Source organism: Amyelois transitella, chromosome 15 (genome assembly GCF_032362555.1).
Source record: "Amyelois transitella isolate CPQ chromosome 15, ilAmyTran1.1, whole genome shotgun sequence".
NCBI lineage: Eukaryota > Metazoa > Arthropoda > Insecta > Lepidoptera > Pyralidae > Amyelois > Amyelois transitella.
The window spans coordinates 7,865,332-8,009,510 of record NC_083518.1 but is presented as its reverse complement, the minus strand read 5'-3'; the positions used below and the strand labels follow the sequence as shown (position 1 = coordinate 8,009,510).

The 144,179-nt window shown below is 36.2% G+C and overlaps 5 protein-coding genes across 7 annotated transcripts; 2 read left to right on the top strand and 3 right to left on the bottom strand.

Moving 5' to 3' along the window:
* Positions 1-48,121: 48,121 nt before the first annotated feature.
* LOC106130298 (interference hedgehog) lies at positions 48,122-94,175 on the bottom strand. The gene is made up of 16 exons (XM_013329113.2): positions 94,012-94,175; positions 78,956-79,021; positions 67,779-68,008; positions 63,636-63,821; positions 63,071-63,252; positions 61,701-61,902; positions 60,164-60,377; positions 57,412-57,542; positions 56,606-56,675; positions 55,563-55,666; positions 54,358-54,485; positions 53,102-53,258; positions 52,537-52,746; positions 51,788-51,974; positions 50,925-51,016; positions 48,122-50,564 (listed from the first exon to the last, which is right to left on the bottom strand). The coding sequence occupies exons 2-16, from the start codon at positions 79,011-79,013 to the stop codon at positions 50,454-50,456; spliced, it is 2,262 nt and encodes a 753-aa protein (XP_013184567.2). The 5' UTR covers positions 79,014-79,021; positions 94,012-94,175; the 3' UTR covers positions 48,122-50,453.
* A 3,611-nt stretch (positions 94,176-97,786) lies between these two features.
* On the bottom strand, positions 97,787-106,908 carry LOC106130317 (hypoxia up-regulated protein 1). Its single transcript, XM_060948172.1, has 9 exons — positions 106,749-106,908; positions 106,321-106,637; positions 105,538-105,680; positions 105,167-105,327; positions 104,660-104,814; positions 103,785-103,995; positions 101,404-101,636; positions 100,647-100,758; positions 97,787-100,232 (listed from the first exon to the last, which is right to left on the bottom strand). The coding sequence occupies exons 1-9, from the start codon at positions 106,761-106,763 to the stop codon at positions 98,832-98,834; spliced, it is 2,748 nt and encodes a 915-aa protein (XP_060804155.1). The 5' UTR covers positions 106,764-106,908; the 3' UTR covers positions 97,787-98,831.
* A 420-nt stretch (positions 106,909-107,328) lies between these two features.
* On the top strand, positions 107,329-125,700 carry LOC106130314 (forkhead box protein N3). 3 transcript variants are annotated; one of them, XM_013329132.2, is made up of 8 exons: positions 107,329-107,469; positions 115,822-116,036; positions 117,044-117,138; positions 117,376-117,440; positions 118,333-118,611; positions 119,255-119,332; positions 120,079-120,294; positions 120,807-125,700. In XM_013329132.2, exons 2-8 carry the CDS (start codon positions 115,822-115,824, stop codon positions 120,966-120,968), a joined length of 1,110 nt encoding a protein of 369 aa, XP_013184586.1. In that variant the 5' UTR covers positions 107,329-107,469; the 3' UTR covers positions 120,969-125,700. The 3 variants fall into 3 exon arrangements, with proteins under 3 accessions (XP_013184586.1, XP_060804298.1, XP_060804297.1); XM_060948315.1 differs by lacking the exon at positions 107,329-107,469 and adding an exon at positions 107,582-108,204 and having other exon boundaries at positions 119,258-119,332; XM_060948314.1 differs by lacking the exon at positions 107,329-107,469 and adding an exon at positions 107,582-108,204.
* A 1,072-nt stretch (positions 125,701-126,772) lies between these two features.
* LOC106130311 (E3 ubiquitin-protein ligase RMND5A) lies at positions 126,773-140,008 on the bottom strand. The gene is made up of 8 exons (XM_060948313.1): positions 139,679-140,008; positions 139,343-139,435; positions 138,785-138,945; positions 138,221-138,427; positions 131,499-131,676; positions 130,752-130,936; positions 128,916-129,067; positions 126,773-127,024 (listed from the first exon to the last, which is right to left on the bottom strand). The coding sequence occupies exons 1-8, from the start codon at positions 139,812-139,814 to the stop codon at positions 126,958-126,960; spliced, it is 1,179 nt and encodes a 392-aa protein (XP_060804296.1). The 5' UTR covers positions 139,815-140,008; the 3' UTR covers positions 126,773-126,957.
* Positions 140,009-140,145: 137 nt separating this feature from the next.
* LOC106130312 (prohibitin-2) lies at positions 140,146-141,426 on the top strand. Its single transcript, XM_013329130.2, has one exon. It carries the CDS (start codon positions 140,296-140,298, stop codon positions 141,193-141,195), a length of 900 nt encoding a protein of 299 aa, XP_013184584.1. The 5' UTR covers positions 140,146-140,295; the 3' UTR covers positions 141,196-141,426.
* Positions 141,427-144,179: the final 2,753 nt, after the last annotated feature.

Below are 144,179 nucleotides of genomic sequence, written 5' to 3'. Positions count from 1 at the left end.
TCTTCCCCTATTTCTTAAACCTTTGACTTCCATATTTAAGGCTCTTTGATTACTAAGGACTATGCTGTGGTAACTGAATTTTTAAATTTATTAATTTTCTATTTATGAATATAACAGGAAAATAAAAATAAACTTTTGTTATTTTAGTCATTAGCTTCTAAGTCTATTAAAGACATTTTTTTACATGATCAAATGGACGTTTAGTCGAAAAATCAGATCATGGGTACCTAAATCGACGAACATGGAAATCAAAAGTAGAAACATGTAGTCACTAACTGTCCCACCATGAGACGTTTGATTATTATTTATGTACGTATTACATTCTGTAAAATTAATTCAGCAAATTTTTTACAGTCAGGGATGACTGACAACGTTACCAAAATAGCCAATCTGTTTAATAACTATTCCACGTCGGTGAGGTGTTTACCGCAAAAAGCTTAATGCAAAGCTGTCGTAAATCTATTATAGTGCACTTAAAGCATCCTACAAATGCCACCTCACCGTTCACATTCAGAGATAAACACATTTAATGCACGGTTGTACCGTTTAGTCCGGGATCTCGGTGCATATAAATAAATACCTATTTCCGTGAAAATGTTCAATTTTTATGTTTGAATTCTGAACCTCGTGAAATGTTTTCGAATACTGTTTTAATGGAAAAGGCTTTTCATTTTAGAATACATTTTCTTTTTAGGGCTGGGTTTCCGATTCTAATTAGGAATATCGTTCAACCAAATTAATGACCATCTAATTGAAAATTAATTTATCATAAACATTACTACAGTTGAAAATGTATAACGGAAATGGGATTCTCTTTTAGTCGAACTTTTCTGCTAAAACTGAGATGATTGTTTGAAAAAATATATATTTTCATTTGCAGACTAAATTAAACCAATTAGTTTCAGCTCAGAAGTTTAAGAAGCTTTAATGGCTGATAATGTTGTATTTCTTGTAACGTTCATTAGATATTTTTTCTATTTATAGTTCATTCTTCAACTAATAGATACAATTAGCTATGCATGTTATAATATCGCTTTAGTTCTCCTGTGAAGAGATCTATCCTCGCTTTGTGTAGTGAATTGTCCTTTTCGATCATTCTTCGTCACAAGTGAGACCCGGCTCCCTAATTTGTAAAGAAGATAAAATAAATTATATAACATCCATAGATACACGTCTATATTCCTTGCGGGATAGACAGAGCCAACAAATAAAATAACAAAACTGCGCAATACAACGATCATTAAACGAGCAAAGAAGTGCACTAGTACCTCAGACTACATGTTACAAACGGTATGTAGCATGTATTTTCCACTTTGTTCTAGCGTTTGGGTATGAAAATAAATTTAACTGAACACAGTTTGTTTCTACGTTTATTATAAAAATTCATGCCATGTGGTTCTCGCCACTTTAGAATACGAGCACTCCATCTCTTTTCATGGATGTCGTAGAAGGTGTTTAAGTGAATAGGTATCTATCTATTCATCTAGTGCAGCCATGACCCAATACGAGTTGGGTTCCTCTGCAAAGGTTTCAGAGGTCATACGGGAGTCGCTTTTGGTAAACCTGATTCACCAAATCCAGGACTAGGTCATAGGAGCACCCCGGACTCATTTCTGGAGACTCTACAGCCAGGAGGATAATGAAACAAATATAATTTTTTTTTATTCTTTCTCGCATCTTTGAAAGAAGAATAGAAAGAAAGCGTGTTCCCGATTGCAACTTCGCCACAATCCTTCAAAACCGGGGGTCCGCTTATTACAGATTTTATTAATATGATCTAATAAAAGAACTATTCTAACTAACTAACCTTTTAATTGACTCAATTTGCGAGTTAAGTTGCACCATTTACAATGGAGGCAATAAAGGGAAAGTTGTAATTCTGCGAACTTCAGTTACTTCATTAAAGGCTAACTTTAGAAAGAGTTTATGTGATAGCGAGCGTATCAGATTCAACTAGTCTTCTGCGACAGTGCAATTTCTAGAAAAGACACTTAAAGACTTGCTAAGTAAGATAGAAATCGCATTTAATTTACAGCAATTACTCTAATATAGCTCTTTGATTTAGTCGGGACAAATTTTTGTGGATGTTATGTCCCTTTTTGTTCTATGTTCTAAATCTCTCTCTCTCTCTCTTCCTTCTATTATAGCGCAATACAATGCGTTTTAAAGATGAGAATAAGATACTACAGTCCATTTCTTTAGATATTGAAAATAAATGTAAACATATTGATAAGTCTTTTTGTAGAAACCTACAATTCTGAAAAAAAAGTGTGTTAAATAGCAAAAGAACGTTCATAAAGACAGCAGTTATTCTTTTATTTACATACATACATACATATAGTCACGTCTATATCTCTTACGGGGTAGACAGAGCCAACAGTCCCGAAAAGACTGAATGACCACGTTCAGCTGCTCGGCTTGATGATGGAATTGAGATCCAAATAGTGACAGGTTGCTAGCCCATCGCCTAAAAAAAGGATCGCAATTTTATAAGCCTATCCCTTAGTCGCTTTTTACGACATCCATGGGATAGAGATGGAGTGGTCCTATTCTTTTTGTTTTGGTGCCGGGAACCACATTCTCTTATTTCACAATACTTTACTTCGCGCGGTGACTTCCGAACCGTTAAACTGATTTTGATGAATTTTAAGAGAAAAAACCAAATGACTAGTCAGAGTCCACCAGCTAATCTGGCCCTTGACAGTGGGCATTTCCCCAGGCATGGTCCTTGGGTATGCTGTGTATTCGTACTACTATTTTACCTTCATACAATATTTGCAATTGTGTAGTTTTTTTGAATTTGTCTGTTTTTGTTTACAACTTTCTTGTGTGGACTATTGTAAGGTTGTGCGCTTTGTGAGTAACTTATCTAAAATAATAGGACTTTTCTTTTCAAACAGTGAATTAACTAAAACGATTTTAAACTCAGAGTCGATTAACCCCAAACTTCAAAATTCGATTGTGTAAACCAACTTCTTAACAGTATTGACGATGTCTCTAATAATAATTCTAGCATGTGTAGCCCTGAGCAATGCCCTTCGTTGCCTTTCAAAAACAAACTGAAAGTAATAACGCAGAATATAAGAAGTGTATCGCACAATTTCGACCAATTTCAATTACTTTTAGCGCGAATAAAAGTAGAATTTGATATTGTTGTACTCACAGAAACCTGGAATTCTACAGTTGTTGTTTTTCCTACTCTTGAAAATTATACAATACACTTCACGACAAAATACAAAAATCAAAATGACGGTCTTGTTGTATACACAAAAGCTGACTTACCTTGTTCAATCGAGGAAATACCAATGATTGATGCCACGTGCATGACTATTAAAGTAAACTATGATACTCTTATTATTGCTATATATAGATCACCATCATTTAAAAACATTTCTAATTTTCTTGAATCATTAAATGACATTCTAACACGTTTTAAGTCTTTCTCAAATATTCTGATAACTGGTGATATTAATATTAACATCAAACCTGAAAGTACCAACACTGACTCATCCGACTACCTTAATTTGTTAGCTTCACACGGTTTGACAGCGGGGCATACTTTGTGTACTCGTGAAGATAGATGTCTGGATCACTCGATGGTTAAGTCTATAAATTCGACCACAAACATAGTTTTAAACCCCCCGATAACCGACCATAATGCAGTCATTGTTGGACTTGACCTTAGAGTAAAGAGAAACAAAGCTCAAACTCACATCAAGCACATCAATTTTGAAACCACTGTTACGGACATAAGCAACACTGATTTTAGTAGTATTCTATCGTCGAGTGATCCGGAATGGTCCGCCGAAGAACTCGTTAATATCTTATCTACGTGTATCACCAAAAACACATCCCTTAAAAAGATTCCGAGACAAAAAAGAAATATAAAACCGTGGATTACGCCAGGGCTAATGCGATGTATTTTAAAAAGAGATAAAATGCACATGCAATGCAGGTCAGAACCAAATAACCATACTCTAAAAGAAGAATACAATTTGTATAAAAATCATTGCAACGATTTACTTAAAAGACTAAAGAAACTATATGAAAAAAATGAACTTGAAAGACACAAAAACGATCCTAAAATGACATGGAAGACAATAAATTCAATCACAAATTTGAAATCTCAAAAAACACCGCCAAGGAATTTACTCAATATTTCGGCTACTCCTGAATCGTCCTTAGACCAAATAAACAACTATTTTGCAAACGTTGGAAGAAACTTGGCAGAAAAAATACCCAATAACGATAACTGCCCCGGTGCTTCAAATGGTGGAAACTTGGTATGTAACTCATTATTTTTGGATTGTACTACTGAATACGAAGTTGGCTCGATACTGTGCAAATTGAAAACCGATTGTGCTGTGGGTTGGGATGGCATATCCTCTAAAATTTTGAAAATGACTCACCCTAAATTAGTTCCAGTTATCACGCACATATTCAATCTTTGCCTATCTGCAGGTGTTTTCCCGCGGGTATTCAAAAAGGCACTTATCCACCCCATACATAAATCCGGAGATAAGAACGTAATAAGCAATTATAGACCCATCTCAGTACTCTCAGCTCTCTCAAAAATATTGGAAAAAATCATGAATAAAAGATTAGTAGAATACCTTAATAAAAATAACATCATTTCCAAAAAACAATTTGGATTCCAAGCTGGAATGTCAACTGAAGATGGAGTGGTCGAGCTTACAGAACATGTCGCAAAATTAATAGATAATAAAAAGAAATCCTTAGGCATCTTCTTAGATTTGGCTAAAGCGTTCGACACGGTCTCTATTCCTAAGCTCTTAAAACAAATGGAACGGCTGGGTATTCGTGGTCTGGCTCTAAAACTGTTTAGGGACTATCTTTCTAATAGAACGCAAAGAGTTGTCATTGATGACTATGCTAGCTCCGATGCTGCAGTAACATTTGGAGTACCACAAGGCAGCGTGCTTGGGCCAAGCCTCTTCTTAATATATATTAATAACCTGTGCAACATGAACTTATTCAAGGGAGAAATATTCGCATTTGCCGACGATACCGCACTAATATTTCATGGTGACACTTGGGAAGAAACTCGTAAAAACGCTGAGGTAGGGCTGGGACAGGTAATGAGTTGGTTATGTGCTAATACCCTTACACTAAATGTTAAGAAAACTAACTTTATTACATTTGGTATAAACCGTAACCAATTGCCATCCTCCTCAAAATTCCAAATTAAAGCCCACACCTGTAACCTCAATGCTCATTCAGGATGTGCCTGTAGCTCTTTGGAAAGATCTAGTAACATTAAATACCTAGGAGTACTTCTTGACGAAACGCTTTCATGGCAACCCCAAATAAATGCACTTACCGCGAGGATTAGGCGTCTAATACCAATCTTTAGGAAACTGAGGCACGTCGCTGATATTAAGCTTCTAAGATCCGTCTACTTTGCGCTAGGACAATCCATTTTAACATACTGTATAAGAGCATGGGGTGGTACCAGAAAGACAACTCTTTTGATTCTGGAAAGAGCACAGCGTAGTCTATTGAAGGTACTCCATTTCAGGCCATTCAAGTATCCGACCCAAGCACTATACACAGAAAGCGATGTTTTGAGTGTGCGACAGCTTTATGTAGCAAACATCGTTAAGTTTCAGCATAAAACAACACCCCTTAAACTTGATCAATATAATTTGATGCGTAGAAAAGATAAAGTCTACCCAACATTTAGTCGTAAAACCTATTTTATTACAAAATTTCAATGTTTTACAGGACCTAAACTTTACAATAAAGTAAACGGAATAACTGAAATACACAACCTTAATAAATATCTAATGAAGAAAAAACTACAAAGATGGCTTAAAACCTTAAATTACGATGACACGGAAAATCTTCTATCAATCTTGTCATAATAAAGTTGTAATCTATATTAATATATAAATCATAATGATAATACTTAAATATTAAAAATACATTTTTAAATATCATATATATCCTAATTACATAACTTACTATATATACATATATTATACTTTACCACATAATATAAAACTAATAAAATACCTTTCAAAATCAAACTTAATATGTTAATAAACTTTGTACTAAACTAAAATACTAACAACCTGAATTTATATAAATAAAAGCGTTAACTTATTTGCCACACTCCATATTCTTCGTAGTCTAACTAAAATGAATTGAATGCTCACAGTCGCACGGCGCATGAGTCATGCTTGTTTACACCAATCTTGGGATATTTTGTACCTCCGTGGTAATTATGTAGGTAGTTTGAATTGTTTAATTAGTTAGACACCTTTATGTTCGTAATATATTATAATTTTGTACTTAACTTGAGAAAATAATAAATGTTCTTTCTAAATGTAAATAAATATTCCTAAAATGTTATTTTGTGAAGGGACCTAGTGTTTATAATACAGGCTCGGCCTAGTTAAACACTAGTGTGATGGACTCAACCAATAATTATGTGATTACGATTACCTAAATACATTATTACTGTACCTAATTAGACGTAAGTCCAAATATGTATGTTTTTATGAAATAAATAAATTATTATTATTATTATTATGTTTCTCCTCTTAGATTTCACGGGTCTATACACCCCGGATTTTTGAGAGGCTTGCGTGGGGATATAAATCCAACACGTAGAGGCCCTTTGGAGAAGTTGATGTTATGTTGTTCTCCTGCCAAAACCCGTTCCCGGGCATATCAATAGATGATATGTCCATGAACAGATCTCGGCAGGAGGTGAAGCTATTACAAAATAAGGGAAAAGGATTATGGTTTATGGAGTTGACGTTTGGATGGATTTTAACTGGGCTATTGCTGGAGAAGTTCAGACACCTGCCATAATCATGAATACGTGACTATTATGTGGCAGGTGGTGACTCGCCACTCACTAAATGGGCCCCTCAAATCAGTCACCATGATTAGCAACAAAGGGGCAACATCGGCGTGGGTGGCTAAGGATGTCGAGAGGTGAGACTGCGAGGCGTGAAATCATGGTGATCCAGTCAGGCACCCCCGGCGTTATGACATTTTACACTTCCATCCTTCGAGCGTATAGCTCTCGCGACTCCACTCTGACCGGCCGGTTAAGGCAAGCCAGAGGTAGGGGTCCTGTCCCTCATCGGTTTCCACTCCGACCTTGGCGAAGGAAGATCGGAGGCGAGGAACAGGGGCCTCCCCTGGGAGCACTCAGGTCCGTGGGGTCGCTACTCCCCAACAGCTCGCCACAAGCTGCCCTGCGGCGACTGATTGCACTGGGAAGGTGACCCAGGGGGCGATGGGGTCGTCACGTCCCGACGCCTTTATTATTATTATTATTATTATTTTAAGTGTGTGTAGGATCTGTCTGTCGATAGAATTTATGATTCAAGCAGTACATACATACCTATAATCAAATCACGTCTATATCCCTTGCAGGGTAGACAGAGCCAACAGTTTTGAAAAGACTGAATGGCCACTTTCAGCTATTTGGCTTATTTTAGAGAAACACATTACTTCATTTCTTAAGATAAAGATTTTTCATAGCAAAATACACAGACAAAATAATTACCTGTTAATTAATGAGTGGCATTAACACCGACAGAAAATATTTCCTCTCTGTATTCTCAAAGCCAACGTTTTGACAGACGCCTCTAGTAATTTTCTAGAAATTAAAACTCTGCTTACGTCAATTTGTAAAAGTTTGTAACTCCGAATGAGTTTAAAACTATCTAAATAGGACTTCAATAAAATTCCATTTTTAGCACCGCGTGCTTTATTGTGGATAAAAGTTATTTTCTCAATTATTTTGTACAAATTCCATTTAATCACATCTCCCTTCCGGGGTAGACAGAGCCAGCAGTCTTAAAAGTCTGACAGGCCACGTTCAGCTGTTTGGCCTAATAATACAATTGAGATTAAAAAAATAAAAGGTTGCTAGCCTATCACCTATAAGAATCCCAAATTTACAAGCCTATCCCTTAGTCGCCTTTTACGACATCCATGAGAAAGAGATGTAGTGTCTGTCTACCCTGTGAAGAATAAAGATTTGATATGTGTTTGTCGGTCTTTTCTGTAAGAGTGAAATGGAAAAGATTTAAGAAATAGATAATATCTAGATATAAAAGGGAAATATAATTTTATTCGCATTCTAATGTTTTTATTTTCCATTAAATAAAGTCATTAGTACAAATTGATGACCAACATCCAATCTCATACCTTAAACATTTAACGGTTCCTCAAAACAAACTTTTCTTTACACAACCATTTCTTGGGAAACTTATTACTGAGTAAAAAAACTATAAAAGTTGGCAACACTTCAGCAAGTTAGGACCCTTCTCAAAAACTTTCCGTATACCGGCGCGTATGAATATTGCACGCTATTTTTCATTAATACTCACTAACATAGATTTCAGCAACTATAGATACGCTATTTGCACGCAGACATTATTTTTTTAACTAATAGGGGACGCTATGTCAAAAGATCATTTCAAAGCCAGAAACTAATGAACCTGTGTTAAAATATGAATATGCAGGATGAAGCAATAGGTATGCAATGCAGGGATATGTAGTCCCTGCCTATCCCTTTCATGGAACAATTCAGTGTACCAGCTGCTTCCGTTCCCATGCCAAATGTTAATTACAATAAAGGGGTAGGCTAAAAATCTTGGTATTCTTCTTTTAGACGATGGACTATCTGAATCTCATTTCCATCATTAAGCGATCTAGCTGAATGTAATCTTTCAGTTTTTTCTTGAGGCTGTTGGCTCTTTCTACCCCATAAGGGATAAAAGATTTTGTCATTCAATAAAAAACTAACAGAAAAAGAGCAACAGGACGCATCTAACATTTTATAACATCGTTTTAAGCATACAAGGTGTCTGTGAGTTAGGTCCCTAATTTGGCAGTTCCCTCCTCTATGTAAAAAGTTCCAGCTCTTCTGCCTAACATAGCAAAAACGAGGTTTCAGCTTTATTACAAAACATGCTCAAGTTTATTTGTTTATAAAGTTAAATAACGCCGCGTTATGTTAGTAAAATGAACGTAGAATAAATTTTGTTACGTTTGAAAGGTCGGATAGAGAACATGATACCGCTGCAGATTTATACAGCCTAGAAAAAATACTAGTATACTCGTATTTTTAGCAATGTTAATTCTTTTTTGTATTGGTGCCGTGTGGTTCCCGGCACCAATACAAAAAAGAATAGGACCAATCCGTCTCTTTCCCATGGATGTCGTAAAAGGCGACTAAGGGATAGGCTTATAATTTATTTATTTTATTTATTTATTTAAACTTCATTGCACAAGATACAAATGTATAGCACAATTGGCGGACTTAATGCTAGAAGCATTATCTACCAGTCAACCATTGGGTCTTACAGAGAACTTCATGTGGGGTTAAACTAAATAAATATATTTATACCTACACAAAATATAAAATAAAATAATTATAATATACATACATAAAAAATACAATAGATAAACAATATACATACATAAAAACTACAATAGATAAACAATATACATAAATAAATAGGTGCAGCGATTACCGAAATGAGTGAAAAGGCGATATTAAATACCCTCGCGACTCAGGAAAAACCCGTTTACCCGCGATTTGAAACTAGAACGACTTGGGGATGTCCTGATGGACTCGGGAAGTGAATTCCAGAGCCTAACAGCCATAACGGCGAAAGAATTGGAGGCAATACCTGTACGGTGAAAAGGGATAGCAAGAGTTAACTTATTTGAAGAACGAAGGATTTTTTCGTGAGTAGAACTTAATAGTTGGAAGTCTTTTTTAAGATAGTCTGGGGCAAGCTGATTATTGAGAATGGTATAGAGCTGACATAAAATGTGAAGATTTCTACGGTTACGGATGGGGAGCCAATTTAGCTGAGAACGGTATTCAGAAATATGATCGTACTTCCGAAGGCAGAATATAAACCTAATACAATTGTTTAGAAGACGTTCTAATTTGTTGAGATGCTCTTCAGTTAAATCCAGATAACACACATCAGCATAATCAATTATAGGCAGAAGAAGTGCTTGGGTAAGCATAATCTTCGTCTTTGTTGGAAGAAAATGTTTTAAGCGTTGCAGATAATGCAGAACACTGTAAACTTTCCGACTGGTTGCAACAACGTGCGAATCCCAATGTAAGTTGGTATCAATATGTAGGCCAAGGTTTTTAACCGTCGTACTAAATTCAATAATAGTTCCGTCAAAGATCAGCGGTGGCAAGGTGTTAATGTCAATATTATTAATCTGATAGAAACTGCCAACTACTATAGCCTGACACTTTTTAACATTAACAGAAATGCCAAATCGATTAGACCAGTCTAGAACTCTATTTAAGTTATGATTCAGCAAATCAATGGCCTGTTCCATGTTATCAATATTCGTCTGTACATAAAGCTGCAAGTCGTCAGCATAGAAATGATAGAAACAGTTAATATATAATGAAAGCAAGTTTATGAAAACTGAGAACAAAATAGGAGACAAAATACCGCCTTGTGGGACGCCAGCTTTCAATTCGCACCAGTCTGATATAAACTTGGGATTCTTCTTTTAGGCGATGGGCTAGCAACCTTTCACTATTTGAATCTCAATTCTATCATTAAGCCAAATAGCTGAACATGGCCATTTAGTCTTCAAGACTGTTGGCTCTGTCTACCCCGCATGGGATATGGACGTGACCATATGTACATATGTATGTATGCTTGAAGTTGCAGATTGCAGTTGACGATACAAATAATACAATGTTAAGTTATGACGATACAAATAAAACTTCACTGTTATTTGTACTGTAACATAAAAATACAACACATTATAAACTATGAACTGTAAACAAAAAAGTGAAGACAAGTTTTTTATCAATTAGATACGCGCTTTTTTTATTTCAATTGACCTTCTTTTCATTTGATTGTTTTTCTTTACATATACCGCCATTACTTCTATCTGACAATCAAATGAAGTTATTATGTTATGTTAGGAATATTCTTTTTTCAAACATTTATTTGGTTGCTTTATTCCATAAATCTAGTGTATACATAACGTACAACATTAACATACTAATATTCGCTCCTTACATTAGTTTAGATAACGTAAAAGAACGAAGACGTAGGTCGTTAAAATGTAATCTGTGGGTCCACCATCTGACACCGTTTCCGAAAAAAACCCGAATCATCATAATAAAATTAATTTTGTTTTTAAGAGCTAAGCGTCCAGCAGCATTGGCTCGGGTTCGTAAATACAATTAAAAGAGGAATGAAATCACGTTTTAATTTCAAGCAATCAGTATTTTTTTTTTAATTTTACGCTTGGCTAACAATTTCGCCGGTACTTTTTTTGAGGATTTTTTATTCAGTTAGCGCGAGGTTTTCGAGTTTAATAAATGAAGAGCTCTTTGCTTTAAAACATCAAGTTTACCGAGATATTACCGGCTACACTTGCTTCTTTTAGGAAAATGAATGAATTCAAGATGAATTCAAATTCATTTTCAGAATATCATTCAAGCTGAATTATTTGTTTGTTATCCAATATTGTAAGGAAAATATTATCATGATATTCGTGTTGAGTAACTTATGTAGATAACTGCATAGCATAAACCACGTGTGTATACCTTATAGGGCAAACAGAGCCAACAGTCTTAAAAGACAATAAAGTTCCACCTTTGTTTAATAAAATATTAATGATTGACTTTATTTGGTAAAATTAACATCTTTTTAGGTACTTCTGCCCAGCACAGGGATAAGCTGTATGTATTATTGACACCTTCTTGTTGCCATGCTGTTATCTGAAAGACAGATCAAAATGAAATGAAAAAGTTTATTTGTTTAATTCCTTTACAGTATCCCATTTGGATTGGGACCACCATTTAAGAAAGTAAGTGTGATAAGAAATAATTAGAAATAATTGTTGAATTTGATAAATTATATTAGAATAAAACTAAAAAAAAAACAGATGGAATTAAATTTCTTTGGGAGTGTAAGGATGAAGGTCAATATTTCTCGAGAACCCTGAAGGTCGCCAGAAAAGAACTAAATCTTGCACGCACGAATTCACGAGCGAAGACGAGTGGTATAAAAATAGTTTTTTTTTATTATAGGGAAAACGTAAGTTAATTTCATAGCTCGTGTAATAAGAAGGGACGCCTCAAAAGGAGGCATGTCGGCCAGAAGTTATCTCTTTAAGTTCCCAATTCAATTTCCTCTTTTCCTCATTCGCACACGGAGAAAAACTTCCGGTTTATCAATTTTTAATTCCCCAAAATCAAACCTGTCGGAACGTCATGGAAGAACACGTGGGCCTATGGGAGAGATCAAATTTCATTAATCATCTCTTGCACGGAAATTGTATTTCTTACTCAGAGATTTTTTGAGTAACCTGTCAATATCCGAATCTCAATTCCAAATTTGATGTGGCAGCATTTTCACAGATGTATAGTTGGTCTTACTTAAAACATTAGCATGCATACTTATATATATACATATAGAGGTCTATATCTCTTGCGGGGTAGACAGATGCCACAGCCTTAAAAGACTGAAAGGCCGCGTTCAGCTTTATGGCTTTGTGAAGGAATTGATATTCAAATAGTGACAGGTTGCTAGCCTATCGCCTACATAAGAAATCCCAAGTTTATAAGCTTATCCCTTGATCGCCTTTTACGGCATCCATGGGAAAGATATGGAGTGGTTCTATTGTATAGTGCCGGGTACCACACGGAAACAAACATCAGCCTTAATTGCACCAATTTACAATATCGATAAATCAAACCATTACAAACTGTCAAACCTTCGGTTAGGCAAAATTATTCATACTGTGGTCGCCGATTTTGTTACCGCTAACGTCAAATTTGACGTAAACATTAACCTGGACTATGGTGCAAATCACACATGTCAACAAAAACCGACAAGTAATTCCAAGCTTAATAGCTGAAAATTGTTTAAAATACCTTTATTTTTGTAAAAAATGATCAGTTTATAATAAACGAACATAAGAGGCTTTCGTTTTAATCAGATATTGATTTATCGAGTCGGATCCTACTGGGAACAATTAACTTGATTTCGTTATTTGTTCATACTGAGAATTTTATTTATAAGTCTTTTATATAAATACTAACAAGTTTTCGCTCGGGAATTTCCAGGAAAACGTTGATTATATTATTTTTGACCGCGAATAAATAAAATCTTGCAATGTTTTTACTTTAAATGTAAATTTGCTGTAATTTCTTGTGGTATAATAAAGAGTAAATGGTTTTTTGTATTTCACATGACATATAACTATATCCATTGTTTAAAACCTTGGAAATGGACAGACAGACAGATAAGAATGGATTAATGTAAGTGAAGTGTAGAATATTTTTCAGTTGCAAAATAATTTGTCCAAAAAGTGAGCAATAAACCAAAATTTTCACTCTCACCGATTCTTAAATTTACAGACACCGCTAAGTGGTCGACAAAGAAAATGACAAAACGGCGACAAAAGTTGTTATTTAGTTCTTGCTAAATTTAACTAACAGTCTGCTGGGATTTGCAAGGAATTTGAATAAGGAACGAGCAACAAAGCATTTCGTAAAGGCGAGCGGGGGGCGGAAATGAGATGCGAGGCGTCAAATAATTGGCACATCATCCGGGACCGGGACTCTTGGCAATACGTCATCTGAGCATGGGTGAGTGAATGAAATTGAATGAAATTCCCTATATTGCACATTTGCTTATTACCGGCAATATTGCTTGAAATTACATATTTACGTACAATGACGTCTTGATCCCTTACGGAGTAGACAGAGTCTTAAAAAGACTGAAAGGTCATGTACAGCTGTATTGATGGAATTGAGATTCAAATAGTGACTATTAGCTAGTCCATCGCCTAATAGTAGAATCCTAAGTTTATAAGTCTATCTCTTAGTCGCCTGTTACGACTTCTTCGGAAGAGAGGGAGTGGCCTTATTCTGAAGTCCCGGAAACCACACGCCACACTTTTCCTTTGATTATTATTCAAAAGATGAATTACATTTGTTCCCCTCGTTGTCCTACTAAAAATAACTGATATGCTAACTATTTCAACTCACAATTAGTCAAGCTGGGGTCGGGATTAGCTGTGCCTCAACTCGGGTATGTACTTAAATTAATTAAACTGCGACTAACAGTAATTCCCTAACTCTAAGCCTACTCTCGACTTGTTCGACGACGCTTATTTAGGTCACTAAATGAATTCGTTGCAAGGCGAATAGGGCTTCATTTTTTAATACAAAAGGGTAGCTTTCGCCTGTAACACCATTAAAAGTACCGTATCATTACCGGTACCGGTGAATAACGTGATCCTATTGCGTACACAACACTATATAATGTATGCAAAATTTCATAGAGATTGGTGCACTAGTTTTACGTATAATACGAAAAAACAAACACGTTTCACATTTATTATATTGATTGTGGATCATGGATTTACATGGGAAGAATCTGAATTGATATCATATATAAATGGATTTGTCACGAAGCGAATAGTAATAATATGGACTAATTTTATTAATAACAATATTTTGTTTTAGTTCCAACATCGGTCTGATTAAATTGCTGAAAAATTTATATTGTTTGGTACTTGTTTAATATCTGGGTCACAACTTAAGCTGCTGTCAGTTTTTGTTAAAAAGTCAATTTAAATTTTGTTAACCGATATATTTTAAACAAAATCTTTTTTTTTATATATTAAACAAAAAAATTTTTCTAAAGAGTTCAGCCACATTTCACGCAGAACACTCTATCTAACCTACTACATTTGGTGGTATATCATAAAAGATATAGATATCATTATCATCATATAAGTATCGTTCTGTAGGGAATACGATAATAATTACGGGTGTAATTTGGGTTTGGGCGATGGAAATCTATGATATTAATACAGCTTTCATGACCACATTATCGATAAAACATTCCGAACACAAGGTTACTTAGTGGATTATTCGAGAAATAACATGACGGGGAAAATATTTTGGAATTCAATGGAATACTATTGCAATGTTGGTTTTAACTGTTATTTCAGTGCATGATGGTTCTGCTTTAGGCACACTGGTTCCCGGTTCGAACCCCGGTCAGGTCATGATGAAAACTTATTTTTTCTGGTTTGCCTTGGTCATGCATTTTCGAGTGATTATTCAAAAATATAGTATCATCGAGTTATTGTTGTATTCCATAACAAAGATCTTGAACTTAGTTTGGGGAAGGCCATTAAGTGTAACTTATTTCCTTTTTCGTCTTTCAATAAACATTAATTAATTATGATGATGTGATGATAAATAGTGTGTGAGTGACAGTTAACGACATTTTAATAGGGGTGTTAACTGATATTACCGTAGTAAAAACTCGTATTTTTAACGCATGGTTCCAGAGTACCTACTGCTCTAGTTACATTAAAATTATATATTTTTAATTAATTATTATTGCATATTAAAACACCATTCTATGGTGCAAAAAGACTTCAAGTACTGTGAACAAGTTTATTAACTAAAAGCAAGATTTTGAGAATCTAAAAACGTAAACAAACTCTAGTTATTCAATAAATGTTTATCAAATTTCATATCTCGTGGAAAGGATTAGGAAAAAGGGGCTTTTCCGTTATATTGTGGACTGTTTGTCGCCTTTACACGTGTTTCCTGGTTCAAACATTGACTTTTAAAAGCAATTCGATGTAATGAGAAATAAGTTATTATAGTTATAATGTGAAATGGACTGGATATTAAACTCTGTTTCTTGACGAAGATAGAAATCAGTTCAGCGCAAATAGGGTCTTAAGGTTATAGGAGTACAAAATGTATGGCTCTGCCTGCCCTTTCGGGAAAGAATCGAGGTATATTAATTGATATTGTGTTAGTTTCATTAAAATCGGTTAAAAATTGCAAAGCTATCATTGGCGTAACACACACACATCATGACCCGTGATTTTATGAGTAATGCTACTAGTATACATACATCTACCTACATATATCACAGATTTAAGGCTAAAATAATTTCTTTCACTTACAACTAAATTAAATGAGCAATACTATGACTTAATTAGCACTTATTTAGCATTTGACAATGATACAGTCACAAGCGACCTCATAATTTACCTTGGATCGCTCAATGTTACTTTAGGCAGACGTCCACTTGCTATAAAGGACAGTACACACATGAGCATTATTTTCGCACATTTGAAGATTAAGAAAAACAGTTAAATGTAATGGTCTACGATCAAATATTTATAAACGTTTTTAGACATAACAACTAACTTTATAGCAATTATCTTCTAATAATCTGAATTGATTTCAGTTTGCGTTACCTAGAAAAATCTTGGTATTATGTCTGTCACAGCCGTAAAATTTTGCAAACATGAGAATTGGTCAGAAGTTAATTATATTATTATAATCAACTAAAAGGTATTTATATCATATATCTCTAAAGAAATATTTTTAAACATGTATTCTCAATCGACATGTCACCTTTAAGTTTCCATGACAAAACGTCACTATATCACTAGGTCGCTCGGCAAAAAAGGTCGCGTCGTGTCGTGTCGCACTAATGTGTTTTTGCCCTAAGCGGGGCTGGCACGTAGCCAGGCGACGTGTTGCCCAGTTTGTTTCCTACTTAATTAACTTCATAAACTATGGAAATTTCTGCCGCTCTTGTATTTACTTGAAGTGTCTTTAGAATATATGGTTATGTTGCACTAAAGTTCTTGCTTGACGCGAGTTTTGGTCTAGATTTGAATTTTCAGGCTGATGGTCTAATAACAGCTTACTTGCTTCGTTGAAATTTGCTTAAATTATGCGACGGTGTTGTATCAATATTTTCTTTGTGGTCCTTAGGTCGTGGGTTCAAAACTTACAAAATATACCTTGTTTTGTGTGATAATAATTTATTCAATTAAATTTAAAGTCCTTAAAAATATTTCATCAATCAACTCTTAAATAAACATTCACATATAATATATTCATAGGTATGTAACAACGCAAAGTAAAATGTATTACTATATAATTCATAATTACCATATGAATATACGCAGACTACGTTTTTTGGTTAAGCACAGACAAAAGTTTCTTAGTCATTTATTTATCAAAAAAATTAAAGAAACGATAAAAATCCTATTTAACTCAAAACAATAAGTTTACAAAACAATTTTATAGCCCAAAATACTATTAAAAAGAAACATTGAGTGACAATTTTAAGTTCCCAAACAGATTTAGCAGTCAACGTTCCGTAAACAAAAGAGGCGAAGACGAATTTCTCAGTAAAAAAAAAAACAAATTCTATAGCGTCCAAGCCTCCAAAGTTAAAATGAAATATGACGTTCTGTCGCAAGCTTGTCGGTTATATAATGCATCTATCTACTTTATAAATTATGTCGCAGCCATCGTGATAAATTGATCATTTTATCCTGTCATTAATTCTCCCCAGACGGTCAGCATACCGCGGTTTCGATAGCGTAAACACCGATTTAAAAATAGCCTTTTAGGGTTTGTGCATACTTACAATAAATTGGTAAGAGAAAGGAGGATTCATTTTAAAATTATAACCTACCTTGTATTTTTCTTCAGCGTAATTATTCATATAGTTATGTATATATCCCTTGTGAAGTAGACAGAGTCAACAGTCTAGAAAAGAGTGAAAGGACACATTCCGACGAACCGTATGGCTTAATGATGGAATTGAGATTCAAATTAGAGACAGGTTGGTTGCTAGCACATCGCCTATGAGAAGAATCGCCTATGAGCCTTTCTCCAGTAGAACATAATTATTGACTTAAACGTAAAATATTTTAACAATCTACTTACATTTCTTTTGTCAATGTTTTGGTAAACCGTGTTACGTGTGTGATTAATTTTATTCAACATAAGTTCTAAAAGTTCTTACATTCATCTTGCTCCGTCAAACAATTCAATAATGTTTCTGTCAAATAATAATACTGGACCAAAAAGGTCCAATTTGCCTGGTAAAATGATCCAATGTATCAACGCCTTACAGTTTACCCAACCCTATGCTGTAGTAATGATAAAATTAATGGTCTGATCAAATCCCTCGGGCCAATTGAATTTTCCGCTCGTTCGGTGAAGTACCTACAAGTATATTGGTGTGGAAATCACGTATCTGCTTTTTTTTTCTGTCGGATAATATTAAATGGCCAGTCTGGAACAGAAAACAAGGAAAGGAACAAAATAAGTGGTACTTTCTATCGCATTATGTTCCATGCCGTTTGATGTTACGTATTCCATAAAAAAAAACTTAATTCCGTCACTACTCGAGAATATGTATGCACACAAACTGTACCTAGAAAGCTAAGACCCTATTGTTTACGAATCTCATCTTATCCAGGATCTTTGTGTCAAGGGGCGAACCCTGGGCTCCTCTCCAGAGGATGTAACCGAAATTTACACCACGAGGAGGAATAAGTAAGAGGAGGAATAAGTAAGAGGAGGAAAAAAATATTTCTGATTCTACAGTTATCACGACTTCTTTATCCTTGCGGGGTAAACAGAGCTAATAGTCTCAATACTTGACGTCCACCATTAGCTGAATGGCTTGATGAGGGAATTAGATTCGGAGATTGTTGAACCATTTCCTAAAAGAACCTACAACCTTTATTGATTGATTATTACATAATATAATCTACGCAGGAACTTCCAGTAGTTCTATATATAATTACACATTTTGTCACTTACAATTTTAGAAAACACAAGACATAAGGAATTATAATTACATATTACTTGTGAATATTTACAAGACTGAATAGGAAATCAAATCCACTCCACTGCTATTATATGGGGATTCATATCAAACCCATATTCATACCAATCATACATTAATAAGTCATAGTATTATCAATCCACATCACACACTATTAATAAGAAGAAAAGATTTGTATTTTTGAATTTCTATTTTTTTATGTTTATAACGAATAAACTCAAAAGCTACTGATACTGATTTTCAAGAAATTTGGCGCATATATAGAAAAGACCTTCAGAGGTAACATAAGCTTCTTTTTTCTGGAATTACCCACGGAAGCGAAGCTCCACGCATATGCTAGTCATTTATAAGATAAACATTATACCCTGCCCTTATTACCCAACCATAAAGAGGCTGACAACAAAACAGGCTTTTATAATAAAATGTATTTCGTAAATTTTGTACGAGACCCAAAAACAAACTGAATCGAAACTCCAATCAAGGTGTTTCTGAACTTAATATCCATAAAAATGTAGCGAGTGAATAACATCTGGACGATTTTCTCAAAAATTTCCACATTAATTTTGATTTCTGGCAGCGCCCTGGGTCCCTGGAGGTATTTCAATCACGTCACCGCTATTGGACTTAATTCATATTGATTTTGTGCTGATTCAATTTCTCACCCGATAAAATATTTTCACGTTACATTTTACTGAGTTTAACCTTTAGCCGCTTTTCGTTTGGTTTGTTTTGCTTATTGTTTTAATCTTGAAATATATGTATATTCTATATATACCTATATAAAATTCTCTTAAATGATTATATACCTGGAAAACCTAATGACATAAAAAACCTTCCTGATGGGATAAGATAAAATTTCTAGACCCAGCACCCTTGGGTTGTGCGTTGTTTGTCAGTCAATCACTCAGTAACGAAGTTTTATAAATATTGATTCAAAATTCAAAATCAGTTCCTATCTTGAAGTTAAAATACACATATCTTTGGCCAAAACTCACAACTGAAAAAAACTTAAACTTGAACTTTTATTGACTTACATTCTCGTATCTATCTTCGGAATTTAGTTAAGTATTATTAAATTTACTAGCTCTTACCCGCAACTTCGCCCGCGTGAATTTAGCGCCGTCTACAAGAAAACATCGAAATCAGCATTACCTACAAAAGAATACAGGTTTATCGCAAATCCCAAGGGAATTATCGTTTTTAACTGGGATGAAAGGTATCATATGTCTTTGTCCAGACTCTTAACCATATACGTGATATTTCAAGGAGATTCATTCATTAGATCTTTCTTTCTCTCTCTCTCTCTCTCTCTCTTTCGCATTTATAATATAAGTTATAAAAAAACTAAAAAACTTCTTACATCACTCTACGGAATTCAAAATAAGAACAGTGCTTGTTAACTGTAAGCACAAACGATAGTCTGTATGTAGCCCGCGCTGCGTTCCGTTACACGCTACATTAAGCTACTCAGACTTTGCATTTTTCATTCTTACGAGAACTCGGAAGGATGATGTATTTTCTATTTTTATGCTGGCCTTAGTTTAGACTTTCTGGTCAAATACTAAACTAAAAATTTGAATTGAAATCTTTTGTGAATGATTGTTAGCATAAATTAAGTAAAAAATATTATGCCAAGCAGAACACTTTTTTGTACATATAAGTACAAAAAACAGAGCCAACAGTCTCGAAATGACGAGAAACAGTAACATTTTTCTAACCCAACGGCTTAAGTATCCCAAGTTTATAAAGCCTTTTCTTTCATTATCTTTTAAAATTGGTGCGAGACGGGAAATAGGTTTCAAATTTTTTTTGGCCTATTCCAATAATCAATATATATTTACAAAGACATTGTCACGTTATACCAACTGGCGTAGCAAATACTACGCGTCGTAGCGACTACTACGAGTCGTAGCAAATATTACGCGTCGTAGCTAATGCTACGGCCCCAAATATAATAATAAATTAAAATTACCAAGCATGAAGTATTTCATTTATCATCCCTACACTCTCTTTCGTGAGGTTAACTGACGTGATAGAAAGAGAAAAAAGATGACAAACATAATTACTACATATTACTTTAAATACCTTTGATATATCACAATTAGTTAATTGAAGGCTAGGCGTTTCGTGTAAAAACCTGACCAACCCTAACCAGAATCATGGTTACAGGCGCACCCTGGGCTCTCCAGAGAGGTGAGAATGTAATCAGTTCGGTCAGAAGGAATAAGGCAGCTAGGCTGAAGAAGAAATAATGCCAGTTGAAAAGTCATTCTCTATATAAAAAAAAAAAGTGTCATCATTATTTTCCCGATCTCAAAGCCAATTTTTCAAGTGGAAAAGCTAATTGTGACCGTTCCGTTTTACGAGCACACAAACCATCAAACATTTAATTTCTATCATTATAGCTCAGTGCTTATTGCAGTCTCTCGAGATAAAATTATCAAGTTGTCAGAAAACGCGGAAGTAAAGTTACCAGACTTGACTGATTTCTAAATTAACAAGGGAGGTAATGGTTTTAATTTTTTTAAAGGCTTATAAACTTAGTATTCTTCTTTTAGGCGATGGGCTAGAAATCCTATCACTATTTAAATAACAATCTGGTGAACGTGAACTTTTGGAGACTGTTAGCTCCGTCTACCCCGTAAGGCGATAAAGACGTGATTATATCTATATAGAATCGTATTCACAATCTCAATCCACGTTAGGACGAAACCTTCCCGTTTCCTACATGTTTGATGTACTGCCTGATGGGCCGTGGGAGGAATTCCTTTTATTTATTTTATATAAACTCCTTTCCCGACCTTGGACACGAGTGAAAATGTTTCTTTGTTCGTTAAATCGATATCACGTTCGTGTTGAATCAGAAATCATGTGGCCGTGTGGTTTTTTAAAGTTATTTTTTCTTGTAGATGTCAGAGAAGGAATTTAAATAAAAGAATATTCGCAATAAAACTCACCTTTTACGAGTATGTAGCAAATTATGATTTGGCAGACCCTACCACTAAGAATGTAGTGAAACACCATGACTTCAAAATATTATAAATGAGAAATTATATTAATTAAGTTATATATAAGCTGTTCGTTTGATTTAAAGTAACTTATTATAAATGGTACAATTAATCCGTGAGTAAAATTCGGATGTTTTTGTTAATTTAATATTATTCTTGAAACTAAATTATATACACAACAACCGAACCCATCGTGTCCCAAAACATTTGAATATTTTTCCCTAAACTGAATAAAATATAAGCATTGACATCAAAGGACATCACATTAAAATCCAGATGAAGCGGAAAAAAATAACATACGCTCTTCCTTATCGACTATTACTCATATAAATATACAATGAAATACATTATTTCCTTGTACACTCAACAGCATATTAACCTACGCAAATTCACTGCAAATTCACCTCTATTACCGCTCTATAGAGTTCCATTTAACTTGATACGTGATTGACTGTACTTTATGTGGGGTAAAACACCGCTCAATGACAAATCATATTTCCCCTGTATTTTGTTACATGGCGTCATTAACCTATTTTGTTTTTAACAATCCCTTCTTATAATTGTTTACGTCGATGTTCAAGTATTTTGACAGGTAGGAATCATACCAAGATCTTCGCATCCCTTTGGAAAGGAACGCTATTTATGTATCGATGTTTTTATAATAGGTACTTTTTGTGACTTTTCAGTTTCAGTCAATACCTAACGAACTAAAATTTATGTCAACATTATATGTCATCAACAAAAATAGTACCTAGAGTTCGTTTCTACATAGGTATCCTCTGTTTCTTACTGTGTTGGAATAAAATATACTTGCTTGTGCGATTTAGGTTTTTTCTGTTGTTCACTTGTGATGCAGGCATGTCGCGTAATATTTAATACAAGGAGAAATCTTAATAAAATGCCTAATTACAGGAAAAATTAACGGTAATATACGAACTCGCCAAAGGGTCGATAAAGCCAGAGGGAATCACGAACCATTCCTTTTATTGTGCAGTAATCTTCTTATCTCTATTGTTGGCTGAGGGCACTAGGGAGAAAACATTATTATGGTTCCCTATATGTGTGTTGTTCGTCTTAATTGATGAACATTTGATAGCCTAAAGAGAAATATGAGAACGTAACGTAAGGTGACTAAGGAAATAAGCACATTTATCTAGTGCAAGATCTCATCATCTCATATTCACGATTCGGTAGCGAAAAAAAACACACTGTGTGTGCCAAATGCATATCTTTTGCGCAAATGAAAAGAAGATTAGGGATTATCCTTTTAGGAAATAGATTAACACTTATCTATAAATCTTAATTACTTTTTGCACATATAAAATAAATAACGCATGTAATATATGCGCGTCTGTATCAACTGAGGACATTCGTTTATTAAATAACTAAGAAACTTCAAAAGTACATCCGACGAGCTTAAACGAAAAGATTGGTATAAATATAAATATATACGGGACGAATTACACTGATTGAGTTAGCCTCGAAGTAAGTTCGAGACTTGTGTTACGAGATACTAACTTAACGGTACTATATTTTTTAATAAATACTTATATAGATAAACATCCAAGACCCAGACCAATCAGAAAGAATAGTTTCTGATCATAGTGATCATGCCCTGGCCGGGATTCGAACCCGAACGAATGGTGAAAGTGGATGAAGCGAAAGAAGTACGCAAGTATAGTGGCAAGTGAAAATCCATAACATTAACTCAGAATAGAATGACCCTTCAAACTTAAATTTATTTATACAAATATTTATTCTATTAATATTCAACCTAATAATTGTTACATTATCGTTCACAAAAGGTTAATAAACGTTAACAAATCAAGTTGTATCGAGGCGGAAATCGAATGACCCTTGTGGGCGGGTCGGGACTTGACACGACTATAATAAGGGACCAGACATGTTTAGAACTTCCCACTTGCCAAATAGTTTTGGGTCATAACTAACACTTTTCGGAAATGTGATATAATTTACTATAAACTTAACCTAATAATAAGTACATCATAAAAGCCTCTGATTAAAACTTATGCATGTAAATAGTGGTTGACCCAGACACTCATCGTTGTAGCTCAGAGTTTTATTATCGACATAAAGATAATATTTTCCGTTAAGTAACACCAAATTAACGTTGAGTAAGTTTATTATTAGTATCAAACCAATAAACGTTACATTTATAAATATTTTTTCAGAAATTTAATTTCTGATTTATTTACAAATAATAAATAACATTTCATGCTACTACAAGTAAATAAGTGGAGAGGTTAATCTTTCTTAGGGCTAAACCGCTGGACCGATTTATATGAATCTTAAAACGGAGATAGTTCAAGATATAAGGTGACTACACTCTTCGCAGACGAATTTCCGAGCAACAAATATTGCTTTAACTTTAAACCTATAACCAGGTCGGTGCGAGGCGGCAAAATCTATTTTCAAAAAAATTAAATAAAACTGATACGAGTAAACTAATCTTAAAATGAATTTCACCTTTAAAAAATATGGAGCCTTTAAGACCTCTATTACTATTACTTGCCTCTAACATTTTACTAGCTCTGCGGACAGGTACAGGTAACTCAAGATTCTGTCACATAGGAGTTTATGCTCAAATGAATTTAAGAGTCTTACGTACCAAAGCATCTGAGTTATGTGCTCTTAAAGAAGTCCAACTGGCTCACGTAAACGATAGAGTCACGTGCATGAATCTTTTATAACGTACTAGCTGCCACCAGCGACTCCGCCCGCGTAATGCAAAAAGTCTCATCAATTTCTTTTTCCGCCAAAATGTCTGAAGATCTTCTTTTAGCGTACCCCTAAAACACATCAAAGAACCTACCTCGGAAAGGTTTAGGCTGTGCATTTGATATAGAGTAATTCATTTGTTTCGAAAATTCAATTTAGTATTGATATATTCTTCCCTCTATCATCTTGGTAATATTATGATTCCATATCCTTAAAAAACAAATTTTCAAAACGAATATTAATATGACGAAAGGGAAAGATACCTTAAACAAAGTGGGGACGTCCTGGCAAAAGGTAAGGTACCGTAAACTGAAGATCTTGCATGAAGAAAATTATGTTAATTAATTACTTTTTCGAGGATTAATCAATCTCTGTTATATTTCCTGTATTTTTTTATTTATGCTGATAAAGTCAAAAAACTATGAAGGGATCGTAGCAAGTGGACAGATAGTCTCTAGCTACCCGTCCGAAAAAGAGCCGTAATTTTATGTACCGTATGTATTAATATAATAAGCAGACTGCAGACCTCGTAGTATAGTGGAAGAAGGTGTAAATTGGGAACACGCAAAGATTAGAAAGAGAGAGTATTAATACCTGTATAGCGATATTTCAGATAGTTGCTTGTGTATAATCTCTCCGAAATTTACATATAAACACGTGTATAGATAACGATCCCTTGTTTACATATCCAGCCCAAGCTACCCAATCTGGTTTCACCTATCAATTAGAGGGGTGCGCGGCGTGTAACCTGACCTCCGTCGTATTCTGTTAATTATTCAGTCGAAATTTGCATGATGACGATTTTAAACCGACTGGCATAACTGTTTACATAATCGCAGATATTTGAAGGTTATTTGAATCATTAATAGTTTATTTGGTAATAATGATTACTTTTTATATATTTATCAAAGAAGTCATTGAGTGACTTCTTTTTTTAATTATTATTATTCAGTATTCAAGCCCGCGGAGCCGCGAAGTAGTTCTAATTTCTCATAATTTTAGCCAGTCCCTCTCTCATATTTGGGAGCCAGAGGTCGGCTTCCGCTTTGTCCAGTCTGCTGTCTCCAGTTTTAAGGCCATAAATAACATTTTAATCTGTTAGTAGTAATATAAATATGACGCACAATGATACCTTTGACAATACAACAATCAGTATTTTAACAAAATAGTTGAAATTATTTAAGCCAATCACCGAGTTTCACTGTTAGATGCACTGTATAATTATAAATTTATTGGAAACTCATAATATATAAAGAGATAAATAAATACATGCAAATAATCTCGGTTTTATCTCTGATGGGGTAGACAAAGCCATTAATCTCAAAAAGACATGAAGCCCTCGTTCAGCTATGTGGCTTATTGACGGAAAAGCGACAAGCTTACAGAATAATCTCAAGCTTATAAGTCTTTCCCTTCGTCAAAAGTCTTATCTACCAGGAGAGGAAGAAAAGTATTCAGCTTAGCAAAGCTTTAGAATCCAAGTAGGCTGTTAAAATTCTAGAATAATTTAATGAGAACTCGCCAAGATTTTATCTCGTTCTCAAAGAATTAGCGAAGGAGATTAGATAACCTTGCATTGTTGAAAGCATCGTTACGACGGCGGCCCGGCAAAAATTCGCCACAAAATTCTTGCGGACGAATAAATGGTTACGATTTTTCTTTGACGCCTAGGATATTTCTTTCATGCCATGGTCCATAAAATGAGAGACAGGCGATATTCGTGGAAATATTTATGTCCGAATTAAAATTCTCGCCGCTCGTCTTTTTATTACGGTTTTTTTATTGTTTATCGTCGGCATCTGTTGACGACGTTAATGAAAAGTGAGAGAATTTCTTGCTTTGTCCGACTGCTGGAATGAGGGATATAGTTTTTGTTTCTCTCTATGTTTGTTTTTATCGTTGGTCTTAAAAGATTTAGGGTTTCTAGGAGTGGAAAAAGCCGGAGGATTCGCCTTTGCATACATATAATCACGACTTTATCGGAGACAAAGCCAATAATCTTGTAAAGCCTAAAAGGACACATACATACGTCTTTTTGTGACAATTACATGCAGTACTCAATTATTTTCTTTTAATGCAAATGGTAAATAGTAGTAAGACACACAAAAAAGAACCTTAATTTAAGTATATAATGATAAATTTTGGAACAATTATTTGTATCTTTTAAGCAGTTGGAACGCAAAATCCCCGCTTACTCTTTTAACAAAGGCGCATCACAAGCAACAAGATTTATTTATACTAGTTTCTTCTCTTGTCTTTACTTACTTGGAATGTTAAGAGGCAATTTTGACCTCACTATATCGCAGTGGGACTATGTTTTACTAAGGAATTGTGTGCTAATAACATTATTCTTATCGCTGCCGTAACTAACCAGTATTTAGTTAGCTGAATTTGGTGGCTGAATTATTTATGGTTATTATCGTAGAAGATAAATTATTTCAATCATAGTACTACGAGGTAGATGAAGCAATTAGCCACAACATCAAGCCCCGAAACCCACGTTTAGCTATTTTGCTTTGTTATGGAAGTGATATTCAGAAACGTGTGAGGTAGCCAGAACCTAAAAAACAATCGAGTCCAATAAACAAAACTGCAAACTTGAAAATGCCTGAGAATAACTGATTTTCAAAACTACAATCTAGCTACCAGAAAGGGCAAAGATTAAATTAAGAAAGAAGAAGAAGAAATATAAAATTGATTAAGCTAATAAAAAAGGAGTTGTATATTTATTTAATAAATGTACCGTCTATAAGCTTACTTTGAAATCTATTTTTAAATTGGCTATTACATTTTGGATTACGGTAGATAATTTAATAACATAGTCAACCGCCCAGTTTTTATCCAGATAGCTACCTCAGTACCAATAAGTGAAAAATAAAACATGGAAATTAAAAAAATATAAAAATTAATAAAAAAAAACTTTAGATATGCAGTGTATGCTAAAATAAATACATAAACATTTACCCATAATAATAAAAGAATTCTTAAAACGAAACATTAAATTGAAAGCAACGAACTGACACTGCAAATTTTCATAACTCCACGGAGTTTTGCGTAAAACGATCTAATTGAGAAAGGCGGTCTCTCATTTAAGTTCTTTTGTTTCGGGGCCGGGTAAGACAGGATCACCATAAACTTTTATATCACTCGCCTACCTCTTAACATTTATACTGTCGGATACTTAAGACAGTACAATCTCAACATTAATTTTGCCTTAATTGTTTTATTCGAAAATGTTAAATGATATTTATTTTTTATTGGTGCCATGTGGTTACCAATAAAAATAAAAGAATTGGACCACTCCATCTCTTTCCCATGGATGTCGTAAAAAGCGACTGAGGAATAGGCTTTTAAACTAGGGATTCTTATTTAAGGCTGTTAGCTCTGTCTACCCCGCAAGGGATATAGACGTGATTATATGTATGTTTGTATGTAATATGATATAAAAAAGAGTAAGCTGTATTCTGAACTATAAAACCTTAGATAGAAATTGTTTATACGAGTAGCAAACAATCAAATATATCTTTGGCGGTAATAATAACGGTGTCAAAAGTATAAATATATGTGAGTGATACAACACAACTTTTGCTTTACCGGAGATTTGACAGCTTGTTAAAGTTTGCTTTTCTTTAGTGTTATTGTGTAAACAACCCTAAAATAAAAAAAAATAAATGTTTTTCATTTTGTTGGCTAATCTATAAGCTCTGTCTGCCTCGTAAGAAATAAAGACCTCATAGTTATGTGTATTTGAACGTTTGAAGTAAGCTTGTCATTTCATGCTTGTCATACGCCATTTAACTATATTTCAGGAACCCAATAAAATTATCAGCATCTATAAAAATAGCAAATGAGCCAGTAATCTGGAGTGCGCAGTTATAAATTGGAGGTTTAACGGAAAAACTTTCGTTATCGGCCCGCGAGGTGGCGCTTCTGAATTCACTCGAACCTATTTCATCGAGATAAAAACTTCTGTAATACTTCGACAACAAACCTGTCCAACGTAGATTGCGAGTTTCAACGACTTTTTTTAACTTTTACAAAATATTTTCGCGTTATTTTTGCCAAAATTCACTAACGTCCCAATCCCTAAAGGGAACTTGGCTATGTAATTTCCTCAACGTAATTTACTTTCGGAAAACGCTACGGTAAAGAGGTCAAGTTGGAAACGAGAGGCATATAGAGAGATTTTTGAACGCGAAAGTTTCTGAATATTGTTGTTAAGTTGTACTACTCCTTCTTACATACGTACAAATATATAGCCACGTCTATATCCCTTGCGGGGTAGACCGAGTCAACATTCTCGATAAGATTGAAAGGCTACGTTCAGCTGTATGGCTTCATGAATTCATCAATAATTATTCTATTATAATTATATGAATATGTTATGTTCATTTTCGAATTTCGCTAATTAATGATTTCAACAGAACAAAGGTTTTAAAACGTGATTGTTTTCCAGATACAAATAAGTGCTTTCAACTTCATTTGATTTGTCGAATACGCATTTTCCGGAGTGAAACATGATTATTTGCAGAAAATTGCAGAGAGCTCGTGCGTTAGAAATGCTGATATTGGCATATTTGCTTGGAAAGAACTTCTAAAATAAAGTTAAAGGTCTTAACACACTCACTAGATCTTTTTAAAATAAATTCATACCTGACTTTAGTCTCAGTTTTACAGCTTTCAAAACACATACCTTGCAAAAGCATTCATTCTTATTTTGATTGATCTACAAAAGTGTCATTTATTCATTACTAGCTTTTGCCCGCGGCTTCGCCCGCGCAAATATATTTTAGATTATAAGGATACGCCATAAAATTTTACCCATTTTTTAATACTGTATCGTGCGGGACTGTTTTAAGTTTATATTTGATTTATTCAACAATTTCCAACAAGTTAGTAGCCTTTATTTAATAAAATCATCACAGAGGAATTGCTTGAATGAGATTTTGAAAGCTTGTATTTAAAATAATTTAAATCAATTGAATGATAAGTGCGTCAGACATTTTTAATATTGATTCGTTTATTCTATTCCTGTACTCGCTTTTACCCGCAGCTTCGCCTGCGCGAATTTAGCGCAATCCACAAAATGTGACTAATTTAACGCTATGTATCTTCAAAAAAGCGACGAAATTAGCACCACCTTCAAAAAGCGAGCGATGAATTCTGCGCCACCAACAAAGGAATACAAGTTTTTCGCAAATCCCACGAAAGCTTTAGTTTACTGGGATGAAAGGTACCCTATGTCCTTCTGCAGACTCTTAATTATATACGTGATATTTCAGGTAGATTAATTTAGTTGATAACTTGTGAAGAGGTAACAAACAAACAAACAATAAACTAACTTTGGCATTTATAATATAAGTTGGGATTTTAAACGTCATTGGTGTACTCATACTCTACACTTTAAGAGGAAATACCAAGGACTTGTAGTGCGTTTTGTGCATCTCGATATTATATCGATCATAAGAGCAAACATGTTTGTGCGAAAACCAATATTTATCTCTATATTTCCCAAGGTAAGTAAGATTACCATGAAGTCAACGCCAAATCTTATGACGACACGTTCTCTTTTAAGGTAGGCACTTACTTCATTTCATTAATCCGAATGTATCTTGGAATATCCTGGCGAATGGTTACGTCTGAATAGAATTCTGAACCCACGAGCTTGAAGAAATGGTGAATGTATGTATGTATATGAAGCCAAAGCAATGCAGTGAGTTCTTGAATATACTCAATCCATTTTGATGATATTTGACACAGAGCCTGACAAAAACTTTAGAAGTAACTAAGGCTCTTATTGATTTAAGAATAACTTTTAAAAATTACAATAATTTACTTAAAAAAATATTTGATGAGTATTTTAACAAACTATTTTTTTTATTTTCAAAAGCAAATTTTTTCCGGTGATTCCCACGAATAATATTTTTGTTAAAAGTCGTATCACACTGTGTAACGTAGAAATGGTATGTGATATATCCTCTTAAGATGCGGCATTTTATCATATACGGCTTATTGAACATTTTTCGAATCGGAAATGTAACGATGCTTCATAAATTGCATTTATTCAGTTATTTCTGTTGTAAATCTTTTTCGTATATTCTGTTATGGTATGCAGATTTTAAGAGAATATGTGACATTTAAAATCCGTATAGCGTAAAGCAGAGACATAATTACAACAAGCAACTGAAAACTACGCAACGAAATCCACTTTGGAAATGTATCACTATAGATATCATAGTAAAAAGCATAGTCGCTTCCCGCGTCTATCCCTCTGTATGTATGTATGTATGCTTAGATCTTTAAAACGACACAATGGATTTTGATGCAGTTTTTTTTTAATAGATACATAGAGTGATTCAAAAGGAAGGTTTATATGTATAAATATAGCTATAACCATTCATGTTGCAAAAACTCGTCTGCTTTCCTGTCACGTTATTCTTCAGTAGTTAATACTTACCTCTTCCTCATCCATCCATAAAAGGGCATATCACCATTCCACTTTTACATAAAACAATGCGACATTTTTGAACATCATAGTCAAACATCGTTCATTCGCGCTGAAAGTCGTTTGTATAAAATATTGTTTGTTTAGTTAGTGACGTTCGCCAAAAAATCTCGATATAAATGTGCGATGTTTTTTCTTTGCTCCCCCTCGTAAAAGCCACGCAGCGCCAGAATTTGCAATGCCAAATGTAGGGTTCAGTCACAGCAGTATATTTGCATATTCATAGCTCTGCACATCCATAGAATTATAACAGCATACGAAGAGAGGAGCTTTTCAAACTTCGTGAAACGTTATGCACTCCAATCGTTGGGTTTCATCAAAAATATACTATCATATTTGTAGTAGAACTAGCTATTGCCCGCGGCTCCGTCTAAGTATAACATGTCTACAACACTAGGTATGCTTACGTATGCACAATTTGATGGATATCGGTTCAGTTGTATTTACCTAAAAAATAGACAAAGCCGCGAACTTAGACCTCGGGAACACATTAAAAATTATAACAAAATTGTGAATATCTCAAAAACTACCTTGATTTTGATGCCTAACGAACATTTAAATACTATTGACATTCCATTAAAACACATTTTAATTTTATCAAAATAAGACCAATGGTTCGAAAGTTATAGCGTAACAAACATACAAAAAATGTATATACTTTCGCCCCAAGTTGATTGATAAACTTCACTCATTTCGCTGGCCCGGTCTATTAGTATGGATGACGATAACTGATTTTTATCTTTCTAAAATGTGATCTGAACAGAACCTCCAGTTGGCCGATACACGAGAATTTGACAAAGCTATACAAGAAATTGTTTAATACTTCCATCTAGTAGGTACTACTAAAAACGCATATGTATTAATAATAAACCTTTTAATGAAAATTGGAGGTCTTCATGTCTTTGCTTGACTCTGTCAAAATAATACCTATTAATTTTCTACGTATTATTCTTAACAAAAGATGGAAAAATGTAGTCTCTGACTACACTAAAAGACTAGTTTCATGAATGTATTCTTAGTAAAATAATGTTTGCCAAGCACTGAAATAAAACATTAAACAAATAACATCAAAACTTTTAGATTTTTTCTAAATTATATTGTAGCTCTATTGGCTTTCCAAATAGAACATATTATTTTCCACACATATTTGCCTGATATCGCTTTATTAAAGTCCTGTAGGTCGCAATTTTATACGCTGTTAGTCTGTAGACTAGACGGTAGATAAATAAAACGTTTTTTCGAAGGTAATAAACAAAACAAACGAAATAAATACTTATAGTTATGTCTACATTCCTCGCGGGGGAGACAGAGCCAAATGTCTCGTAAAGACTAAAAAGCCCTGTTCAGCTGTATGGCTTAATAAAAACGTGGGCGGAGCAGCGGGCGTACGCTAGTATTAGATAATAAAATAATTATAAATTTCGCTAATATTTCTAATTACACACAGGTAGCACTTAGACTAATAACGTCTAGAAACTAAATACCACTTTTCAAAGTAGGACAAACTTAGTGTGTAAGTTGAACTAGGTTCTTAGGCGGCTGGTGAAGGAGGCAGCAGTCTAGGCGCCTTCTAGGACTAAACTAGTACTTCAATTGGTATAACTTATTGGGTTTTGGAGATGCTCAAAGTGTTTCAGAGCAAAATTTGGCGGTAAACTATAAATTATCTCTTAAATAATTAAATAAGTTTTAGTAATACATATGTGTCAAACAATAAATGTTCATTATTAGAATAATAATGTGTTTTTGATCGAAAAGTTGTTATTCGTGATTACATTACGTTTTTGACAAAATATACCCGTGTATTTTTAGGGTTTCGTACCTATATGGACCCCACTCGTATTAGGTTGTATCTCATAAACCGTGATAGCAAGAATTTTCACAAATTATGTTTTTCCGTTGCTTATAAAAGTAAAATTAATATTTATTTTTGTATTAAAGTAAAATTAACTGCGGTGCCCATACAATAAACGTGTTTTTTCATATTTTTTACTAAATATTAATAACGGTAATAGGTAGACGCTTAAAAGGTAAATATAAAAAAATAATATAGTGATGACGGAACACTTAACGCGCGAGTCCGATTCGCACTTGGCCGGGATTTTTAAATATTATTATGCAAAAAATATTTTAATTTTAGAATTTCAATATAATAATATATCTGTCTGTGAGCATCTTAATCCTTCGCTACACTTAAACCCGAGTAATAAACATTCTTCACGGCATAATAAAGAAAAAGTGAACAATCGACCTTTTCCGCTTCAGCTAGTTTTTGGAAACTTCCTAGTACGAAACTTATCTCGGTAAATTGCTCTCGGAGGTTCCCAAGTGTACACTTAGAGGCAGCCGACATGATCCGAAGATGTTGATGTGCACGTGTTTAGCAGAGTATGAATTTCATCACTCAGGGCTGTCAAAAATGATGAAAACAAGTAATTAATTTAATAAATATATAATAAGATTCTTATTTTCATTAAATAGTTTTTTTTAAAAAGAATTGTGTATTTTTCGTTCATACAATAGCAGGTAAATTATGTCACTAACATAAAATACTAAAATTTAAACAAAGTTATAACGATACTCCAGAACACAAATATTATTTTTAGAAATATATTCAAATAGAATCACAGAAAATATATGAATATACAACTTATCTTGATCAAATCAGAACTTACTGGTAAAAGGTCAAGTCAAGAGTACCCTAAGCCCATGATCTTGTATAAAAATATTAATGAATGTGGATTTAAACGACAGCAGAATAAAAATATCAACGGATAGCCAAAACCGCTACGTTAGAGATTTTAATGTCGTGTTGATTCTTCATGTAGTCACGGGGTGCACTAAAGGAGAATTTCCTGAAATTTCCACGGAAACGGAAATTACAGGAATTTTTCGTGTAAGGCGGGCGAAACCGCGAGATTACGCTAGTATGTCAATAAGCAACGTATCTGAGCGAATTCCAAATGTGTGTTTAGAGGCAGCCAGCAGATCCCCAGATGTTGATGCGCTTCGCCACGTGTACCTACATACAGCCGGGAATGAATTACATCACACAGGGTTGCCTACTTTAATTAGAATAAAAAAAAACTGATTAAAAAAAAGTCACTTCTAAAAAATAATTCTCATAGAAAAGAAAAGGACGAAATGAAAACCTTCATTTAGTCGGTTGAATTGATGGCATGTGAGAAAAATACGGTTTAAAAAAACAAAGAAAATTAAGCATCTATTTAGTTTTTACTAGCTTTTGCCTACAGTTTTAACTGTAGGCAAAGATAAAGTGTTGAACTTAAATTTAAACGTTTCCATTTACGTAGCAATTTACAAAAAAAAAAATATGCCTGGGAAGCGTAACAGATAAACGAATAAACGCTCATAATATAAGAAGGGATAGATCGACCCGATGACAGTATTTTTAGTAGTTCAGCCGTATTTTAGTCGAAGTATCTATCGGTCAACACGTAACTCATCTCAGAAACCGCTCTGCGGGTCCAAAGTGTACATTTGTAGGTGACATGATCCAAAGATGTTGATGCACCAACGTGTGTAGTCCAACATGCATATATTTCATTGTATAGGGTTGTCAGTCTGTATTCTAAAAATATTTATTCTGAGAAGCGGCATTTGAGTAGCTGAATAAAAAAATATTCGCAACCCATAATGCCTTTGTTTATTAACCCGAAAAAATTCCTATATAAATCGAAATTATATAATGATTAAACATGTTTTTTATTTTGCAAAAGCTTGTTTCGTAACGACAAAAGTAAATAATTGTTACACATTAATGCATGTGTGCCTACGCAAATGCTTACAATTAAAGAATCAAAAAAAGTTAAAACTAAATTTAAATAACTTATTGTTTTTTTTCCTGTGTTATTAACATTTTATTTAAATTTTTATTTAAATGATTTTTATTAAAATAAGTTTGACACTTAAAATATGTTTTTTTAGCTTTTCCACAAATAAATTTAAATGATATTCAGAAACTGTTAACGTACTAGCAATAACATAACTATTTCCGGCTGAAATAACTCAGAGTTATAAGCACAGTCTAAAATTTAATGGATGCTAATAAATTAAAAGTGATCTCGTGTAATTGTAATTATTTGTGTATTAGTGGTACCAACCCTATTCGCTAGAGGATGCAATCCGTTGAATTTATTTGTTTTACTGAGGTTCTCTTGGCAAGCTGCAAGTGTCAGATTTTAAAGCTATGTGTTTCTGTTAGCGTTCCCAACCAGATACATATTGTATGTGAATGTGAAGCCTATACTGTCTTGAACACGTCAAAGATTCCAAAATCTTTGGTAATAATTTGTTTGAAGAGTAATTTTATACTTTTCGTTGCAACGAAGTCTTCTCTTTATCGAGACAAGATTAATGAATGGGGACCTATGGTGATTCAATAGTCATATTAGCCGATGTCCTATGCATATTCAAAATCAGAAGAAAAAAATTGCAATTCAGAATATTTAAAAATTCAGAATGTTAGATCATCATTGATGTTCATTCAGAATGTTAGATTATCATCGTTGATGGATACACTGCTGTGTAGTTTGTTCCGCCACATCTTCACACTTACGCTTCGGAAACTGCATTTAGGATCTTTAATCACGAGTTATATTAGACAATTCAAGACCCAGGCTAGTCAGAAAAAGCTCGTTCCTCATCATGCCCTGGCCGGGATTCGAACCCTTAACCTACGGTGTCACACACAAGCGCACTACCGCTGCGCAACACAGGCCACAATTACAGCAACAATAAAATAATTTACATATTATGCCAAAAATTTACTGACGTAATGTACAATAGCTTCAAACACTAATTTATTTAAACACAAGCTCAAAACTAAACAATAGAAAAGCAATTTAATTTACGGGTAAATTTTAAACGTCAGTGCTTGTTAATATTATGACGTGCAGACAGAAAATTAAACGTAGTATTTTAGACGGTATCAATGTAGTATTTAATTAATTCGACCGCCGAACTGATTGTGCGATCAAAATAATTATTTGGATTACGTTGGGAAAACTAAAATAAAGAGAAAACATATGTGGAACACCGTGCCGTGTGGTTCTCGGCACCAATAGAACAAAGAATAGAACCACCTTATTACATTCCCATGGATGTCGTAAAAGGTGACTAAGAGGTTGGCTTATAAACTTGGGATTCTTGATATAGGCGATAGGCTAGCAAACTTTCACTATTTGAATCTCAATAAATGATTTGAATATCATTAAGCAAAACAGCTGAACGTCGCCTTCAATTTTTTTCAAGACTGATGGCACAAAACATTTCTGTTATTTATTTATTTATTTATTTTATAGCAGATCGAAAGTCGCTTCGTAGTTCGAAAATTATTTGTTTGTAATATCTTTATTGCATAGAAATTTACACAGTAACAAGAAAAATACTATATTATATTATTTGTATGCGTGCGACATTTGAAAACAGGGAAGATTTTTTACAGATTGTTTTAATGTCCACCACAGATCCTATTAAATACTAGCTGTGCCCGCAACTTCGTCCGCGTGGAATAGTTGAGCACCATTGAAGCCCTCAAGGATGAAAAATTTTCCCCGTGTTTTTCACATCTTTCATTATTTCTTTGCTCCTTATAATTGCAGCGTGATAAATGATCTATTCAACGCAAAAAGATTTTTTAATTCGAACCAGTAGTTCCTAAGATTAGTGCGTTCAAACAAACAAACTCTTAAGCTTTATAATATTAGTATAGATTAAAACTTTTAAAACAAATGCACAAAATTATTAAACGCCTCAAGAAAAGTCTAAAACTAAAACTTGATTGAAAATGATTTTACGTTTCTATTTGATGAATATTTTATTTTCAAACGTTGGACATCAGCATGGAACAATTTATAAAGCAATTTACTAAACAGAAGGGATTCAATCGGTTATTTCAGGAATAATTAAGCATATTGTTGAATATTCAAATCGTTAATTATTAAATTTTGCAAAATCTCTTTTAATTTGTCTCTTTTTTAAGGCTATTGTTTTTCCATTATGGAAATCATTTCTCTGGCGCATATTTAATAACGATCATAACTACAATTATAAATATTACAGAAATATCATTTTGTTTTATTTCTAGTTAGTGCGGTTTCTGGAAGATTTCTATACCTTCTATTACCTACATAGTAATTTATATGTAGGTAATAGAACGTAGATATATAGTCGTATTGTCAAGACAAGGGTATCGTAAACTAATGAACTTGCATGAAAAGGTTGATGAATATGTATGAAAAAGCATGGAGGGATCGTGGCAAGCCGAGATGCAGTCTCAGGCTGCTTCTTCAGAAAGAGGCACCGCCTAAACGTACATAATATGTATATGTATGTAAAGGAGATGAGAATGACCCTTCAATCTTTTACCATGTATGAGCCGTCGGAAAAGTGTAATTAACTTGATGTCGAATAATTTCGAATGCGGTTTCATGCTGACAGAAGTCCGACTATATAAACTTTTACAAATCATGGGTAAACTAATATTATAAATGCGAAAGTCTGTGAGTATATCAGGATGTCAGTATGGATGTTTGTTGCTCTTTCACGCAAAAACTACTGAACCGATTACGATGAAATTTGGTGCGTAGGTAGCTGAAGACCCAGAATAACATATAGGCTACTTTTTATCCCAGAAATTCCTGCGGGATTGATAGGGTTTCCATGCGGATGAAGTCGCGGGCGGCCTCTTGTTAATACATAAAGATAGTGTTGGTATCACTTAAATACTTTTAGGTGAAAGTCCAGCTAAAGGTGGCCTTTCAGGCTTGTGGCTGAATCAAATACAACCTTCCCCACGGTTTTGACTGGTTTATGACAGATGAGTGAATTATTAAAGGAAATCCTCAGTAATGATGTTTTCAGAGCTCTATATCTGTTCTCTTAATTTTATAGCGTAAGTTTAAAATTAGATGCGAGACAAGACGAGATAATTGCAAAACGGGGATCGAAAATAAATCAAAATTATTTTTATTTATTTTAGATCTGCAAAATGTGGATCCTTTATTCTATATTAGGTACATCTTAAGTTTTCATTTTATTGAATTCAGATATTGATATTATTTGAAACAATGTAACTTTCACGATGCTTTCCCGCCAAAATGTCTGTATAAAAAATCTGACTTAAAAGTCATCGTTATAAAATTCAGTATATGAAAAATAATATTACAGTCTCTCAGTTTCCAGCCAACCAAAGTCCCTTGTCTATCCCTGCAGGTATAAAATTGGTCCCTTGCATATTTTACCCGTCGATTCCTCGACGCTTACAAGAAAACCCGCCCTGAAAGAGCGACTTAAAAAGTTCCCTTTCTTTGAAATATGCAGACTATGGGTTAAAATATTTTTTGCGGAGTGCCCTGCTCCTAAGTAAACAATAAGCAGAGCCGTAGCTAGATGAGCATTCTAGGAGTGGATCTCCCTCCCTTAAAATATTTACGGATTTTTTTTTTAATGTTGGTTATGTCTTATAATTATTAACTCTTATCTGGCCATCAGATACAAAGATCATAGACAGGTTAAAGATGACTAACTAAATTTTCAAATAAATTTAAACTTAGATTCCTTTGACTGCTGGCTATGTCTACTCCGTAAGGGAATAGAGACGAGATACATATAATAAGTTTGATGCGAAATGTGATTCGTCCCAATGTTAACCTCACCATCAAGATTGCACTCATTTAAGTTTTAAGAGATTTATGACATCTGCTAATGGTTAACATTTATTTTACATACCTCAACAATGAAAAAATATTAAACTAAATATAACACACAAGCCATATCGGGTGACCGAAGGAACGCTGTTTAAACTTTACTTACACACTATTTTACTTATTTTTTAACCGTTGCCCCGCCTTAGCCCCGGCCCTAGCTACGTTCCTGGCAATAAGCCTTGATATTGACTTTAACTTGTGTACGTGTTTGTACAATATTTTACGAGACGTGACGCACTTCTACGCGACTGTACTACGCATACAAGAATATTTTTACTTAACAAAATAACTTTTTCATACGAAAGGTTGTCAGTTTTCGTTAACATTTTACCTGTCTCCGACAAACATGAGGGATCGTAATTTGTATATTTTATATACTTACTCTTATTGCTAACCTTAGGCGGTTTCATGGAGGATGTATTATGTTTTATGAAAACTCGTTCTAGTCTCTCTAACGGTTGATATTACTGTAATCTGTCGTAGGTCTCGCAAACACGACGAACAATAGAATTCCAAGTAAAATTATTATCAAAAGATTTTGTAAAAGAATATATTTTTCTTATGACCGAGGAAAAGGTGAATGACCTATCAATGTACATGTAAAACCGCTATCATTTTGTTAAACTTTAGAGTACTGAATGATGGTTATCAAGATTTCTGTTGCTGAAAAGTTTGTGGGAATTTTTACAGAAGCGAATCTTCAGGCAAAATCTTAAAGGAAACGAAATTAAACAAAAAAAACTTAATCTCAAAAAAAATAGTCAATAATCAGAAAAGTGGGGTGCTCTAACGTCAATATAATGGTGCCAAGAATACCGACTGCATTCCCGCTTTTCTTATTGCAAGATAAAAACCGGCTGTCTTATCACCGGTGACGTCAACAATACTTGGAGCTACTTAAAAATTAAAATGACTGACATCACTCAAACCACTAAACGCTGTTTCTTGAAATTTGTCTCACCGAATAATATACCCACATAGAAATGATTTCGGAACAATCCACAGTCGAGAACTAGAGACAATCTTTTCTACGATCATTGTCTACTTGAGTTCATACTGTTATTTCCGTTGTTACCGAATTTTTTGAAAATTCACACCTTTATTCATCAATGTTACTTTGATTGTCAGTCAGTGACCCATGCAGTTTGTAATATAGGTGCATAGCATTTTATACCCACGTGATAGTGAATCCAGGAGAAATCAGGATCGCTACTTTATACAAACGACTCAGTACTTTATTATATACGTAGTTTCATCAAGCACCATCCCTCTGCAAAATTTCATATCACTTGCGAGTATACTTGGTCCATAATATCTTGCACCGTCTCACTTTTGTAAGTGCCTGCTTTTTACCGCTCATAAGCCTTAGGAGGTTTAATAAAATTCAAACCCGCTGTAAACGTAACTATGAGATGAGGGTAGTTGTTCGCAAACACTCGTGTTTCATACCCACGCTGCATATTTATGATTTAATCATGCGCACAGCTGCAAGCCAACATTACCTCTGCTTACATGTGTCCTACATTAGTCTTGGAGCGCAGCCTACATTATTTGGCAACTGTTGCGGGTTGAAATTTGACTTTATTGAATTTAAGCCACGATTTTTAAGGGTAATATTTCAGCTGTGGATTTTTCCATTTTGCTTTATTTAAGTTGATCAGCTCTTGAGATGGTTAAGAAAGAGATGCAAAACATTTTGCATAATCGGTCGGTAGGTTCCGATCTCGTTCAAATTACAAAAAAAAGCTTTTTGTTTGTAGGTAAGTTTAGCATGTTATATTAAAAGCGATCTTTGAATTGACTAATGAGTGTTGACTTTCATGCATGCTTACTATTCCTTCAATTTTTACTCTATCTCTTTTCACATGTTCGAGTGGGAACATGCAAAGAATGTTCACTCTGTTGGATTGGCATATACAAAGTTGTCCACCGCTAAGCTTCTAATTTTGACGTAAAACGGGACAGCGATAGTTTACGCGCGATAAAAACGGCTTTGCGAGTGCTATGCTATACAGGCGGGTCCGCTTTCGGACAAATCCCTTTACGCCTGTAAATTCTTCTGTTTTAAACCATTGGCATGCATTTCATCTTTACCGACGTCAAACCAGGTTTTCTAGACTGTCATTTCTACATGCGCCCAGTAGAAGCAATGTTTGTTCCCTAGATACCGTCTTCTACGTCCATTTTTTCCGTAAACTAATTAATACCAACAAATAACATCATGACTAACAACAAAAACACACAAGCTGTAGCTGAAACCACTCAAACATCGTAATAAATTAGATAACCGCCATCTGCTCATTGTTTGACTGACTTACTGCACCGAGACGTTATACAGCTTAGAGTAACAATAATATTAGGGAGAAGTTAATCAATTACTAACACAGTTAGTGGAAACGGAGCGTCGGTTCTGTGGTCAAACAGTTCAGGTGAAATCCTATCCTAATAATCCTAATCCTAAAAATACCTCGACCTACTAATTCTCAATTCTAAGTTTATATGCATTGTATAAGTTATACAATGCATACAAACTTATGTTACCCCTCACCTTATGAGTATACAGGTATATGAGGTTATAATGATATATGAGGGTTATACAGTATAACCTTCCACTTGCCACGAAAGTGGAAATGGAAAGAGGTAGTCTCTGCCTACCCCTCAGGGAAAGAGGCGTGATTTTATGTATGTATGTAAACAGTATAACCCAATCCTACTCATAATGTGCGGGAAAACAGCGTGAGTAAAACCTGCACATTCAGACAACTGGATATTTAACCATGATCCAATATAGGTTGAGTTCCCCTACAAACGTTGCAGAAGTTAGACGAGGATCGTTTCTTAAAAATCCTATCTCACGCAATCCAGGGTCATTATCAAAGGCACACCCCGGGCTCCTCACCAGAGTCTTGAGGACATATCCGTGAGTAACGCCAGGAGGCAGAGAGGAGTTAATACAATAATGTTTGAGAGAACTTAATCCAATTACTTATACACAGTTAGAGGAGGCGATGTATCTCTCGGGTTTGACTTTAAAACCGAACTGTTTTGTACTTCACCACAGCACGTAGGGGTGACGATGCGGTTCAGTGGAATTTGGGACATAAATTATTCAATTACATTAGCCTACAAGTTTAAGCTTATAGGCTCATACTAAAAGGCTGGCTTGTCAAGATAACTTCTTTATTTGAAATGTATGAAAATATAAAAAATACAATGGATGAACTTAATGCTATTTGGTTTTCTCAAATACTTACATTGCGTTGACTGATTCATTAATTTATGAAATGTGCATGTTGATTTACTCTGCTAGACAGTTAGAGTTATTCTTTGGCATTTCATTCTTCAATTATACTTTAACTCATAGGAATCGGAAAGGAAAAGCCTTTGATTTTTATGCTTCTAGTGTATTTTGAGTAAATTATAATTAACTTTCGACTAAATTCGTACAATGTAAAACAAACTCAGATTATAATTAGGGAATGAACTAATAGTTTATATACATTCCTTCTTTCCCCAAAACCCAAAAACCAACATGAAATAACTATTAAGTGTCAGCTTTAAAAAAATAAATTTTTTCTAGCACTACAATATACAGTCTACAATTAATATTCTTATCTTTACATATTATTTTCGTTGAAAATCCGTCGAAAAGACTGAATGATAGTAACCTTAGTCATCGGGTTGTCACAAGAGACAAGCAGTGCGGTGCGGCGAGGGGGGCGGAGCACCCAGATTTACGGCGGCAACTTAGGCGGCTCTTAATTTATGAGAGACTTTCTTCGGGTGTAAATAACTACATTCGAACGGATTTACAAACGGAAATACAGAATGCGTGTTAGGTTAGGTTACTGGCCATTTTCGGAGTGATCTACAGAGGCCGTGATTTTCTTTTTCTCTCATAACTCTGTTTGTCTAAGTTTAGCATTTCTCATTAAATTCTAACGTGTTAACTTCAAATCTCCGAATTTACTACAAATACCATATATGTGATACTATAATGATTGTTACAGTTATAACTATCGTCGACCAGTAGACCACGCACTTACCTATAATAATTCATTCCAAATTATCTGACAAAAACAACTGCTGTTCTTATTAAAATAACAACATTAGACAAGAACAATAATAAACTATAAATTAAAATAAAATATAGATCGTTTGACATGTCCGTACATACTTATATAGCTCAAAATGTTCGCCGCATTTCCCCTTTGAATCATCACCATACAAATTTTTAACCATACTCGTAGTACAGGCTAGTATTTTGGTCATCGTAATTCTTTATGACGATTATACTATCAAATAGAAATTAATTACTCTGATGAGGAGCACGGCTATGACTTCGACCATAGATACCGTCAGGTTTTTACACAAAGCGACTCCCATCTGACCTCCGCAACCTTTGCAAGTAAACCTTATTCGTATATCATGATTACTCATTCAGTTGCCTGAATGTGCAGATTTCCTCACGATATTTTCTCTCGTTGTTGTACGTATGTAAGTACTTACGTACGCGAGAGAAAACATCGTGAGGAAATCTGTAGTACGTATGTACGTACGTACGTAGTACGTTGAGAAAAATAACGAAACAAGATTCCTTCGGTAACAGTTTCAGTTTTAAAAATACTAAAACAGTACTCGGTAATTGTTTGCCCCTGCCATTTTATACTACCCTTTACCAGATTAGAGGTACTCTTATATCATTAAGGACAAAAACGGCTATACTGTGTACATAGACATCGGAATAATATAGGGGGTTTTTTCTATGACTGAAGGATTATATATGAATTTATGTGTTGTATACATTTATCAAAAATCCAAAAACGAAGGTCCACAACTATAGGTACAGAATATCGCAGTACTATCACACCGACCAAATAAATATTCAAACACAGTTCCGGTCAATTGGGCGCTCGCTCCGCTCAGTTAATAAATAAATTGACTGCGTTTCCAATTTTCACAGTGAAATGTTTTCAATGTCCTACGGGAAATATTTTGTGGGACCCGGACTCTGTCCTCTTTGGCGGGAGACGATGTTCAACCGTGCGTGGGCAGACATTGATTAATAAATTATTTCTTTGCCCGCATTTTTGCGGACGAAAAATGTGTCTAATTTTCTTTAAGGACTTGAGTAGGAAGGCTTTTTAAAAGAATTGTTTTTTATGAATTATGCTATAATAAGGCTATCGGGTACCTAGTATTTATATACTAGGTATTTTCGGCACAACTCGAACAAGAAATGTCGCTTCTCTCGCTTGATCAAACAATAGTTAAAATTATATTAACCTGTCACTATTAAAATCCGTTCAGCTAACGTGGTCTTTCAATCTTTTCAAGATTATAGGCTCTGTCTCCCCCTCAAAGGTTTAAGACATGACAATATACTCGTATATGAATGTAGTATTAACTAGCTATTGCCTGCGAATTCGTTTAATGTTCCGTTTTTCGGTTGATCTGAAACCTGATGAACGATGAACGATGATTCTAAAATATAACCTAATACCTTATTTCCTTTATACGTAAAAATCCCTTTTCGTATACGAGGCCCAACAAAGGACACGTGAATAAAAGACGTGTAATAACATTAGCCCACAAAACTTTCTTTGACAAAAATGAAAGCAATCAGTTAACTACGTGGGAAGTAACTTAGGCATTAATTGTACCCCTTTGTTAAGTTAATACTTCGTCAATATTGCTGATCGGATTATTATATAGTAAATTATGATATTAGTTTTCACGTTACTATTTGTAGTTAGGTATTTGATTAAGAGAGTAATTATAAACAATCTTCTTCTTCCTCCTGGATATAGTCCCGGGTACATCCTCACCACTCTGGAGAGGAGCCCGGGGTATGACCTTTACCATGAATCCTGGATCGGGTGAGTTTGTTTTTTTACACGAAGCGACCCCCATGTGACCTCCGCAACTTTGGCAGGAGAAGCTCACCCATAATGGAATGAGCCTCCAAATATAACCATGAGGTTACATATACAGATGCCTGAATATGCAGGATTTCTGACGATGTTTTCCCTTACCGCAAAGTAAGTATTCAAACTAATATACATACATAACTTCGAAAATTGTCATTGGTACGTGGCCGAAGTGGGATTCGAACCTGTGCCTTTTCGACCACCGCTCGCTCGCTCCAAACAATTATTAGCTATTTTTTCTCAAACAAATTCCCTTGCACTTTTACTAAACTTCGAAATCTATTAGCTATATTTTTCGATACAAATATCTCTTTACGATCTTTGATAAAATTTTCATAAAGCTTGTGTGTATTTCGTTAAATTATCTATAAAAATAAAATATACAAGCTTGATTATAAAAGCAATATGTGCCATGACTAATTGACCGGAACGCACTAAGAGAGCCATTATTCTAAACAACATGGCTGCCTCAATGGAAATTCACTTCCTGCTCTAATTGCCATGAATACGTTTAACATAAATCAGCGTTTTAAAAAACATGACGTTGCCTTGCAATGTTATAAACACTGTGATGCCCCGCTTTTGTCGTTTTCAATCTAAACTCTTAATCACAGCATGCATTGAAATTACTTTTGATAAGAGACTATTTTAATTATGTGTACATACATACATATGGTCACGTCTATATTCCTTGCGGGGTGTCTACCCCGCAAGGAATATAGAAATTATATAAAAAAGTTTGCGTGGATTGCCATTACTTTTTTAGATCCGTCCATGTCCCTTGCGGGTTAGACAGAGCCAACAGTCTTGAAAAGACTGAATGGCCACGTTCAGCTATTTAGCTTAATGATTGATGAAATGAGATTCAAATAGTTACAGGTTGCTAACCCATCGCCTAAAAAAGAATCCCGGGTTTGTAAGCCTATCCCTTAGTCGCCTTTTACGACATCCATGGGAAAGAGATGGTGATGATGAGAGACACCATGAGATATTGGTGCCGGGAACCACACGGCACTTAATTGTGTGTATGCCGATGGTATGCCGTTTATGCAATTAAATAAACTTATATAATAACTATATCAAGTTTCATGCCTAACGGGGTCGATAGAGCCGACAGTCCCGATAGATAGAAAGGCCAATGATTGATAGAATTGAGATTGAGGTCGTGTAGTTCCCGACATTTTAAAATAGCACTAGGACTATGACCACTGCCATATTAATAGGACCACTTCATCTCCTTCCCACGGATATCATTTCACTCATCTTCTCAGCATCTCCAAACCATAAACATTCCACTCCATTATTTTCACATCCACTTAAATCTATCATGAAAATAACAATACTTTTCATTCTTTAAAATATAGATAGATGAATCATATACCCATTTATTTGATAGTTTAAATTTAACTCGGACACTCTGTCGCAAGCCTTTAATAGACGTCCATTCGGTTCCTATGTCAACGTCTAAATGACAAATTATTTCGCTTCATTTCCACCGCTCATTCTTTTCAGGTGTATTGTTTAAATAAAGCACTTTTATAAAACAAAAGGCTCTATCAAGAAAATCTCGTGACCTTTCAATTTTCTTTGAAAGAATAGGGCCATGATCTTGTATAATAAGATTAAAAATTCCCGTGGACTGCTGAAAATTCGGACGTTTTGATAATTCAGGTGTCCCCAATATTTCAGAGTGAATCATTTATCGCTTCATGACAAAGCCCTCAGGGGTATCGTTATTTCGATTTAAAATTGCTGTAGATAAAAAACCGTCAAGTGCGAGTCGGAATCGCGCACCAAAAGTTCCGTGTAGTCTTGTATAGATAATGTAGTAGTAAAAAATTTTTATTCTAACTTACATGTTTATGGTTTCCAGGTTTATTTCTTTTGCATATAGTGTAAGACTAGTTTTCGTAAAATTTCACGATAACGAGTAGCGTACAAAAAGGTTTTAGTTAACATATATAGGTTGTAGTTAAATGCATGCAACATAAACACTTCCATATCTTATAAACGCGTTAAATTAAAAAAAGTTTCGATTGTTTACACAGATGAAAAATCCCGTACAGATGCGCATTTAATTTCTACTAGGTACAATTCGATATCTCTACGCTTTCCCAAAAAATTAAATGGTTCTGTCAGATAAACAATAAAGGGATGATCCTATGAGTGTACTCGTAAAGGCGTTTTTCCTTTTTTTTTTTTTATTTTGTGGGTTTATAAAAAAAAAGGTTGCAAATATTGTAAGGTGTAAATGTATTGCTGGAGTGAACACCTGTTCGGTACAACGTGTTATTTAAAATCAATTAAGAGTCTTTTATTTGGCGCTGTACTCACGCGAACAAAGCGCTTTTATTTCGTAATTTTTGTGAAAAATTATAAAATGAAAAGTGAACCGTGCAGGTGTACTTGATTTTTAATTAAAATATTTTGTTAAAACGGTGTGAAGTTATTTAAAAATAATAAAGAATAACTGGAAAATTTCAACCGAACGCTACCATTATTTTACATATGTACATACATACATAAAGTCACGTCTAAATCCCTTACGGGGTAGACAGAGCCAATATTCTTTAAAAGACTGATAGGCCACGTTCAGCTTTTGTCTTGATGATAGAATTGAGATTCAAATAGTGACAGGTTGCTAGCCCATCGCCAAAAAGAAGAATCCTAAGTTTATAAGCCTATCTTATATCGCCTTTTACGACATCTTTTTATTGGTGCCGGAAAGCACATGACACGAATATTTTAATTATTAAAAAAATGTGTATATTAGTTAAATGGTGGTGTTTTTGTTTTTGTTTTAAAAGTGTTAAGCTCATTAACTTATATTATCGTTTATGGTGAATGCAATGTTTTAAGATCCTATTTTCAAATTAGATGAACTAAATTTTAAAAACTAAAATTAAATTTTACTAGGCAACTCTTGAAAATAAATTATAAAATATATGTTGGTACTTAATAAACAATAGGCTTCGCATTCTTCATGAAAATGCCATAAAACCCTAAAGCGTCGACTGCTCAGTAATCACATGCTTACTTATAATATGAAGGAAATTCGCATCACAGTCCTCCGAATTCCAGTGTAAGACTTAATGTGAGTTTTATGAGACTCTAATGACCGCCGACGACGGTTGAATTCCGACGGTTTCACTAAGCGAAACATTATCTTACTTTTTCTGGATGGACCTGGTGGTATAGCGGTTAAAATGTGTCTGCTTTTACGCTAAGATCGCCGGGATTCAAATCCCGCAATAGTAATAATTACGACGTTACGTCATAAAACACCAAATAAAGTACTTGAAAAGAAATTATGTGATTCATAATGCACAAGCTATTTGTAAGGAACCTTTCATAAAAACCAATAAGTGAAATAATTTGAACTTTTATACTAACATAAACATATCTGTTTTGGGGAGCGAAGCATATGAATGCTTTTATATATCCCATAATGCGATATTAAAATAAAAACAATAAAACTTTTTAATTCATTTTATTAATAATATTTCATTCCTGTTTTGTTCTGCTAAAATAGTCACGAAATTTCTGGTAAATTCAATTCTTTATATATAATTTCTTAGTATACATAATGGCGCATCCTCACATGCCGCCGGGTTTGCCGCCGGCGTACAGACCGCCTTAATATATAAATATTAATTAATATAATATATATGTATATTATATATATATACATACATATATATTATATTATAAAGCTGCACGTGCGGAAACATGTCTGGACACGCCAAAATAGTGCAAATACATTGTAGTAAGTAGGTATAGTAATATTGAGTTATGTCATGTTACGTTTTTATAATTAAAAAATACTTTCATTAATAAACTCATCATCAGTCTATTACATTTTAAGATCTACTTCTCAAACGCTTATCCTTAGTGAAAACGTATCAAAAAATCAGTCTTACAAGCGAGTTACAGAAGCATTGTATTTGTACCTACGCCTTTATTTAGAGTCTAAGAAATACAGAGCGCAAAGCCTTTTTTTATTTCTTTTACCAGCTACCGTAGCACGCGCAGCGCCGTGTTTATCTTGCGAAAGGCTATCGCTGTTTCGTTTTATATACATACATACATATGGTCACTTCTATATCCCTTGCGGGGTAGACAGAGACTGAATGGCCACGTTCAGCTATTTGGCTTAACGATAGAATTGAGATTCAAATAGAGACAGGTTGCTAGCCCATCGCTTAAAAAAGTAATCCCAAGTTTATAAGCCTATCCCTTAGTCGCCTTATTTCGTTTTTTTATTATGACGTGATACAGGAAAGCGATAGCGTTTCGCGCGATAAACACGGCGTCGCGCTTGCCATGCTTCGCGGGCAGGCCGTTCTTTATTAACAGCATCTTCGGTCATTTCAATGTTCTTAATAAGAAATCGTGTCAGTCGTTCATTTGGTTCGAATAACAACAACAGCATGATAAAGAGTTACTGTTGTGGATCAATCCTTTATTGTAAATTTACGAACAATAAATGATGTATTCATACATACATACATAAAATCTCGCCTTTTTCCTGGAGGGGTAGGCAGAGATTACCTCTTTCCACTTGCCACGATCTCTGCATTCTTCCTTCGCTTCATTCGGTTTCGGGTACTCTTGACCTGACCCCTTACCAGGACGTCCTTCAGACCAGAATGTATTCATTATCTTATTAAAAGCCGCATAGTCGCATTAGCATGAATTTTTTTAAAAGAAATAATATTACTACCAAAAAAAGACGTTCGGATTCCCACGAAAAAGTAAAACAGACAGTCCATACCAATATTTTTCTTGAAAATAAAAAGATTAGGTAGGCAAAGATAAAAACATCCTACTATTTCTGGAGTTACCTACATCGGCGATAACTAATTGACATGTTGAAAGACGTATTTTGTAATAAATTGCTACTATTCATCTTCGCAAAAAGCGCGAAAAGATTTTGTAGTGTGGCTGTGTGTCGCCAACAACTAACTATAACAGACAACTACTAAAAACCGTGTGGCTTTTTTTATAGATGCTTAAAATTATTTTCTCTTGCAGTTAAAACATTTGAACATGACTTTTGTCTTATAAAGTAGTAAATTCTTTTACTTTATGTTTCTAAAAGTATGAGGGTACAAATGTAATTCACAACCTTAGAAATAAAAACCTCTTAGACAGCCTCCCATAAATAATTTTTAAAACCAATAACAAACTCAACAATTTGAAAGTAAGTACAATGCCATACACACAGAACAAAAGAAGTAGGTTATTAACCTAGAACTAGGTTACTAGATAAAATGGAAATCTCTTCGATTGAAATAACTTTCAAACATGATTGACAGAAGCACATAGAATTATATACCTGTTACATTTGCGAATTATTATTAGGCTATAGGTGTGTGAATGTTAAAAATTCGTTTTAAACCCTGAATCTAGGGCCGAGACATTCTTTCTGTAGTGCATCCATTTTATATAAAATATGTTTAAATGCATAGTCATAATACATTCAAGTAAACTTATACGTATACAATTATAAATTTCAGATCTATTTTAATTTCAAATTCAAGTGTTTTGTACAAAATGTATGTTTCTTAAGTCTTAATAACTAAATCTTTTACATAAGTAATACGTATGTGATGATACCTTCTTCGTTCCATCTCAACCAATTTGATACACAATTACACTAGACATATAAATTATTATTTTAATTACATTATAATTTTGTACTGTCAGTCCACGCTCAATATGGCAGTCGTTAAGTATCACAATTGTCCAAATCGTATTCCAATTCTACTGAATGGTAGTTTAATTTGAATTTGGCAACACTGGTTTGTTTTCAATTTTATATCACTTGAGTTCTAAATTCATATTCACACGTACTGCCGCTGCGCTGGACCGTTCTTTCTGGAATGTGGCAATGTGTCATCATTGCCAGTGTTATTGTTGTGAATAAAGGACATTTCAACGCCTCCATCTCCACCCTAAAAAAACATGATATTTTATATTACGGAACAAATTGTGTATTATGTATACTGGCCTACCATAGGCGTACCAAACCATAAACGGCTTTATTAGAACTACATGAAGCGTCTTGCAACGCACTAAGTTGTAAAGCTGTCAAATAAATCTTGAAATTAAGTTGCCATATACATACAAACAGACAAGTTGCCATATGAAATTTTTTTGTGTCACAACCACACAGTAACGTCACAATTAGGTACTCCCAGTACTCTGCCACTTCTACAGTCTAATATTATTCCGATATCTATGGTATGCATTGACGTGGCTGATTTTTATCTAGCTGTTTAGTATTCAGTCCCAAAGGTATTGATTTAATTTACCTCTGCATGCATCGGATTCGCAGTGATGGTGATTGGTACTTTAGCCGGTATATAGCCGTTGTTCCCACCGCTTTCAGGAACTGATTTTTCTTCTAGAACAAAAAGGAAACCAATAAAACCATTAATACTTATCTTTATGAGATCTATGTACAACAGTTGCAGGTACCATTTTGATCATGATGTCCTCAAAATGGCAAGAAGGGCACATGGAGGGGTTTTAGGAGTCCCACACTCTCCGGGGTGAAAATCCGGGGGGTAGTCCGTAAAAAGGATTTCCCATTAGATAACAAAAAAAATGATGATACCATTTTGAATATCCCAACTAATATTATAAATGCGAAAGTAAGTTTATTTGTTTCTTTGCTGTTACCTCTTTACGGGTTATCTACTGAAATAATCTTGAAATATCACTTAACTAATTAACAGCCTGGAGAATGATATAAGGTAACTTTTACCCCAGCAAATACCGCGAAGTTACCGTGGGATTTGAAAAAAACCTGTATTCTTTTAAAGATGGCGCCAAATTAGTTGCTTTTTGAAGGTGTTTTTAATTTCCCCGTTAATTTGTAGATGGCGTTACATTCGCCACTTTTGACAGATGCCACTAAATCCACGCGTGTGAAGCTGCATGTATCACTACATAGTATAAAACAAAGTCGCTATTTTAGTCTGTTTGTCTGTATGCTTAAATCTTTAAAATTACGCAACTGCTTTTGATGCGATTTTTTGTAACAGGTAGAGTGATTCAAGAGGAAGATTTTTATGTATAATAACATCTATTAAATAATTGTTTTTTTCCGAATTCTGCACCCGTGCGAAGCCGGGGCGGGTCGCTAGTAAGTTATAAAAAGCCACAGACTCACTGTTGGCAGGTCGTTTGGCCCGGCGGCACAGCACGAGGGCCACAGCTAGCACGACCAGCAAAGCAGTAGCGCCGACCGCCCCGCCGGCAGTGATGAGGGTCCGCGGCGCTGAATCTGGCTCTTGTTCTGGTGGTGTCCGCTCCCGGGGCGCCTCGTCTGTTACACTCTCGCGGAAGGTCTTCGCCTCCTGATAAATTAATGCATCATATGATCGGGTAATGACAGACAAACAAAAACGGTTTGACTGTCACCTACTAATTATGTTTAATTACTTCAATTAAATCGGTACCTATGTATATGTACATATGTACATATATACTTATACTGTAGCTGTGTAATAAGCGCTAGGAGAATACTGAATAATTAATACAAACAATACAAATAATTATTTTAGAACGTTTTCACAAGTTATATATTCAAAGTTCTCAGCGTTACTTTTAAAGCATTTCTATTTTAATAAAATAATAAGAATCTCTTTCCCGTAGATGTCGTAAAAAGCGACTAATGGATAGGCTTTTATATACTTGGAATTCTTATTTTAGGTGACGGGCTGGCAACCTGTCACTTTATATGAATCTCAATTCTATCAGTAAGCCAAACAGCTAAACGTAACCTATCAGTATTTTCAAGACTGTTGGTTCTGCCTACCCCGCAAGGGATATAGACTGACTATGTATGTCATAAATATGGTGACAAAACAATTAGATGATTGATTTCTGTAATACTCATATCGCAATAAGTATACTAACCTTGATAGTACTAAAGTTGGACGGCGCCTGCGCTGTGTACGCCAGCATCTTGAACTCGTACTTTGTACCCGACTGGAGGTAAGACACGACCGCCGATCTAGCCGCTGCACCGTTGGGTACCATCACTTTCTCATACTGCCCAGCAGTGGACACAGGTCTATAGTACACGTAGAAACCTTCGGGCTGTATGCCTCCTTCGTCGCTATACCACTGTGGAAGAAGAAGTGAATTGAAAATAAAGAAGAAAAAGAGAATAAGTAGATAGAGATAGAGGATAGATGTCTTTAAGATGTGTTACTATAGAAGAATTCTTGAGCTATGTTAGACTAAATTCGGAAGCAACCAAGCAATTCAGTACCATGCAGGGACTGTCTTTCATCGTCCAAGCTCGATTTCTTTCATTTGGGAGTAAACGATTTGACTTAATTAAAAACTATTCCGGCCTTGACATCAAATCTTAAGGAAGATTGGCGTACTACACGGCATGGCGTTTTCAATAAAAATAATCTTCCTTGAAGGCAGAATACCTTCAGAACAATATATGTTAAATATATAGTATACATACAGTCCAGTTTAGCTGCACACTGTTTGAAGACAACGGCTTGACGGACACCAACGTGGGTGCCGCCGGCGCTTGGAAGCCGCCCCTCTTGAGGAAAAATGGCGGGCTGCTCGGGCCTTGCTTGTTGTCCTTGTTCGAGTACACGGCAGCTACGCGGAACCTTCATGATAATAAAATTCATTAAACTTCTTTGTTGCCGTGTGGCTACGGGCACTAATAAAAAAAAATATAGGACCACTCGTCCCAACATCTCTTCATTCGCGACTAAGGGATAGGCTTATAAACTTGGGATTCTTCTTTTAGGCGATGTCACTATTTGAATCTCAACTCTATCATTAAGTCAAACACCTGAACGTGGCCATTAGTATTTTCAAGACTGTTGACTCTGTCTAGCCCGTAAGCGATACAGACTTGAATGTATGTATGTATTAAACTTGTTCACTTCCTTCATTAACAGTATGATATAATTTGCTTTAATTCGTCCTGTCATTTGCATTTTAGCAACGACGTTTGACCAACAAACGGTTCGACGACATAATTCTTCGTCATTATTAACTTTTCGCCTTTGAATAATTGGTAGACAAAAAGTAAGACACTCTTCTGTCGATAAATGCTTTGAAGACAAAAAAAACGCCTGTTGACTTAACGCTCCAGAACAAAAAATTGTGTCTTGGAACTATTTGAAGAACAACAGTTTCCTACATTATTTCACTAAACAATCGGACTCGTGTCATTACACACACTCATCGTACTCATGTTGTATTTTACGCTTTAAAACTACTCGTACCTACCTCTTTTTATTTTTCCCTATTTTTTAAACCAACCATTTCCACTCTTTTTGTAAGTATTTTCCCTAGAATATTATTAGGTATATCTATCCATACTGCAAAGGATGCAGAAGAGATTTAAGAGATATCTCCTAACGCACTGTTTTAAATATAATTTTGCAGAAAACTCTGAAATTTCAGAATGATGCAGTAAAGAATAATTTTATTGTTAATATTATTTTGTGTGGCGACATCTACCTATACGCCACAAATCACATAAGTAAAATCACGCGACTCTATCAGTCAGAAACAGCCAAAAATCTAAATCGCGCAAGCAAAGATTTCACGGATTAGAGAATATATACAACCTCCGATATAACATCGTCGGAACCGCGGTTTCCCAGGCACCTAGCCTGGTGGAAGGTCTTCTCTTTGGTGTCGGTCGAGCCATAATCATCGCTCCCGCTACAATATGTAATTTCGAATACTCACTTGTAATAAGTGTTGGGAGTCAACCCATCAATCTGGTGAGTGTGGGTGACCGGCTGGATCATGAAGGAATCTGTCTGCCACTCCCCCTTATCTGAGTTGTTTTTCGAGTCCACCGCTCTGTATTGTATCTGCAATCATAATAAATAATCCCATATCTTTTAAAATTACTATGGTCTCCGCCCGAGTGAAACTTAAAATCTCGTTATTTTCTATTTCCGCGGGAATTTTGGGAAATCATCTCTAAGCGCACCACACAAATCTACTTACATGAAAAATTTCAAATCGCTCAACAACACCCAGCGGTGGCTGTGCGTTATTTGTCAGTCAGTCTATCAGTAACAGAACAGTTTTGTATATACTTATGTATAGATGAAAAAACATAAATTCAAACCTATTTTATAGTATAAGTAGTAAGTAATATTCACGTTAAAGCTCATTATTCACATTAAAAATCTTGGTGACCTATTTTTGTGTGATTGTTAAAACCACACACCTCTTTTTGCGTGGGAGTTATATCTATCGAATCAAGAATGAAAAGAAATACTAGTCTTACACATAAAATGAAAAAGACTAATGGTCGCTGTAAATCTAAATAGGCTCCTTTTACAAGAATAAAGAAAAACAACCTAAAAATAAACAATGTTACTCACAAAGCGAAATAAAAACGGAACGAAAAGCGGCAAAGTATAAAAATAGCTCTTGAACCTAATCCGTCTTTATTTGTCGTATCAGATAACAATTATATATTAAACTGTAAGAAAAGAAAAGTAGGTTTAAAACAAGGTTCATTTAAAAGTTATAATGCCTTTCAATATCTAAGTACCTTTGCTATCATCCGTAGGGAATAATTATTTGCTTACAATTTTGCAATGTGTTATTTTTCATTTTACTTCATTAGTACGGTTGATCATGACAGCCTTTTACAAATCCAGTCTCGGATATTAAACTACCGCAAATAGGTGATTCGATATAGTAAGAACCGTCTGACGTATTAAACTAATATTAATATTATTTGTACCTTAAAGAACCTGGATCAAATCAGGGACGTCCTGACGAAAGGTCAGGTCAAGAGTAGCCGAAATCGACGAGCTTGCATTCGGACAATTATAAATGGGGATGTAACGGAGGTATGCAGGGACCGTAGCAAGTGGAAAGGTGTAGTGAAAGAAAAAAAGAAGCGTAATTTAATGTATATATGTATGTACCTTAAAGAAGTCGACGGGTAGCCCGCGGTTGGCGTGAGTCCAGGTCAGCATAACGCTCTCGTCGGAGAAACGGGTCACGTTTGGTCGAGAAGGCGGCACCAGTTCTATGACAATACAAACAAACTAGATTCAAACGAAAACGGTTTTGTTAAATATTACCTACGAATTTTAATTTTACGTCCTTGTCCGTCGGGACAGATGTCCGTGTAGATCAGAGAAATCAGAATAATATAAGACTAATGGTCAAGTTTAAAAGATAAAACTCTTTGTTGCACCATAAAAAATAGAAAAACAGAAAAAAAACACAGGTTATAAGGTACAAAGGCGGACTTATCGCTAATGCAACCTCTTCCAGTCAAACTTATAGTGGGAGAAAACTAAAAAATATAAAGGCGATTGGCAAGACCTTATGTTTAAGGAAATCGTTGAAGTACCAAATTGAAATTTATATTAAGGTTTCTACTCTTGAGACTACAGTCTCAAGTCTCAACTACAGTTAACAAAATATAACTGCAAAGTATAAAACATTTCGCCCACCAGCCAGCGTAGACATCTGTCTATGCTGGCCTCGAGTTGTCAATAAAAACAATAAAATATCAGGGAAAACATTTACTCAAGAACTTCTAGGTTCGGACTAGACGATTGAGCGTGCTAGTGTTATCAATGCTAACCTGAATATTAGCCTGAGTTTTTATTCAATCATATTAATCAGTCTTTGTTTGAGTACATGAAAAGTTCGTCACAAACGATGTACTAATTGTCCATATGTTAAAGATAAATTTGACTTGAATATTTTGAAATAGAATTAAAAGGCATCTCGATTCTCTCCAAAGACTACATATGTACATAGGGAGTCAAGATAGCTTTTTCAGGAAAAAAAAAGATGTCTGTGCTCGTGGAAGATAAGACTAAATTATATGTAACTGTTTTTCTGATTAAAATGTTAAAACAAAAATAATGAATCTCAGTTACTTTCACCCACTATCGACTGACCGATAACTCTACCAATGTGAAATCCAGTATTATTTAGAAACCAAACTCACGTTTACGCTTCTTGTGCTTCTTAGAAGGTTGTGAACCGTGCATTGTCTTGGATGAATCTGCTGTATATTCCTGAAATCGTTTGGAATGTTAAAATATGATGGAAACATAAGGAGAAATCTTCGACTTGGAAATGATTTAATATCGACGTTCGACTTTTGTTTTACAGGCACATGGCTCAAATCAATTCAGGTACTTTCCGTTCTCTTTCAAGTGTAAATTAGAAATATCGATTGCCAAAGTCAGTGGTTTCCACTGTTTCCACCGTATCTGCGTTCTTGTAGACCGAACCAAAATTTAATTTACTACGCTCCGTACAAACATGCACCCCGACACTTTATTTAAATGGGTCTGTTTGCGTTTGCAAGTTTTTCATTAACTCGGTTGATACGAAAATATGGTTTCGATTAAATTCTGCAGCGCAGCGGGCCCGCGGAATATTACGCTATCCACCAGTGTCTACTCGGGAAGTGTAGCCGGAATGATGCCAATTTCCAGCTAGGTGTCTGTTGTTTGCAATGCAGAAATAAAGAGGTTAATGTTGAGAGTAAATATTTATACCGACTGGTAAGCTTTCTTATAATAGTGACTGAAGCTGTTCTTTGACGGTTGTTTGCCATACGAACAGTTAGACGACAAGCGGATAGGATGTTAATCTTCGAATCATTAATCGATAGAATGGACTCCTCTTTCCAGTCGACTAATCGTCTGCCGATGACCAAAAATTTAATCGTCGAATCATTTGTAGACCAATCAACCTACAGTATTTCACAGCTTATTTTGATTTTATTTTATACTTTTACCTTACCTGATTAGATATTTCAACGGGCACGACACTCAACAGCGCGGCGTCGTACGCGCAGCCAAGATCATTGCAAGCCATGCACTGCACTATACCGGCGTGTTTCTTCTCCACGCGCTCTATGAAGAGGCTGGTGTCTATGGACAAATTTAATCATTTTTACACACACATCAATGATAAGGGTCAAAAGCGCAGAACGGGATCATGTCCACTAAGGTGAGGATGTTAATAGGCCTTTATGCCAAGAGAAATAAGGACAATAGTAACAGTTACAAGATAGATAATGTACTATGTCAAAATAATAGTATAATGCAATACGAAAGTTTAAAATCAGTTATAAGATGGTCGCCATGAGTAGGCAAGACGGCAATGGCCCTAATGTAGTAATCGGCAGACGATGTCAATTCAGAGATGGCCCAGGAAATATAGCAAAATCAACACGCTAGAATTAGTCCACTACGGTGATACTTTAGTCTAACGTAAAGAGAGTGAAAACTATTTCAAGAGAGGGTCAGATTTTTATATCTCGAACTGTACCAAACATTTACAGATACAGTGGTATATGACCATACAAGAATCATCATTTTTTGGGACGTTAATTAATGTAACGCAACCTTTATTTACTTACAATTATTATACAAAACTATGAAAGAAAAACCTTTAAATATTTACTTTATACAATTACAGTCTGATGAAAGAAACATAAAAGAAAAATAAGCTGAAACTTGTCGGGAAAATGTGTTGAATATTCCGGAAAACTACAAACGAACTAGGTTTGTGGAGTAACTTTGTAATAGAAATACCTTGTACATAACGAACTTGGGAGTTTTTGCCAATTTTATTTTTATAAAAATAAACCAACTCTACGTTTTACCCAAACCTTTAAGGAAAAGTCACAAGCGAGATTTTCCACCGACTTCTACTCAACTGATGAGAGTACCTTCCCGAGAAATATGAAAGCTAAATATTTTTAATCTATACTTATTAACTAATGAATAGTAAATATAAAGAGGTAAAGTTTATAAGTGAAGTAAAGGTCAACAATCTTGATACGTCTTTTTATTGAAAATGCATTTCTAAATTATATATTTTTCATATCCAAAGTGAAACTCATTATGAAAAGTGTAATTTCATTTGCTTTTATTCTCATGGTTGTAAATTAAATTTTAAATATTTTTCAACGAAAACATATCAAAATGAAGTTTTATTTACCTTCATTTCAGTTGCGAAATAAATGGACAATTACTTCCTTTGTTTGTTTGTAATGGCTAGTCGTCGGAAATACTGAACCAATAATGAAAATTCTTTAACTGTTAAAAAGATACTTCATTGGCTATTATGTTTGTACTACAGTCGAAGGAGTGGCGGGCCGTTGGAATATTTAAAAAAATTTGCTTACCAATTAAATTAATTACCTATTTTTCCAAACTTATTAATAAGCAATACTTTCAAAATTACATATTATTCATTTGTAAAATATTTTTTATCATTTTTGTAATCCCAACTTATATTATAATTGCGAAAGTAAGTTGGTTAGTTCGGTCGGTTAGTTCTTGAAATTCCGCATATCTATATTTCCTAAAAAGGACATTAGGTATCTTTTATCTCAACAACCTAGGGATTTGCGAAAAACCTGTGTTACTAAATAAATAAAAAATATTAAATAAATCACTCGTCCGTTAATTTTTCCTTTAAATTTTAAGTGTAATTGGCGTAAAATGGATGCAGACAGAAAATATAAATAAAATTAACAACTGTCTGCCATCCACACAAAGAGACAAAGGTTTGTTATTATATATATTCGTTTTATATTCAGATTTGTCGGCATTTTTATGAATAAAAAGGCATAGGTATAATATCAAAAACAAGGGCGATAATTTTGCGGCTGGGCTCAATTTGGTTAATTGCCCGTGGTTTTGCCGTTAAATAACTACAATATTTGAAAACATCATTAAAAGTCGCCACTCACTAACAATTTTCCCATTTTCACTGGCCATTACGGTTTGAAGTATCAATCGAGACACTTTATGATATGGAAATGTATGAAAACATCGTTTGCCGGTCCGACCGCACCGCAGAATTTTAATTATTATTCTGTGTATTGTTATGACCGAAATGTATTTTTTTTTGTTTTTCAGCTAGTGAATATAGTCACATCAACAAAAGAATTTTATTTAATTCTGTATAAGGCATTTGTCTTCCATCTCACCTGATGGTAAGTGACAATGAAGACAAAGATGTTACACGCCTATCCAATAGATACCCATTTTTTGTCGTTTTGTCATCATCATTTTCATTTGCCCGTATTCCCGTTTGAATGTGTAGCTGATCTAGTGATTCTTGACAAGTTTACAGGTTTGAGTCTTCGTCATTAACCGTAGTCACTATATACTATAAAGAGATACAAATTGTTTATTTGTTTGAATTTTTCTGAGATGCCCTTCATCTCAGAAAAATTCAATCGATCTTGAAAATTGTTTCACTGTTCAAAATACACCCACGATGTTTGAAGACGGCCACGTTCAAATGTCAATGATAGGATTGACATTGAAATAGTGACAGGTTGCTTGGTCTGCAGGCGTTAAAGGCTATGTATCTACGTATGGCGAAGCCGAGGCGGGTTTAATACAGAACATAGGTTAGCAAATTTTGTAGGGGGTCAGACAAGATTTCAGGGAAAGCAGAGTTACACTTAGCTCCTACGATAACCGGAAGATTGGCAAAGTCTTGATGATATGGGATACATGACTTTTCTTACCATTAGCACGGATTCCTTTCCCGCCAATCTTCTCAGCGTTCAACAGCCAGTTTACATTTGGTGGGGGGTACCCCTGCAGGGCTCCACAGTGCACCACGGCGGAGCCTCCCTCGCTCGCGTTTACGTTGGCAGCAGTGCCGTTCCAGCGGGGCGCGAGCAGGGCTACCAACCTCCAGGAACGACGGATCTTGTTAGCTGAGCACGTATACACGTCCTGGGGAAAAGATTTTCGTTTATGGTTTACGAAACGACGGGATGAACTTCAACACCATGTATAATGATGATGAAGTACCTATATTGGGAGATAGAGACGAGTAAAACCAAGTAATTTTACTAACGTTATTATGTATTAAGCGACAATTTGATGGTGAATAATGAAAGTCATTTTACACATAAAACATTCTTCTTCTTCTTATGGTGCCTTCTTATTACGAAGGTTGGCGAGCATCAGGGTTACTGCACTCTCGAGATAGCTGCTCGGAATAACGATGTAGTACTGACGCGGAACCACTAACAGAGATCAACAAGCCACCTCTTTCTTCAACCTGGTCTTCGGATGAACCATGAGGTTCAAAATATGGGATAAGGTTATTCTACTCATAGTTTTACGACTAAATATACTTTGATAAACGATATAAGTCAATTTACCTCTATTGCGCAATTTCAATCTCATGCACTTGCTTCAAACTTTAAACTCGTTTTTTGTCAGTTAATACATCCATGCCTTCAGACTTATACAAAAGGTTACGCCCAGCATCGTATTCATTACGTCTATACAAATTAAATACACCCAATATCGCCCTGTACATTTCCTTTCATTGGAATTACGTGAAGACATGATCACAAAGTCTGACGGGTTATTGTTTTAAGTTAGTTATCGACGTCTCATTCAATTTAGCTTTAATGTATTTATTGAACTGAGGGCGCTTTATCAACACCGTAAAATGTTTTTGGTTCATTTAACTGTCTTTATTATCCCGTCTTGCTTTAAGAGCTAAGATATTAAGAGACGCTGTATCGAATTCACTTAAGAATGAATTACTCCATTCAGTAGATTCGGTAGTAGATAAATAGATAAGAACCTATAGCAAGACTTTTACCAGAACAAGAGTCACCTCTTTCACAATTTGTCTAAAGTCAAGAAAGTAAAGGTTCATCAATATTTTCACGGTTTCAATTCTTATGCGTATCTTGGTTTTTATCCATAAGTTAAAAAATTAAGAAAAGATATCTGATGATTCTAGTTTTCATAATCAGACTTAACTGTTTCATTATCAAAAATCCGTTGTATATCAAACTTTTATCTAAGACATATCCTATGCTATTTTGTTCACCTATACTCAGAAGTAAGAGGTGCCTCTATTTATCCAAAGATTCAATTAATAGAAACAATTTAAATCCTAGGTTATATTCTATCATTCAACTATTGTTGAAACATTGAAGTTTGTGTTCAACGGTATATCCTAGATGATACCGAAATTGTATAACATTATTTTGTAGAAGTGTTGAAGAAAATAAATATACATTTATCTATTACCTCATCCTCAGTAGAAAACGAGGCGATCGTCAGCTCGTGATCGTGGCGGTGGTTCAGCCCGCTCTTGCCTCGACTCCAAGTGACCCTGGGCGGAGGAGAACCCACGATGCCGCACCAGAGAGAAACGGAGCTGTTCAATTTGACCGGCAACGTAAGCTCGTGGTTGTTCTTGACGCCAACTTCGTCTTCTTTTTCTAAAAACCTGAGGATACGGAATCATAGAATGTGTGAGAATACGGATATTGTTGTAGTAATGCTTTGCATGTAAATAAACATTAGTGATGACATAATTTATGAGGAACTTTAGTGGCTAAAATTATCTAAAGTCAAAATTTTCATATCGGCGATGGTTTAGCCCACCAGTCACTATCTAAATGTAGCCTTTTCGTGACCGTTGGCTCTGTCTACCCCATAAGGGATAAAAACTTTTTTTCTCTAATCTTGACTCTTTCGTTTGCGTCAAAGAGTCACATAAACATGCAACGGATGATAATGTGTTGTAAAAAAAATGTATTTGTTTTTCTATTGCCTACCTGAAACCAACCCACTTTGAAAAAAGGAATACATCTAATATGTAAATGTGTGTGACCTGAATACATTTTTGGGTTGCTTTTTATTAACCTGTACTTTTAACGTGTACCTACAAAAGTTAAATTCATTATTCAAAAATTTTAATTATATTTTTCAGACGCCTGACCAGTTTCCTTGCATAAGAAAAACCGGAATAGCCGAGTCACAAACCGTGAAATGTAACTCAGAATATCGCGGCTACTACCTTTTGAAACTGGATATTAAGATGCACCTAGTATATTTTTTAGAGGACTAATGAAATATTTTTCATGTTCTCTTCTCTCTTCTTCAGCGTTTATTCGCCCACTGCGGGGCATATGACTCTCCAATGTCTTTCTATCTACCTCTATAAAGGTTTTCTGGTCCAGGTTATCCCGGCATGGTTTTTTTATCGTCGGACTTTTTATGTTACTCTGATCATAAACTTTGATAATCATCTTACTGCGGTTAATACCGATAGTATCTCACCCTTATAAAATACATCCTCATTGATTCTGAAAATAAAGAAACGACTCCATGGTACGCCTAAATACACGATCCTGGATTGGATATGTCAAGTTTTTAAACGAAGCCACTACCTTATAACCCCGTAATTTAGTTGCCTGAATGTGCAAATTTCCTCTCTATTTTCACCCTTAACAGACCTGCTAGCTGTTACTTCTTCCCCACATCCTCTTGTTCATGTAGTACGAAAAAACTAGTGGAGGCTATTCTTAAGTTGTCGAGATAAAAGTCCAGAACAACATCAGTCAAATTGTATCAGATAAAGTAAATACAAAACCACAAGAAATCATTCTCACCTGGCTTTCCCATCTTCTCCTCGTTCAACCTTCAAGATTATCTTCTCTATCTCTTGGGGCGTAACCTCTTCTTCCTTAATCAGTTCGTTTCGTGCTGAACAGACGTATGTGCCACTATGTTCTGACGTGACATTGTGTATGACCAGCACCCCGTGTTTGGTGTTAACAGGAGTCTTCGAGTGCTGAAAGGGAAGAAGCATTGACTTCTTTTTTCAAAGGATCTTTAATTTTGAGGGTCTTTATTTCGTTTGTAATCTAATTAACGTTACATTTTTTATACTAAAGTTACATTTGCCTGCAATGTGTACATCCATGTTATGCCAAATTAGAATATGTACTGTTCAATTGCAAATCTGGGGAAATTCTCTCTCACGCTCTACAGGCATTCTCAATTCCCGATATAGGCGACTTTCAAAGCAACCTACACGCAGAGAAGAATTGTCTTTATTATTAAGTCAGTCAGTCAGTCCGTGTTATCACTTATTAACTTAAATAGAAGGCGTATAATTGAAACAAAGCAGTTCTAGTAGTAGACAAAAAGACTATCTATGTATTATTCACAAACCTTAGTCTCCCTCCACCACTGCACCACGGCCGCTGGCTCCGACTCCGGTGTCCTGCAGTGCAGAGCGACGGTGTTGTGGGGAGGCACGGAGACCAGCCTCTTGTGATGACCTCTGGTGCTCAACCTGGCCACTGACAGTCTCGCTGGCACCGACACCAGACTGATGGCCGCGTATGATACCACACACTGAAAAAGAAATGTGCTGATGAATGCGTCTATTAATAGAAGCTATTAAGAATACCAAATATTGCAAAAACGTTGACGGAATGAAAATTCTCATAAAAGATGCATTTAAAATAGCATACCTAATGCTAAAAATAAAAAATAAATAAATAAATGCTTACTATACCAGTGCAAAGGGTGTGCTGGCCTATAAATCTCGTTAAATTTTATCAGAAGGGGAATACCCATACAAACACCTTTCACAATTTCTATAAATAAAAATCTTAAAACTGTCTATGGTTTTGTAGAGCAGAAAGATTTGTATAAGACTCTTAAAGATTACCCAAAGTTTCACAGATAGGAACAAAATATACTCTTGGAAACAAGCCTAAATGTTAATTAAAAGTTTGAGGCTAGGCCTTCTTAAGTTAGATTCATCAGCCCGAAGTCAAGAAATATGCAGATTAGCGTGAAATCTATAATCAGACCAACTAATCTAAAGTTTCTAGAAACATGATTTGAATCTTGCCGAATCGGTTAAAAGCCATTACAACTTACGAAATCTAACTTTACATGATGAAATTATTATTGACTTGTTACAATACGTGAAACATTCGAGAGACTAGTTTTTTAGTTACGTAGGTATATTACGGGGTCAGAAGACATCGGGTGGAATTTTGCAGATTCAGACAACTAAGTGTGTAACCTTGATAGAATATGAGTTAAGTTCCCCTGCAAAAGAAACTTTTTGTAAAACACTGACCGTCCGACTTAAAAAAAAATAAAGGTAAAACCCCAGCTTCCTCTCCAGAGATACCATGAATATGATGAAATACATGCAACATTTCATTTCTACAATCGTAAATCGAAAGCGATAAAAATACTATCTATCAAACCGTCAACATTTATTTTTCCGGTAATGGGAAAAGATTAACTTGGGCCTAATGTATCGGAAAAGTTCTTTGTAGTAAATATTTTATTAGTTGAGGTGACCTCAGTTTCCCAGAGACACTTACTACCTACTTCCCGAGATTATTTTTTATGGATTTTAGATACATACATACATATTAACACGGAGAGTGTGGAGGGAAAAGTCGGAGTGGGAAGACCTAGACGAACGTATCTTGATCAAATTAAGGACGTCCTAGTAAAGGGTCAGGGCAAAAGTACCCGAAACCACCGAGCTTGCATGAAGAGAGTTATGAATGTGGATGAAGCGAAGGAAGTATGCAGAATTGTGTCAAGTGGAATGAGGTAGTCTCTGCCTACCCCTCCGGGAAAGAGGCGTGATTTTATGTATATTAACACAATCGTGTGCCCGCAAGGTATAATCATACCTTGCGGGCTAGAAAGAGTCAACAGTCTTGAGAAGACTGAAAGGCCACGATCAGCTGTGTGGCTAAATGATGGAGTTGAAATTCGAAGAAAATGCTGCTGTGCAGTTTATTACCGCTTCTTCTGCACTGACGCCTTGGAAGCGGCAGTAAACTTAGTTTTAAGTAGATAATTTATTTAACTTCAACCAAATGTTGTGAAACCAAAAATTTTTTACAATTATTAAGCGATATGAAGTATCCTATAATAATGAATAAAAATGTTAAATTTGAATTTGAATAGTGACAGGTTGCTAGTCCATAAGGACAATCCCAAGTTTATAAGAAAATAAATGTCATCAAAATAAAATTGCGTGTATAAAGCTTTTTTTTACAGGGTTTCGCTTTTGTTATATGTGTTTATGGGAAACCACTCAATTTAATCGTCGAAAATCGTCAACAGTCTTGAGAAGACTGAATGGCCACGTTCAGCTACTTGGCTTAATGATAGAATTGAGATTCGAATAGTGACAGGTTGCAAGCCCATCGCCTAAAAAAGAATCCCCAAGTTTGTAAGCCTATCCCTTAGTAACCTTTTACGACATCCATGGGAAAGAGATGGTCCTATTCTTTTTTTATTGGTGCCGGGAGCCACACGGTGAAAATTTTCACCGTGTGGTTAAACGCTTAACGCATTAAAATTCATCTTGTTCATATTACATCGTCGCTACGTCGCAAGTCTATGTGAGAATGTTTGTTTCATGTTCATGCTTTATCTACTCGATCAATTTTCATAAAATTTCGCTAGGTAATGTAATAAGGAGTAATGAAAAAGGGAAAATGTTTCAAATCTTAAGAAAAATATCTGCTTCCCGTGGGACTTGCGCGTAATTACAGTATGCGTGGGTGAAGCCCCGAGCGAAAGCTAGTAGAAGAAATTTTAATTTGTCATTGGAACGACTAATCCCATAGATGTCGTAAAAGGTGACTAAGAGATAGAGGATTATTCTTTTAGGCGATGCGCAATGGGCTAGCTATATCTCACTATTTGAATTTTAATTCTATCATTCAAGTCAAGACTGACTGTGTCTTCCCCGCAAGATGTGATCATAATTATGTATATGTAAGGCTGTCTAATTTTGATGAAAAGTTTGTTCAAGCGAAACATCGTTTAGTAGGTACCCAATGTAAATCCATTTAACCACTTGTGGCTTTAAAGTTTAATACAAATTGCAGAGCAAACTAATCAAAACATCATTAGCCGAAACTGAATTGCAACTAAAATTGCAGGTACATAAGTGCGAGCAGTTGAAATCGTGAAGCATGCAATTTGGCTCGCTCTTCTAAGCAAAATCCTAGCCATTTAGAAATATATTTCAAGTAGGTACGCCAACAAAGTTACAAATTAACTACGTATATAAACTTGTAGCTGTTGCCTGGGTTTTACTTCTAAAGAAATTTTCTGTTTCTTTCTTCTTGTCTTGGCGATGGGCTATAGCAACCTACTATTTGAATCTCAATTCCGTCAGTAGGCTGAACGTGGCCTTAAAGTCTCTTCAAGACGTTTGGCTTTGTCTAACCCGCATAAGATATAGACATGATTATATGTATGTAAAAAAAGGGAATAAAGGCGTGATTTTATGTATTTATGTATGTAGAAATTATAAAATTAATCGTAAGTATACTACTCATGCATTAAAAAAATATGGTTATAAACTTGAGATTCTACTTTAAGGCGATGAGATAGCTAGCAACTCGTCACTAGTTGAATCTTATATTTACATACAGCTATTATATACAGCTAGAGTGGCCTTCAAGTTAGTTCTTTTAATACCGTCAGCTCTGTCTACCCCTTAGGGGTAAAGATGACTTTATATGTATGTTTGTATGTAAAAAATATGTCCTCTCATATAGTAGCCGGATTGTTTGACATTATTTCATAACAATAACAGATATAAATCAACTTTAATGCAACAAGCAATAATTCTTTTTTAATGGACAGCTGATAGAATAATAAAGATTTGTTGTTACCTTCTACAGCTCTAGCAAAGATCATACAACCAATTGGATTGGTTGATCAAATTGAAGATGAAAGTCGTCTAGTGGTCATCGTAATTACAGGGCCGCCAAAAATTTCCTAGGCATACTCTAGCGTAATGACAGGACAGCTTCTTAAACTTGAACACTTTCTCTCGTCTTTGAAGGACCGAGGGCCAAACAACTTTAATTTATTTAAAGTAGTTTTTTAAAAAAGTTATTCAACGCTCGGTGGCTTATTGTCAAAAGTTGACGAACATATCTTGATCAAATTAAAGTCATCCTGGCAAAGGGTCAGGTCAAGAGTACCCGAAACCGCCGCGCTTGCATGAAGAGAGTAATGAATGTGGATGAAGCCAAGGATTGATGCAGAGATCGTGGCAAGTGGAAAGATGTAGTCTCTGCCTACCCCTCCGGGAAAGAGGCGTGATTTTATGTATGTTAGGTATGTATGTAAATTTAGATTTTCTAAACAAAATACCTTAAACCCAAAACGCGTTACACCACTCATGGCCAATGGCCATATATCACCGAATTATTTTATCCTGAAAACCTCCCCTGGGACAGTGGATTTAAAGACCATTCAGGTGAAATTTAATTTCCATCGACACGTAAAACATAACCAACTTACCTGATAAAACTTAGTTGTAATCTCTGGTCCAACTTCAATATCCAGTCTCGTAGAGGTGAAGTCTTTATCAGTAGCTCCTTTTAGTTCAGTCCACTGGTCAGGCCCATCTGCAGGCCGCCAACGCCAGAATAATCTCTCCCCGGGGACGTTCACCTTGCAGACGAAGGTAACGTTGTCTCCGGGTGGCGCAGTGATGGATTCAGGAGACCGTGTGAACTTCATCGCGATGTCTGAAATAGAAAGATATTTTGGTTGTTACAAGGTCTTAAGGACAATTTTTATAGGTGGCAAGTGACAAGATCAAAAAGCATCGTCTTGCGGTCCCATGTCACTATCATTAACCCTTCATAAACAAATAATATCTTCCTATCTTTCACTGTAACATGTCATGTGCTTGATAAAAATATTTAAAATCTAGCTTACGATCTTGTAATACTTTGCTTTTAATAACCAGTACATAAAATATTATTGGCAATGCGTTATTTCCTGAAAGAGTTAGATGATCTAACGAAAGATGTTTTAATTCAACCAAAATGGGCCTTGAGCAAGTAGGTAATCAACTTACAGTTCGTTATCTTCATAAAGTATATAATACTGCAAAGTATAATATCCATTCGCAGATTTTTGTTAAATTACCTCCAATGATATCAAAAATAACTTGTTTAGAAAGACATACCTATTTATAAATAAAATATGAATCGTTATCAAAAGAAGCTCGAATGAAAATCACTCAATTTGCATACCAAGAGCTTGTCCGCGGTGTAGGCGTTCAAAAAATGCAATAAAAGCAATCGCAATGTCCTTCATGTCTTATAAGCTCACGTCATTTTTTGTCTTAAATTATTTACTAGGGTAACCAGACATTCGACTTTCAGGCGCATATTTAAAAATATTTTCAAAAGTATGAGTTTTGGATATACCATTGATATTAATTGGCAAAATATTTTTAGGTAAATTGTTTTCTCAAACTTGGTAGACTGAAGTTTTGTCTTTTTTGTTGCAATAACACATAAGTGCCTATTCCTTTATATGCACAATATATGATCTAGGGAATTAGGAAAATATGGTCTCTGCCTACACCTATGGCAAAGAGGTGTGATTATATGTATAAAACATTCGTTGACGAATAATATTTTTTTTAGTGAACTTTGGTTATTTTTGTTTGGATTTGATATAAAAATTTGGTGAACCTACATAATGACGCACCCAGCGTGGCTTAATGCAAAGTATTTGCAATTTAGACTTTATCAACTCAAACATAAGAGCTACTAAATATATAATTGAGAAATAAATGTTTTGGTATGAACAGTAAAATTTGTATGATTATTGGAGGGACGTAGACATGGAGTATAATATCTCAATGGAGAAGGCATAAATTAACGTTTTTGTTATGAAAAAACCTTGTAGTTTCCCATTTTGTCAATCGGTTTGTGTCTTGGTCGACTACAAATTCCATTCTAACATAAAAAGGTGTAGGCCTTAGGTTCAGCCATGATGCGGTTATTTTATCGAAAGTCTTTTTAAGATGGTTTATGCGGGGTTTAATTTGGATTGTACAGTCTGTGAAAGCCAGAGAATAATCTACTTACATACATACATATCATCACGACTATATCCCTTGTGGGGTAGACAGAGCCAACAGTCTTGAAAAGACTGAAATGCCTTGTTAAGCTGTTTGGCTTAATGATAGAATTGAGATTCATATAGTGACAGGTTGCTAGCCCATCGCCTAAAAGAAGAATACCAAATATATAAGCCAATCCCTAAGTCGCATTTTACGACATCCATGGGAAAGAGATGGAGTAGTCCTATTCTTTTTTCTATTGGTTCCGGGAACCACACGGCACAATAATAATAAATAGTCTATTTTTTTTTTGTACATACATATAATGCCATTACTCCGATCACAGACTTTGAGACTGTCGTATATGGATTAATTGTCATTCTCGTATGCCCACTCCAATGGTTAAGTACTCCATGGACGTCAACGACCGTTTTGCGGCGAGAGAGAGAAGAATTTTATTTCACTTCGAATCATTGCATTGAAATTTCAATTGGACCCGATTCATTGGTCGTTTTGTATAATTAATTTATATTAATATACTTGTATTTATCAGCTTTACAATATTTCCGAGCCACTGGTCTGAGAGCGGTTTGAATATTACATGATATATGCATTCCCTTAGCTTAATGAGGAAATTCTACCTGAATTTTATGTGGTTATAGAGTTATTATTGTCATAAGTTATCTGGTGTTTGTTTCTCATCTACGTCCTGGGGAATCTATGGTGAATAAAACGATGCAGAAAAGCGAAAATGGTAAAAATTCCATCGAGAAAAATCCATATTAAAATGCGAAAGTCGGGGAAGTTCAAACCTGAGATCAAAGAAAGGCCATTTATATCACATTGTCTTCGTCTTCCATCTGGGTTAACCCCGGGTACATCCTCATTACTCTGTAGAGGAATGCGGGGTATAACTTTGACCATGGATCCTGGATTAGGTTAGGGTAATAGCTATAGAAGCTATTCCCGTCTGACCTCCGCAACCTTTGCAAGGGAACCTAACCCATGTTGGATCATGATAAAAGCTGCACTAGGTGAATGTTCCAATAAAGGTCCTTAGTCTTGTTTAACGACATCCATGGGAAGCATATGATTTGGTCATATTCTAAAGTACTAGGAACCACACGGTTGTGGTTATATTGTTATACAATCACATCAAATCACGCAAATAATTCAATAGTACTCGGACGCAATGTGTACGGAAGTTATCTGTGGGTCAGTCAGTCATGTACAAGTTAAATAAACAACATGCCTACATCGATTTTATTATCAATTAAATGGAGCCAGTCATTGACTTCTCATGATTATCATCTTATCATAATTGTGAATTGAGAAATGGAAACATCTAATTGCTAAATAACGCTAATGCCGTCATTACTCGTAGTACTTTTTTACTATGGGGGTCATTTTAGATTTTCCATAAGATATATATATAAAATTGCACCCTCTTTACCGTAGAGGTAGGCAAAGACTTCGTCTTTCCACTTGCCACGATGCCTGCATACTTCTTTCGCTTCATTCGATTCCATCACTCTTTGTATGCAAGCTGATGGTTATAATTTGAATTTATTTTCTTTTTATTTATTCATTTATTCATATTATCATGTCTATATCCCTTACGTCGTATACGTCGTTACGTCTATAGACAGCCAGCAGTCTTGAAAGATTGATAGGCCACGTTCAACTATAAGGCTTAATTATAGAATTGCGATTCAAATAGTGACAGGTTGCTAGCCCATCGCCTTAACGAAGGTTCCCGAGTTTATAAACCTATCTAGTATACATATATAGTCAGTCACTATGTCTGAATTTCAATTCTATCATGAAACCTTCCTGATAAACGTGACCTTTGAGTATTTTAACTACAAGCTCCGTCTACCGCGTTAGGTATAAAGACGTATGTTTACGTGTTTGTAACAAGTTTATCTATTTGACTACAGAACTGCTTTGGTATTTACGGCGACTGAACAAAGGAAATTGGTACCTACTTCATCAGTACTATTAATAACAATAATCCTTTACTTTCGATTACACTTCATGACAAAGACAACATGTTGGAAGTCAAATTAACATTAAGCCAATACCAGCAAAGCCTGAATTCCCAGAAATTGTTTCTATTAACTGCTGAGACGATATTAAAGATAACAGTAAACATTTCACAGAAGTACTTTATATAAATACAAACAGAGCTCGGTATAGCCATATATTATATTTTTTCTATATAATATGACTTTGGCATTTTGACATCAATGCCTTTTTGCAATCATAAATAGACGGTTAAGGTGTTAAGTTAGCCGACTAATAAACCTGGTGCCCGATTTTGAATCCCACCTCGCCCATAATAGATTGAATTGCAATGCCTGCCTAAAAACCTACTGAGATAATGCGCTTACGACGATCTTAGGAAACAAATTATTTTAATACATCACCATTGTTTATCGAACGTACCCTGATTAAATCGGGGACGTCCTGGCGAGTCCCCTCAACCGACGAACTTGCATGAATGGGGTTATGAATGTGGATTAAACGAAAGAAGAACGCAGGAATCGTGGCAAGGGAAAAAATGTAATCTCTGCCTACCTCTCCGGGATGAGGCGTGATTTTTTTATATGTCAGGACGATATTACAATGTTGTCGTTTTTATATCGCTGTCCCACGTCATAATATATAAAAAGCGAAACAGCGATAGTTTATCGCGCGATAAAAACGGCGTCGCGCATGCCTTGCTACTGCATTAGTTCCGGATGCCCTTCTCCCAATTAACCCTACGATATTATCTCAAGTCACGCTTACAGCGTTGGGTAAATCAGGTTTTCAGTCAGACGAAGCGTTTCAGTAGCCTGAATGTGCACATTTTCCAGGTAAGGCATCTGTTAGCATTTAAACTATGTAAGTACCAAGTACTAATTCAGAATAGAGTCATTGATACATGGCCGCTGCGGGATTAGAACCCAGAATCTCCTTAGCTTACGAATTGAATGTATTTAGAGATGAATTTTCTTTAAATGCCGTGTGGTTCCCGGCACCATTACAAAAAAGAATAGGACCACTCCATCTCTTTCCCACGGATGTCGTAAAAGGCGACTAAGGGATAGGCTTATAAACTTGGGATTCCTCTTTTAGGCGATGGGCTAGCAACCTGTCACTATTTGAATCTCAATTCTATCACTAAGCCAAACAGCTGAGCGTGGCCTATTAGTCTTTTCAAGACTGGTGGCTCTGTCTACCCCGCTAGGGATATAGACGTGATCATATGTATGTATGTATGTTTTCTTTAAATTATAATTGAATCATGTAATAAAATAAAATTGTATTTTCGAATTTATTTCCAACTGTGTATTACATTCTTTAAATGTTTTTAAAAAATCAAATAAATAACGTAGTCGTCAACTCTATTGTTTAGAAATCTTACCGCTTTGTCTAATAAGTATAACAATAAAAGAGTCGACCAGACCGACAGTTATGCTAAATTTGTATTGATTTCCTAATGAGCTCTCCCGTGCGTTCCCACACAAATCTGAAGAATCGAGCAGATCTCGAGTCATTAAACGCATGTTTTATGAGACCATAAAATGTATAAAATTTGCATGAGCGCGCCTATTAACATACATACATACATACATAAAATCACGCCTCTTTCCCGGAGGGGTAGGCAGAGACTACCTCTTTCCACTTGCCACGATCTCTGCATACTTCTTTCGCTTCGTCCACATTCATAACTCTCTTCATACAAGCTCGGCGGTTTCGGGTACTTTTGACCTGACCCTTTACCAGGACGTCCTTAATTTGATCAAGATACGTTCGTCTAGGTCTTCCCACTCCGACCTTTCCCTCCACACTCTCCTTGTATATCTGCTTAGTCAACCTGCTTTCATTCATCCTCTCCACATGACCGAACCATCTTAACATACCCTTTTCTATTCCTGTAACTACATCTTCTTTCACATCACAACATTCCCTTATCACGCTGTTCCTTATCCTGTCACTCAATTTCACACCCATCATACTCCTTAACGCTCTCATTTCCACTGCATTTATTCTGCTTTCATGCTTCTTTTGCCATACCCAACTTTCACTCCCATACATTAATGTCGGGACCAACACGCCCCTGTGCACAGCCAGTCGAGCCTTTTTGGATAGTTTCTGACTGCTCATAAAGGCATGCAAAGCTCCATTCACCATGTTCCCCGCGTTCACTCTCCTTTCAATATCACTATCATACTTGCCATCTGATGTAAACTTTGATCCTAGATATACAAACTCTTTCACTTGCTCCACTTTTTCTCCTCCAATCAAAATATTACATGCTGTCATTTCTTTCTCCATTTCAAAAACCAGTGTTTTAGTTTTACTTACGTTCACTTTCATTCCTTTCTCTTTTAAAGCTTCATGCATACAGTTTACCATCTCCTGTAACTCCTCCTCTGATGACGCCAGTATAACCTGATCGTCGGCATAGAGCAGACATTTGACGAGTAACTCATTCATCCTTAATCCACTTTTAGACTCTTTCAAATCTGTCAAACAGCTATCCATAAATAGGTTGAACAGCCACGGTGACGCAACACATCCTTGCCTAACGCCTTTCTCAATCTTAAACCACTCAGTGTGCGCTCCGTTTATCCTGACACAAGCACTCGAATCCTCATATAAGGATTTCAGTGCTCGTATTAAGAGACTGCTCACCCCATGCATAGAAAGTGCTGACCACAATTCATTCCTCTCAACTCTGTCATAGGCCTTTTCCAGATCTACGAATGTGCAATAGACTTTTTGACTCTTGGCCAAAAACTTTTCGGCTATGCACCGCAAGGAAAAGACCTGATCAGTACATCCCATTCCCTTTCGAAATCCCGCTTGAGCATCCCATATTTTGTCATCACCTATTAACATTCTGAACATCTATTAAATCTCTCCTCTTCAACTCAAGAGATAGATTTGTAATGGAACACAGATTTTTTTCTTATTAAGCACTGACTATTGCCCGCTATTTCGTTCGCCGCTAGCCCCGTGTATTGCCCCTAAGTTAGGCCATTGTTAACACATCTGAGAAAACCACATCCAAATCGGAGTAATAATTTTCGTAGAAAAAAATAGTAAGCAACTAGCAAGAGGCGTGATTTAATGTATGTATGTATATTAAATTCAAAAATATATTGTTAAGAAATACCTGAAAGAAAAAAGAAACAATAAATATTTTTATTAAAATACTGAACATTTTTTACTCTATTTGTATATTGTTTTTTAATCAACCAACTCAGTTTATATTTTATATTGCATTTATTGATTAAAGCTACTACTACATTTTAAATAAAATCATGAAAAATTTCTGTGGAAAATATACTCGTAAACCTTGCGTATTCCTATTGATATATTCTCATCGGTCACACAAATTAAGTTTTACATACATACATACATAAAATCACGCCTCTTTCCCGGAGAGGTAGGCAGAGACTACCTCTTTCCACTTGCCACGATATAATTAAGTTCTACTTCGGAAATATCCTTTTTGTCGACACGTCCTAAACACTCATATATGTATACCATTACACGTTATAATTATTTCAATAAAGTGAATTTCTATTGTTACTTTTTCACAGAATTGGACTGAAAATTTATAAGCATCAACAAAAGTCTCTTCAACTTCTAAGATATTGAAATTCCAAAAAAAAAAACATTTCGTTCCAATTTCAAAACGCACTTATTTTATGAAAGTATAAAGCCCGCGCATGTGGCTCATTCCTCCATTGTACTGCATCCTTGGTATTTTATTATTATGGCCGCCCGCCTATTGCCGGACGATATATTGCTGTTTGTTTTGAAAAACTGAAGCAATAAGGTTTTTACCATGTTTGTAAATTCTACCTAGTGAGGGGAGTCTATTTTTAAATTAATTGTTTGAAAAAAGGTTTTTTAACTATTTATAAACTACTTATGTATTAAAAAACTTAATAACCTTTTATTCGAGGATTCTTCCCGGTTTTTCGTTATTGTAAATTCATCGATAACAAATTCTAAATATAAGTTACCCCCATGCTCTATTTAGTGTACTACGTGTGTATACGCCTTTTGTATTATGTTCTCTATTATAGTTAAGACATTTTAATTATACTATAAGACGTAAATATGACAGAGATGGTCAATTATTATACATTTTTTATTTAAACTTTATGCTTCGAGGAAATCCTGATTATTATAAATATCTAACGACTCCGATATGCCTGACGAAACATCAAGAAATCTTCGTTTATATTATAAAAAGGTATTTTTTTTAAAGAAGGATATTGTCAAGCATCGGCCTTTTAATGACGAACACGACATCAAAATGAAATAATACATTATTTAGGGAAAAGCAATATCTTGTATTGTACAATAAAGATTCTTTTTATTATTTTTCCGAATAGAAAAGTTTGTAATGATTTCACGATAAAAAAAAGTCGGCAAACAAGGACGCACAGACGTGTCTGTACTTCAAAGAATCAGAAAAAGTTCCTACACAGTAGAAAGCACAGGGAAGAAATAAGTATATTTACTTGCGTTGAGACACGAAACTTTAATGTTTAGTAGCAAAGTGTGATTTATGGCCTTTGCTCTAAAAAATAGCTTTGCTTAGTTCGATAAGTTTTTATAATTCTTGTCGTGGTACAAAAAAATTTAAACCTTGATTTTCTTAGCCTGTCATCTCTCTGGGCAGAATGGCTAAATCGAGTATTGGCGCATTGTGGTACAAGTTACACTACAGAAGTAGCGCACTATGAGGACCTAAAATTCGGACTTTACAAAATTATCTGTTTATATCCTTTGCAAATAATGCCCAAAGATTATGTACGACAGATTGCTATGCTACAAACATCTATGAGTTCTCACTATGACATACATAGTACATACTTCCATCAACATATAAGTACTCATATGTATGTCTGGATTCTCTTTGGTATCTCAATTCCATCATTAAGCCATATAACTGAACGTGGCATTCCAACGAGGTAAAAGTTATTTCGAGATCTTTTACACTGTCTACTCCGTTAGAGATACAGACGTGATTATATTTATGTGCGTATGCCTCGATGCTACACCTACTTTAATGTTAGCCAGTTAATAATAAATTAAATGACGGCAAAATGGTGGAAACATACATACATACATACACACATATGGTCACGTCTATATCCCTTGCGGGGTAGACAGAGCCAACAGGCTTGAAGAGACTGAATGGCCAATGGTGGAAATCACGGTGTAAATGTAACTTGGTAGTATTTACTAATAATAATTTCACACAGAACCCGACTCGCTACTTTTAAACATTGTTAGTTGGACGGAAGGTTTTAGGGATCCTTAGTTTTTTTTGTTCAAGAATTGTTTGAGTATTGCAATTCAGATTATGTAAACTGTAAACCGATTTGGCTTAAAGTAGATTTTGGTTACCTTACTTATTCGAAGAGATGTGAAATACGGTATTATGAGAGAGAGAGATAAATATAGATTTATACTAGTAGCATTTATTTGTTCAGCGAATATTACTTAATTAAAACAAGATAGGTCGCGACTAATAAATAGGTTATAATCAATTTAAACTTTACCGAAGATGCTATATTATATCTTCCATTTTTTTCTTTCAAAATGCACGTGTATCTATCATTGACAGCTGAACGTGGCCTATCAGTTTTTTAAGACTGTTTGCTCTGTCTAGGTACTCCACACGGGATATAGACGTGATTATATGTATGTATGTGTATTATTATATGTACTACATACATACATACATATGGTCACGTCTATATCCCTTGCGGGGTAGACAGAGCCAACAGTCTCGAATAGACTGAATGGCCACGTTCAGCTATTTGGCTTAATGATAGAATTGTGATTCAAATAGTGACAGGTTGCTAGCCCATCGCCTAAAAAAGAATCCCAAGTTTATAAGCCTATCCCTTAGTCGCCTTTTACGACATCCATGGGAAAGAGATTGAGTGGTCCTATTCTTTTTTGTATTGGTGCCGGGAGCCACACGGCACTATATATATATATATATATGTACTATTAGCTATTATAAACAATTATAAACCATCCAGAGTACGGAACCATATACCTTCCAAACTGTATTCGTACGTATCCACATTAACGACTCATGTGTGCGCTGCTACCTGCCGTATCCGGGAGCGACCCGTCACGCCTGTTGCTGTCCAAAATAAATAAAAAAAAACGCCATAACTTGTATTTATCACTTAACACCGCATTCATCGCCTTTCAAGTCCCGAACGAGCCGGAGTGAGTCGTTATGGACATGCAGTGGAATGCTAAGCTGATAGATAACGGACAACAAAAGATTTCTATCTAATAACTGAGAAGAGACCACGTCCAATGGTAAAGGACGGGCCCATCAATTTGTCCGGGATTAAAAAGGTGGATAATTGCGTAGGCGATTAGTTTAAATGAGTCGACATAAGCTCGCAGCAGGTTGAAATTAGTTTTAAGATATTATACATGTCAAGTTTTTCTTCACGTCATATTCGATGCCTTTGATAGGCAGAATTTGTTACTTCTACGTTTAGGATCAGTTTTCTCGTAAATAGATAAAGAAATATATTTCGAATTCTCATAAATTTTTAGCAAAAAAATATTCTCGTTATCTTCTATTCAATGATTTATCCAGGGTTTCTATCAACGATTTCTAACGAACATCTAAAACCTAAAACCACTAATCTGATATCACTGAAATTTGTCACAAATAATTTACTACTTCATTGTCAAAATGTCGTTTGAAAATTTAAGTATTTTCAAGACTCTGTCTACCCAGTAAGGGACAAACTCGTAATTATATGTATGTATCGAATATATGTTATCGAAGATCCAATAAAAAGCAAGCAATAAGATAAGATCGTGGGCATTTTTAACCGACTTCAAAAAAAAGGAGGAGGTTTCTCAATACGACTGAATATTTTTTAATACATTAGCTCCATCAAATGAGTAGACAAACTCTCCAAGTTCCACGAAGCAACTAATGGTACTGTCGCTTTGTCACATACACGGAATTGTAAATAAGACTACTTTGTTGTCCACAAGCGACTTAGTGCCACTGAAGCAGCTGCGAATTACAACAGATATTACGAAAATAATATACGTTAAAAGAATTAGCTGTGAAATATTACACCACGGTAGTGTAGAGTTGCTTATTTTTTTCATCTAGAAGACACAGTCAGCTCATCCGAAGCTACTGTCTAAGGCTTTTTTTTTTAATTTTGTTAACAACTGATTGTAATGAATCAAGCGTCAAGAGCTGTAAAACTACGGAGGGGCACTTTCTCTTTTTTGTATAGCAGCTATAAATAGTTATTATAAAAAGTAGAGTGCCGTGTGGTTCCCGGCCCCAATAGAAAAAAGAATACTAACCACTCCCATCTCCTTGCCATGGATGTCGTAAAAGTCGACTAAAGGATAGACCTAACGTGGGATTCTTCATTTAGGCGATGAGCTAGCAGCCTGTAACTATTTGAATCACAATTCTATAATTAAGCCAAACAGCTGAACGTGGCCTATTAGTCTTTCAAGACTGTTGGCTCTGTCTACCCCGCACCGGATATAGACGTGATAACATGTATGTATAAGAAATACGCACCTGCCAAAGCCGGGGCGGCGGCTGCTAGCAGTATGTGGACGAACAAAAGACCGGCCATCGTTGTACCTGGAACAAATTGCAACAATACAACAAAGTGCATACAAGTATAATGTTGTCAGGTTCTCACCTGTCGCTAAATTATAAGGTACTCGTAGGCACACGCTGACTCCTATAAATTTACAAATGCAATAGTAACTCTGTTTTTTTACCTCTTCGGAGTTAAGCTATTGAACTGAATTTGTTTGAACTTGGTACAAATACAGTTTAGACCTTCCGTAAGGATATAGGCGATTTTTATTTTTTTGGTAATTCCTAAGGAAACGGGAATTTCAGTATAACACGGGCAGAGTTACGAGGGAAAGCGAGTATACTAAAACATAAGCTTCAGGTATGGTTATGTGGATTGCGGTCTCGGAAACATTGGTAGCAATAGTTGCAACTGGTCAAACTGTTTCATCAAAAGTTGTGCTTTTATTTGTCATTTATCTCATCACCTCACTCATAAAGCTTTTGGCGAAATGAAGACCTGGTCTGAGTTAATGATGGTAAGTTTATATAAGTGTAAATGATTAAGCTTCCCAAAAATCTTCTTACGAACCTGACCCTCATGGATTTAGATTGATAGTTCAATAATTAAGTACCCCTACATGTTATTCTTTGCAATGAAAATGTCCATATGTGATACGTGTAATTATATACTGCCATTTCAAAAGAAACTAATCAGAAATCAGACTACAATATTCGCGTGTCTGTTCCCTTTCATCTTACTCCCTTTTTATATGAGTAATGTTGCAAATAATCCGCTTATGTGATCCCTGAATCAGGTATAACGTCGTTCACATTTCCTGAGCATTAAAACCATAAAACCAAGATAATACAAGTAGAAAGCGTTCCTTATTCACAATATGAGATTTATATTGTATTTTGATGTCTTACATTTCAATCTTGAACCTTTTGTTGTAGAGAGCCTGAAGGTCACATTTAGTTTGTTATTTGTGAACCTAAAATAAATATATGTATAAATCAACATTGTGAGAAATGCGATCAGATAAACAATTTAAAAAAAAACCAGTTTTTTTAAGTTACTTTTTAATTTACTTGTGCCAAGTTTGGCAGAAACGAGTCCTTACTATTTTTTTAATTATTGCAATATATGTACGTCTTTATATTTACATAGACATAGTAGAGAGAGAACCTGGGTTCATAGTTCGTCACGTAACAATTTATTATAAGTACTATTAAAAAACAAAATATTTAAAGTAAGCAAGGAACAACAATCCATACATCCAATCTAATAAATTTTCGCATCAATCAAATAAAACAAATTCCGACAAGTTGGGACGGGTTAACAAAACGGCCCGAAACTTGGTGTTCCGCACCGGACGACACAAAAGAAACAATGAATTAATTCTAACCTAAAACTCCGATAAATTATCACCCTAAATAAAAGTGGACAGTTGCTATAAAACAGCAGTGTACTGATAGATATGAAATAAAACATTTCGGAAATTTTATGGTAAGGTGATAAATATTGTGGAACGTAAATAAGTGAAGAGAAATTGAAACAAAACTTATATATCTTAGTAATAAAAAAAAATAGAAGTGTAAGGGCAAAACCTTGTAAGTATCTAGACTTACTATAATTTTACACAGCGACTTCGAGTTCAGCGCAATCGAAAACAGAAGTTCCAAATGGGTAAAGGGCACGTTTCAAAACGCAAAAATAATTTTGGCAAACCGTTAGCAAACTTATGTTTATAAACAAATCAATGATACAATGTTTCACGATCTCTCAGAAACATTTTTTTTTTTGCGAGTTCATTGTTAACTTTGTAAAGGTTTATTTTTGTACAACACGTTCAGCTAAGTTAAAGGCTAGCACCAATATTTCAGCTACTCTTGTGGAAAATCTACCGAATTTATAAATGTCTATATACTTTTATTTACATTAAGCTGTATTACAGTACAATTAACAGTACAATTAACTAAATCTTCTGAGTTATTTTTATAAAATCGTCGCTGAAAATATGCTTTTACATATAATTTTAGTTATTCCATTCCAATTTAAACCTAACTTAACACACTTAAGATTGAATAAAATTAGAATCAATCAGTAAAATAGACCGCCCACTTAGAGGCAAAAAGTTAATCATAGATGCTATTAACCCGATCTTACAAGCCGTGCCTAATAAAGAAATTGCTATCGTCATAACATGATAACCTGCTAAGTAACGATAATCGACGATAACGCGTTTCTGCTCACGAAACTATTTATATTCAAATCAAGTTTAACGTGTTTTAACTGTTAATAATCGATTCGACATTCTTAACACCCTGTTTCCTCTGGGTTTAACACTAAGTTGGCATATTGAGCATTTTATTTTACATTTTTTCTCTCTTGTAAATTGCAGTTGCAGCACTTATGAATACAAGTTTTAACATTTGTGAATTACACATTAAATATCGCATTCATAAAAAATCTTTTAGTTTTAAGGATAAAAGGAGCGGCTAATGGAAAAAAACAAAAGGGAACAAAACCTTTGCTAAGCTGTCTTGAAAAAAGATCAAAATACGTTTTTCTTATATTTGCGAGTTTCCGATTGCACCCTTCACTGCTTCTCAAACTAAAAAATGCTATCAAGCTAAAGAATGCAATCAAGAGATAAAGATTAAATATCATGGTGTGGTTGCATACAAAACCCGTTAACACCAAAACCGCGCCCACTTTTATTAGCATTCGTTCCATCCCGCACTGATGAATGTGACGTGTCCTAATAGCCAATCAAAATGCAGCACCATTCAAAACAATGCCATAAAGGGAACTATTTAATTTTATTCCGGCCATGCCATTGAGAATTTACGGTACGCATAACTGACATATCCTCGCTAATTCAGCCCATTTGGACGCCCTATGGTCTTCCTTTGACAGGTATTCGGAAATGTAATGTAAATGAATAACCCACTGAACGGTATATTGGTCGGTTCCGGTAGCCCTTTATAACCGTACCATATGTTTATGACAATGAAGTATCAAACACTTTTTTATATGAGACAAGTAGTAAAGAATAGTAAGTTTCTTCCAATTGCAAACAAATGAAAAACAATTAAGAAAATTAAAAAAAAAAATAGTGTCATCCTGCTGTGAAGGGTTAATTCTTACTATACGTTCCATACTACGACATTCTATTTGGCGCCAAAATAGATAAAATATAAATTACGATTTGCAAAATGACACTACATTTTAGAGTTACAATGGGTATACAACGTTCCATTATGATTTACAGACAATTAATCAATGAATATTACGCACATACTTTTGGCATATTCAAATGATCCACGTTTAATTATTGGCGTATTTTATAACTGAGAACACTTTATGTATACCAAACAGTGAGCGGATTTCCTTTTTAACAACATCGTAAAATAGTGGAGCCATCTTCTACATACATATATAGGAGATGCAAATACAGAAATATTTACTGCCTTTTTTCCAAATAAAATTTGTATGATTCATCATCAATAAGTTTTAGTTTTTTATATGCGTTAGTTCACAGCCAAGGAAGCATTAAAAAACAAAAAATATATTATAATTACCTACTTTAAACAAAGCAGGGACGAAAAGCTTTAATTAGAGTTAGAATTTTTGAGTATTTACTGTATATTATTTTATAACATTCTTAAATACAATTTATGAAATAATTTGTCTCCTTGTATTATATATGTACGATTGTTAACATAATATTTTTAATAGTCATCGAATTTGCTTGAATTCACAAATAGTCATGAAGTTCAGAAAATTCAATTACTGTTATTTTAAATCCTCAATTGATATTCCTAACCCGTACAAGTTGTAATGAACTCATTTAAAACAGAACCTTCTTCCCCATGAAAATACAGTGAGATCGTGCGGTCACTTTATCGGTTTGATATACAACTTTTACCTTCCGTCATAATGTATTTTCGTTAATAACATCTTTCCATATTTGCATAATTTAAATTACCTCTTTGAAGCTATAATTTATCTTTACATCTTCAGTGTGTGATTCCCGGAACTTTAGAATACGACCTCTTTATCATAAATGTCGTAAATGGCGACTAAGGGGAGGCACATTCACCTAGTGTAGCTATTAGCATCATCACAATATTGGATACGTTCCCTTGCAAGGTCAGATGGGAGTCGCTTCGGGTAAATAGCTGAATTGTCAAATCCAGGACCTTGGTAATAAGCACGCCGTAAGTTTATCAGTCTTTCCTTTTCCATATTATATCAAAAAATATATTACAGTACCACCAACAAATGCTGTCTATAAAAATAAACCCGAGTACCAGACTTATGCACTACACACAAAGTATAGGCAGATATTAAACTCATCATTAACTTCTTTTATTTAAAGAATCTACTATTGTCAGGAACAACTGGGGACCCAGACAAAGGTTTTATTTTAATTGTCACTTACGTTTTTATCTCACACTTGAGAAAAATATTCCGCTTTTTAATAAAATTGGCCATAAAACAGAATTGTGAGTGCCCGCATACCACACGCAGAACGCGGGCCAAGAGTTGTTCGTTGCTCAATAAAAAAGTGATATTCATTTGTTTTATTGTCTCATATATAACCCTTTACGAATAAGTAGGGTGTGCAGCACAGTTTACGCAAAATGGTTCCTGTTCAATTATTTTAACTATTTTTGATTTTTTGTATCATTCGGGTCAGCTGAGTGCTAACATATTTCGCGGAAATAGAACATTTTTATTAAGTAATCCAACTACGGAAACAAAGCCCGGCAAGAGCTTTTGTCCATAATAAAAATTTTTGTTTCGGTTTGTTTGTAAATAATAAACTCAAAAACTACTGGACCGATTTTAATGATATTTGGCACAAAGGGACACAAAAACTTCAAAGGTAACAATAGCTACTTTTTCTGAAAATTGCCACGGGAGCCCAGAGTAAGGGCTAGCCCATTACCTATAATGTTCGTTTCAAGTTAACGCGAAACCATTTTGGTTTTCCTTACTCAGAACTTGTAACTGGAGTGAGGCGTTAAGGTCGATCAATGGGTTGGTAGGTACTGAACCGAATATGTGTGGTCCTGCAGGGCTTACAATATCGATGGAGGTCGGGTTTCACAACAAACTGGCAACGTGGCATCGATTCTATATTCAAATGCACCAATGCACGTGCATGTCGTATCAGGTTGAGGTTATTCAGCTTCGTTGTTAGAGGTTGGTGGTGACTGGAACAGTTAATAAAAGAACGCCGCTGCCATTTTTAAATTATAGTAAACGAGCCGTATTACGTATAGGTATCTACTACACATAACTAATAAGAAAACGCCAGAAAAAATAAAATTGTTTGAAGCTGGTTACCAAATCTTTTTTTTTTGGCCATTCAATAATTTAATGAAGGATTTATAAAGTTGACTACGGGATTATAAGGTGAGCATTTAAAGACATGTCTAACATGCAGAACATTCAGTTATGTCCTCTCCCCAGAATAATGCTTCAAATCCTGCTTTGTGTCCGTCCCACAAACACATTCTAGGACTTTATGCACATAGTCTAGTCTTAGGTAAAGACAAACTTGTTTATCATATAACAATAAATGACTAAAACTAACACCACAATACCATAGACATACGAATTAGGTTGAAAAGTAGTATTTTTAATATTCGATTGTACTGTAGTAGTGATTCTTAAAAATATCCCTCCAAAACCGTCAGCTCAGGCAGACATACGCTCATAACGCATTCCAAAATTTTTATATAAGATTAACATTGATATAAATACATACTTACAATATGTAGAAAAGCAAAGAGAAGGCAGGAGGAGCAAAATCTGTTTAGTTTTTTACTTGTCAAGACAGATTGTATTTTAAAAATTTACATAGCGTAGGTACGGCCGTTACGAAAATTTAACCAAACTCCTTTATGTCTTGTAACTATTGGCTTTGTCGACCTTGTAAAGTTGTTAGAGATAAGCTATGTATCCTTTACGAATTTACATGATTTTAATAGATGAAGTACTATGACTGGTTTGAGGCTAGAGCGATATTTCACTTGCGGTCATTTCTGTGCATTTAGTTTGGCCATCCAGGGCGATGGAGCGGCATAATCGAATAGGATGCCGTGGAAAATTTATATCATTTCTGCAAAAATTCCACCAAGAAGGGTTTTATTTATAAAACATTGAAGGCATTCGAATGAATAAACTTTTATTTAGTTGAATTATTTATGGCAAATATACGTTTATTGTTATTAAGTGGTATATATGTATATATGTTCAATATCTAGGCATTGTTCTTTAGGTTACGAGTACTACACTTACATACAGACATACATACATAAATCACACCTCTTTCTCAAAGGGGTAGACAGAGACTACATACTTAGGTTACTTATAAAGTTATTAGTACGCTAGCTAAACCATAGATATGTAGATTTATATTTGTATATTTTTTTATAGAATTTCATGACAGAGATTTTTTTCCTTTAATTTCAGTATTTTATATACATTTTTTAAAGGCAGGAAGAAAACAAAACAGGTACCATTTAGAACTTCGTGGTAAGTCAAAGGTGTGATAAAAATGTAAATATTCTTCTTTTACATAGAACAAACATTCAATAAAATTATATCTATGTATCGGAGATCTATGTTTAAATAAGATGATTTGGCTCGGCCTTAGGCATCCATGATATATTAAAGACATTCCTCCCAACATCCCTCATGTTCCCTTCGCAGCCTATTATTGAAGCCATTTAGGAAATAGCCTCCTTATGGAATAAGAGTATTAGTAGATGACTATCGAACGACTAATCTGTTCTAATATTTCTTTTCGTTAAATAAAAGTTACCTAGACGATAGGACGCCATCGTAGAAGGTAAAAACAAAAGCAGTACCTAATGCAGAAAAATAAATCCACGAAGTGAGGTTTATAAAAAGCCGAGAAATCAAAATGTAAAACCCTAACATATATGTATTACGTATCTGTAAAAACTGCCAACAGTCTCGAAAGATTAAAAGCCCATATTTAAATAATTAAAATAAGGCAGGTTGCTAGCCTATCGTATAAAAGAAAAATCCCAAGATTATTAGCCTATAACTTACTCGTATAGCAAAATGCAGAACGATGTGTTCTAGTCTGTGTAAAAACTCATGTGTATACAAGACATTATAATGTTTTCAACGTCCGCCTATTTCTGTAACTGTGAACGCATTTCTCTTTTCTACACTCATCATTGAACAAGTCGAGAACCAGCTTTTGTAGGTGGTCTCAACCCATTACAATTTTAAAACCATCAATGGGATCGTTGTCGCGCGGTTCATAACTCGACTAGACAACTACATTTGTTTTATGACGATATATAAATCCAATTTTACCGGATTCTACGCGATATTTCTTGAGAGTAAACTCGGCGGCAGATGTTGAGGGAGAATTTTATAACAGACATGTCGTGTGGTAGCAGAAATTAACTTAATAATTACTTGGAATAACGACATATAAACTTCATTTCAATTTTAAAGCAATTAGAGTTGGTCATACCTATGGACATATTAAGGTGTTTTAAGCATATGATCAAAATCCTACTAATTTTAAATGCGAATGTTTGTGAGTATGTCAGTATGGATGTTTGTTACTCTTTACTACACCGATTACGATGAAATTTGGTATGTGGGTAGCTGAAGGCCCAGAATAACATATAGGCTACCTTTTTATACCAGAGTTCCCGCGGGATTGATAGGGTTTCCATGCGGACGAAGTCGCGGGCGGCCTCTAGTGAACAATAAATCCATTTAAATTTGAGTAAGTGGAAAGTTTCGAAGTTTAAATTGATTTTCTTTTTTATTTCATTCATATTACTTTTTGGCATAACATCAAACGCTAGCCTCCATCCATAACTATTTGGCTGTCATAAGAGTGTTGAAAATCCTACTAATTCTGAGTGTGTTTGTTACTCTGTTACGCAAAATCTACTAAACTGATTTAAATGAAATTTAGTACACGGGTAGAATACCTAAATAACGTTATATTCCGTACGTTAGATTTCATATAGAGTACGTTTTATTCTGAAATTCTTATGGAAGCAAAGCCCCGGGGCACAACTAATACATATACTTAGGTATAAAAATAAAAACGATATCGCAACATTCGCAACTGTATAAAGTTACAGCACACTGGTTATAGTCTCAAACGATTTGAATAAATCTCAGCCTAAATTTATAAGAAAATTATTCTATTTTCGTAAACCTGTTGTTGGATGGTAATCGTCGAATTATCAAGTAAATGTGTCTAAATGTGAAGGTAGATGTGGGAGGAAACAGTACCTAAATCGGCTTGTGGCTCTAAAATAAAATCATTATGAGCCTAATTTTGTACATTTTGTTTCAATTCTGTTGGTATATTCCAGAATCCTAACTTTTTTACACATTTTACGTAAGGTATATGTAATGTATTTCAATATAATTCGTATCGTCAAGTCAAATCTAGGTTATACATATTGATTGTGTAAAACAAAGTTAAATAAAGAACTCCTATCGTCTTTGTCGTCACGAGAAAAGTTAGAATAAATATTATTCGTTTAAGAATAAAATTCCATAAAATCTTTGAATACGATACGTAAGTATCGTTTTACATGAATGTTGCTCAGCACATTAGCTGAGAAAATATTATAAGCGTTTTATTTCACCAATAAAATAACTCATATACTTAATATTCGTCCATGTATATATACATATATAAATACTATACAAGCCAAGCAATTTATTTTGGAAAAATATAACAGTACAAACAACATAAAATTTGAGTTCCCGCCAAAAAGTCGCCTTTAAAGAGTCATTGAGTCTATGCACGTGCTATTTTCTACCGGCGAAGCAGAGACCACCCCGAATAGGGAAGCGGAACTGTCAATGAGATATTTTTTACCGTCCCCATTTCTAAAATTACTATCGGGGTAATCGAGCCATTTAAAAAAAAATGGCACGTACGTACTCGTAACGCGTGCTGGAGTACCACAGAGCACTGAAGAGGGTCTTCCTTGCTCTGTGTGCTAGGTTTAACATATTACGTAGTGGAGGTAAGATCTCCTTCCAGAATTTCTCCATAATTGCAACCACATCGTTTGCGGTTTTTGTATGTTTGAGTTTGATAATATATTACATATAGGTGTATGTAACCTAGCACATACTAGGAGTCTATTTTTAAAAAGTTTGGCCTATGTTTCCAGCAGGTGGACAGAGGTATATTTAGGTATCACTACTTCTTTACTTATAAATCCAACTTATTTAATTTTGCCTTATCCTAATGATGTCATGAGATCGGATTCCTCCACTCACCTGACTCATTGAAACTTGTTTGCCAATACCTTACCATAACAAATTCGTCCACAAAAACATAAGTAATATAAAAAGCATTCGTTTTAGCTCCTAATCATATCACATGTCATTCGCTAGTTTTAGGGAGTCTATTTTGAATGGATTATAAAATTCATTAGCGTTTTTTCAGTGTTCAAGGCTCTGTCTACTCCGCAAGGTTATGCCTTGCGGAGTACTTTGAGACTTTTTGGTAGCATATAAGTTAAATAAAAAAAATTAAGTTGAAGTTTATTTGTATTTTATGCACCAATAAAATAATTTATTTCTTTATTTGTTTTCAGTAATAAAATAATTATCTACTTCAAATATAATATTTCTTAGGATAAGACAATCATATAATGTGATTTTAGACTTGTACAACTGTGCAATAATCAAATACTTGCATAAAACTTTAGGTAGGAAGTTTGAGCTATAGTGTAAATTATTTTAGACTTAATTACATTTATCCAGTTGGCAACAAACTTTGTAAATTAAATTATTATTATTATTAAAATGGTTTTATTCAAATTAGAGAACCAATTATAACGTGAAAGTAACACGTAAAATTCACATCTTCCAAGCATATAAGATTTTATGACATTTTCCAACATTTCCCTCATAAAGCGGCCGCGCAGGTACGTCGCCAAATTATTATATGAGTTATAAAAAAATGTTCCGCAGCTCTGGCTTCGTCATATTGAAATGACGCATTTTTATTTTCGTTTTAAACGACTCAATAAAATGCAAGTGGAATGGTATATGAAGAGTTTGATATGATCCTTGCTTTAATTGGAATTTTAATTCATGTGCTCGTATCAAGGTACTGAAACTTTAACCATTCAAATTTAAAAACTCAAAAATTTTTATACATTATTATAGGATACTTCATATCATTAATAAATAGTCAAATCTTTTGGTTTCACAACATTGGTTGACGTCAAAAAATTACTTAAACCTAAGTTTACTGCCGCTTCCAAGGCATCAGTGCAGAAGAAGCGGTACCTAACAAACTGCACTGCAGCATTATCTTCAAAAACGTCAGAACGAAATCAGAATAATACTACACACATTTCAGGCCTACATTATAATCACATACCCCTTGCGGGGTAGACAGAGCCTTTATTAGTACAACATTTTCCCGATTTCCATAATCGTAGCAAAGCCACTTATATTTATAGCACTTGAATATTCAAAATCTAATTAAGGTTTTATAAAATAAATTGGGTTTTATTTTTAAGCTCATTTTTTTTTTAAATACCAGTTTTTTTTAAAGATTACTTTCTTGATTTTTTTTAAGCTGAAACTAAAAGGACCCAAACAGTTGTCTTCAATGAAACAAAACTGTATAGGTCAAAGTTATCTGCGAGCCACTGTACGCCTGTCAATTGAGCTACTCCGAATGCAGATTATACGATGCAAATGTTCATATAGATAGGAGCTACTCGACGTATGACACTGATCTTGTTACGAGTAGCTGGTCTGCACTACACTGTGACTGCATGTAGATAATGCTGTTGCCTTAAATGAATAAGTATTGGGTACTTCATTTTGTTTAAATCTCGCTTATCGCTTTATTTTTAATTACGAAATGTTTTATGATGATAGAAAGTACATGGTGTATGAACCTAGTAGTTATACCTACTGGTATGACAAACTCACACACTCATACATACATAATTATATTGACGTTTATACCCCTTGCGGGGTACACAACTCATATTAAACTAATAATAAAAACATAAGATTTGTATTTTTTTATGTTTGTAACGAATAAACTCCAAAACTCCTGGACTTATTTTCACAAAATTTTGACAAGCACAAATAATGAATAGACTTCGGGAGTAACATAAGCTACCATTTTTGCTGCAATTTAGCATTGGAGCGTCGCCCCGCACTAAAGCTAGTCTAATATATGTGACAGGTGACTCCGTGACTTAATGGTTAAATATTTTCTGTGATTATCGAGGTCTCGACTTCGATCCAAAGCAGAATTTTCTGATAAGCTTTAGTCTCATTTTATAAAAATCTCATGGTAAAAGGCTTAAAACTTTTTTCAATCTCTGTGATTAAGCGTAAAAATTAAGTAGGTGTACATGTTTAATGCCGAGATCTCCAATATACATATAAGTTCATAGGTATATTTAATCCCTTTGACAAAGCCACAATGATACATTATGTTAGTTAGCCAAGTTCTAGACGTATTAACTGCTAGTTGGAAAAGTTTTCAAAGCAAAGCATTATTATTAAACATTATTTCCGAATCTTAACATGTTAGCATGAGCTTTTTCAATAGCTGTTTCCTGACCTGACAGTTGGTACTGAAAACTTCGCTCAAACTAAACGCGACGCCTAAGTAAAATTTATATGACTAAAATAAATAAGTATATTTTCTACTTAAGTAAAAACCATTATTCTTAGAAATGTTTACTTGTTATTGCTATAGAAAAAACGGATCCGAAATAAGACATTATTTTAATAATATTGATTTTTTCCCATTTTCGAGAGAATTTAAAGAAAAGCCTATATTTAACCTCTGATAGATATACATATTAAATTTTATCAAAATCAATCCAGTGGTTAAACTCTAAAAGCTTTATATTTAGAGACCAAATTTGGATGTATGGATTTATCGGTAGCGCGAGCGAATAGGTAGGTATTTTTACTTCATATTATCCTCCTGATGTCTATAGAAAATTCTTGCTTTCTCATCGAGATTTTCTCATTAACATTTCAATGTACGTTTCTGGAATCACGTACGCTTCTACTTATCGAATTGTTTATTAATTCAGCACCGAACGTTTTCCGATGTCACTTGTCGCGCCGATCATGGCGTCACGTTATGTAGGTAAGTACGTACGATTAATGATTTACTACCGTCTGCGCAACCGTCGATTATACATTGTAAATCAAGAGATAATTGATGAGAGATTTTGGAGTGGGAGGATTGTTTTTATTAGATTTAGGCACGTGCCTCTTGGGCTCAACAGTTTACACCACGGACAGAATAAATTATTCGCACAGTTAGGTAGGTAGGTATATATACATTATCGAGTAATATAAATTTGAGTAACTTGAATTCGACGCTAAACGAGAAACAGTATATTTATTATAAAAACACGTTTTATTATGAACTAGCTGTGCCCGCGACTTCGTCCGCGTGGAATAGTTATTTTGGGCATCATTGAAACCCTCAAGGATGAATAATTTCCCCCGTCTTTTTCACATTTTCCATCATTTCTTTGCTCCTTATAGTTGCAACATGATGTTGTACAGCCTAAAGCCTTCCTCGATAAATGGTCTATTAAAGGCAAAAATAATTTTTCAATTCCAACCAGTAGTTTCTGAGATTAGCACGTTCAAACAAACGAACCCTTCAGCTTTATAATATTAGTATAGATCAAAGAAAAGGTTTATTAACTTAGGATTCTTTTTGTAGACGTGAGCTAGCAACCTGTCACTATTTGAATCTATACAGCTATACAGCTAAATGTTTTCAACCTTTTCAAGACTATTAAATAGGCTCTGTCTACCCCGTAAGTGATAAAGAGTATATGTATGTTGATTATGTATCCGGCATCTAACTTAATTAAAACACAAAGCAATTTGTAGATATAGCATTCAAATGTTTGAGTACTTTTTTATTGTTTTATTAAGATAAATTCAAGATGAAACTGAATGCCAGAAGGTCGTTATCACTGGGTAAAGTCCAGCACAATTCGATACCTTATTTATTTTATTCGCCTTCTACAACTACTGTGATGTCAGGAAACTTTAGATAAATCTTTGACATAGGTAGGTACCTATACAATTTTTAAACATCATTTTGATTAGGTAGATATTATTTATTTATCTTTAATTTATTGGTTCCAGGCTGGTCTGGTAATCTTCCTCTTCCCGTGCTGATTGTAAACATCAAAGCCTCTGTATTCTTCTTTTTGGCAATTTGCTAGCAATCTGTCACTATTTGAATCTTAATTCCTTCATACCATTACAGCGGACTTCTTCTACTACTTCTTATCAAGACTGCTGGTATTGTCTGCTCCTCAAGGTATATACACGGGACAGTATGTATGTATAGTTTATTTGAACTACTCGGTGGGAAATCCTCTCTTAGTGCATTTCTTGACCAAATGCCCTGCATGCCAAATCCCTAGACGCAGACTGTTTGGCTGTGTATATCAGTCAGTCAATGTCCTTTTTTATTTATTAGATATATATTTGAATCACCAGGATGCCGCTAACGGTTCTAATGTACTCTAAACTATATTTATTTTAGTCTTCCTACTCTAAATTTGCATGCGGTCTCTTGTTTCAGACAGTCTCGGTTTTCCCAATGAAAAGATGTGAAATTGTATCTTCTAAACATGGTTGACCTTAAATAGTCCATTCAATCGAACAAGACACGGAACTTCAATTGCTTTCTACACATTGCAGGGCCAACCTGTTTCACGGTACTAAATGCATTACCCATAGACATTTAAGGTTAGTAGACGAAACGGGTCACTTTCATATTACTTGCCTACTATTCTATTCTAATTATTTTCGGAATGTAAGCATGATCATACATACAGATTTTTTTTATTATTCTTAAAGTGTCTATCAATCCACTCAAAACTTCTTAATATACAGATAATTTTTTTATTTACTTTATTATATAGTGTTTTGAAAAAAACATATCTTAAAGCTTTTAATTGACTATTTCTTTCTCGTCAGTACTTACTTCTATTGCACCTAATAAATTTTTAGTTATCTTTGGTTATAAATTGTAGCACGATTTTAATATAAATAAACATCTCAAACAAAAGTCAAAATGTAAATGAGTACTTATAGCTTAATTTGTGATTTGTATTTGCCGAATGGTCCCTTTAAAGTGTCCTAAACAATCAATTGAAGGGTTAAGTCATAAAAACAAAAATAAGGTAGGATAGGTTAAGTAGCTAAAAATTATTGTTTGGGCTGTTGTTTTGTCTGTTTTATACATGTCGGTGGTCGTTGCATAGGATTTCTTTGGCCAGTCGAGTTCAATACCGACCGGTCCCTACCCTCGTACTCGTAATAAACCTTTAGCACGGCAGTTAAGCACTCGTAATTAGGACCAAACTTTTATTGACCAAATGTAAGCTTTTACTTTTACAGGTCTTTTTGTTTAAGATTTTTTTTATGACTTTTTCATTTTGGCCTTTGCTTATTCATAGGTACTTCGTTTACTCATAATATGGATAAATAGATAAGTCAACAATAAAAATTCCATAGTGATATAATTAAAAATTGCAACTATTCCATGACGTTTGGTCTTCATTTTAGATAGTTTCTGATAAGTAAACAAATGATAAAGACACTACACTTTTTTAATTTTACACGACTGGACAGTCGTGTAAACTTTAAAGACTTTAAAGAGTAGATGCATTATCTAAATATTTTTTTTTAATATTTTTTCACAAACAATAGAAGTATCGTGTTCTACAGATCTTTATAACGCTGGTCTATTTTTAACTCCGGCATGACAAATTATAAGAAGTCAAGAGTTTAATTGCTTCGCAACGCCAATAGAGTATGATGGACGCAATTGTATCAATTGGAAAGCAATATATATTCGATAAAACAGGCCGCAAGGTGCGCCTGCGCACCCGAGATGAGTGAGTTGAGGTGCATCGCATTCTTCCAAGAGGGACGGGAGGCAATGGGTTGCATTCTTAGTTATTCTTACCGTTTCACACGAATCTCTCAAACTACTCCTTTTAAAAGCTCCAAATACACTTTTATAACATATCCTTTGTATCACCCTGTCAAAAATTAACAGTAATCACATATTATTGTAAATTATTTTTGTTTACATCACTACACCGTCGCACGAAACGCACACCCGACTGGCCGGCTTATAACAAGCGAACTGGATGTCTGTTTGTAACGCGGAATGCTGTTATCCATCCCTGTCTGACCTTCTCCATAAAAAAGCACTTCTCGCTCACTCCTATTGGGAAAGGCGCCAGTTGTAGGCGCGGGCGCCGACTCCTTCTCAGGAACGTGAAAAAACAAAAGCTCTTTTGAAACAAGTTACGGGTAATGGGGCTTTAGGTGCCTGTCAAGATATTGTATGATTTAACATTTATTTGAGAAGTGTGCGAGAAGGCTTACTGGCAGATAAGTCAGATAAATGATATCATAACAACATTTAGATAAATAATTTTTTTAACTTATCTAAATGTATGTCGAAAGACGCTACCACGAATAAATAATTACCCTAATTCTTATGAAAATAATAATAAAAGTGAAACGAACTTACCTTTGCCGGTATAACATCCGCTTCGAAGGACCATTTTTTTAATTGCCAATAATTCATATTACTCTGTCAGATAAAGAAATGTTCTAAATATTTTACTGAGATAATGATTTCCATGAAACATAACCACAACAATGGTATGATACCTGTGCACAGTAACAAGATACAAAGGTCATTAGGTTCTACAGTAGAGCTGGTTCAGGCGCATTCCTAAGAAAATAGATAAGTACTACCTTTTCCCATGTCAAAGCTAAAGACGTGCTTGCCTTTTATCTAAAACGCAACCCTTAGGAATAGAGTCGCGATTTTTTGCTATAGCTTTAAGAATTTTTACACAATTTTGCATATACCTACTGAAAAAAATAAGCGTAGGTATTATATTCTCGGAAAATTATATTACAAGTATCCGTAATGCTAAATACAAAAATAAGTTTTAGGTATGGGTTTAGCAACTGGACGAACACCTGAAGACTTGACTGGCCGAGAAATAACATACATTTATGTATAAATAATATTTATTTGCTCGGTTTTACAAACCGCCGCGGCGCTAAGAGCAAAAAGCAGCTATTGAATGAAACACAGTAATTTTAACGACTGCTTTGCTGCATTCCTTTGCTCACAACGTTTTCCAATCGAGTTTTAATCTTTTTTATTTCTCGTCTCAGTGATACCTACATATACTTATTCCTTAAGGGGTAGATAGAGCCAGCAGCCTCGAATATTGAAAGGCCACGGCCACGCGGGGAAGACTAACTGGATGCAGGTACTTTCAAAATCTTCTTTTGCACTGACATACATAATTCGCGGCCCAAAATTTAAGCACAATAATAATCTCTGGCGCGAACCAGAAATTGGCAAAACGTGAACTATGTTTGCAACATTTGAGATCATCAAATGATATATCAATAAACTATATTAGCCCGCGGCTCCGCCCGCGTGAAACGTACCTAATCACTCACTTCCGTAACCGCGGGAATTTCGAAAAATCCTCTCCTAAGGCCCATTTGACAACATAAGGAACATATATTATGTATATATGTACATACATTATGTATATAACATCACACCACTTTCTGCTTCATTTTTCCACTTGCCACGATCCCTAAATAAGTACTTCATTCGCTTCATCCACAATGATAATTCCCTTCATGCAAGCTCATCGCTTAAAAGGAAAAGATTTAGTAGCCTTCCCCTTTGGTCTTCAAATAATTATGGATTAATTTATCACGCATCCAATCATAACTATCGATTAGACAGTGCCGTTCGCTCTCTCCCACAAATCAGGCTGGTTCGCTGCCATTCTATGATGAATGAGACCTGTGATTTATAAGGTTCATGTATAAACTAAACTAGCTTCCGCCCGCGGTTTAATTTAATCGACCGTTAAGTCATTTATAGGTTTGAAAATTAATAGATTTCATTCAGCCTTATCGTTCTCAATACCCACATTAATTACTGAATACTTAGGATTTTATAAGGTTTCTGCTCAATGATGTCAATAACACTGGTGCTAGACCCATTTTTCTATTGTGCAAGAGACTTTTAAAAGCAGTGTGGTTCCCGAAAATAGGATATCTACCCTTTCTCATGGATGTCGAAAATGGTGACTAAGGTAATAAGCTCATTTATCCAGTGCAAGCTTCCAAGCTGGTCTAGAAGTGAAGACAAACATAGCGTGTGTAAAAGTTAATTAGGACGTTTAGAACTTGAATCCTTCACTATTCACGATCTGAATCGCGATCCATGATTCAGTCATCTAGCGAACGAAAAGTCGTGATATTACCAAGTATTTTTTATTTATTTGTGCATAGTAGTAGTTCAAATAAATACATACATCCCTTTTCTTATTCCTATTGGTGCCAAGAACCACACGGCAAAGGAATAGGATCACTCCATCCCTTTCCCATGGAAGTCGTAAAAGGCGACCAAGTGATAGGCTTATATACTTGGGATTCCTCTTTTAGGCGATGGCCTAGCTTCCTGTCACTATTTGAATCTCAATTCTATCGTTAAGCCAAGCGGCTGAAGATGGCCTTTCAGTCTTTTGATGACTGTTGGTTCTGTCTACCCTGCATATACCCGCATAGACGTTATTATATTTATTTATCATATATATTTATTCCTTACGGGGAAGATAGAGACAGTTTTTTGTTAACTTAATACCTAATGACAATGAGGTTCAAATAGTGATAGGTTACTAGCTTGGTTGGTTCAAATAATAAACAAAGAATTAAGGATAGAAATGCTGATTCCATCAATTCAGTGCAGATTGCAAACGCATAGACGTGCCCACAAATCAAGTGAGTTCGCCGCCATTGTGTGATGAACGCGCGGTCACTGATTTATAAGGAATGATTTCGAACTATGATTTCAAGCTTCTATTTATAACCCATTATATATTTTTGACGAAACATACTGTAGATATTTGTCTGTATTTTTTGACGAAGCATGTCGCTGACAATACCAACTGTATCTTTTTTGACGAAGCACGTCGCTGATAATACCAACTGTCTCTTTTTTGACGAAGCATGTCGCTGACAATACCAACTGTATCTTTTTTAACAAAGCGTGTTGATGATAAGTTGATATCTATGATGATTATGTCATAAACTAGTTATTGAGATTTATAACCCTAATCGTTATATATTTATAAGAATAGAATATTAATTCATATGATAATTTAAAATTGACCACTTATTGCCAAAACTCAGGGAATCTTCATATTCCCGAACTAAAACCAAAAATTAGCTTTTAAATTCCTAGTTATATTAAATGGTTGGTAACGCATCACGGAAATTGAATGCGGTTTTCTCAAATGTAATTAGTTTGGGATTTAATAAAAAATAACCCAACCACAGCTCTTTTTATTGAAAGACAGTGAATTATTTTTCACAGCGATTTCGTTATTTAGCGGGCGATGCGATCACCGGCTACAGGTATGCGCATATAATTGGTCTTACCAGATTATGCGTATGTACTAATTAGCATGCAGATTTATTATTTGGCTATAAATTAAAAACTCCATTACCCATCTCTCTCTCTCTCAATCTACTTAAAATATAAAACTTAGTAATTACTTACTCTTTGTAAGGACCTATGACAATGAAATGGTAAGAAAAATATGAACATGTGAATAAATTTCGCTCGCTTCGACACCCGGAACATTCGCAGGCAAAGGCTAGTTTTAATAAAACAACAGTAATTTCATTCATCGTATAATTTATTTCCATTTGCGACTGGATACTGAACAACTCTCACTTAGACGTAAATTCGTTTGTTCCCATGCTACAGAACCCACGTACAATTAATATTACCACTGTAATATAGAAGTCACACATCTCAAATTAACATGTTCATATAAATTTTGTGCCATATAAACACGTAGTACACTCGTGTCGTGAAAAATGAAATGCGTAAGGAATAATAGCTAAGAGGACAAAACCTATAAATGTATCATGGAACGCTCTTAAAATGCAATTATAAAAAAACTGACATCATATTACCAAAAATTTACTAAATATAAAAATTACAATAGTTATAGTTATAGAAATACAATAATCCTAGAAAAAACAATTAAATTGCATTCAGTACAACGAATTCACAGGAAAATAAATCTGTGTTATTGGATACAGGCTACAGAAAAATGGAGAGATCTTTCTTTTATTTCAAGTTGCGCGATATTATATATCGACAATAGTATAATTTGTCGACTCTGTAGCGGGAACACCAACACACAACTTATAGCCTTTATATATCACATAAAGATTAATTACAATAAATATATAACGTTCCTCGCGTCATCTGTGTTTGTGGGGCCACTGGAAAATCATAGAAAAGAGAGAAAGCCGCACTTCCAAGTTCAAACAACCAATAAAAAAATAACCGAACAATAAATAGATTTTTAACGGAATTTTAGAAAGGCGGCCTGTCTGATTTGAGATTGTGAAAAACTATATGTTCGCTTTTTGAAATGTGGTAAAAAATTATTAATACCTATAAAAAGTTTTTATTAGCTAGGTAAATATTATATATTTGTGAAGTTATAAAAATCTCAACTTTAAATACTATGGTGCACACAATACAAATTTTTTGCATTCTATCAATTAAACTGTCTATATTAGAAAGTTAAAATTGGGAAGAGTAAAATCGATAATCCATATTATATTAAGAAATAATTCGAAAAGCGAACAGACAGTAGTTTCAAATTAAAAAATAAATTAGGCTAATACAATAAATTACTCCACTCATTATAATTCGGAATGTTCGTCATTGCCGTCGGCCAGCTGCGGGGGCGCCTCTGTCGCGTCCGCCTCTTTATCCGCGTCACTCACTTCGGGAACACTTTCCGGAGATTCCTCTTGTGTTTCCGATTTTTCCGGCTCGTCCCCTTTGCCCTCCGGTTCTATCACCGTCTCAGTTTTATTATCGGATTCTTTCTTTACCGGTTTCTTCGGCCGCCATATTTTCATCTTGCTCAACAGATATTTCACTTCTCTATCTAGACTCTGTATTTTTTCTCTTATACTATCGATAGTTAATTTAACATCCTCATTTTTCTTTAACGCCTCCTGTTCTTTAATAGATTTATTTAACCAAGTTTCTGTTTCAATTATTTTGTTTTCTAGAACACTTATTTCTACGTCAGTGAATATATCTTTATCGGCATTCACCTCTTTAGTAAAGTTCTTGGCCATTTTGAGGAATTCATTGGAGTTATTCAACATGGAGCGCATAGAAGCGATGGCGTCAGGTCTTTCATTGTGTTCCCAATGTTTATAGAATATCGGGTTAGTTTTATCTTTCAGCAAAGCCAATTTTTCTTCGAACATTTCAGTGGGCGCCTCGTAGCCATCATCATAAAGCCATTCAGATACTTCATTGCACAATTTTTTGATCTCTTCTATTTGTTCCGGCGTTCCACATTCAGCGTATTCTTCCATATCAATCTTCATTTGAGCATCTACTACGAATGCTTCCAAGCTGTTAAGTGCCGATTCTCTTTCCGTTCGCTTCCTATCTATCAAGTTCAATTCATTGATTTTTGTCTTCGAAGCCTTGAACTGATCAGCAGTCAACGGTTGCAAGTTCAATATTTGTTCTTCAGTTGCAATCGGTTCTTTCAATACCACTATTTTAGGTTTAGGCTTCTCAGTTTCGGTCGCGTTTTGTTTTTCACTCGCCGTCTCATTAGTTTTCAAAGTTTCATTTTTATCTGCTTCCTGAGGCGGTTCCTCTGTTTTCTCTTCCAGTTTTTCAGTTGGTTCTGAATCTGAACTGAATAATTTACTGATTGTGCTACCTATTTTAGAGAGGGTACTATCTTTGTCTTCGTCTTCAGCTGTGACAGTTTTCTCGGCTACAAATTCTACATTGACTAGGTTAAGTATTCCTGAATCGTCCATGTTGAAATGTGCTTTGATACCCTTGTGTTCCACATTTTCTCCAGTATGTTTTGCTAGAGCTGCGCCTACGCCGCTTAGCATTACTTGTGTTAGATTTAGAGATCCGATGTATGCCAATTCCGAGGAAGGGATGTGGTCTAATTCAGCGTAATTGACGTTGAAAGTGAAGTCGTCAATGTGTTTATTAAAAGTGATTACCTTCTTTTGTGGATAGGGATTCATTGGGCCGAAGAGGGTGCGTTTTATCTGTAACAATATGATTTTGAATAAAGAAGATGCAAATAAAATAAAAGAAATAACAACCTTATAAAAAAAAAAAACAAATAGGACCTAACTCCCAGGTATGTTATTTCAATTTGTATAAAAATATGTTAGTAATGGCCCAAAATAGTTTTATTTGGAAATAATTAATATTTAGACGAAAGAATTCCAAAGGCAAATCGAAGAAAACACGGATAACATAAAATTCTTACCAATTCCTGAAAAATGAGAATGAAAATATTTTAACAAGTCTTATCTTATACATGTTATGAAATAATGTAATTATAAAAAAAAACGAATTACAAATTTAATATTCGCTAGAAGTCTCTGTACGATAGCATGCATACACGATAACTTGCATTTACATATTAAATTGGAAACTATAAGATTTTAACTAACCAATTTCTCATTGCCGTCGACATTCCTAGAGAACACCACTTGTATGGGCAACACCACGGCGTCGCGGACGTTCAGTGGCGCCACCTTGTAGCCGGTGGCTAAAGACGCCGCCCTGTAAACAAATCATATTCAAAATTGGTTGTTACTGGCGACTTCGCTCACGAAAACTTTGTTTGGTGTTGGCACTTGAACTACTGCCATTTCATAAAAAAACCATCAAGCAGTTTATACGTGAAAGCGCTTCAAGACTTTCGTATAATTATAATATTACACCAGTATGGATATGAATTAAAAGGTGTTACCATCATAAACAGTCTCACTTAATTAAACAGTTTAATCATCGCTTTGCATAAAATTCTACAATATGAAAATGTAAGCGATCCATCAGCATTCGAACGAGCGGTAATTTCATGTTATTGTTATTAAACGAGGTGGCGGAATTGGTAGATTTGTTCTCGTGTTCTGTAAGCGAATTCACAAGAGTAACTCACTGTGTGATCTGTTATAGTGCTATGGGCTGTGAGTAAATGAACCCAGTTGCCTACCGCTTGCTGTTCCATATCAGATCACATTTCTGTCCTATATTTTGGAATAAGGTACATTGTTTTTATTTTGTTTCTTTCTTTTTTTATTATTATTTTATGTGAATCATTGTAAGTATACTTATCGCATTAGTGTAATACTGTTAGGATAAGTATAAAGTTTGTGAATAAGTAAATAAATAAATGTTAACTGCCTATCAGTCCACCATTATCACCTGTAAACAGCGCCCATGGTGGCCGCCTCGTCCGCATTAATGGACCTGGCGGGTTCGTGTCCGACGGCGGCCGTGAGCGCGGCGTGCACGGCGGGCGCCCGCGCCGCGCCGCCCGCCAGCACGAGGCGCGCGCCGCCGCCCGCGCCGCCCGCCGCCGCCACCGCGCGCTGCACCACGCCCGACACGCGCGGCCATAAGTCGGAGCACAACTCTTCCAATTCGGCGCGAGTTACCTACGAAATCAGTCCAAGATATATAGAGGGAATATAAGACATATTTCCTATCACTAACACTCGTTAATAAGCCCCCCAGAAAAAAACAGACCTTATCTTGTCAGACAATATTCAATTAGCAGATTTCACACTATCTAACAGTTACAACAATTTGGTGTTGCTTTATCAAATGTAATACTGACACACTAATTGACAGATATGCTGCTATATTCGGGCCAAGTTTTACTTTATATAATTCCTTTATTATTAAATAACACACAGTTTCATATAAATATCGGATAGCCTTCGAATCTTGTAAATTATATATTGACTCTGATCCTCGTAGAGATAAAGATGTTATATTTGTATATAAATAAGATAAATAGGCACAAAGTGATCACCCAAACAAAAGCATAAACATATTGTGTATACTAAAACGGGAACTATATTTTCTATCACCAAAATTTATATTTGTCATCAAGTTGTATCACCTAATAAATAGATCTATCGCCACGAAATATTTTCGTTCTCAGATAAACAAAAATTGTTCCCAGGTATGAATTATCAAATTAATGTTAATATATGTGTAAAATAAGAGATCGATAACCAATAAAATTATATTGAATTACATGAATATAAACTTCGTTCTTATAATAATAGTTTTGTTACTTAAATAATAGCTCTGTGCTCAGAATGGTAGATCTGTCACCAAATAAATCGATTATCGATCCCTGACTGCGACTCCTTTTTATTTGATATTTTGTCACCAATACAGTAGTAACATTTTATTTCGTTCAGATATTAAATTAATAGTATTCGTTACCAATTTAATACATCAATTTATAATTTTAATGAAAAAATGATCAAAGGGGCGGAGACAAATTGGCGCGCTTTAAAAATTGACCAATCCGGCCTCAACGATGGGTAGTAGTTAACTATTGATTATTTTAACTTTAATTAAGTGTTTTATCTACTATTCTGCTAGCCATAAGCCAGCTATTTTAAACCAGCGCTGATTGTTCAGTGGTTATTATTTTTAAGAATAAATATTGATTATTTTAACTTTAATTAAGTGTTTTATCTACTATTCTGCTAGCCATAAGCCAGCTATTTTAAACCAGCGCTGATTGTTCAGTGGTAATTATTTTCAACAATAAATATTGATTATTTTAACTTTAATTGTTTTATTTACTACTCTGCTAAAAATTTTATTTAAATATAATTTATACTACCAGTGGAAATTTAGATCCTTGGGAGTCTAGTTAAGTAGCAGAATCTTTTGGTTGAAACGATGATGACAACCCTAATTTTTTATTTGAACTTAATGCAATTTTCTAGTAACATAATATGATTTATTGGTGATCTCTTTAAATTAGTTTGCTTAAATACTTATTAGGACACACCTATTATAATACATACAAAAACATTTATTTGGTACTAGACCTTATATCTCAGGATTTTAGGTGATTTATTGTGGAACTGATTTTGCATTGTTTGGTGACTACATTTTGGTGACAGATCTACTATGTTGAGGACAAACCCTATTATTTAAGAAACACAAAACTAATTAAATTGGTGATAGCTTAAATGATACCCTACTAAAACCTGTAATTATTTTACCTAGATGAACACGTCATGTCTCAAATTGTTTGCCCAAAAATTTTGTCCCAGTGTCTTTCCAGGCACTAAAGAATAGGACCACTTCATATCTTTTCCATGGATGTCGTAAAAGTCGACTAAGGCATAATTTAAAACAACTTGGGATTATTTTTGTAGGAGATAAGGTAGGAACCCGTCACTATATGTATCTCAATAACATTATTAAGCTATACAGTTGTTTTTTTTTTATTATTATTAAACTTAGATATTTTTACATTACATACATTTAACTGCTACAGTGTAACAAAAACCTTAATATGTAGGTTTGAACGTACACTGTTTAAGTGGGCTTTCAGTCTTTTTCAAGACTGTTGGCTTCATCTACCCTGCAATGTTACTAGACGTGATTATATGTATGCATTATGTTATTTACAGAGATAAAAAAAACTCATCCATCATTACAGTACATTTTGGATTGAGTATGTAACAAACATTTAAACAATTTTTTTCATTGATCTTAAGCATCCCAGCCAACTCCAATAGGTCTTATATATATTCTTTAACCCTTACCAATTGCTTAAAGTCTTTATCATCCAACAAGCTTTCAATCTGCGCGTAATGTTCCGTATTGGCCGACAATACAATCTTCAATCTCTCCGCCTCCCGCAGCAACTTCTCCATGGCACGGGGCGAAGCCCTAACATCACCGCCGCCGTTAGCCTCCCACGCTTTGATCAGGTGCTCGCGCAGTCGCAATGTAATTTCGTGACCTCCCAGTGTCCTGAAAAAAGCATGTTGATATACTTAAAAATAAAAACTATGCTACTAACACTTTATCCCATTATATGTAATTAAAGAGCCAGGAGAAGAACATAGACTACTTTTCATTCCAATAAAAACTAAAGTTCTCATGGGATTTGCGAAAAACCTGTATTCTGTAGGTGGCGCTTTATTCGTGCGAGCGAAGCTGGGAGTAAAAGCCATTACCATTTTTTTGCAAAGCTTTAATTTAGCTTTCCACCAGGATTTTAAACCTCTTTTTCACACTGAAACAAAACAATGTAGTTTGCGAACACATGTTTACGCCACGCTTTCAATCTGACAATCAGAGGATCATAAGGAATTATTTTCCTCTATATATTTTCACTAATACTTCCTAACTGTGAGGCCTCAATCTGTATAATATAACAATGTAAATATAGATAGTGTTTCCCTCTACCACTTCTGTCACCATTTTCCCATAATAATAGTAATAAGCAGGCCTATTAAGATAATAAGCAGAGCCCTGGGCTTGAGGACATATCCAATACAAAGGATATGAAGAAGATGACTATCTTTTATCCTTTCCATTGCCTTTATCTTGGACTTTGTTACATACATACATAATACATGAACTCTCAGTACATGTACAATCTCTCAGTTCATGTAAAATCATAAAATCTCACCTATCAAAGCCGACGCCCAAGACCTGCAATTGGGGCACAGTCTCCACATATCCCCTCTCCTTCGTCTTAACAGTTTTGTACTCCACTAATACCGCTTTAGTAGACGCGGCGCCCATGTCGAAGAACAACGTGTGCCATGCCGTCTCATTGATTTCCTGAAAAAGAGTATGTTCTTTTTAATCCTAAACATGACTTTGTTGGTAAGTAAAAACATTTCTGTCGGAACATACAAATATGAACTTTTTCTGAAATTCACTTATCAATCCATTTCCATTAAAGGGTCAGGTCAAAAGTACCCGAAACCGCCGAGCTTGTATGAAGAGAGTTATGAATGTGGACGAAGCGAAAGAAGTATGCAGAGATCGTGGCAAGTGGAAAGAGGTAGTCTCTGCCTACCCCTCCGGGAAAGAGGCGTGATTTTATGTATGTATGTATGTATGTATCCATTTCCCTCCCTGTGCTGGTAGAGACATAATTATATTACAAATAGTGGAATCTACTGCTTACCTTTCTTCTAAATATTCCATAATTGATAGCAATCCCAGTGTAATCATTGATCAACTGCAGCACATTCAACCCGGCTAGCGTTGCCGCCTCTTTGAGGGAACGCCGTTCTGCCTGATTGAAATACCCGGGCACAGTTATCACACATTCACTAATTTGCTGGCCTGGAACAAAAAATTTAAATGTATTTTGAATTATCGTTTTGTTCACAAATTAACTGACTTCATCCTCAACATTATAATGAATCATGATCAGAAATGATGAGGATCATGGCAGGAATAATAAATGTTGTCACTGCCTACCACTATGGAAAAGAGGCTGGATATCATACATGTATGTATAATTTTTGACACCTCAGTTGTTCATTCACTCACCGTGACTAATTTCAGCAAATTCCTTGGCTTTAGCCAGCAATTGTGCTATGAGTTCCTCTGGTGTAAACCTTGTGTTTTCATCATGTATAAACTCTGGAATTCCTCTGTCATTTGCCACTATATTATAGTACGGATAGCGTTTTCTGAAAAAAAAAAACTAATTGTAGTTTTCTACTTATGATACATAACTGATTATTAATTTTAGAAACCAATAGTTGAATATCCATTATTTATAACAAAGTAAGATTAACAAGGCTAATAAACAGCAAAACATACAGCTGAACATGGCCTTTATATTTGAAGACTGTTAGCTCTGACTACAATTGCAATTAATTGTATGTAGTGATTAAATGTAAGTTCAATTAGCGAAGAAAAAGGAAATACAAGAATTAGGTGTAAAACTTGATTTGAAAGTTGGCTTTTTAATACATTATTATTTTTTAGTAAAAATATGCACTTGAGCAATGAGAACAAAAAGCACATAGTAAAAATGTGACATGATGATGAAATTACATCATCAAGTACCATTTTTGAAATCAATGTGAAAGCTATTTTATTGCAACAATGAATAATGGAGTCTTTTTATAAACTGAGTTATTGTTGATTAATTGAATCCAGACATATAATTAGTTTCTTCACAGACTTGGATTGGTGTCAATCTTGAATCCTTAGATTGCAACTAGGGATCAAGATGAAACATGAAGTTCCCTTGCCAAAAAATAATAGGATTTAATGTTGATTATGCAAAGAAATGCAACAACTGATCAATTAAAGAATACTTACTTATAAGCCTGCACCATAGGGTGATCATATGACTTTCCAAGGAGGTCCAACAAATATTTGTATGAGTTTTTAGGGAACCTTACGCCCACAGTGACAGCATCTTCCCCAAAGGTACGGACCCCATCTCTGAAGGCCACGACAGCTGGAGTCTTCCTCTTTGACTCCTTATTCAAAACTATCTCCATTGGCACGCCGGGTGACACAATTCCAATCTTCATCCATTCTGAGCCTAAATCGATGGATATTACGGCCGCCGCGTCCGTGTACTGACTTAAAATTAATGGTAACAACACCAAACTGAGCATTCCATACATGTTCTGTAAAATGTAAGGTGAAAAATCAGAACCATTAGAAGGAAATAAACACATCGACGATTCCGGAAAATAGTTATTTGAAAGCTATAATTCCATTATGAAGCCTGTACTTACAGTACTGAAGATCATTTTCTCTGTTATGAATACTCATTTATCTCTTAATGATTGGCGTCTTTTCTCTTTTAAATGGAAAGATTTAACTTATAATATTATTTTCAACATGAACCAGCTACTTTAGTCCACGTCAAGTTTAACGTGTTTTCTTCTTTTTGGTTATTCACATAGTTGCCAGATTAAATAATACCATGACACATGATTTAAATTCTCCGTAAATAAAAAAATATTTGATTTCAAGTGGATATCCAGATTTTTTTCATTAATATTTCTTTGAAATTTTGTACATTCATACATTTTTAGTTATTTTTATTTTTTCATTTTGCTTTCGAGCAAGATCACCCATTCAGTCAATGACCTCGAAACCATAGACAATAGTAGAAATAAATGGTAGAAAAAAAGCCAAAACCTTCCATTTAGTAGAAATCTATACGGTATCAATATTCCATCAACCTCTAAGTCAGGACAAGCAAAGATGACCAAATGGAATGATGATACGAGTTCAAAAGTTCAATAAATGGAATAGACAATGTAAAGCAACGTCCGGTTATCAAATCATATGTTTATTTATGTAGGTTTTCTTTGTTTATGGTTTGATTGGGTGTCGCGTCGTGAAGGTGTTTGTTGCGTTGCGTGTTGATTTGATTGCAAGTGCGGAGATTGAGGAATGCTGTCTAATAATATTAATTTTCAAATAGTGCATTCGTAAAACTCTTATCAGGTGAGTACGCTTCTCCTATAATTTGCCTATTGTTTGTGTGTTATAGCAAAATTTATTGTGAAAAAAGCAGCATAAAATGTTATTTTTTTATTTATATATTACGCATTTCCTCTTGAAAGAAGCAAAATAGTATATCATGTTTCATCCAATTGATTCCTCAGTGTGGGGGGTGTAGTATCGTTTACATACGGTGCTAAAAATGTGACTAGACGCGCGTGAGGACCGATGGGACGCATTCGTTGACGCTCCTTCTAAAAATGGAACGGGGTGTTAGTCAACGTCGTGTGGTGTCTTCAGCGTAGTGTCAGCGACGTTGCTGCAGTTATGTAACGGCCCTTCGAGCTCCGCATGGACACGTGCATGTGGAAGCGCCCGCGTGCACCTCCACGTCGGAAGTTGGTCGTGCGACGCAATCGCGCACGCGGTCCTGATGGTCGCGCTGCGCGCTGGCCGGAGCACTCCTAGTTTCCTAGCAACACATTGTTGACGCCACTGCTGACCCAATGAATACAAAAACACATGGCAACTGACTGTTACATCACCCTGACCATACCGCGGTATTTTCGCTGCTTACGTTGCTAAGGAGTCAAGACCATAACATAATTAAGTGTGCAAGAAAACCTTTGCAGTGTGAACTTTGGTTGTTGATCAATTTGTACTGTGACGGTGTTAGAATCTTGTTTACATAAGCTTCTCAATTGACCTTCATTCTACACAACAGTTCCTGTAATTAATGTAAGTAGTATGATGGAATGTGATTATTTTTGTGGAAATTTGCCTGCAACTGTGTAAGGCTAAGAATAGCAACTAGACCTTTACATGACCTAGTTTCACACTAGTAGGTACTTCCTGTAGGATTTATATTTGCCAGAATGGCAATGTTTTACCTTTAATAAAATCATTTGATTCTGAGTATTATTTTTCCTCATCTTTAATTGGAAATATAAACAGAATAATTCCACTTGAGGTAAATATAACACTATCTAACAAGTTGTTTGTTAGTGCTAATCTAAACATTTATTTTATTAAACTTTTAAATATGCAATACAAAATGGTATAGCAAATAAAAACAACTCCTAAACCATTCCCTACTGTACCAAATATTGAGTAAAAAAGAAAACCTTAGCAAAGCAGGGAAATAAACTTATTTATTAATATTACTTTAAAAAAATTAAATGTGTAAACCTAAATGTATGTACTGTTACTGTAATCTTATTCACAATGCCACATAATCTCTAGCATTATGATATCACTAAACTTGGTATTACAGATAGGTGCCACAAAAATGCTTGATAATTTGTCATCTTATTGAGCTTTTAAAACATATGATATATATTTGTGTATATATCTGTAAAAAAAATTTAAGTAGGTACTGTCTAATTAATCTCAGCCTTTTCCTGAAATCATTATCAAAATTAAAGCAAACTTAAAAGCACTTGAGAATTCAGATAAAACCAGGAAGTAAATCATGCAGAATAATTTAATCAAATTACAGTTACTTTAAGGGGAGTAATACCTGTTTCCATTTTTATAATCATCAGTTTTATTAAAAATAAAAAGATATAAATTTTGTTTCTTTTAATATATTCTTCTTACAAAACTGTGAGTCTCGGTTGCTCATGAATCTTATTATGTTAATTAAAGTTCATTGAAACTTAATTTTACCTACCAGAATGAACATACTGTAATTTATAACCACAAAAGTAGTGAAAAAAAAAATTACTAGTGGTTTTTTCCGTGTTACCTACATCCCCTGGGAATAAAAAGCTCCAGTGTCTGATTATAGCCAGAAGTGGGAAAGTCAAATAATTAAAAAAAAAACATATCAATATACATGATAAATATGTTTGATCATAAATTACCATACTGACTCAGTCAGTACCTACCTACTTAATAGAAACATAAATAAGTGTTATGACATCATGATATTTTTTGTAGAATTCCATGTTATGTTATCCTCCTTACCTATGGTAGGATGCAATTCAAAGTTTATTTTATAAAATAAGTTAGTAAACAAGCATACAGCCCAGTAATGAATGTTAAGAGTTGACTGTGATATATAACATAAAATCACATCTATATCCCCTGTGGGGTAAACAGGGCCAATAGTCATCTTAAGACTGCAAGGCCACATTCAGCTGTTTGGCTTAATGATAGAATTGAGATTTAAATAGTGTCAGGTTTTTAGCCCATCGCCCAAGAGGAATCCCAAGTACCTTTATAAGCCTATCCCTTGTCGCCTTTTACGACATCCATGGAAAAGTGATGGAGTGGTCCCATTCTTTTTCCGTTTGGTGCCAGGACCCACACGGCACTTGACTATGATAGTTTTGACTAAGTAGTAAGTAAGAGTAGAAAGTATAAACATTTTTCGATTCATCAATTTATTCATTCACATCACTAGGAAAATCTATTGATTGAATAGTTTCAAATGTCGTCACCACTTTAACTGTTGAGAAATGCATGAAAGAATACATTATTTATGTAGGTATGTTAATAATTTGATAGCGTACATTGGCATGCTATAGCTCCCACTCAGTTTTCAATTTCAATAGGTCACATGCAGATGCATTTTCTTTCTTGATACTGGCGCCCACGGTATACTCATTCAATAAATCCGGAATGATATATCGGATTTCTACTGTCCGACCTCATCTTTCTCGTTGTCTGAACCAGTCCGGAAAAAAGTTTCCTCACTCTGACGACACATTTAGGTATGCCGTTCTGCAGATAACAACTGTCGCGTAACACAAATACACTGACCCAAATTAGCGACGCGTCAGTAGCACCTAGCTAAATAACGCGTTGTGTACCCGGCCTATGGGGCTGCTTGAAAATAAACGTCACGGTATGGCATTTCATTGTTTTTTTTTTTATTATCTTTTTTTATGCGAGTCTTTAACATTCAGGATGATTACTACTACAGGAGGTTTAATCCTACCTAGCTCAAGCACCAGTTCCACTATTAGTTTTTTAGTTTTACAACATAAATGTGTACTTACCTATATTCACCTATGTGGAGAGAAAATAAACAAATTTTACTTATTATTTTATTTGTTTATTACTAGACTCATGGGGAATATCAGAATTATAGAAGCTGAGTTAATGAGCTGCTGACTCTATTGTGAACTTTGAGCTGTCAGCAATGATTTACTTGCGACATCAACTTTTCAAAATAAATTGATAAGGCCCTGTGTCTTCCTAATTTTTATTAAATGAATATATCAATGGAATGCACCTTTACTTTTTGTAAACTTTCACTCTTTTATACATTCGATACAACAAAAAGTTTTGATTGCAATATTATTTTTCATAAAGCACATAAATAACACATCTACAAGGTATGAAGCACTGTTATCGTTAGAATTTTTACGTACATACATAAAATCACGCCTTTTTCCCTGAGGGGTAGGCAGAGACTACATCTTTCCATTTCGGGTACCGAGACTACTTCACCCTTTGCCAGGCCGTCCTTAATTTGATCAAAATACGTTCGTCTAGTCCTTCCCACTCCGACCTTTCCCTCCACACTCTGTATATCTGCTTAGTCAACCTGCTTTAATTCATCCTCTCCACATGACCAAACCATTTTCCATTTGGATTTCTTCCATTTTCCATTCGAATTTCTTTTTTCTATTTTATGCTTTTGGTTCAATTAATCAATATAAGCTGGCCTGATAGGCAAATCACAGTAACACTCGTCTAATATTTTCTATTTATGCTTAGAAAAATTAGAATATAAAGGTACCCAATTTCCTATCAGAAAACGTTCAAGGTCAACAGTATCTCAGTTACATATTTGCGGAAATACAACGTGACATTCAACCTCTGATTTATGACCTCAAGTATTTTTTATTTTGCGATTCAATAAAAATTTTCCTTAATTATGCCTTCAATAATTTTATTGGAGTCAACCGGAGGGCAATCATTTTGTAATAAACAAACGAGCACTACGCGGATGTCATTTGGAATCGGAACCATGCGATAATTTTTACACGTGATATTGATAGGGTCTTTTTTGGGGCTCCGTAGTAAAGGATTCCTTGAAGTTACGACATGTCCGTCTGTCCGCGGTTTTACACGGAGACTATAAGCGACAGAAAGTTTGAATTTGGTATGGGTATGTTATGTATATTAAAAATACCTAATTCATCATCATCTTTACTTTACGTTCGTTCGAGTTCGCATTTGCAAATAGGGAACCCCACAATGAGCTTGGCCCGGCACGTGCTTGACCGGGTTTTTATCATTTATTAATTGTAAGTACAAGTGATAATTTTAAGTCTTAACTCATAACTGAGCAAACTTTTAGAAGGCGACTTTTTGTTATTAAATCTTCATTGTTATGTTATCTTAATCTTTCGTGTGTGTGTGATAATTTTAATTCAATTTCAATTTGGCTTCTATGAATTGGAAAACTACTTGTTTCAAAAAAAATATTATCCACCTCGTCTGTAGTCTAACTTAGGTTACGTATTGTTAACAACCCACGCTATCATTTTAAAGGACCTTGGATGCTGCATTAGAATCTTGAATTGAAGATTAAGACCTAGCTCATAACAAAACTACTTTTATAGTAAGTAATAATTTTTTGTCAACTATAATGCTTTATAATATTACACTTTTTTTAAAATGATTAAATAATAGGTGTAACATAAAAGAAGAACAACGCATAAAATGAAGTAATATACACGACCATGTTTAACTGCGTATTTTATGTCTACCGGTTGCTGTTTATCGAATTGGTATTCGAACATTTAAAAAACATTGTCAGCTCCGAAATCCTCGAGACGCTGTCATACATAACAAAAAATCATCAAAAATAACGATTGATATTGTAAAAAGTTATTTTCGGTCGTATAACGAGGAGACTATCAAAAATGTTTCAAGTCATGTTCTTAGCATGACCACAAAAATACACATCGTGATTAACAATTCCTGCAATTCAGATTCAAAGTTCCATTATTTATTAGATTTATTACCTTTTTACCGTATAATTTGTTGACCTCGCCTAGGTGCTACTTTAAAAAATAATGGAAACTGCCTATCATATAAGTATATGTTTACGTCTCGAAATCATAAAAGTTTAACATATCTTTTACAGAGTTCAAACTAATGCGATATGTTAAATCAATAAACAACGGTATTGATCAAACTGTTGTTTTACGTTATGTAACAATAACAAAGATTTTAATTTAAAATATTAATTTTGTCACCATCATCCGTCACTAAATTATTCTTAATTTAGTTCCTTCACGGTAATTTTCCATGAATTTTCTTAGTATTATTTTACCCTTTTACAACACATATTTTACCTTCCTTGTTTATTTGACATAATTATACGCTAATTTTTACATTATAATCATTTCCTATATCAGAAACTTTATGCCGGTGTACCTAGTAGATGAAATATCGCGTGACCTAATTGAGTAAGGTCAAAGGTCAGCCGTTCTCAACTAGTCAATATACATATACCAATATTTTACTGGGAATGCAACAGTAGGTAACTTACACTTTTAAGTAAATGCTTCGTCCTAATGCTAATAACTGCATAATCTAAGGTATCGTCTAAACTTGTAAAACAGCTTAGGTAACAGAAATCTAATTCGTGAAAATGTTTTTCTCCACAAAATCGAATCTCAATTATTGCTAAGAATCTGAACCATGGACCCGTTACGTTCATTATACCAAGGTCAAATTTGACCTGGTTATTTAATGTCCGATAAATTAATAATAATTAAACTTATCAAATATTGGTTAATGTTTTGGTTTGTTTAATTTTAAAACGGGAATTATCTATTACCTTCATTAGATTTATAATTATATTATATTGATGTATTTTAATGTCTAAAATCTCTACAAAAACAATAATTACCTTGTGATTAATTCTGCTTTATTTTAGGCCAGTATCGAGCCACAGTTATAAGTTTTTAACTAAAAAGGTCGCACTATACAAATTTTACATTTGCACAAGTATCTTAATGACTATAACCTACTTATTCTAAAAACCGCTTTATTTTAGGCCAGTATCGAGCCACAGTTATAAGTTTTTAACTAAAAAGGTCGCACTATACAAATTTTACATTTGCACAAGAAATTGATTTAGTGCTGCGCGCTGGAGATGCGTATTTTTAACCTGGATTTTCCCAGGCGTTCCCGGTGCATTCCTTTATTTTAGATTTTCCGCAGCCATTTCTTCAGTCTAGATGTTCCGCAACTTTATTTCCCAGGGGATGTCACGTAACGACTTGACGTCTTGAGATGAAGGCTACCTGTATTTTGTGATTACGACTAGTCTTCACTTTAGCCGTTTTGCCTTTTATTTGTATAACATTTTTGTTATAAATTTCAATTGACTGCTTTGTGTAATCGCACAAACTAGTTTTAAGTAATTTAAAGATAATAGGGCAATTTGGAAAAAAGGAATACATTTAAAGTTGTATATTCAATCGACTAAATTACATATTTAAATTCATTATTTCATTTGTAACACTATTTTTTTTTCTTGAAATATGCGTAAAAGTGAAACCTAGTGAAAACTCGACGTTTTCTTAGCATTTTTATCATGTGAATGCTAAAAAGATGAATTTATTATGAGCATTGGTGGATGGAAGTGAGAACAAACAATTCGTGACTAGAATTTTGGGTCTGTGGAGCTTGACACACAAACGTAATATGACCTTCACGTAGTATTACGCATATTTTTTTTTAATTTTACTTTTTTTTAGGTATTTCGTTTCCTTTGTCATTATTTTTAATTTTCCATCTTCTAAGTTTCTTTCTCTGAGGATCCGTGTGTTCCGGTGTACTTGCTTAATTTCATTAATATTTGTCTGGAGTTATTTATTTTCGTAAGCTGTTGGGTTATTGGGTTGTAGTTACAAAAGTATAATCATGACCGCTAGTATTACTAAAATTAATTAGTAAAAATTTTAATTATACCCATTTCTATTAATATACATGTTTGTAATGCTTGTCAGCTTGTACTGCTCAGTTTCAGAGATAAAACTGTCATATTTTATCAATATAATGAGGCCGAGCAAATTGATATAAATCTGAGTAGCTCATGGTATGTTAAACAGGCAAAGCTTTATTGGAAGAATTAATTGGGATTCTAATTTGGCGAAGTATCTTAATTGGTTTTGGGAATCCTCCCTATTTGATTATTGGTGATAAAACCAGCGATCTTATTAAATGTAAACAGGATTTATGATTTGCCACATAGTAACTAGTATCTACTGCGTTTATGTGAAGGACCTAAATAACGACAAGAATCGTGTACATGGTTTGCTCAGGTGCGGTCATTTTAATTACGTACATTATGCATACTTTTATTATGTGGATGCAAATGCAAGAAAAGTTTGGCTAGATAATAAATGTTAATACACTAATACACAAAACATGACCTATAAAACTTAAAATATGTACACTAAATATACTGTATGCTTAGTAACTTATTCTTTGATTTGTTTTAATCATTCAGCAGATTTTCAAAAATAAGAAATGTCAATTCTTTTAGTTTACATCACAAATATATACTACTAAATTATAAATGTGTAAGATTGTAAGGATGTGTGTTTATTACTCTGTCAAGCAAAATATTTGACAAAGGATTTGATGAAATTTGGTACACGGGTTTTATAATCTAACTTTGAATTACATAATATATTTTTATCTCGGAAATTCCCAAGGAAACGAAGTCCCGGGGCATTTATGAGAACCTTTAATTTAAATTTTACACTATTTGACCTACACTGATAACTGAAGACGTTTTTGCAAACATCAATTATCCTTGGCGGAGAAATGATCTGTGCAGTTCCATTGTACCATTTAGCGTTTTACGCGCACAGTGCGTCATTGGTCGTTCAAACAATCCTATATTATTAAACATTGTATTTAACTGTTTTATGTCGATATTGTAAATGTAACCGACTCAAACGCAGATGTTTGGATTATAGATCTTTTCAATATCTTCTGAGATATGCCTAGCAGATGTGTCAGTAGTTAGAGTTACCTACTTGGTGTCTTAAAACAGTAATTTATTATATGTTTATTTAGTATTAGCGGCGGTATTAGTATTATTTGCCGCGGCTTCCCTTTTGCTCTGATATAAAATCTTTCTTTTGGATATGAACCTCTGGATTTTGTCATAAAAATATAAAAAGTCATCCTCCTGTCCTGTCTCGGCTACGTCTTCTGTGCTGACCGAGGTGTAGGAGACTGAACCCAGCTTTCGTCTTTAATCCAGAAAAGGGCGAGTCTAAGGTCCGTTAACAAGAAAACCTAACCCAGCTGTATTGGGAATAACATTAAATTATAGTTCGTTTAAAATGTTATGTTTTTGTCCGCTAGATGGCGCCTATGCGTGGTGAGAGAGGCGGATCCCCCGCGCGAGGCGCACGGGCATCGCTGCCTTTACCACGGCGCCTCATTCGGCAGATCGCAAGACATGTGGCCTCCAACGGACGTTCACTGCGAAGACTAGAAGTCTCCGGCAGGGTCATAGACAATTTCGATGATATAGACGACGGGTCAGACGAATCCGATATGGAGGTGCCACAGCCAGCGTGAGTATTTTTTTATTAGCCATTCATGTCCCAATGCAGAGTAAAAGATCCATAGTCCCCTCTCTCCATCCAAACATTCTTATAATTTTCTCAGATTTTAACAACAGTCTCCTTTTGAGTCAAATAAGTAGCTATAGGATAATGGGAGGATTTGTATTACGAATCGGCGTTGATTCTGTCACAGATGGTTATAGTCTCAACTTTTCTTTAAATCAATCCCATAAATGCAAGTATCCAATGCATATAAGTTATAACCAAACCAAAAATTAGCTTTATATGTCACTTTTAAGAATCAAAATCTGCCACAAGATACCCACTGATCAATCAATGCCACGCAAACTGTGCTTGATAAAGTTTTATCGGTAGGTTAGTGGGTAAGACAATGTGATAAACGCATTGTCTGCCTATCTGTAATAAGACATGTTGATAACGATTAGACACGCTAAGGCAACGGTATAGCGCCAGGGGCGTTTGTGTACTCAGTCGCTAAGACTACAAACTTGAATACGGTATGGATTTTTTTATTTTATTTTATAATCATAACTAATTTACGGCGGCGTTAAAATTGTCAAAGGGAGAGAGTTATCATTAAGGTGTGCGTCACGTAAGAGCTGCTGCGATACGTAACAGAAAATAGCATCAGATGATCGCTCAATTTGCATGTATAGAATCTCAAAAATATACAAATTACTTTCTTTGCTTCATCTTTGAAAATTTATCACAGTACTAAACTAAGATTTACCACTTCGATGTAATGCAACTCAGTACGTCTTATTTCTCCTGGCAGTAATACCGGTTATACCTTCACTCTCTGAAAAAGAACCCCGGGGTGCGCCATTTAAAACATGATCCCGGATTAGGTACCTAAATCAAATTCCTACACAAAGCGACTTCCGTCTGACCTCCGCAACCTTTGCAGGGGGACCTAACCCATATAGAATCATGGTAAAAGCTTCACAAAATGAATGTGCCTAATTCCTAACTTATGATTGGTCCGTTTTGTCCAGGGTGGCAATAGGCGGCAATGCGGGCAACCTTCCTCCGGCCGATGACGACGACCTGACCAGCCTCAGCTGGTTGCAGGACAGGAATCTGCTCAGAGGTACGTCTGGTTTCACCGAAATTTCCATATATTTATGTTTAAGCTAGGGTTGCCAAGTCTCCCGGAAAAATAAATAAATTAGTATACCTACGAAATCACGCGTCTTTTCCGGTGGTGTAGGCAGAGACTACATCTTTCCATTTGCCACGATCCCTACATACTTCTTCATAGTACTAACTTTCTCCTTGTCGGTTTCGGCTGGGGACTATTATTAATGTATACTTGTTTGTTTTACAGGAATAAATCTAACAAAAGGTGACGTGGAGGACGGCAAAATGATTGGCAGTCATGTTGTAATAAAGGTGCGTAAAATGGAATGAAATACATGAGTTGGTTAGAATTTAATTTGGAACAATATACTGTTTATCCCTGTGTTTCTACAGAAAAAATATATAATATTTTCAATTGAAATATAGCGCGATACAATTGAAAATTTAATGATATCTTTAGTAAAGTGAATAGATGTTTCAGGGCTGTTATCAGACAATATGACTTATGATTTTTTATGTTTGAATGTTAAGTTTTTTATTGCTACAGAATATTTATTAATACTCAAGTCCTTTCTATATCGTAATCCTGTAATGATCGCGTACATGCCCAGTAAATATTGAATGAGTTTTATTATCATTATACAAATAATGACCTGTGAAAAACTTTGTACATATTTTTCCTTCAAACATTACACAATTAAGTTGTTATCGCTTAGTTAGCTACTATTGCATTCCGGCGCAGGTGACTAAAAATAAGGGAACATTTATGTCATCAAATTTAAGTCATTCATCGTCAGTGTGTATTGTATTTCATATTCAATATTTTTATTGGCGCCGTATGGTTCCCGGCACCAATACAAAAAAGAATAGGACCACTCCATCTCTTTCCCATGGATGTCGTAAAAGGCGACTAAGGGATAGACTTACAAACTTGGGATTCTTTTTTGGGACCTGTCACTATTTGAACCTCAATTCTATCATTAAGCCTAATAGCTGAACGTGGCCATTCAGTCTTTTCAAGGCTGTTGGCTCTGTCTAGCCCGTAAGGGATATAGACGTGAACATATGTATATATGTATGTATGTTCAATATTTCTCTGTGCAACATTCATTACCTGACCCTACCACTTCTTGATCTTGTCATTGAACATATCTTTTCAAATACCACAAAATTAATAACTTTTCATTTCTTTTTTTTTTCACAGACGGAGTCAAAGACCCCACCCCCCGTCATTCGGCCACCTTCGCCCCCCCGCACTCCATGCAAAGCTCCCCCCTCCCCTCCAGCGAGCGCTCACACGAAGCCCCCTTACTCCTTCTCCTGCCTCATCTTCATGGCTATAGAAGCGGCGCCGGCCAGGGCTCTGCCAGTGAAAGAGATTTACGCCTGGATCGTAAAACACTTTCCGTATTTCAAACACGCCCCGCAAGGATGGAAGAACAGTGTGAGGCATAATTTGTCTTTGAACAAGTGCTTCCATAAGGTTGGTTGAGTGTTTTGTTTATTTTATGTCTAGGTAGTGTAGTTTGACGGCCTCTGTGGCGCAGCGGCAGTACGCTTGTCTGTGAGACCAGAGGTCCCGGGTTCGAATCCCGGTCAGGGCATGATGAGAAAAGAACTTTTTCTGATTGGCCTGGGTCTTGGATGTTTATGTATATAAGTATTTATTGTAAAATATAGTATCGTTGAGTTAGTATCTCGTAACACAAGTCTCGAACTTACTTCGAGGCTAACTCAATCTGTGTAATTTGTCCCGTATATATTTATTTATATTTAAAATAGTTAAATGTGAAAGTAAATTTATTTTCATGAAACCATATAACTGAATGTGGCTTTCCAGTCTTTTCGAGATTGTGGGCGCTGTCTGCCCCGTAAGGGAGAAAGACGTGACTATATGTATGTAAACAACATAACTCAATGAAAATATTCACCATAAATTAATATGAACAACAAATTGTGGTTGGCTTGAACCACTAGTTCCGGTTTCGATCTCCGGTCAGATTATGATGATAAATGAGTTATCACCAGTTTCAAACTAACTTTGCAGCAAGCCCAGTCTATGTGAATTGTCCAAATTATGTTGGTTAATGTTGGTCACAACTTTTATCTTCCATTCCCTTCAACTGCAGGTGGCAGCCGCTCCGGGCCTCGGCAAGGGCTCGCTGTGGACCGTCGACCCGCAGCATCGGGCTTCCCTATTACAAGTGAGTAACTGAACCGTTTTAATTCTTTCACCGTGAGACAGATACATTATTCGAAAATGATAGGGCATAAATCTTTACGTAAAATTCTCGTGCCACAATGTTTTTGTGCCTGTACTCCTCCGAAACGGCTTGACCGATTCTCATGAAATTTTGTGAGCTTAATGAGTAGGTCTGAGAATCGGCCAACATTTATTTTTCATACCTCTCAGTGATAAGGGTTATCCATTTTTTTTTTATTAGAAATTACTTTTAAATTATTTATATGGCAAAATAACGTTTGCCGGGACAGCTAGTTGTACTATAAAACATTTAATTGATTTATAAAAAAAAGTTCGCAACAATTATATCTAACTTATATAATTAAGTAATTATAAGGCATTTTATATGTACAAATAAAACCGTTTAATTAATGTAAATTACAAGGTGCATTTTGAGCATTAATACTACACAAAGATATTAATCCTTATGATTAAAAGTTAGTTCGTCGTCAATATAATTTTACTGGGATAAATCTTGCCCTTTACAGCACATTGATTTGTGAATTTAAATAGCCTAACTCGGAATTATTTTAAGTAGACAGGTACTTACTCTTGACAGCGTTAGTCCTGTACAGGGACTTAGCCGTATTTGACGAATGTGACTTATTATACGTTAGCAATGACATACATAAGCATTTTTCAATATTCCTACGATTTGTAAAACAGTCGCCTATGATATCTGCTTATTTAAAAAATCATGCCCACCAGGCATTCGGTCGCCAACCAATCCCGGCGTCCCCGCCCCTGCCGCCCGAGTCGCCGCCCGGCAAGAACTCGCCGGACCCGGCGTTGTTCCCGTTCCTGTCGCGCCGGCTCGCCGGGCCCGCGCCGGACCCCGCACCGGACCCAGCGCCCGGCGCCGACGAGTACCTCGCGGCCGCCACCGTGCTCGCTATGAAGTATGGGCCTAAGGTCCTTGATCAGGTTAGTTTTGTTTTTCTATTTAGCGTAGTATTTATATTGAAATCATTAATTTTATAATCATTCACAAGTTTTTTCTAAACGTTGGCAATGTGTAGAGTACAGATCTATATTTCTATATTTTTGTTCGGTAAAAATGCTGCAGTGCAATTTGTTCCGCCGCATTTTCTACATTTTCGTTAGCGGTAGCGGCAGTAGATATAATTAGACTTAAGTTATGTTGACGTCAAAAAGAGAAAACGTGTATCCAGTAGATTTTCTATTAAACAAATTGTCTTTTTGCTTTAAAATTAAAAGTACATTTTCTTCAACCTGTATCTCAAATCTCAAAATTTTCTATGGAAGACAGATCATCAAATGTTTCACTATCGAATTCGAATCGAAATAAAAAACTCTAATAGGTACATACCTATCTAGTTTCTTAGTTTAGCGCGTTTTCACCTACTGTTTTAGCGAAAAATGTTAAAAACACCCATGAACAATAAATTAAAATATATATTCTGTTATCATTACAGTTACCACCGGCGCACCTCGTAATCTCGCGATGCGCCCGCGACGAGCACTCGTACTCGGGCGGCTGCGAAGAACGGCGCACGGCCGAAGCCCTGCTGAACCTCGCCGGGGTGCCCTCGGAGCCCGCGCCCTTCCAACACAACACCGCGCAGGCCCCCAGCTAACGGGAAACGGTGATGATGATGAACGCATGACGCATGTGGAGGTAATTCTGTCTTCTAGAAAATTCTATTAGAAATTTTTTGTTTGAGAACAGCGGAGCGGTTGTGAATCGACAATTTCTTGGTATGATTTTTTTTTAGATGTTATTAACGTTTTTTTTGAGGAATGTCTAGGAAATAAATATACCTAACAGTACGTATTGTATGATTAAATTGACTATTGTAACCCATAAAAAATGTTCAGTTTTCGCCCGAAAAAAATCAATGTTCAGTATCTTAATGTTTTAGTCTAGAAATAAAAGATCATTGTTAAATTAAATGGTCTATTGCATTGAGACACTGATATCAATGCAACCAAACACGCTCCGCTGTTCCGGAAATTCGGCCTTTTTAATTGAACATTGTAATTTGTTACCGCAACTAAAACGTAAAATTTCTACCAGAAAGACGTTCTGTAATTATTGTATACAATTGTTTTGCTTGTTTTTTTTTTAAAAGAAGGCGATTTTTGCGTGTATGTTTCGGGTTGTGGTGAATTAAAATTTCGAATTAGTGTTCTTAAAAGTTTGTTCGTAGTAGTGCTCAATCGGTCATTTAGATACGGAGTAATATTTTATAAGTTATAAAAAAATATATCCGTTGAAATTTCTTTAAGAAACCCATTAGTTTCGCCAGAGCATAGCCCTGGTAATGATTAATTGTTGACATATAAGTTCTAAGAACGACTTTTTGTTGCCTATGAATTTTTATGTCTATTGTTTCCATGGTGTATCATAGACAAAAATGTTTACCAATCTCTAGTCCAATAAAGACAATCATATTTTACAATGGCGTGTACACTTTTATGTCATTACTATTATTAAAACATTTCTTCCTACATCACATAATTTATTATTATTTTGTGAAAAAAAATATGTTCGTAAAAGCTCATTTATACTATAGGATATACATTTGAATAATATGAACAGTATAAAATACACTCTGTATACGAACTCGGAAGTTTATGTCCATTTGTATGCAAATTCTAAAGCGGCTTTCTGATTGGTCGTCGTTATGTAAAATAAAATTCGCCATAGTGTCAAGTTTATTAATCTTCATATGAGCATTGTAATCTATGAAATTTTAAACATACGTCAATATTTTTTCACAGATTTACTGTTTAATGGTTTGATAGTTTTACTTATCAACAAATTTATTTTTTTGCTTATGGCGACCGTTCGCAAGGCCATTTTACGTATAAATGAGTTTCAATAGTAGTGACCATAGTGATAGAAGTGATACTAAAATAATATGGAATATTGTTCAAAATATTAACTGATAGTTAAATAGTACTCCTGACCATGCATTTAGGTTTTCATTTTCGTACTAATAAGTTAAATTTAGTATAAGAACCCTTTTCTTTTTAATGTAATTCAGTTGTGTTTTTTCCGTCAAAAATTGTGACTGTGAAAATTATTTTTATTTGACGGATATGAATGCAACATAATATTTTAAGATATAATTTAGTTATATTTATTCGCTTAGCCTGCGGTTACGGTTGCGGCCATGTTTTGTAGCTGAATTTTAAATAATTGTTTTAACTTTTCGAAAATAATACCTAAGCAAATAATTAACTGTAAACTGAGCAATATAGAACATATAAATTTATATTATATTATATAAAATATATGTGTGATCTGAACGCTAATATACAAATATGTATAACATACAGGGCGATCAAAATGTATTTATGCAATCTTCCTTTAAAAGTGATACATACATACATATTATGTGTATATATTTAAATGTAATAGCCAATAGTTTTAGTCGTAAGGAGACCGTTTTTTGTGTTCAAACCAAGTGATCTACTTCATACAATTGCCTACAGTTAACAAAATTTTATTTATTCAATTATATTGCTATAATTTAAGGATTATTAAGTCTGTGGCAGTTTGCCGGTATAAAAAAAATGTATCTTATTGAGTAATAAGTTATAGAATTCTCCATCTCATAGAATCTGCGGCAATTCTGCCACAGATTAGCGGTAAGTAATGGCAGTCGCCAGGATAATAGTGAAATCTTAACTGTTGATAGATATAGTGAACAAGTGGTGAAGGAAAATATAGTGAGAAAACTTGCATGTTAGGTTTCCTTGTTATATGGGTCAAGGAGGTCAGACGGGAACCGCTCTGTTACCCTGACTACTTCTAAGTTGCGGTTATGGCAACTTCTGTATAAGATAAAGTGTTTAAAAAAAACAGAAAAATCAGTGGCGTTGTCCCTTTTTAAGTTAATACTCTGTGATTCCCATTAGCACTGAGAAAATTTGCATTGTAATGTGTTTTTTACATGCTCCTGAAAACACTTTGCTATAATGTGCAGTTTTAATTGCTCGCCGCTCACTCTTAAATAATCGTATCGTAATAAATATAGGCTCATTATCTGATTGTATACTTTTTGTGAATAGTGAAATGGGATACAGTATAACAGCTTCTCGTAATTCAGTTAATACTTGTCAAAAAAAATTGAAACATTTTAATATTAAGAATTGTGAAAGCATGAATGTTTAGATATAAGGGTACGAGGTGGTTTTTCTCTCAAGTGCCTACTGAAATGCTTCTAATCTATAAATGTTAGCAAAATTAAGATTGGCTAGTTTGTTTTGCATGGACAAGTACCGAGATCAAGGAATATCAGTTGAGCATGAGATTTCTTAATGTATTAAAATTCACGCAAATTAACAAGGCAGTGTATTAAAAGTCTCAGTGTAATTAAAGTATATTTTATAAATAGTCTCGGTACTTACGGAAAGCCTTGAAAGATACACCAAGTAGTGATTTGTGATAAGAAAGCAATCTTTTCTAAACAATCTGCTTTACTATGAGCAATCTATCGAGTCTTCGTGAATTTCTGTAACTGCCTTTACTCATCATAATAAATAATCACATTAGCAAATATTTTAAAATATATAGATACATAATATAGGGCCTAAAACGCAATTCGAAATTGTTATTTAACAAAGAGCATATTTAAAAATATCGTATTCAAATGTGAAAAGTCGCATGATTTCGAAATCACTTCGTTTGTGTAAATTAAAAATTAGAAGGCATTATTTATAATATACGCATAGAAACAATAACTAGACTGATGTAAGGACTGATTTGTGATGAAGCAATATTATTTATTAGTAAAAAGTATGTTTTATTTTTTGTGGTGTCACGGAAACTATATCATTTTGTCTTTTAATGTATTTAAAAAGTAGCATTTGAACATCCACGGAATACCAAATAAGAAGAAATATTAAAAAATTATATTGCCTGAACAGCGTCTAGCTTGGATTTTCAGTAAAAAAAATACAATTTTGTTTATTGTTTACAGAGAATACTTTTATTTATTAAATCGTAATTTCATTTTTAAATGTATTTTTTACGACAGTTGTAGGCATCGAGAGGTCGCTGTGTGCCAAATGTTAAATCAGTACCAGATTCATACCAGTTATATCGAGTGTATTTATGGTGATGTAACACTTAGAAGTAGGTCTTAAGTGATATTAAAAATATGTAATTGCTAAAACATAAGTTTTGCTGTATTTAGAAGCGTCTTCCATCTTATTCGTATTGTTTTCTCTTAGACATTCGCAGTCGGGGAATAAAGTCGATGTTTTAAACCCGCGTGTTTTACGCTGCACTTAAAAAGTGTACTTGAAATGCTTCGCAATATTAATTATAAGTTAAATAATGGCCATGCGCGCTTGGAACTAATACATTTACAAAATGTATTTGCCTCATAGACTTTTTTCACCGACTGAACAAAACTAGCCTTTCTTTTGGTGGTATAATGATTAGATAAAAATTTACAGCAATAATTAGTACCTAATTGTAGTAATTTGCTGGTAGATGCTATATATAATTATGTGTGATAACTTGCGTTTTATTTATTTTAATACTTAAGACAGCTTGTGCAACCTTTAGCATACACCTAAAGTCTCCTATAGACTTGATTTACAAAATGTAGAAGACTGTCCTTTTCAAAAGTATAAATCCATTGCATTTTAAAAATTATATTTATTTTAGCTTGCGAAAAATTATGCCTGGAATACCAAACTTTATTTTAAACATATGCTTTTTCTTCTAGATTTTTAGATACAGCTAAGGAAAATGCTAGGTTGCATAAGTTATAATTATGTATACATTAGCAACTTGTTTTGATGTCATTTAAATGGTACAAATATAGTTGCTTATGAATGCGAATGTGCTTTTTAATTATATCTCTTTGATATTAAAATCGTTGCGGCTCATGTATTGTCAAAAACAGATCATATTTTATCAATTAATTTATTTTAGGTTAATAATGCTGTTATTTGGTTTCGTGTTGAATTTTGTTTGTAAAACGAATAATTTTTAAAATTATGGGATATTTTATCCGAAGTATTTTGATGTTGCCACTGTTCATGCCATCAATGATGAATATAATTCTGTACTGTTGTCTCGCTCGATCATTAAGTAATCATGAAAACTAAAGAAGGACAAAATATATTTACAGTGGTTATATCAATGAATCTTAAAATCCTAGTTATACGTTGGTATGTCCGAACTATATTTAAGTATGAAATTATTATTGTTGTTGTTGATATTTTGCCGGCTTTGAAACGAAACCACTCTTTATTGCTATTGTTGAAAGTTATTGCCAAATTTTTATTTGTCCTAAAATCTTTTGGTCTTTGTACATATCCATTAAATAAATTATGTACTGAGGATTACTTTGTGTTTTATTTTGCATACAAACATACATATTAATATACCTCATGGAGAAGACATAGCCAACAGTCCTGACACAGGCCAACAGACTGGAAGGCCACGTTCAGCTGTATAGCTTAATGAAGTAATTGAGATTCAAGTAGTGACAGGTTACTAGCCATTCGCCTACAAGTCTTTCCCTTAGTCGCCTTTTACTATATTCATGGGAAAGATATGGGTGGTCCTATTCTTTAATTCCGTGAACCACACGTTTATTCCCAGTAGTCGCCTCTAACACCCTGGTTTGATAACTGGATATTCATTAATGGCACTATTGTTTTCAATTTAATGACATTAACTGGGATCAAAATCCTTTTCCAAATATCTTCAAAAATCATAAGAATAAAGCCGTGTGGTTCCCGGCACCAAAACATAAAGAATAGAACCACTCCATCTCTTTCCCATGGATGTCGTAAAAAGCGACTAAGAGATAGGCTTATAAAATTGCGATCCTTTTTTTTAGGCGATGGGCTAGCAACCTGTCACTATTTGGATCTCAATTCCATCGTCAAGCCAAGCAGCTGAACGTGGTCATTCAGTCTTTTCGGGACTGTTGGCTCTGTCTACCCCGTAAGGGATATAGACGTGAATATATGTATGTATGTGTAGCTACCAACATAGGTACTTACCAACAAGCTTACATAACAAGGGAAACTTAAGAAAAAGAAAAAAACCGGTCAAGTGCTTGTCGAGCATTATAAGGTTTTGTAGTTGTGAATGCCAACTTTGATTTCACTCTTTGTGTGTAATAATCTGCTCCCATTTTTTTTAAGATTCCATACTTAACCGTTGAGCAAATAGAGGGGACTTTACGCCACTTACCTTTTAAATCAAATATTTCAGAAACTAAAAAAAGTATTTTTAAGAATTATTACTACGAATTTATGTCATTATAAATACATATATATACCCATACCAAATTACAGTTTTCTGCAACTTAAAGTCTCTATGGAACCCTTAAAATTATATAGATGATAGAATTCACGCAGTGCCAAGAAAATTTTTTCAGAGACTTATAAATAAAAGTCGAGATTGTCTTTTAATATTTTTTTATTACAAAGAAAACAAAGTTTCGCTTCTAGTCCAGTTAATATACAACGATAATATTTATCTTAAAATTACAATAATGCTGTCTAGTTCACATGAATATTTATGTAAATCCTAATTTAGTCTATCGTTCACGTATTTTAATCGTTTATGAAAAATCGTTATTGGTTTCAAGAGAAATATATCTGTCTTGCTTCAGACGGGGCCTGCTCCATCGGGCAGTACGGGCATTTGAGCCTGAAATGGAAATGTTGGTTAATTTCGTAAAATTGAAATAAATTGTACAATCGCCTGACAAAGAATTACGCCCCCAATGGTTTTGGTTTGTTTGAAAATAGGGTCGCGTTTCTGTGCAGACGACTGTTCATAAACATGTGAATAGGTATAACTTCACAGATTAGAATTTAAAGTAAATGTGTAAATATAAATAGTAAAATACCTGAATTCATCCATCAGTTGATTAAACTGATGGGTACCGGCATAATTAATAAAAAAAAAAACAATTTCCTAGGATGATTTCACAAGTTGGCTACAGGCCGCTTCTATCACACCAATATAGGGAAATCTAAGTAAAGCAGTGGACTTTTTGAAGTTAAGGTATATATAGGTATTAACTTGTTGGTTGCGTCAAATTCACAGAAGATAGCAACAAAATGATAAAGTTATGTTCAGCAGCTTTTAAGATCACGTCTAGGTCTACCTATTAACTTATTAATTACTAACTTAGCTTCTTAAAAGTTACAAGTGACGTGTCACTTGAGGAATTGAGAGAAATACACGCCCTCGTCTAAGTTGTTATTTATTTACCAACTTACGACTCATTCAGGTCCTTACCCATGTGTGAAAAGAGAATCTGTGATCCAGAGATAAAAACGCTCTAGGTGGGCTATTCACGTACTATAATAATCTTTTATCTATATGTATATCTCTTGGTTTCGTAGGACAGCCCTAATCATCACATAATTTATGCAAATACGTCATTATAAAATTCAAATAAAGTTCGTGAATAGTCCATAACTATAACTACTTAATTACTAACTTATCTTCCATAGTAGTCGAAGATGATGAGTTCACAAATGTTGGCGTTGTTCTGATATAAGATCCAAAATGAATTCTTTTTCTAGGAAATAATATTTTTTTAAAGACTTACAAATTTTCATAAAGCAGAGACATCACTAGAGCTCTATTCAGACAGATACCTGTTCTAAAATCCGAGACGAATAACTCCTTTGTTGAGGACTTATTTAAACTAATTATTTACTAAGTAACTTAGCTGCCAATAGTCCGTTTGTCGAGAACACCACGAGAGATGACGTTATGGAGTCGTCCACACGAGGATTCTAGTCCAAGGCCGGTTAAACGTAACATTCTAAATATTTACACTATACAGGTATATCTTAACACTTGTGTCCAGGACTTAAGACTATTTATTTAGTAAATTAGATGGCTAGCTTCCTGAGGACATAGCTGGAGATTACATCACGCTGTTGTTCTGAAGTCTTTTATATACTAATTTCTAACTACTTATTCTAACTACTCTTACTAACTTGTTGGAGATACATCAAGATATCACGTGACTAAATATCAGCCGTAAGGTCGTGGTCGGTTCCGAGGCCTGCTGTCGTAATCAAGATGTTATTGTATGAATCCACAGATATATGTAAACTTACTTAGCTGTCATAGCAAACTTGTTCCTCAGTAACTTATCTGCCCAGAACTTCGTTATCCTCCTGTCGTGTGTCCTAATCACGTTTCATGATCCAGGTGAAGTCTGGTTACTCGGGAGGTACTCCCGTCTACCCTCCATGACATAGTTGAGGACTGTCCCCTTATTCACGAATGTTGGCAAGGGAATATATAGAAATAATCTTCTCCCTCCCTCTCTATTTATCACTTCGAATTACCGCAAAAATAGAGAGAGATGGAAGAGGCCCCTTGATTTACAACTACTTATTCACAACCTTAGCTGCCTGATTGTTAAAGGCATCGCGCGAGATCACGCGACCACAAAGCAGCATATGTCCTAAGATATGACCCAAATAACTTCATCATCCTCATTGCTTTTGTTCCGATCGCGTCCAATGAACCACTGATTGATTGACTGACTTGAAACAACTTATTGACTAACTTAGCTGCCATGGCCAGTTTGTTGAGGGCATCGCGCGAGATCACGTGGCCACAGAGCAGCCTCATGGGCGGATTCTGTTCCGAAGCCTGTTGCCTCAGGATTGGACACGCGAATACTGAGTGATAGCCGCCACCGTCCTCTCCTAGGTCCACCTGAATTGTGCATAAATTGTTTATGCAATGTTTGGAAACTGAGCCGTTTTGGAACCGGTGTTGAACAAAAGAACTACAAGATTTTTTTTTATATGAAAAATTGCTATTGAGCATCCCGCGGAAGTGTCAAATTATAGGGTCAAGGGGTTTAATTTGTATCTATACTCTTCTTTTGCGGCCTGTTTAGCGCAGTTGTCAGATTCTTAGCTCTGAACCAAAGTCTCGGGTTCGATCCCCAGTCAAGTCATGATGGAAAATTAACTTTTCTGATTGACCTGGATTTTAGGTTTACCTTTTTATATAATATTTACTATAAAATAAAGTATCGTTGAGTTAATATCCCATAACTTAAATCTCGAACTTTGGGGCTAGCTTAATCTGTGTGATTTGCCCTGAATAAAGCATAAAAAATTAAAAGCAAAATTAATTTTAGAATAGGTATTTACCTTTTTTAGGATGAAATTGAGTCAACAATCGTAGACTATAATGCCATAGATATTATTTGTACATGATATTATAAAGGGCAAAAATATTATTATTAGTGACAAACATTGTTAAGAAATTGTTTACATATACCTACACCAAACGTTGGTTTAGGTACTACTACAGTTATATTTTTAGAAATTACTTTTATGAGTGAAACAAAAAAGGGGAAGTATATTGCGTATCATTGCACTTATTATAGATAAATGTTAGCTACATATATGAAATTGCAGGCTTAGTGTTAGTTGTAGTTATCGATTTGTGAACCTGTTAAAAATGAGCTTTGACAAAATCTCGAGACAAATTACAGGCTCATGTTTGATTTAGTGAATTATCGTTTGTCTATGCCGTAGAACAGATCATGTCAAAGAGGAGGAAAGAGGCGTGATTTATGTATGTATGGTGAGTATACTATTAGTTATTTTAATGTTGTTAGTTTTAATGTTTTAGTATCAATCAATCGAAGTAATGTCATGAGCATATAAGACTTCGTTTGTCTTGTAAATAATGGCGAAACTAGATAACTTATGTCATAACATATATGATTTGTCGTCTATCACGACATACGTGGGGACGGAGGTTGAGTGGACATGTGGTAATGTCATTCATACATTCATTCATATAATCACGTCTTTATTCTTTACGGGGTAGACAGAGCTAACAGTCTTGAAAAGACTGAAAGGCCACGTTCAGCTGTTTGGCTTAAGTGTGTAGGTTGCTATCACGTCGGCTAAAAGAAGAATATCAAATTTAAAAGCATATCCTTTAGTCGCCTTTTACGATATCCATGGTAAAAAGATGGAGTGGTCCCATTCCTTCTGTTGGTGCCGGGAACCACACGGCACAGTGTATTTAACAATTTTTGTTTTTAAAGTACAACATATATAAAAAAAAAAATATAAACCATCTCGTTCCCATGGATGTCGTAAAAGGCGACTAAGGGATAGGCTTATAAACTTGGGTTTCTTCTTTTAGGCGATGGGCTAGCAACCTGTCACTATTTGAATCTCAATTCTATCACAGAGCCAAAAAGCTGAACGTGGCCTGTCAGTCTTTTCAACACTGTTGGCTCTGTCTACCCCACAAGGGATATAGACGTGACTATAATGTATGTATGTATACAGCCCACTTAATCGGAACACCATCACATCGTATCAACCAAACACCGAGTTCGTGTCTGAACACGTCTCGACCGGCCCACCTCGAGCGGCAGCTCGTCGTCGGCCCAGGCGGCCACGACGTGCGGGTGCGTCATCTTGGCGCGGATGTCGTGCAGCGCGGGCAGCACGCGCGCGCCCGCGCGCACCGCGCCCGCCAGCGCCGACAGCGGCGCCAGCCGCAGCAGCGCGCACGCCTCGCGGATGAACAGCTCCGCGGCCTCCGCGCCTGGTGGTGATGTATCTACGTGTCATTGCTATGGTGGTGGTGGTGGTGGTGGTGACGTTTTTGTACAGAATGCCGCGGTGCAGTTTTTTAGCGCTTCTTCTGCACTGAAGTTAAGAGTAATATGTTTGACGTCAACCCAATGTTATGGAACCAGAAGATATGAGAATTATTAAGTGATGTTGTAATGTTCCATAATAATGAAGAATTTGGATTTCTTTATAATTACATACATAACCACGCCTCTTTCCCTAAGTAACCTGTCACTATTTATATTTGAATTCTATCATTAAGCTAAACAGCTGAAAGTGGCCTATTAGTCTTTTTAAAACTGTTGGCTCTGTCTACCGCGCAAGGGATATAGACGTGATTATAAGTATGTATGTATGTGTATAATTCTCACCCAATGACTTTTTGCCAGGACATTCTTTATCCATCGGTCTCAATGACTTTTTGCCAAGACATTTCTTATCCATCAGTCTCTCATATACATTTCTTTATGCCGTTATAATTCATCCTTCTTTCACGACAAAAAATAAAATAAAAAAAAAAGTTAAAATGTCACCTAGAGCCTTAGGATCCAGCAGATGCTGGTAGGCGGGCGGCGGCGCGGGCGCGGCGGGCGTGCACCAGGCCAGCGCGCACACGCAGGCCTGCAGCTGCCGCTCGTGGCGCGCCGCGTGCCGCGGGAACGCCGCGCGCGCGTACTCGATGGCGGCGCCCACGCCCACCGTGCGGCCCAGCTGGGGAGATATACCTCGTTATACACACTCAATATGTGTAACTTTGATATCGGTATCAATAAAATAAATAATAAATATATAAGGGACTGTAGGCAACCTTCTTGCTAGACGCCATAGCAACGGTTGCCATGGTTTTGTTAGTGAGTTATGTCAAAAAATAATTTTTATTGTAAAAGCTTCTCAATTTTTATGTTCATAATATAATTATTTTAAACAGATTATTTTCTCCTCTTTTCCCCTTCTTTCTTCTGTAGGAATTACATAACTTTTATAACTATACTTCCTACAGGACAAATTACACAGATTGAGTTAGCCTCGAAGTAAATTCGAGACTTGTGTTACGAGATACTAACTCAACCATACAACGGTATCGGTAAATAGTGAGCGTCGGTAGTCAATTCGGTAAGGTAAGGTTATGCGTGATGTGCAGATGGGAACAGGTTGCGTTCAGGTTCGAATCCCATCTCGGCCACGTACCAATTACAATTTTCGAAGTTATGTACATTAGTTTGAATATAAAAAAATGCTCTTATGGTGAGGGAAAACATTGTGATGAAAACATTCAGGCAACTGGATTTGTAACCATCAATACAGGTTAGATATACCTGCAAAGATTGCGGAGGTCAGATGGGAGTCGCATTATGCTCTTTGCATCACCACTGCTCTCCAGAACAAATAAATTGATTCTTCCTTCTGTGACAATGCAGTGGAGAGTTCAACCAATAATATACAAAGAGAGTATAATCCTTTTTTTTTTTTTTTTTTAACGTGTGGAAAGACCTTCGTCTACCCGGCCGGCTACGGGAAGTCGGTCGGGTTATGTGGGGCTTGAACCCACTAAAACCACACGGTGCCATCGCCTACCGCTTCGTTGCCAGGAGTGTGAGCTGCCCTCGCTCATACTCCTGACGCGGCGGCCGCTTCCACGGCGGCCTCGGCTCGGCCGCTCTCCACTGAGCGGCCAGCGGGGTGACCCGTCGGCCTTCAATTCTACCCGCTAGGGGAGGGCGCGCCTGGCACAAGCGCGCCTTCGACCCAGGGCCGTTTCGCCAGGCAGCGGAATCCCGTTTCCGCCGCCCGACCGGCCCTTATTGTGGGGGCAGCAGGTGCAGGGCGTATGCCCGCCTCCTGCGCCCAGTGCGCCGGCGGCGTATGGGGAGGTCGGACGTGTCCTCTCTCACCCTTTCCGCCGCCTCTTTGCGGAGCATGACGCTCTCCGCAAAGGTCTGCACTGCTGTCCACGACCTCTCGCTGTCGACCATCTGTCTCACGACAGCCGGCAGAGAAAGGTCGTCCCCCACGACCGCGCGAAGCTCCGCGCGGTCTTGGTCCCAGGCTGGGCAAACCTCCAAGGTGTGCTGGGCGTCCTCGTCAGCACATCCGTCACAGTGGTGGCAGACAGCAGACGGCTCCCGACCGATCAGACACAGATACCCTCCGAAACAACCATGTCCGGAGAGCATCTGGGTCAGACGGTAAGTCAGGCTACCGTGCTGCCTCGCCAACCACTGTCCCAACACCGGACGGACCGCCTCGACGGTTCTACGCCCAGCAGTCGGCTGCTCCAGCCTTTGGGACCACTCTTCAATGGAGCGCTGACACAGCTCATTGCGGCGTCCTGCGATCTCCCTCGGTGCCAACCGGTGACCCTGGGCCACGGCCTCCTCGCGCCAGAAGAACAGCGACGCGAGGGTTTTCGCCTCTAGGTCCCAGGGAATGGAACCGGCCAGCACAGACGCTGCCTCAAAGGAGATCGTGCGATATCCCCTTGCGGCTCTCGTCGCCATCAGCCTCTGTGGCCTCCGCAGGGAAGCGAGGTTTTGGCGAGAGAGCGCATCCGCCCATACGGGGGCCCCGTAAAGGGCTATTGATCGCACGACCCCCATGTACAAGCGCCTGCAGGACGCTTCTGGACCTCCCAGATTCGGCATGAGCCGAGTCAGCGCTCCGGCCGCCGTCGTCACGCGCGGCGCTAATTCCGCGAAGTGGGCGCCGAAGTTCCATCTGCCATCAAGAACGATGCCCAGGTAGCGCATCGATTGCTTGATGGCAATTGAAACACCTCCAACCGTCAGACTGGCGTCTGCAGGCGGCTTCCTCCGAGGGCCATGGAAGCACAGCGCCTCGGATTTGTGGAGAGCCACCTCCAGACCCAGTCGACGGATCCGGCGCACCACTTCAGCGACTCCCGCAGTGGCGAGCAATGACGCCTCCCTATATGTGGCGCCGCGGGCGGTCACGAGTGTGTCGTCCGCGTAGCAGACGACCTCCACCCAGGGCAGAGTGACCGTCCGCAGCACCCAATCGTAACCGATGTTCCACAGGAGCGGTCCTAAGACAGAACCCTGTGGAACACCGCGCGTCATTGAACTCTTCGTCCAACCGTTTCGGTCAGGGAAGATTATCCATCTCTCTGAGAGGTAGTCCTGGATGACCCGACGCAGGTAGGTCGGCACCCCATGGTATCGGAGTGCCTCCACAATGCAAGACCAGGGGAGGGAGTTAAAGGCGTTGGCGATGTCCAAAGACACCGCCACGACCACCTCACCCTGGGCAACCGCATCCTGCGCCAAGGACTTCACCCTCAGCACGGCGTGAATCGTCGACCGCCTCCGGCGGAACCCGTATTGGCGATCCGCCAGGTCCGGTCCGACTCTCTCCAGGTGCTCGACGAGGCGGTCAGCAATGACCCTTTCCAGCAATTTGCCGGCCTCATCGAGCACGACGAGGGGACGGAACCCGGTCGGAGAATCCGCCGGACGTCCCTCCTTCTGCAGTAGGACTAGTCGGCCCACTTTCCACGCCGCGGGAAACCTTCCCTGCTCGAAACAGGCTGTGAACAGCCCCCTCAGCCGTTCCCCCAGAACGTCCAGAGCGAGGACGAGGGCACGACCCGGAACTCCATCAGGACCCGGGGCGACGTTCTTCGCACGCAGCCGTGTAACGGCTGCAGCAAACTCATCCCGGGTCACCTCCGGGATCGCCTCCACGCCCTCGCTTCTTTCCGCCAGTGGCGGTGCCATACTGGGGGGCTGAAAGGCCGCTCCCTGCGGGAACAGAGCGGCCACCACCTCACCGAGGAACTGCGGATCCAAGGTCCGCGTCAGGGGGGCCGCATACGGCCGGAGCTTATTCCGGACCAGCCGATACGGGCGCCCCCAAGGATCGCGGTCCAAGGTACCCAGCAGCTCCTCGCGTGCTGCCTCCTTGGCAGACGCTATCGCGGTCCTCAGCGATCTCTTCGCCTCCACTAGTGTCGCGCACAAGGCGGCCTCTTCGGACTCGTCCCTGCGCCTTCTCCTCCGGTATCGGGCGTACTGGCGTCTAGCCCTGAAACAGGCTTCTCGCAGACGCGAGAGCTCGGGCGACCACCAGTACACCCACCTTCTGGGAGGACGAGTACTGGCCCGGGGCATCGAGGCGTCGCAGATTTCTGCTAACGCGCCCCGGAACCACTCGGTCTCGTCCTCTACCACCACATTCGCCGGCGCACGGGACCAACCTTTTACAATGGCCGCCTCGCGGAGAAACTCCTTGTCGAGGCGCTTCAGCTGCCACCTCGGGCCAGCCTCGTTCGGAGTTCGGCTTGGGCCGCTCGGAGCGACCGAGGACGCGGAGAGATCAAACCGTATGTAACGGTGATCAGAGAGCGTCTCCACGTCCTCCAACACGCTCCAGCCCTCGACACGGCGCGCTAGGTCTGGGCTCGCGAACGTAACGTCCGGTCGCGAGCTACCGTTCCATCGCACGCACGTGGGTGCCGTCCCCCGATTCACTACCGCTAGCCCGTTAGTGATGAGCCACTCCTCGATAAGTGCACCCCGCGCATCTGTTGTGGGGGATCCCCATGCCGTTGATTTGGCATTGAGATCTCCAGCAACCAGCACGGGGAGAGGGTGACTCCTCAGGACCAGCGCCTCGACCTGGGTCAGGAATGACTCGAACTCGTTGAGCGGACGGTTGGGCGAGAAATAAACTCCAACCACAACCAAGTCACCCAGACGAGCCGAGACCATTCCATGACCTCGCACGACACATGTAGGAGGCGAAGAGCTCGCCGAAGACACGATCGCCACCGCACTGTCTTCGTCCCGCACCCAGTTATCCCGGGGCGGGACGAAGTACGGCTCAGAGACCACCGCCACGTCTATCAACCACTGCGCCATGCTCTGACACAACAGGTCCTGTGCACTGGTGCAGTGGTTTATATTCGCCTGGAGAACTTTGAGGGCCATAATTATTAAGAGGCCCCCGTTTCCATCGCCTCGGCGCTCTGAGCCGCACGAGCAGGCTGCGTCTGGGCCGTAGCCGCGGACGCACCCCGCTTCCCACCTCTCCTTTTTTTATTTTGGCGCGTGCTGGAGCACGCCTTGCTCCCCACGCGGTGCCCCGTCGGCTTGCCTGCCCCCGCGCACAAGATGCACTTGGGGGCGGCGTTGCACGCCGCGGCCTTGTGACCCGGCTCGCCGCACCTGTAGCACAGCAGGCTCCTGTCGGACTCGGCAGTGCACCGCTGCGAGACATGACCCGTCTCTAGGCAGCGGAAGCACTGCATGGGCCTAGCCGGCAGCAGTTTTACCTGCGCCGAAACCCATCCGACTAGGAGTCTGGTGCCGTTGGCGGTCAGCCGTTTGGCCGCCGCGATGGGACACCTTACCCAGGCCGTGCGAACGCCCGAGCGGTCCTCCCGAATGTCCCCGACTCGGATTTCCGATTCGGGGCATTGACCCGCACGAGCGATTGCGCTACATACCAAGGCTGGTGTGGCGGAGTCGCACAGCTCCAGCACGCGCACATCCACACTCTTTAGAGGCCTGGATACCTCTGCTACCTGAGGATCCAGGACCTCCTTCAATTTGGACGCCAGGAGATTGGCCTTGTCGTCCTTTTCAGTGCCCGCTATCTCTAAGATGCGGGCACCGGTTGCCGCCTTTTTAAATTTGACCCCGGGTATACCCAGGGCGCCGAGGTCCACTTTATCCATGGCCAGATCCATGATCTGACCATATGTCGCTCCCCGCTTTTCCGCGTCCGGCCGCAGCCTGATCACAACCGCAGCCGACCGCGGTGGGCGGAGTTTGGGCGGTTGTGGACCCTTCTCTTTTTTGGCCGCAGCCTGGTTACCCCGGGGTGGGGCAGCGGCAGCGGCAGACTTCCTCCTGGCACCCTTCTCCGGCACCTTTTTCCAGGGCTCTTCGCTTGGCCCAGGAGCCGGAGGCAGAGCGGTTGGCCGTGACGCCGGCGCAGCCGTTACGGCTGCGTAGGATGATGAGTTGGCCGACCTCGTTGACGACCGTGGTGGAGTCACCAACGGTACCGGCTCAGGCGCCGTAGGGGCAGAGTTCCCTTTCTTGCCCTTTCCCTTCCTACCCCGTTTGCCTTTGCCCTTTTTGGGCTTGGGTTCAGGGGTCGGTTGGGGGGGCGCCTTCCGCCACACGGCCGTACGGCTTGCCGGAGCCGGCACCGGCACCTCCTCCACATCGGTGTCGGAGACCGGGAGCATGTCGGCCACCGAGGCAGCCAACCTATCACCCGACGTCTCTTTCGCCGGCGTACGGCGTTTATCGGCTGCCAGTGCGGGCCGCAAACTTTTCGCCGGCAGGAGACGGTCCTGGAGGCCCTCAAAACGGGCGTCCAGTACAGGACTCATCGTGGAGAGAATGAGGCGCTGCAGCACCTCAGTCTCCTCCTGCCGGAATTCTGTCAAAGGGGCAGGCGCAAGGGCCGCCCGTTCGGGACGCTCACTATTAATGGCAGCTCTGAGCTGCGCCACTTCTTTCTCAAGTGAGGAGACCTTTGCTTCCATGCGCTCGCATATTACGCGCAGGCGCTCAGCCTCCTCACCTGTCGACCCAGAGCTCAGAGCCGACATCACCTTCTCTAGGGACGCCGCAGCGTCCTTCAGGCCCTTTTGAAAGGTACCCTTGAGGTTCCCTGAATGGGCCGCAATTTCCCGGATGATTTTTATATTGGTTGCGGCCTGGTCCCCAAGGGTGCCCTTGTCTGCGGGCGATGACGCCTGCAGCGTCTCCGCCTTTTTGGCCATCTCGGCCACCGCCTTTTCAGCCTCATCGCGCTTTGCCGCCACTAACTCCCGACGGGCGTCAGCGGACAAAGTCGACTTCGGCCGACCACCTTTTTTCGCCGCTTTCGCGGCCTTCATAATTGGCGCCTTGGGCGCTTTCGGTGCCGGCATTTCTGCACTGGCACCATCCTCCCCCTCACGGCCCCTTTTTGGAGCCCGCTGTCGGGGTTGCACCTCCAATAAGCTTTCTACGCTCACCCATTCCGCCTCGGAGAGTGAGCCAGCCTCTGGCTGCGACGTCAATATTAAGGGACTTGCGTCCCTATGTCGGTTCTTGCCCCCCCCAGATACGGTGGGGCAGCCCGCGCCCGAGGACGCGGGGAGGGATTCTCCGACCGCGGCGCGGCCGGTACCCTCCTGGGGTAGTGAAGAAAGAGAGTATAATCCTGAGTTAACTTGTTAATACATGAAAGTCTCTAAGATTTCTATTTTTTGCAACAACACATAGTATATCTTTACCTTCAAAGCTTGCATCCTGTGTAACGTAAAGGGCAGTGGCGAATGCATCAAGTCTTCTTGTCGTGCCTCGGCCCATTCCAGAGCTGCGGTGGGGTCTCCCTCCATCAAGGAGGCCGCGCACCGTTGTAAGTGAGCGAACGTGCATGTACGCTCAACTGGAGGGATCTTCGCTTCTGATATGAACGCGTCGCCAACTTCTTCTAAACCCTGGAAAATTTTTCAATATTGATAAATAAAAGATAACTTTTAATTTAAAAGTTTAATAGTTAGTTAGTTTAATAAACTACTTCTCTTCGCACATTTACTGGGTTTCTGAAGAAGCAAATTAAATGAAGACTGTATTAAAGGCTCATTGCTGGTATATTTGATAAAGAAATCTGTAATTGTACAGAAAAGTCTAGTTTTGTAGTTGACCAAGTGATGCAGATGCATCTCCACGGCGGCTCAGCATCTGCCCCCTTGAAGTGAGCCGCTCATGTCGTACGCGCAGCAACAATAGAATCAGCTTGTGCATATTTATGATAATGCTTATTATTAAGCTATAAACTGATATATATACAGTACCTGTCTATATAAATGTTGAGCAATGGCCTGCTCCATGATTGGTCTGTTTGTGTCTGAACAGAATGACTCAGCTTTAGGAGCCACTGAGCCATAGTCTGCTATGAAATGTCTGTCGATAGACTTGCCCACTCGGGACACTGTAGCATGCAGTTCACGATGTTCTGTGAATTGAAACAGATAAAATAAGAATTTCTCTTAATTAATATTTATGTTTGGTTCACTTGTTTTATTATATTTATTGATAAACTCCAGCCAGGGCATGATCAGAAACAAACTTAACATACATACATAGAATCATGCCTCTTTAGCGGAGGGGTAGGCAGAGACTACCTCTTTCCACTTGCCACGATCTCTGCATACTTCCTTCGCTTCATCCACATTCATCTCTCTCTTCATGCAAGCTCGGCAGTTTCGGGTACTTTAACAAACAAACTTAAGAAGATATTTACTATAGAATATAGTATAGTTGAGTTGATATCTTGTAACACAAGTCAAGTTTTGAAGAAAATATGAAATTTTATCTGAATATATTTATTTGATTATGATTTGAATATATACCTGTAGACATCTGGAACACTGTCATTTTAACTCTAGAAGCTAGTTCCCCCACCACCATAGCCTGTGTTGGACTTAGAGGCGTGTCTGGAGGTTCTGCAAAAGGAACAAAACAAAGACATTTTACATATTTGAATATACAGTGAACTAAGCATTATTTTCATATGATCAGCTTTAACTCCCAGACCGGTAGGCAGGGACCACATTTATCCACGTGCCATATTCCTGCGTTTTTTGCTTCATCTACATACATCATTCATTATTTTCATGCAAATTCTTCAGCCTGTGCAGTTTCGTAACTTTCACTTTGCCTGCTTTGCAAAGATAGTATTAACTTACGTTTTGCAATTTCTTGCTTCAAATTTTGGACCTGTTCAATTACTTCATGTAAAACACTGTCTGTATGGTCATTTAGAGCATTAAATTTTGAGAGTGCTTTGTCTAAATCTTGTTCAACACCGATGCATGAATCCATGATTTCAGTATGTTTTGTGTACTAAGCTATGATGCCCTTGCCGTCTAATAAAAGTACAGAAATTAAATACAGCAACAATTTTCAAATGAAGTTGTATTAAATTTTATTGATAACAATGACCACACGAAAACCTAGAGCTGAGGAAAACAGACACTATTTTGCTCGGCAAAAGTCAAACAAATGTCAAAAATTGACATACTTTTTATGACAAGTCTGCAATGCAAGGTTGGCAACGTACTTCCGTCTATTCTCAAAATTCTATAAAAGTCTACATCTCTTACACTCACGTTTCTTTTTCGTGAAGAACCCAATATTCCGCCTTGCTAGTATCGTGAATAGACTCGTACTCTATATTGTCAATGGCAGTTGCACAATTTTCCCCTTTTTTACTTTGCCGAAAACGAAACGAAGAGGTTAGATTTTAATTTTGCAGGAAAGTTCCACTTAAATTCATTGAAGTAAAGTTTATTCCGATTCAATAATGGCACAAAGTAAGCTGAATGATATGGCTGGTAAATTCGCGAAGGGTGGCCCACCGGGGCTAGGCATTGGAGTGAAACTGGTAGCAGTCGTCGGAGCAGCAGTTTACGGTATCTCACAATCGTTGTTTACTGTAGAAGGAGGTCATCGGGCTATCATGTTCAACAGAATCGGAGGTGTTCAGCAACATGTCATGTCGGAAGGATTACATTTCCGGGTTCCATGGTTCCAGTATCCAATCATTTATGATATCAGGTCTCGTCCTCGCAAGATCTCATCACCTACTGGCTCTAAAGATTTACAAATGGTTAACATTTCCCTGCGTGTGCTGTCTCGACCAGACGCCAATAATTTATCTATTATGTATAGGCAGCTTGGAACAGATTATGATGAAAAAGTATTGCCATCAATTTGTAATGAAGTCCTGAAGTCAGTAGTTGCAAAATTCAATGCTTCACAACTCATCACACAGCGTCAACAGGTGTCATTGTTGATCAGAAGGGAATTGGTGGAACGAGCTGCGGATTTTAATATTATTCTAGATGATGTATCTTTGACTGAATTAAGCTTTGGCAAAGAATACACAGCTGCGGTAGAAGCGAAGCAAGTAGCCCAGCAAGAAGCTCAGCGCGCTGCTTTTGTGGTGGAAAGAGCCAAACAGGAACGGCAACAAAAGATTGTCCAAGCCGAGGGAGAGGCTGAAGCTGCAGAAATGTTGGGAAAAGCTATGGGCATGAACCCAGGATATCTGAAGTTGCGTAAAATACGTGCTGCCCAAAGTATTTCCAGAATGATTGCTCAATCCCAAAACAGAGTCTTCCTGCCTGGCAACAGCTTAATGATCAATTTGCAAGATCCCACCTTTGACGACTTATCTGAAAAACTTACCAAAAAAAAGTAACATGAGGTTATGGTGGAGTGTGATGAGGGCTTGGGGCAGGCCACCACTCTAACCGATGATGAGGCCGCTGTCATAATCAGTGGTGCTGCTTCAATCGCCGTTTAGTGCATTTGTGTTAGCATTTCACAAAGTGTAAAGTCAAGTACTCTTGTTATATTGTGGCCTGTTTATGTTTTAGCTGTAGATTTATAGTATGTATGGAATCATATGTCAATAAAGTTATTAAAAATGCTTATTGTTATTAACACTTCATCTTACTAGCCCTGTCTGCATCATTAACAGATTCCTCACCCTATTAATATAATCATCAGAGATCATTAAGTTCTGGCCTTGCACATTGGTTACTGGACAAACATGATGGCAACTGTATAATGCCAAAGCACTATCAACACAAGTCTCCCTGTAGTGTCCCACGAGGAGAACTAAAAGTTCCCTGTTTAGAAAGAAAAATCTTCATTAAACTATTCACTACTGGCTAAGAATGCAACTATCTTATCATACCTGTTGCTCTTTCATCATGCAGGAGGATACCACAACTAATTTACATAAAAAGTTAAGCTCAATGAACCATGTCAAGAAAAAAGTTACCCATAGTGGTAACTTTTTTCTTGACATGGTTTCAAAAATCTATTTTCTTTTACTCCAAAAGAAAATAGATTTTTGTTCTCATTAAATTCCAACAAAACATTCCATTTAAAATAAGTAGTTACATTTGAGTACTGATATTAAATAGGTAGCTACACTTGAAACTACCATTATGAGCTTCATCTCGTGATAAGGGTGGGTGGAGCCCACCAGTGGCTGTTGCGGTGATAATTTACTTGGAAGCCGACTCACCATGCACTCACCAATGAATATCTGAAAACTTTGATCAGGAAATCTGCCCTTAAGAAATATTAATTAAATTACTCTTATTAGATTCATACCAGGTTTAAGTCAATAAAATGAGCCAAGTTAAATTCCCAATTTTCACTACCCACACCTACCATCAAAATGCACTGCTTTAATTTAGTTTTCTCATACAACAATTGTTTAACGTCATTTGTAGCTTGAGCAGCTTTGTCAGGCTCTATAGATTCAGAAGGGAATTTGTCCTGTATATATATTTATATAGAAGTATCTGGAGAGCAATCATAGAAATCTGAATAATCAATCTCTATGATGGCAATCTAGATTAGCAAATAGATTGTATTCATATTAAGGATGGTTGACCAAGATAACCAAAATCTTATTACGTGCCTTAAACACTATAAACTTAAAATTGTCCTCAAAGAATCACTGATTTTGAAAAACATCCTAATTTTGAGCTGAACCCAGTTATAATATAAAGAGAAGAAAATATCTGAATCCTTTATATTAGAGTATTTACAGTGTCCCAACATGCGGCAGCTAAGTAGACCGAAAATTAAGGGAAAAGGAAAGTTCAGCTGCAGCATAAAGGAGACCATCAGTTTAATGTTGACTGTTCCTGATCTAGCAAACACTGAGCTTCTTGCTGGACTATTTGCTCAACTTCTATTGCAACTGATGCTATTTAATTGCCAATGCTTTAAGATGCAATTTGAATCTATTCAGGTTAAATAAATATTTGTTTAGTGTTATGTGTTTTATTTAAAGTTATGTGAATTATTATTGTACCGTTATTATAATAATAAAACTCAAGAATTATTACATTGCAATAATTTAATAGACTCACTAAATCAATAAAATTTAATCAATATTACAGCAGCTCCCAAATATAATTTAGTTTTGCTTCACCGCTGAGGGTTGTGGTAGTCTGTATTTAGCCATTTCTACTTCTGCTTCAAAGAAACTCATATTATCGTAACAAAAGTATTCCGGCACTTTATAAGCTCCAGATTTCGCTGGATCCACGTTAGGTCCAACCGGCTGAGAAGCTGGGTGTACCACGGCGCTACTCAATCCTGGAACATCTTTAGGTGGTTGAGAAGGCGGAGGTGTAGATGAACTCTGGTGCTGTCCAACTCCCTCACTATAATACCTTGCAAAACTTCTAATAACGCTCGTTCTGAGAATTTGCCTGACCATGATTGTTTTGTATTTTATTACACAACAGGAACTTTTTCATAAAGTCAAAAATATAAACCAAGTCGCACGAACGAATGAATAACAATTACTGACTTTGACAAGTAGGCACGCTTTTTTTTTCATTCATAACTCTCTGACCTTTTGCCTGTACGTCTTCGATTTGATCAAGGTAGGTTCGTCTAAACCTTCCCACTCCATGACAAACAAATGTACAAAGGAAGTTTGAATGGGGCATGCATTTGTTTGGTCAACCTACTTTCATTCATCCCTTTAATATGAACAACCATCCATGCATTCAATTTCTGTTATTAAATCTTCTTTCACATCATAACATTCCATTATTACGCTGTTCTCTATCCTGTCACTCAGTTTTATACAGATCATACATCAAGCACTTAGAGTGCTCTCATTTCAACCATGTTCATTCCACTTTGTCATTTTAATTTTTCATGTAAGGGTCCAACACGCCCTTATATACCACCAGGCGAGCCATTTTGGTCAACTTCTAATTTACCATGTCCCCCCCCCCTCGCATTCACTCTTCTTTCAATATCACTATCACACTTACCATTTGCTGTAAATTTAAATTCTAAATATACAAACTGTTTCATTTGTTCTATAATTTCTCATGGAATAAAAATTTTATATATTTACTCCTCTTTTTCAAAATCCATCGTTTTTGTTTTACTTATGTACGTCCATTTTTATTCCTTTCCTATTCAAAGACGCCAGTATAACCTGATTGTCAGCATGAAGAAGACATTTGTCGAGTAACTAGTTCATCCTTAAACCACTTTCAGACTCTTTCAAATCTGTCAAACAGCTTTCCATGGATAGGTTAAACAGATAAGGTGACGCATTATGATGAGACTGGTTTAATATTAAGAAAGATATTATACAGAGATATGTCTCTGTATAATATCTTTCTTAATATT

What these genes read in the sequence shown, in the direction of transcription:
- LOC106130311 (XM_060948313.1), bottom strand. Translation starts at nt 139,814, where the DNA reads ATGGATTCATGCATCGGTGTTGAACAAGATTTAGACAAAGCACTCTCA. An exon ending in CTCAACATTTATATAGACAG is followed by an intron (nt 138,428 to 138,784) that starts GTACTGTATATA and finishes AAAATTTTCCAG; the next exon opens with GGTTTAGAAGAAGTTGGCGA. An exon ending in GCTGGATCCTAAGGCTCTAG is followed by an intron (nt 130,937 to 131,498) that starts GTGACATTTTAA and finishes CATCACCACCAG; the next exon opens with GCGCGGAGGCCGCGGAGCTG.
- LOC106130314 (XM_013329132.2), top strand. Translation starts at nt 115,822, where the DNA reads ATGGCGCCTATGCGTGGTGAGAGAGGCGGATCCCCCGCGCGAGGCGCA. An exon ending in ATGGAGGTGCCACAGCCAGC is followed by an intron (nt 116,037 to 117,043) that starts GTGAGTATTTTT and finishes CGTTTTGTCCAG; the next exon opens with GGTGGCAATAGGCGGCAATG. An exon ending in GCAGTCATGTTGTAATAAAG is followed by an intron (nt 117,441 to 118,332) that starts GTGCGTAAAATG and finishes TTTTTTTCACAG; the next exon opens with ACGGAGTCAAAGACCCCACC.
- LOC106130317 (XM_060948172.1), bottom strand. An exon ending in CCTATGGTGCAGGCTTATAA is followed by an intron (nt 105,681 to 106,320) that starts GTAAGTATTCTT and finishes TTTTTTTTTCAG; the next exon opens with AAAACGCTATCCGTACTATA. An exon ending in ATGGAATATTTAGAAGAAAG is followed by an intron (nt 104,815 to 105,166) that starts GTAAGCAGTAGA and finishes ACTCTTTTTCAG; the next exon opens with GAAATCAATGAGACGGCATG.
- LOC106130298 (XM_013329113.2), bottom strand. Translation starts at nt 79,013, where the DNA reads ATGGCCGGTCTTTTGTTCGTCCACATACTGCTAGCAGCCGCCGCCCCG. An exon ending in ACTCCCAACACTTATTACAA is followed by an intron (nt 53,259 to 54,357) that starts GTGAGTATTCGA and finishes ATTATCATGAAG; the next exon opens with GTTCCGCGTAGCTGCCGTGT. An exon ending in CGAATCCGATGCATGCAGAG is followed by an intron (nt 50,565 to 50,924) that starts GTAAATTAAATC and finishes ATGTTTTTTTAG; the next exon opens with GGTGGAGATGGAGGCGTTGA.
- LOC106130312 (XM_013329130.2), top strand. Translation starts at nt 140,296, where the DNA reads ATGGCACAAAGTAAGCTGAATGATATGGCTGGTAAATTCGCGAAGGGT.